At 41.8% G+C, this 142431-nt stretch overlaps 5 protein-coding genes across 9 annotated transcripts; 4 read left to right on the top strand and 1 right to left on the bottom strand.

Moving 5' to 3' along the window:
* The first annotated feature begins 6150 nt into the window (after nt 1-6150).
* On the top strand, nt 6151-12974 carry CENPH (centromere protein H). The gene is made up of 9 exons (XM_058824402.1): nt 6151-6341; nt 6434-6489; nt 7689-7737; nt 8115-8189; nt 8861-8917; nt 9798-9861; nt 10105-10156; nt 11364-11524; nt 12250-12974. The coding sequence occupies exons 1-9, from the start codon at nt 6151-6153 to the stop codon at nt 12340-12342; spliced, it is 798 nt and encodes a 265-aa protein (XP_058680385.1). The 3' UTR covers nt 12343-12974.
* Nucleotides 12975-13261: 287 nt separating this feature from the next.
* On the top strand, nt 13262-20415 carry MRPS36 (mitochondrial ribosomal protein S36). Its single transcript, XM_058824161.1, has 4 exons — nt 13262-13365; nt 14393-14456; nt 18707-18909; nt 20143-20415. The coding sequence occupies exons 1-4, from the start codon at nt 13327-13329 to the stop codon at nt 20158-20160; spliced, it is 324 nt and encodes a 107-aa protein (XP_058680144.1). The 5' UTR covers nt 13262-13326; the 3' UTR covers nt 20161-20415.
* Nucleotides 20416-23003: 2588 nt separating this feature from the next.
* On the top strand, nt 23004-44246 carry CDK7 (cyclin dependent kinase 7). Of its 2 annotated transcripts, XM_058823679.1 has the most exons (12): nt 23004-23165; nt 23372-23431; nt 26477-26510; nt 28271-28338; nt 30143-30211; nt 31527-31637; nt 32801-32919; nt 33851-33950; nt 35675-35761; nt 37481-37630; nt 39198-39345; nt 42071-44246. In XM_058823679.1, the coding sequence occupies exons 1-12, from the start codon at nt 23106-23108 to the stop codon at nt 42094-42096; spliced, it is 1032 nt and encodes a 343-aa protein (XP_058679662.1). In that variant the 5' UTR covers nt 23004-23105; the 3' UTR covers nt 42097-44246. The 2 variants fall into 2 exon arrangements, with proteins under 2 accessions (XP_058679662.1, XP_058679663.1); XM_058823680.1 differs by lacking the exon at nt 26477-26510 and having other exon boundaries at nt 23093-23165.
* A 9863-nt stretch (nt 44247-54109) lies between these two features.
* On the top strand, nt 54110-93749 carry SERINC5 (serine incorporator 5). Its single transcript, XM_058823532.1, has 14 exons — nt 54110-54188; nt 65929-66096; nt 72349-72527; nt 72853-72935; nt 75784-75877; nt 77469-77680; nt 78425-78520; nt 81177-81303; nt 82887-82953; nt 86026-86065; nt 86762-86909; nt 87170-87245; nt 87746-87792; nt 89044-93749. The coding sequence occupies exons 1-13, from the start codon at nt 54153-54155 to the stop codon at nt 87785-87787; spliced, it is 1368 nt and encodes a 455-aa protein (XP_058679515.1). The 5' UTR covers nt 54110-54152; the 3' UTR covers nt 87788-87792; nt 89044-93749.
* A 3468-nt stretch (nt 93750-97217) lies between these two features.
* THBS4 (thrombospondin 4) lies at nt 97218-136444 on the bottom strand. Of its 4 annotated transcripts, none has more exons than XM_058823282.1 (22): nt 136357-136444; nt 132073-132276; nt 127765-128012; nt 126577-126682; nt 121162-121244; nt 120523-120574; nt 119060-119232; nt 115831-115968; nt 115157-115234; nt 111778-111930; nt 110333-110437; nt 110006-110113; nt 108407-108566; nt 107590-107708; nt 106703-106755; nt 104458-104651; nt 103989-104167; nt 102535-102583; nt 102241-102437; nt 101558-101730; nt 99306-99445; nt 97218-97394 (listed from the first exon to the last, which is right to left on the bottom strand). In XM_058823282.1, exons 1-22 carry the CDS (start codon nt 136442-136444, stop codon nt 97333-97335), a joined length of 2862 nt encoding a protein of 953 aa, XP_058679265.1. In that variant the 3' UTR covers nt 97218-97332. The 4 variants fall into 4 exon arrangements, with proteins under 4 accessions (XP_058679265.1, XP_058679267.1, XP_058679266.1 ...); XM_058823284.1 differs by lacking the exon at nt 136357-136444 and adding an exon at nt 121467-121481 and having other exon boundaries at nt 132073-132106; XM_058823283.1 differs by lacking the exon at nt 136357-136444 and adding an exon at nt 122072-122084 and having other exon boundaries at nt 126593-126682; nt 132073-132106.
* Between the last annotated feature and the right edge of the window lie 5987 nt (nt 136445-142431).

Genomic DNA, 142431 nt, shown 5'->3' with positions numbered 1-142431 from the left:
CTCCTCATCAACTAAACCATGGCACTGAGTGCCACATCCAGTCTTTTTGTAAACATATCCAGGGACAGTGACTCCACCATCTCTCTGGGCAGCCAATTCCAGTGCCCAATCACTCTTCCAGTGAAGAATTTTTTTCTTACCTCTAATCTAAACTTTCCTTGGCACAGCTTAAGGCTGTGTCCTCTAGTTCAGTCAATGCTTGCCTGCAGAAAAGACTGACTCCCACCTCACTGCAACTAGGTAGTTGTAGAGAGTGATAAGGTTTCCCCTTAGAGAGTGATAAGGTTTCCCCTAAGCTTCCTTTTCCCAGGCTAAACAACCCCAGCTCCCTCAGCTGTTCTTCATAGGGTTTGTGTTCCAAGCCCGTCATAGCCTTCTTGCCCTTCTCTGGATGTGTTCAAGTGTCCCAAAATCCTTCCTAAATTGAGGGGCCCAGAAAGGGACCTGGGGGTACTCGAAGTGCAGATGTTCAGTTGGCTGTCAACCAGTACCCCCAGGTCCCTTTCTGCCTGGGCACTGTCCAGCCACTCTGTCCTCAGCCTGTAGCACTGCAGGGGATTGCTGTAGCCAAAATGTAAGACTCAGCACTTGGTCTTGTTAAACTTCATGTTTTTGGACTTGGCCCATTGATCCAGCCTGTCCAGGTCCCTTTGCAGAGCTCTCCTACCTTCCAACAGATTGACACATGTTCCCAGCTTCTGTCGCCTGTAGATTTACTGCTGGTGGACTCAATCCCCTCATCCAGATCATCAAGGAAGGTATTAAACAGGACTGGCCCCAGCACAGACCCCTGAGGGACACCCCTGGTGAGCAGCCACCAGCTGGATGCAGCACCATTCACCAGCACCCTCTGGGCCCGGCCATCCAGCCAGTTCCTAACCCAGCACAGAGTGCTCCTGTCCAAGCCGTGGGCTGCCAGCTTTTCCAGGAGTGTGCTGTGGGAGACAGTGCCAAGGCCTTGCTGAAGTCCAGGTACACAACATCCACAGCCTTTCCCACATCCACCAGGCAGGTCACTTGGTCATAAAAGGAGTTCAGGTTGGTCAAACACGACCTGGCCCTCTAAACCTGTGCTGGCTGGGTCTGACACCCTGGCCATCCTGTGAGTGCTGTGTGCTGGCACTCGGTATAAACTGCTCCATAACCTTACCTGGTACTGAGGTCAGGCTAACTGGCCTATAATTGCCAGGATCCTCCTTCCCATGCTTTTTATGAATGGGCATCACGCTGGCCAGCTTCCAGTCCTCTGGAACCTCACCAGTGAGCCAGAACTGTTGGCAAATGATGGAAAGTGCCTTCTCAAGCTCATCTGCCAGCCCCCTCATCACCTGGGATGGATCCCATCTAGTCCCATGGATTTGTGAGCACCTAGGTGGCTCAGCAGGTCTGCTTCCTTCTGAGGAAGGAAGGGGCTATTCTGTTCCTTGATACCATCTCCCAGCGCAGGAGGACAGTTGTTCTGAGGACAACCTGTCTTTCAGTTGAAAACTGAGGCAAAAAAGGTGCTAAGCACCTCTGCCTTTTCCTCATCTTTAGTTACTAAATTCACTCCCTCATCTAATAGAGAATGGAGGTTGTCCTTGCTCTCCTTTTGCCATTAATGTATTTATAAAAATAATTTTTATTGTCCTTTACAGAAGTGGCCAGATTGAGTTCTAACTAGGCTTTTGCCTCTATAATTTTTTTCCTACATGACTTAGCAACTCCCTTAAGCATTTCTTTAGATACCTGACCCTCCTTCCAAGAGTGATACACCCTCTTTTTTTTTTTTTTTTTTCTTTTTCAAAAAAAGAAAAGCTCCTTCAAAAGCTCCTTGCCCATCCAGGCCAGTCATTTTCCTCATCGGCTCATCTTTTGGCACATAGGGACAGCCTGCTCCTGTGCCTTCAAGATTTCTGTTTTGAAGCACACCCATCCTTCCTGGACTCCTTTGTTTATAAGGGTTGCTTCCAAGGTACTATTTGAATAAGTCTCTTGAATAGGCCAAAGTCTGCCCTCTAGAAGTCCAGCATGGAAGTTTTACTGATGTCCCTCCTTGTTTCACCAAATATTGAAAACTCTATAATTTCATGATCGCTGTGCTCCAGATAGGCTCCTACCACCACATCTCCCACCTGCCCTTCTCTGTTTGCAAACAGCAGATCTAGCATTGTCCCTCCCCTGGTGGGCTCACTCACCAGCTGTGACAGGAAGTTGTCCTCCATGCACTCTAAGAACCTCCTAGACTGCCTCTTCTCCACTATGTTGAGTTCCCAGCAGATGTCTAACAGGTTAAAGTCACCTACAAGAACAAGGGCTGCTGATCCTGAAACATCCTCCAGCTGCTTGTAGAATAAGTTATCTACCTATTCATCCTGGTTGGGTGCTCTAGAACAGACTCCCACCAGCCTTGTTGTTGTCCTTGATGTCAGCCTTGTTGGCCATCCCCTGATTCTTTGCCCTGGCCCCAGCCTGTCTTTTGACTCTCATTTCCTCACTGGCTCTTGTCACCTTTGTGTCTGCTCTGCCTCCCTGTGTCCCTGCCTAAGCCACCTGCATCCAACCCTGCTGGCCTCTGAGCCAGCCCACTGCTGTGATCCTCACTGCGGCCCTCTCCAGGCTTCTGGGCCTGAGTGCCCCCTCACCTCGAGCCCAGTCTCCCGTGAAGCAGTGTGCACACCCCCCACCTCGTGGATGCACTCCCTGACCTCCAGTGGCATCTCACTCACTCACTCACTCACTCGCTCGCTCGCTCACTCACTCACTCACTGTCTTCCCACCCCCCATTCCTCTCCCATTTTTCTTACGCTTGCTCTGTCTTGTCTAACCCTCTTTAGTAGAGTAACTCCCTTACATTTTGTTTTTCATTAGGAATAAACGGTTCTTAGATGCAATGCTTGTCTCATTTGACTAAACTTTGTTCCTGACCATTTAATTTTAAAATAACTCCTTGCAGTTTCCAACAGTGAAACATGACACATTGCAGGTGACTGCTAGACTGCCATTGAAAGGGGCAGTCCTAGACTATGAGCAGCCAAATATAACACAGAAGTGTTCTGTGATAAAGGCACTTGAATTTCAACCCTGTACTCTCTAAGGAAGTATTTTTTCCTATGTAACTAAACCAAGATGACAGGATGCTCATGCTCTGGAGATAGCCAATATTCAACTCTGACTTACTGCAGATAAACTGAACATTCTGGCCAAGTACCTGATGGAGCTGTGCATTGTGAATTATGACATGATTCACATCCCACCATCCATGATTCCAGCAGCTGCCTTCTGTTTGTCTCTGAAACTCTTTGATAGATGCATGTTTGTAAGTTGTGCTTGTCAGGCCACCTCCTACTTTGTGACTCAGTGTGCCTAAAGGCCACTCTTATAAGGTGCACACTTCCTCCATTCCTCATGGTATTTCACCATGTTCTTGTCTCCCTGTGTACTACTAAAAGGGGACAGTAGTAGGGCAGTAGCTTTTAAAACCTCCCACTGCGAGACAAGAGACCATAATTGTCCAAGAAAAACTGCAAAGAACCCAGTGTACTTGGATTATTCTAATAGGCTTATCTAATGGATTTCATTCCTTTCAGTTACCACTTCTGCAATGCTACACATCTCTCACTGATAGTGACATTCTCTTAGTTATACAGCATATGTCAAAGAATATAATCAATGTGAATAAATGTGCTGCCAAGCAAAAGGTAAGAATCTTAGGGTGCAGGGGTGTGGGGGGAATATGTGTGGTTATGTGTCAATACATGGCACATAGAGGCTGGTTCAGTAGAGTCACTGCAGACAGACTTAAATAAGATCTGCTTGCTTCTGAGCTGAAGATCTTTATCTTGTGTAGGTGGCATGGACCATCCATGAACGGGGTTTGTGTACTAGGATGGGCCTGGCTTGATCACTGAGAATTAAGTGAGCTGAAACAGTGAACAGGGTAAACATAATCAACGTTATTTCTCTGTAGGCAGTTACAAAGAAATATGCCACTGATGCCAGAATGATTTTTGCTGTTACACTTCCTTCACATATATTCATAGCTCTGTAGATTATTGTTGTACATCATTCCTTTGCTGTTATACTTCCTTCATATATATTCATAGCTCTGTAGATTATTGTTGTACATAGTTCCCAGCTAGCCCAAATACTTCCCTTCAGCTTTTCCCTACCCTGATAGGCAGAAAGATAAAACAGATTCCAGAGGCTCCAAACCCCAGGGGTTCAAGGCCCCTATCCTATCTTGGTTCTTTCTGGGAGCCAAGATTGAAAGCAGCTCTTTGAGACACATTTTCAAAAGCAAACTTTAGCTCCTATCCTTAGATAGCAGGGGGTGGGAGAGGATTCAGAGATGGCTGAACAGGTGGGAATTACTTCATCACTTGTGCATCTAATTGAGAATTCTTGGCAGTTATGTTAATTTGCTAAACTTATAAAACTGTATTCACCACATGTGGGGGGAAGGGCATTTTTCCATATCTTTCCCTGGAGGCCTCCAATAAAGACCAGTTTTTATACTATCTCCCACATTAATATTGGCTCAAAAGTCTGTTGTTTCATTTCTAGGCCTTTAAGATATTACCAGCACTGCCAACACCAAGATAAGCACCATTGAACAGTTGTAGTCCCCCATTATATGGGATCTGGCTAAAAATTTTAAACTTCTATATGAATTTAAGCAGAATGCTGCTCACCGTATATACAAAGTACCTTATTTATATTAAACTTATTAAAGCTGTTATAATTTTTGTTTGGTTGGGTTTTTCCGGTGGGGAGGGCAGCACAGTTACCTTCCTCCTGCAGCTGAGGCATCTCCCTGGAGCCTGTGAGCCGTGCTGAGAGCTTGGCTGAGCTCGGGCCAGCTCAGGTGCCCTGGCTGGCCATGCAGCGTGGTGCATGGACAGCAGCACTGCCGTGAGCTCTGCTATTTGGTGGAGGAGTGTCTGCCAGATTAGACTTGGGGGCAGCAGAGAAATCAGCTGTGTGAGGTGGTGATCTGCTCAGCCTGTTGGCAGAGCTCAAAGAGGAAGGAGAAATTGTTGAGGACTCTTGGAGACTGGCTGGGGGAGCTGCAATGTACCCGCCCTTAGACAATTACAGAAGCTGTCCAAGGTAGTCAGACATTGGAACAAGGTGCCCAGAGCTGTACAGGAGTCAGCATCCCTGGGTGTGAAAAATGCATATTTTATGATTGGCTTTTCACAAATATTAAAATGAATATTATATGTGTTGTGTTAGACAGTAATGCTGTATTAATTCTCTTAAGTAGTGTGTTAAATATAGCTTTAGGTTATAAAAATGTTAAAATAGAAACTATGCTATGTAGGATCCCTTTTTTAAAAAGAAATGACCTGCAGTGAGATAGCAGCCACAGGACACCTAAATCTTTCAGAGAGAACTTATTGCTCTCTTGTCAGAAGAAACAAACTTCTTCCTGCCTCGAAGGCGCTATTAGGATTCAGAGGAAGAAGTTGACGATGACCAGACATAATCCTGTGCTTGAATGGAATTTAGGCATCATGTATGAGGTGTATGAATATGCAACAGGCTATTGTTTTTAAGGGTTAATCCTTTGTAGACGTGTGTCGTTTTTCGGGCTTGTGCTGCACCGAAAAAGACACCCCAACGTCTGTAACTCTTCAGTTCTATTGTCTCATATTTCTAATTGTCCTAATTCAAATTGTCCAAATTATTATTACTCTAATTGTATTACTATTTTTATAACCATTTTATTACTATTCAACTTTTAAAATTAAAAAAACACAAGTGATTGGTGTTTTTCGCACTGGCCGTGTTCAATAATGTGTGAATATGACACATTTCACATTTCAGGTCATGGTTTAATGGTAAACAGGATCATTGTGCTGGGTTGGCAGCTGCACTTGCTCTTAAACCCAATTAAGTCTTGTTCTATGCAGCAGCTCTCTTCACTTAGTGCTTATTTTTTGCAGTCAATTTTTTACTTCCGTTAGTAGCTTGCATCTATTGCTTCTATCTCCATGTGAGAACTAGGTCAGAGGGAAGAACTATTGCGCTTTACCCAGTGCTCTGACAACGTTACTTTCTTTTTTCGCTTGCACGTACGGGACCAGGCCACTGAGGGCAGCGCCACCCCGCCGCTACTCTGCGCAGGCGCGGGGGGCGCGAGGCGCGCGTTTTGAAAGTGCTGTCATGGCGGGGCTGAGCCGGGAGTCGGCCCCGGCCCCGGCCCCGGCCCCGGCCCCGGCCCCGGCCCCGGCCCCGGTCCCGGTCCCCGCCCCGGCTCCGGCTCCGACCCGAGAGCTGGAGCTGACTCCGGCCCCGGCGTTGTACCAGGGCAGCGGCGACGGCTCCGGCGACTTGGATGTCCCCACTCTGGTCCGGTTAGTGCTGGCGGGACGCGACGGGGAGAAGCCCGGGGGTGGGATGAAGGGATGCGCAGCCTCTGACCGTTGTCTCTTTACTCCCGCCGCAGCATGAGGGACCAACTGAAGGAGCAGCTCATAGAGCACAACACGGCTATTCTTGCCGGTAAGTATATCCCTCCCCGCTGTGGGATGTTGCACTAACAAAGAATGGGATGTGGCATTTATATTTTAATATATAAATATATATTTACATATTTTGTTAATCTTTTCTTTAATTATTTATTAAGAGTGTTCCTTACGATAATGATGGTTTTTTTTTTCATGGCTGTACATTTTAACACATTTTCTATGCAGCTTTTGAGACATATTTGAGTGTTTGCAAAGATGCCATATAGCTGCTGCCCGCTGTCCTCTCCTTCCTTTTCTGGGTTTGAACTTTAGGTTCACCTGACATGTAGTGATGGTTTTCAGAAATCTGGTCACTGGGGCTGAAGTCTTGCCAAAAGTTTGTCAAACTGTTTGGCAGCAATACTGATTTAAGGTGTTTCCATTACCTGTAGAGTCACGAGATTATTTGGGTTAGAAGGGACATTAAACACATCTGGTTCCCACCATGCACAGCCACTTCCACTAAATCATCCTGCTCAGAGCCCTATTCAACCTGACAACCTGATCTTGAACACTCACAGGGATGAGGCATCCACAGCTTCTCTGGGCAATCTCTCTACCAGTGCCTCATCACCCCACAGTATATCTAATTTAAACCTACCATCTTCCAAATACAAACTACATACCTTAGTAAAAAGCTCTTCTCCAGCTCTCTTGTAAGCTCCTTCATTTGCAAGGACTCAGCAAAATCCCCATCCTCCTTCTCCAAGCTGAACAACTGCTCTCTCACCCTTTTCCTCATAGGAGAGGTGCTCCAGCCCTCCGATCATTGCCCTCCTCTGGACCTTCTCTAAGAGATCCATGTCCTTCTTATGTTGGGAATCCCAACATAAGATGCAGCACAACAGTCTGCCAAGAGCTGTGTAGAGGGGCAGAATCACCTCTCTTGACCAGCTGGACACATTTCTGATACAGCCCAGGGTGCAGTTGGGTACATGCTCTTCCGTTGAACTATCCAGTGGCATACATAGAGTGATGGCAAAATCAGCTCTAGCTTATCTAAAAAATGCTAAATTAATTATTTCTCTGATACAGCTGGTTGATAGCGTAGCCTCATTAACAGTAAAAGATAAAAAAGCTTTGAGGTAGAAGTAAGAAATAACTTGTTCACACAAAAATGCTAATCGTTTGTGCTCTATAGATTGTATTTAAAAGTCTCTGTTGTACTTGTTTTAGCAACATTGTCTTTTGCAGGTCAGGAAAATTTCCTTGATCATGAAATTGAAGAAAACTTTAGCCAGAGGTATGTCACCGGATAGCTTCAAAATTCTCTTCTAGTTATTCCTTCCTAGTGAATTGCTGGATTTACAATCAGTACTTCAGAAAAGATTGGTGAAAATAATGGAAACTAAGAAGAATTGTGGGGAAGAAATGCTGTATTCATCCTCCCAATGTACTTCTGTATCTGATGTGGGTTTTAAATTTGCAGTCCTTTACATGATGGCTAGAATTTGCTAATATAGTTCCACATGCTAAATTAATCCTGGCCCTAATGATTTGTGGCTCACATGAAAAATTCTAAAATTAGATATGTAGAAAGCAAGTTAAAATGTGACACTGCTTTTAAACTCTGTTATCTTCACACTCAGTTTGTCTGTCTAATTGCTTTTTGTCTTTCAGTGCCACACAAAATTTGAAAAGAGATCTAGAAGATGCAAAAGTCTCTTTACAGAACAGGACGTTGGCCTTGCAAAGGTAGAATTTTCTTCACCCTTTACTTTGAGCTTTTCTCTGTATGTGTGCATACATAGATGCATATATACATAGGTACAGGATTTTAAAGTGATATGGGAGACTGGGGAGATTTTAAGTACCATTGAACAATAGGAATGCTGTAGAAAACAAAGCAAAAAAAAAGCCCACCAAAACAAAAAAACTTACAGGTTGAAATGTGTACACCCAAAAGCTTCTTTACAGTTGAGAAAGAGTGACTGTACAGATCAGTAAGCATATTTCTTGGCAGTATTTTCCAAATGCCTATGAGAAGATGGAATTTAATAATGTTAGGCATGTGTTTCATGGCTATTTATTTGAATTTACACTTTTGCCCAGCTTCCTTTCTGTAGACTCTGGGATTAATGGTGTCCAAATATGTTGGTCAAGAGAAAAAGGAGTTGTCATTCTCACAAATAATCATTGATGTATCTTTCCTGTCCTGAGAGTTAAGCCCCATTATTTAAGGAGTGTGGTATTTTAAAGGTACTGAGTATTTTGTTTATATAATTCCAATGTGAAAGTGGACGAAAGTGGAATCTTGGAAATTATGTTCTTATATTACTTATTTAAATCTTCTTCTCTCTGTTTCCTGCTTTTCTCAGTTTCTTATGAGTTCTCATCAGTCATATGCTATTTCTTGCAATATGCAGGACCCAAATTGTGGATGCCCTCAGAAACAAATTGAAACAAGATGATGAGGACTCACGGTAAGGTGTTCTTGGGAGTCAGATAGCTAGAAAACAATGAACTTTGCACAGTTTATTGTGACACATTTCTAGATTATTTCATTTTACCTCTTGTGAAAGCAAGCTTCCTTTTTCTAGATTTGACAGAATGATATAGTGTCTACCTTCTGGCTAGAATCAGCATGATCAGACTTCATACACCCATGGTAGATTTGCAGTTGGGCTCTGAATTTACTCACCTTTGATTACAGAGATCATAACTCTTGATTCACTAGTGAGAACTGCTTGTAGCCAAGAGAGCTTTTTGTCTTTAGTTCCTAAATTACCTGCATTTATGATAGCCGAACACATTACAGGCTTGTAACAGGGCCTTGCCTCTGCTTTGCTGCCTTTATTAATTAACTATGTAGGAGCAAAATGTCTTTGAAATAGAACTGAAAGCTTAAACATTTTTAAAAGGCTTTTTGTTGCCTGCCAATTATTAACAGGTGGATGCATATGAAGTGTAATATGAGAAATTTAATTTCTGTCAGAAATACGGGTAAGGGATTGCATCTCCTTGATTTAGGAGCTTTAATTCATAGCTATTTCCAGATGGCTAGGCTTTCTTGATACCATCCAAACTCTGTGATGTAAAATGTTGGGTAGACTTAAATGAAATCTTAGAGGAATTGAGAGGGAAGTAACTGAACTCTTTGGCCTCTACAGTGACACTGAGTATATTAACTGTAAAAAGAAGGGATGTTGTAAGTGTAAGTGCAAAAAGAAGTGACACGTATTACTAATTTGCTATTATGAGAAATCATAAATTCTTTATTTAAAGTAAATAAAGTCGATTTAAACATTTATGATATTGACGTATATTAGTGGTCTTAAGGTATGTAACTGTTTCCTTCCTTAGTCTGATCCTGGCAAAAATGCGACACATACTATTGCTCAGCTGGACAATAATTGACTATCAGCAGGTGAGTGGCAGTTGAAGCTTCTGTTACTGTAGTGCAGGTAAATCAACCTCAGCGTGGGAAGGAGTGCACTTGGACAGCAGCATGACTGCACAAGTCATTCAAAGCTAAATATGTGGTGACATGTGTGCAGTTCCTACTGCTGTCAAAATTAAGGATTACTTCAAGTGATCATGGGGATTGAATTAGCATCTTTCAGTATTTTTGAAGACAAGAGTCTGGAAAATACTTTTTGTTTTCTTTCAGCAAATACATCAGAAGGAACAGCAGCTGATTGACATTAAAACAGAAAGACTCTGTAAGTGTGTTACCTGTATTGACTGTGGTTTGTATTTTAATGTAGAGTTCATATAGTTAATATTTTAAAGTTACTCTTGTAGTAATATTAATTTACATGGGAAGCAGCAAAACTCAACACAGTTATAAAACTTGTTAAAAGAGTAGAAAGAGATGAGCTGTTGTGTTCCCTACTTGTGAGACTGACACATTAGAATGAGAGATGCAAGACAATACTCAAAAACAATGTGGCAGCATTTTATTATTTCAGGTAAGCTCCTCAGAAAGTTACACATTATTTAGTCATTTAAATCAGCCTTACAGCACCTAAAAGATACTTTTTTGTCCTATGGCACATTTATGAGGTATTTGCAGAATAGAGAGGGAATTTGCTTAGAAAGAAGTATACATATATTGGTTTTCAGTAGTCTTGTTAGAGTGGGTCAAATTTAGATGTGACATCAGTATTCAGAGCTTCATATGGTAAATGTGTTCTTTGAATGTTCTTTCTTTCGTGACCAGGTTTGCCATCAATTCTAACAGCTATTGTTTGATTCACGTGCAGGGAGTTGTGTATATGTAGACAGTAATGAACGAACACAGTGAAATAACTGTTCACATGGGAAAAATGAACATACTGATATCTCTGCAGATAAAGGAAGGAATGCTCTGCCGGCATTCTTTCAACACATGAACTGCCCCTAAACACTTTTAATCAGTCTAGTTTTTAACCTGGTTTCCTATGAAAATAGTAATATTCGCTGGTCATGTTCATATTCTCCTTGTATGACTTTGGAATTTGGTTTCAGTGAAATCTGAAAAAGGAGTAAGGGTCTTTAAAAGATATAAAAAAGACCTTTTTTATATCTTTTAAAGATATAAAATGTTTATGTTTTTGAGTGCCATAAAAGTTGTGGCACTCAAAAACAGGGTATGGGAAAGAGATGCAAATTACTCCCTGTGTGAGGGAAATGCAGGCAGCATACAATGTACATTCTGTTTTACAGTTGGCCAGGGAACCAACTGATATAGTTTGATAACCAAGTAGCCACAGCGTGTGTTGCTTCTTTCATAAAAGAAATATATTGAGGAATATATGAGGGAAGGAGTGGAGTGTGAAATAAGGATTATGCACTGGAAGTGCTTTAGGTGGCTGTGAGGAAAAGAGTATCTTCAGTTCTACTGTACACATAACTATTTAATGCTTAATTTTCCTAATAATGTAACAGCACTGACAAAATATGGAGGAGAGAAACTACAGCAAATTCATACCATGAAGAAAAGGCAAAAGGAGAAACAAGCATATGTGAATGTATGTGAAACAGAGAAGATGCTTCATAAATTAGAAAAAGAAAGATGGATTACTACAATAATTCAACATGTGTTCCAGGTAATGTTGTGTGGCTTTTAGAACCAAGTTTACAATTTTTGATTACACTCAATATATTATACTGTATGGCAAATATAACTTAGAAAACAATTTTGTGTTGTTAAAACCTTTAAGTTTAACAATGGAAGAACTGTGTATAGAAGAAAAACTTCTGCTTTAAAGGCTAAGAGAATGAAATGGTCACAAGCATCTTTGCATTATTTTTTTGCAGAGTTTAGAGACAGTCTTACATCTCAAATTCAGAACAAGAAATTTAACATTGTACTGGCATTTAGATAAGAGTCTAAAACTATCTCTTGGCTTTGTATTCCTGAAATTTTCTCAGCCCTAAGTAGAGCAAATTCTCTTTGGTTAAATTTAAATTCCCCTTTTCGATCCAGAATGGCAGGGTGAGAATGTTAACTGTTATTTTTGTTGAGGCAAACATTATTTCATATCGTTAAAAACGTTCTCTAGGTTTCTGTATTTAACATAGAGGTAGTATGCAAGGCCTTCTAGAAAATAAAAAAGCATGGATTTGGGTTTTTTTTGCCTATGTATCAACAATAGGATCTAAAGCAATACTTCCCTTTCTCCTTTTTCCCTCCATCCTGCCTACTTCAAACACTTGTGAATTTCAAGGGCTTTCAAATTAAAATTATAAAGCAGACTTTCTTTAAGATATTTTACTAGGAATTGTCCTTTACAAGGGCTTGTTTTAACCTGTAAATCTTTCTCATTTATAGAACATCATAATTGGAAGCAGAATTAACTGGGCAGAAGATGAATCTTTAAAGGCAATTGTTCTACAGCTTGAAAAAAATGTAGTAAGTCAGTGAGTCAGGAGATGTGGTGTTTATTTTATACATTGTGTGCATTTTAACTAAACTTGATAAATTTCATGTATCTTAAATTTTAAAATTTGACCTTTCTGGAAGATGTTGTTCTCTCCAGAGAAACAGACTGTGTCAAAGGGGGCAGTACAGCTGATGAAATGAAACTACCTGAAGATTCGTTTCTCAAGCTGTCCTGTCTAAGCACTTCTTTTCCTCTGAGAGGCAGCAAGAACATAAGAAAAGTTTCAAGGTTTCATGTAGAAGTGGACTTAAACTGAGGATTTGCTGTACCCCTTCCCTGGGGACCAGCAGCCATAGAGCTCAAGCAGGGTGCACAACCCTGCTCAGTCCCAGTCAAATGCTCAGTCAGTAAAATTTATGAGCAAGTCTGGAGTTGGGACTATTTTTGGGTTTTAAGGCATTATGTGTAATTTTAAACCCCAAAAATTTTTGCTCCTGTTAGCACTGACTCTTGTCTGCAGAGGTGACTTCATACTGTTGACTGTGCAGCTAAGCAATGTCTTCACTAGAATTTGCGCTTTTTTAACTTGGTGTTCTTTGTTTGATGTTTGAAGGAAATTGACTCTTGGGGCATAGCACAGTTTAGGAATGTGTAGTGTCCCTTATTATCTTGGTGTGTAGCTTCACTTTTAACTTGGTGAGTGATTGCCAGCTAATTTTTGTAGGTGGATGCCTTGATCTAATAATAAAACGCTGATTTTACTGAAAATGTTTTGCTTGGTTTGGAGTTTTTTTTAACTCACGGTAAAGCGGCTGGTTTGGCAGGCCAGGTCTCCGGTGCGGCCCCGCCCCTAGACAGGCCCCGCCCCTAGACAGGCCCCGCCCCTAGACAGGCCCCGCCCCTAGACAGGCCCCGCCCCTAGACAGGCCCCGCCCCTAGACAGGCCCCGCCCCTAGACAGGCCCCGCCCGTACCGGCCTTGGTGGCTGTGGGCGGGGCCCCGAGCTGCCCCTCAGGCTCCTCACCATGGGCAGCAAGATGGCGGCCGCTACAAGGGCGGTGCAGGTAAGGGCGGCCCCGGGACGGCGTGTCTGAGACAGCCGGAGCTCTGGCTCGGGCGGCGGGGCTCGCTTCTGCTGCCGCCGCCGAGCAGCAGGTCGAGACGGCCGCAGGATGAGGAGACGCCGCCGGGGCGGCCGGTGTCCTTGGGGAGAGCTGTGCAGCCGCGTGCACACGGTGTCGCAGGTGCCGGACGCTGTGATAGCAGCGGGTGCGGAGCTGGCTGGCAGCTCCTTCCTAAGATGGGCCTCTGTAAGGTGAAAGTGCTTTGTACAGGCAGAGCACAGGTCGCGATTCCGTGTGCTAAAGCACTGTGGAACCACGGCCTGGTTTGGATCGGAAGGGACCTTAAAGGTCACCTAGTTGCAGCACCCCCCTGCCGTGGGCAGGGACACCTTTATTAGACCAGGTTGCTCAAAGCTCCATCCAACCTGGTCTTAGGCACTTCCAGGGATGGGACAGCCACAGATGCTGTGGGCATCTTCTGCCAGTGCTGCAGCACACTCAAAATAAAGAATTTCTTCCTAATCTTCCTAATGTTTTTAATCCAAACCTGCCCTTTGGATTGTAAGGTCTCCCCAGTGCATTCTTCAGGCTGAACAACCTCAGCACTCAGCCTGTCTTACAGGAGAGGTGAGGACAACCCTCTGAAGATCGTAATAGCCCTGCTTTGGACTCACTCCAGTCCATGTTTTTTTTCCTTTGGGGACCCCAGAGCTGCACGCAGCACTCTAGATGGGTTCTAACCAGAGCACATTGCATTGTGATTGCATTTATGCGATAGCAGTGGCTGTTTCTGCATACACACAGACTGATGGGAAAAGGAAGACAAAGCCTGTACCTGCTCTGGACCTCAGGGTGCAGGACTACTTTTTAAAGTGGACTTCTTCCTGAGGTGAACTTAGGACTTCAAGAAGCAGTAAGTGTATCAGAGTAGTGCAGCAGAGAGCAGCTGTTTAGAGTGGTTGGTTGATACATTTTATTATTCACGGTAACCTGTGTCTGTTTCTCCCACTGCCTGGTCTTCTTCTAGGTAGTCAAGCCACATACTCCATTAATAAAGTTCCCAGACAGAAAAAGTGGTCCCAGACCTAAAAGTAAGTATTTTGGATATGGATACAGCTTGCGCCACATTTCTTTACATGGACTGTTGTATTTAAAAACCGGGACCCAATTTCTCTCTTTCAGCTACACAGCTGAACTGAGTTGGAGTGAGGTTTTTGAAACATGCTTGGTTTATTTTGAAGGCAACTCTTGAACTTTCTCCACAACTTCTTTTCTGTGCAGCTGTGTGTAGACACATAGTGCATGCACATCTATATTTTTTTTTTGTCAAGGATTTCCAGTGTTTGTGTTCTACTTTATATAAAGTCACATTTTCCCAAATATTAATATTTACTGAAGTTACTGTGCCCAAGTCAGTTTGAAGCAGCTTTAGTTATTCAGTGATATTTGCATAAATGATGTTGCATTTTCCTCATTTTTTCTTAGTTAAAGTGTGTGATGTATTTTCTGCTGTTTTTTCAAAACATAATTATAGCTGGGAGATCCAACCCTCTGTACATTTTAAGAAGTATTTTCTTGTGTTTCTAACTAATGTTAAGGGAAAAAAAATTCATTGCAATCTTTGTCATTAACTTTTATACCTGTGTTGATATTTATGGTATTCCCAATACTATTATATTTAAACAACAAACTTATATTAGCAATATGTTGATTTAGAAGTCCTTTTTGGTCAAAAAGCATCTGAAAGAAAAGTAGAAGTTGTCTTTAAAAGCTCTGTTACATTATTCTCACTTCTTTTGATATTATACTATGCCTAGTTATTTGTCAGGATTACCAAGCCCACAGTTTAGCTTGAAGTTTAGTTTAACATTTGAAAGCCTCCACAGTGCATATAAACGCCTCTTCTGACTTGCCTGTGAACTCTTCAGGAACTATTTTCTGCAATAACTTTCTGTAAAACTTCTGCACATTTTGCACAGTTCAGCCAAATGCACCACCTCATGCCAGTGAACTACTTTCTCAAAAGCTTGAAAATGTGTTTCTGACCTCTTGTTTATCTCTGTGTCAGAAGACTCTTGTGACTGTATCTTTTAAGTATGTTAGACTTTTCTACCTTCATCAGGATCTGTTATCTTGTTAGTAAACTGCAACCTACTTTGTCTTGCTTGAATGCTGTAGCAAAATCTGCATTTAATTGTACCAGATTGTTGCTCCTACATCACTAAATGGCTCCTCAGAGCAACTAGGGATGTGAAAGGCCAGCCAAATTCCAGTGGGCCTATTAATGCTGCAACATTATGGTCTCAAACAGGGAAGGGAGAGATATAGTAGAGACTGTAATAGAACTAAAGCAGCAACAGTAAAATTTCTGATTACTGCAGTTCTCATGTTTTTAATTCACTAACGAGTCTATTCCAACTACACTTCAGACTGAAACATACAGTAGAGGAAAATCCTTGACAAATCTCTAGACTTTCATGGTCGGTGAAACAAACTTGGAGAAACTGCTTTTTTTTTTTTTTTGTAGTATGTAAGGTGTATTATTTCTTGAAACAAAAATACTTTGCCCCCTGTTCACAATAAATATGCTACTCCTGATGGGCTCACTTCTGCCTTGCTCTGTTTGGGATCTTCCATTATTACTGAACCACCTTGGGACTTTCAGACCTAATCTTCTGACTGGCAGCTTCTTAATATGCCTCTCAATGGTAGTTTCATCACAGTGCTGCAAGTGTTTGATTGTTTGTCCCAGTCCTGCAACTGCATCAGATTCATTAAGGCTAAAACTTAATTAAGGCTCCCTTCTCCTTTGTGGTCATTGGTCTTGCTGGAGCCAGGAAGGGCAAAGGCAGGCAAAACTGTGCTGTTGTAGCTGCTCACATGCTTTTGCACATGCTGTTTTCATGCTGCTTATTTTATAGTTATATAGAGCTTCTGTCCAGCTGTTAGATGTTGCACTTGTCTTGCTCAATTTTCTGGAGCATTGGGAAGGACTTCTGTGGAAGCATTCAGCTTTGTCAGGTGTTATACCCTTACATATCACAGGGTGACTAGACAGTTGGAAGAGAACTTCAAGATCATTGAGTCCAACTCATGCCCTGACACCTCAGCTAAATCATGGCACTGAGTGCCACATCCAGTCTTTTCTTAAACACATCCAGGGATGGTGACTGCACTACCTCCCCAGGCAGACCACTTCAGTACTTTATTACTTGTTAGTTAAAAAACTTTTTCCTGATATCCAACCTCTACTTCCCTTGGTGCAGCTTAAGACTGTGTCCTCTCATTCTGTCAGATTTTGCCTGGACAAAGAGACCAACCCCCGCCTGACTACAACCACGTTTCAGGGAGTTTTAGAGAATGTTAAGGTGACCCCTGAGTCTCCTTTTCTCCAGGCTAAACACCCCCAGCTCCCTCAGTTGTTCCTCACAGGGTTTGTGTTCCAAGCCCCTCTCCAGCCTTGTCACTCTTCTCTGGACGCACTCAAGTGTCTCAAGGTCCTTCCCAAACTGAGGGCCCAGAGCTGGACACAGCACTCAAGGTGCTGCCTCACCAGTGCCGAGTACAGGGAAGGGTGACCTCCCTGCTCCTGCTGGCCACACTGTTCCTGGCACAGGCCAGGATGCCACTGGCCTGTATGGCCACCAGGGCACACTGCTGGCTCGTGTTCAGCCGCTGTCACCAGCACCCCCAGGTCCCTTTCTGCCTGGGCACTGTCCAGCCACACCATCCCCAGCCTGTAACATTACTGGCGGTTACTGTGGCCAAAATGCAGGACTTGACAACTGGACTTGTTAATCTTCATCCTGTTGGACTCTGCCCATCCATTCAGTCATTCCAGGTCTCTCTGCAGAGCCCTCCTACCTTCCAATAGATTGACACACGATCTACAAATTCACTACTGAAAGCCTCAATCCCCTCATCCATGTCATCAATAAAGACACTGAACAGCCCTGGCCCCAGCACAGACCCCTGAGGGACACCCCTGGTGAGCAGCCACCAGCTGGATGCAGCACCATTCACCAGCACCCTCTGGGCCCGGCCATCCAGCCAGTTCCTAACCCAGCACAGAGTGCTCCTGTCCAAGCCGTGGGCTGCCAGCTTTTCCAGGAGTGTGCTGTGGGAGACAGTGCCAAGGCCTTGCTGAAGTCCAGGTACACAACATCCACAGCCTTTCCCACATCCACCAGGCAGGTCACTTGGTCATAAAAGGAGTTCAGGTTGGTCAAACACGACCTGGCCCTCTAAACCTGTGCTGGCTGGGTCTGACACCCTGGCCATCCTGTGAGTGCTGTGTGCTGGCACTTGGTATAAACTGCTCCATAACCTTACCTGGTACTGAGGTCAGGCTAACTGGCCTATAATTGCCAGGATCCTCCTTCCCACCCTTTTTATGAATGGCAGTCACACTGGCCAGCTTCCAGTCCTCTGGAACCTCACCAGTGAGCCAGGAGTGGTGGTAAATGATGGAGAGCAGCTTTGCAAGCTCATCTGCCAGCCCCCTCATCACCTGGGATGGATCCTATCCTATATATAGGACTGAGTACTGAAACGAACATATTGCTATGATCTCTGTCCTGCCTAGTGGGGCAACTGCATATTTCCATTGTAAAATCAGCTATGGTGGGACAGACCTAAGGTTTGGAACACTGACTGTTACATTGCCCTTTTGTCATCTCTTCTATCTGCACAATCAAGGCAACTTTTCTGATGTGAATTCCTGAAGCTTAGCTCCTGATCCTCACCTGTGAAGAACTTCATGCACTCCTTGGTCTTTACATTTCATTAACATTGACTGCTGATGCCTCATACTTGGTGGTCATTCTGCACATCACTAACAAAATGTGATAGGATGGCATTTTGTAATATTAAAAATGGGTGCAGCCCTGCATTGCATGTTGCGGCCTGTTCTGGCTGCGAGCTTTATCTTTCTGTAAGCCTCTAGATCTTTTTCACTTGTCTGTCTTTTCAGTTGTAGTAAACTAAAAGCATCATCTCAGTTATCTTCTACATAATTGCCCACACACAAACATTTACATAACTTTATGCTTTTACTGAGAAGTACAGCTTCTCAGTGAAAAAGCCATTGTTAGGGTGTATGTTGATCTTTGGTCTCCACATCAGCGTTTCTGCCATTCATACTACTGTCAGCATTTTTAGAGTCTGCACTTGATACATTTAACAACAATAAAAACAGGTTGTGAGAAGTAGAGTGATTTAATTCTTTTAGGTGTTTGTTGTAGTGAATAAGATTTTCAGGCAGTGGTAGATTTTATTGGCTGCTTATTAATTTTACAGTCTAGTAATATTTCTGTAAATGGTTTTAAAATCTGGGTTTCAGTACAGGAATCTCTACAAGCAAGTATGCCATCTCTCCTTGCTTCAAAAGCACAGGAATCTGTAGGAGGCACATCACCGGCCTTTCAAAATATTTCACGTGTTAGTAGAGTACAAGGCACACCAGACACTTCTGAATTAGCAAGAAGTTTACCTCAGAAATACAGAAGGAGACAAATGTCAGATGAAGAGATTGAGTATATTCAAGTAAGTTTTCTTCTTTAATTTCTACTTCTTCTGGTATGGTATTACATAGTAATTCTTTATAAGAGTGTGCCCTGGGCTTTCATGGTTTTCATATGCAGTACCCAATGTACCAATTCTTAATACAGAAGGTACCAAATCTCACTGCATAGTAGCATGGTACCACTGAGTAGAGAGATTTGGACTTAGAACAGATGTGCAGGTAAGCTGGTGATAGTCACAGCCTGCATTAATTGTCACCACTACCTGTTTTATAACAGTTGTTTAAAGTGTAATTTGACTTTGCTGAGCAGGATCACAGAAGTTCTTAGACCAGAAAAGGCTATTACCAGGTGATCAAAGTACAAAATATTTCTCAAATTAGTTTTATAAGTTATTAATTAGTAAATTAACTCCTGCATTTCTAGTAGTGAAAACATTTTATTAAACTTGATATAAGTATTTTCTGCAATACTTGTAAATATGACATTTTACATGAAAGGCAAGAAAAACCTGCTTCTATTCTGCAACAATTCTCAGTTGTAAAAACTGATGGTTGAAAAAGGACAATGCAGAAAATTTGAGGAATTTGTGAGGTGATGGCGAGTTTGAAATTAAAAGATACTTGCAAAGTTTTGTTAAATGGTAAGGGCATAAATAGCATAACCGTGTTAGTAGAGGAAATCTAGAAATCTTCTTGTGTGCAAGTAGGCTGCATCTATATAGTAGAAGTAAAATCAGTTATTTCCCACAGTAATACACTTTTTGACTTTTTGCATGTTTGGTTAACAGTGAGGTAAGTTGTAAAATAATTTTGTTGGAAAAATAATGAACTGAATGCCTTTCTGCTTTCTCATTAAGATTGTAATGACTCTGTTTGGCTTTGTTTTTACTTTGCAGTTTGGAATGTAGGCAGTGAAAGTTATTTTAAAACTTGTGTCTGTTAGCATTGCGTTTGTCAGACCTTTTGAAGGATAAGAGTCAGGTTTCTTCAGAGAAAGAGATATGGAAGCAGCTGTAACTGTAGGTGGCATGTGTTGTCTTGCTCAATTTTTTTGTACTTTCCCTTGAAAAAAATGTAGTCATGACTGGTGGATGCTGATATCCACGCTATCTGTTCTTATATAGGTCAATATTTAAATCAGAAATTAAAACTAGAACTGTGTCTCTTAGTCTATAACAGTGTAAAAGAGAATTTTATCTCAGTTTCAAGTTCTATTAGTGGAATATATTTAACTGTATGATTTTCTTTTACAGCGTGGAGGTCCAGAATAAATGTAGAAGATAGTTTCTTGGCCACTGTTGAAGAATGAGGTATTATATTCACAATAAAGGCATTAAATTAAAATGCCTTAATATTAAAAATTATTGTATACTAATAGCTTTAATAAAATCCCATATGATGGGTGAGAAGATTGACACAACACACAAGATACTGATTTGTTTGTGACTGAGAAGGATTTTATGTTGATGGCTAATAGCAATTGAATATATATGATGTCTGCACCATTAAAATATTTTTTCTAATTAGCCATTTGAAAAGTCAACAATCTAACAGGGTCATTTTATTTTTCCACTGGTTGAGTGTCGGTTTCTCGGCTGTTTAGGTGGCCTGGAAAGGCCCAGGGATGGCCTTGAAGAGCCGACGCTTCAAAGGACGAGAAGAGACTTCAGATCTTTTCTCGGTGTTTATTAATTGTTTATCTAAAAGATTTTCTCTCGGCCCAACAGAGGTCTGCACAGCAAGCCAGCCATGGGCACACTGAGAGCCCCCGGGGCGGTCACCTATCTTTATACTCGAAGTTACGTACACAATAGATATTATTTTTCCCCAATACCTTTTACCCTTATTAACCGGTGCACTTTTAGTAATAACCAATCCCAAAGTGCCAACATCACCACAGAAGATGGAGGCCAAGAAGAAGAAGAAGAAGGACAGGACACGCCCCAATTCCTCCATCTTACTTCTTTAGACCCCCCTGTACAGAAATCCTAAACCCTGTGTCTTACACTCAAATTAACTTATCCCTTCACCATTCACCCAGTGAAATCCTCCCATCCTCATACAGGTGTCGTCTGCCGTGTAGGATCAAAGTCCAGCCACCAGACACTTCTGGCAACATTCCAGGACTCCCAAGCCCCCCAAGGGTGGTCTCGGCCACTCTGCACCTCCATCCTGAGGTGCTGAGATCCCACAGTTGAGATCACAAAGTCACAGAATGGATCAGGTTGGAAGGAACCACAATGGGTCATTTTTATTGACCTTCCTGCTCAAGCAGGGTCATCCCAGAACATATGGCACAGGTTTGTGTCCAGATGGTGCTTGAGTATTTCCAGTGAGGGAGACTCCACACCCTCTCTGAGCAATCTGTTCCAGTGTATGGTTACCTGCACAGTTAAGAAGTTCTTCCTCATGTCCAGGCGGAACTTCCTGGGCATCAGTTTCTGCCCACTGCCTCTTGTTCTACTGCTTGGCACCACTAGGAAGAGCCTGGTCCATCTTGGCAATTTCCCTTCAAGTACTGCTAAACACTGATGAGGTCTCCTCTCAGTTCTATTTCCTCGAGGCTGAATGGCCCCAGCTCTCCCCGTCTTTCCTCACAAGAGAGATGCTCCAGAACCCTAATAAAATTTTTTGCCCTTTGCTGGACCCACTCCAGGAGCTCCATGTCTCTGTTGTCCTGAGGAGCCCAGAACTGGACAGAGCACTCCAGGTGAGGCCTCAGCAGGGCTGAGTAGAGGGGCAGGATCACCTCCCTCCACCTGCTGGCAATGCTCTTCCCAATGCCCCCAGGATACCATTGGCCTTCTTGGCCACCGGGACACACTGCTGGCTCATGGAGAGCTTCTTGTCCACCAGGACCCCCAGGTCCTTCTCCACAGAGCTGCTCCCCAGCAGGGCAGCCCCAGCCTGTGCTGGTGCCTGGGGTTGTTCCTCCCCAGCTGCAGGACCCTGCACTTGCCCTTGCTGAACTTCAGATGGTTCTTTGTCCATTTCTCCAAACTGCTGAGGTCCTTCTGAAGGGCTGCACAGCACTCCAGGGTATCAGCCACTCTGCCCAGCTCTGTGTTCTCAGTGAATTTGCTGAGGAGGCATCTGCCCCTTCATCCAAGTCATGGATGAGTAAGTTAAACAGTACAGGATTGAACACCACTAGGGGTGACACTAGAGGGACACCACTAGGGACAGGCCTCCAATGTGACACTGATTGTAACCCTCTGGGATCTGTTGTTCAGCCAGTCCTTGATCCACCTCACTGTCCACTCATCCAGCCTGCATTCCTGAGTTTGTCTATGAGGATGTTAACAGACAGCGTTGAAATCCCTACTGATATCAAGTAGACAATATCCACTGCCCTCCCCTTACCCATCCAGGTAGTTATTTCCTTGTAGAAGGCAATCAGGTTGGTCAATATTTGCTTCTATTGAAGCCCTGTTAATATTCCTGATCATCTTCTTGTCATCCACATAGGGAGAGATGGCCTCCAGTATGAGGCACACCACCACTTTTCCAGGGATTGAGGTTAAGACTGACTCACCTGGATGTGTCACTGAGAATGATTTTACAGGCAGGAAGACGCTGAAGTGCTCTCAGAGATGTTGGCTATTCTTCATAGTTGCACAACTTTGTTGGTCTTACAGACTAATTAGTAAATAATAGCAAAGCTTGGACGTGTAGGGAAATTAATTTTCAAGTGAGAATTTCTCCTGTATGAGAACTCTTACAGTAGTAGTATTGATGGTATTGACGGTAGTTTTAAGTACTATATTGTAGGTAATTTTTCATAATGAAGAAACTATAGAAGTACAATTAAGAATTTCCACTAGAACCTAACAAAGTGCCTGAGAGCACCCTTTCTATAGAATAGTAATTTTTTAATTAAAAAACTATCCCTCTAAGCACAGAAGTTACAGAAATGTCCCTGAATGTCAGACGTGAGATGAGGGTGAAAACAGAAGCAGCTTCGGGGAGGAGCTGCTGCCCGCTGCAGCAGAGAGCCGCAGCGCGAACCGCGCCGCGCACCCGAGCCGGGGCCGATCCGTCAGGGAACGGCGCCTGCGCCTCGCCGCGGGCCGCTGCGCGCGCAGGGACCGGGCCGGGCCGGGGCCGGAAGCGGCGGGGCCGGGGGGTTAAAGCGCCGAGCAGCGCCGCGCAGTGCTGCCGCCTTCCCGGGCATCCCCGCCGAGCGGCGCCGCTCCCGCCGCACAACGCGCCAGTCATGGATGCGCGGGCCCGCGCCAAGCGCTACGAGAAGCTCGACTTCCTTGGGGAGGGGCAGGTGAGCGACCGCTGCGGGGGCCGCCCGCGGCCCTGGGGCTGCGGCAGCCCAAGCTGGGCCCGGCCCGTGTCGCCGCCCGCCCGCGGCGGGAGGGAGACGCGGGGAGCGCGGGGCGGTGCCCACCCCGGGCCCGAGGAGGGCTCGGGGCCTCTCCCTCGCCCAGTCTGTCAGGCCCTGCTCACGGCAGCATCTCTCTCTGTCCCCAGTTCGCTACCGTTTTTAAAGCCAAGGACAAGACGAACAACCGAATCGTCGCTATTAAGAAGGTATGTTGTCAGAATGTATTCTCAGCGTGTCACAAAGTGTCTGGTTACTCTTGACCTACCTAACGTCTTTTTTTTTTTTTTTAACCAACTTGATGGGAAATGGCATGATATTCATTTTTATCTCTTTAAGCACAGAAGTTTGTTTAAATGATCTGGTTAGCCTGTTTGTAATGCCCACCCACCCCAGAAGAGGGAGTGGCTTTGCTGTGTTTCTGAAGGGTTGCATGGTCTGTGACTTGAATTTCTAGTTATTTGTTAGGTTTATTCAACAAACAAACCAACACACACACATTACTGAACTGCAGACCTTACTGTGCCTTGATAGTTGTTTTTTTTTGTTTTATTTTAAATCGTTCCTGTGGCAGTGTCCAATTTCCTTCATTCCAGAATGTTATCCTTTATAAAGTTCCTTAAAATTTATAGAAACATAGAATATGCTGATTTGGAAGGGACCCATCAACATAATCAAATCCAGCTGTCATTGCTGTGCCGGACAATGCAAGAATCACACCCTGTGCCTGAGGCAGTTGTCCAAACACCACTGGGTGCCATGGCTGCTTCCCTTGGATGAGGAATCTTATCCTAATATCCAACTTAAACTCCTCTGAATCAGCTTTGTGCTGTTACCTCAAGTCTTGTCATTTTTAGACAAACGTTTCCTGAATAATTGAATTAGCAGAGCCTTGTTTCTTGCAGCTTTGTCCATTGAGGTTGGCCACCATCTCAATAAAATCTCATATTGATTCCCCTTCTAATAATAAGTGTGTAGCAGCCTCTCTGTGTTCTTTCCATGTCACCTGACCTGCTTCCATTGAGCGTATGCCTTCCTTCCTTACCTTATATTCAAGAGGACATCCCTGTTCAGCCAAGTTGTCCTTCTTCCTCATCTGCTTGACTCATGACATTTGGGAATTGCCTGTTCCAGTGCCCCTAGGAGGTGATGCTTAAAAAGTAGCCAGCACTGATGGGCCCAGCACCTGCAAAAATGTTTTTCCAGGGGACTTTACTTATCAATTCCCTGAGTAGCCTGAAGTCTGCTCTCCTCATGTCCAGGGTTGAAGTTTTGCTGGCACTTTCCTACTGTTAACAGAGATTTTAAACTCAATGGCTTCGTGACTGCTGTGGCCAAGATGGCCTCAGTTTCCACTTTGCTCATGAGATTCTCTCTGTTGACAAGCGGCAGATCCAAGAAGGTCCTTTTGAGTCAGCTCCCGTGGGACCTTTTCCACAAAGTTGTCCAGATTTTCAGGAATCTTCTGTCCCAGGCTGTACCTGTTGTGTGATGCTTCCAGTTGCTTTCTGACAAGTTGAAGTCCCCCATAAGAACAAAGGCAGTTTATTTGGAAGCATCCCTTAGTTCCTCAAAGAAGAATTAATTGGCATCGTTGTCCTGACTGGGAGATCTGTAGCAGACTTCCACAATGACATCCACATTATTTGTCCCTTCTTTCCTACCCAGAGGCTCTCAACTGCACCATTTCCAGCTGTAAGCTTGGTACATTCCAGCCCTTCCATTACCTATGATGCCACCCCCCTGCCCCTTTTGTCCTGTGTGTGTCTCCTGAAGAGCCTGCAGCTGCCCAACAGGGCACTCCAGTCTCAGGACTGATCCCACCAGGTTTCACTTAAGTCAATGATATCAAATCTGTGGGACTGAATCGAAGCTTTGAGCTCCTCTTGTTTGCTCCTCATGTGTTGGTAGAGAAACATTTCAGGTGCTGTAATTTGTAGCCAGCCCCTCATGAAGCAGATGGAGGTAGCCCATTAGTGTTCATTTCCTCAAGTTTTGACACACTGTCCCACTGATTATCACTGGTGAGCTGGGTATTTTCCTTTTCTTGCTTTCAGGCCAGTTTAAAGCTCTGCCAATGAGCCCTGCTAGCTCCTCTGCCAGAGCTCTTTTTCCACTCTGAGAAAGGTGCAACCCATCAGGTGTCAGTAGAACAGGTGTTCAAACTTTCAACTGTCAAAGAAGCCAAAGTTTTTCTTGTAACACAACCTCAGAGCCACATGGCAACCTGATGGATCTGCCTATTCCTATCAGTATTATTTCTTGATACCAGAAGGATCATTGTCTGTGCTCCATATTCTTTTATTAATTGTCCTGGGGCCCTCAAGTCTCTTTTGAGTACCCTCAGTCCTTTATTTGTTACTGTGTTGCTGCCAGCTTGAACAAACAATAATGAATAGTAGTCAGAGGCCCTTACTAGACTTCAGAGTTTTCCAGTAATGTCCCTTATCCAGTATGATTGTTTTTTGATAAAATATGACAAAAGTGACCTTGGATATCTAGCATGCTGGTTTGCATACAAATGATGAAAATGCTTACATTGTCATGAAGTGTTTCAATTGTTACTATCTGAAGGAATTGCAGGAAGTTTTTATATTAAAAATGGGTCTTCAGCTGTTCTTTGTAAGGGATGAAAAATGCATGTTACAATGGTTTCTTTATTTGAAGACTCAAGGTTGAATTGTGTTAATAGTAAGTAATCTTGTTTAATGCACTAATTCCTTTAGCATTGCAATATTTGTTTTGTATGGTTGCTGCTGGTAGAGGCTGTGGTGGAGAGCATTCTTTGTTTTATCAGAATATTTTCTTAACTTTTATCATCTGGAAATATCAATGGTAGGATTCTAGACTTAAAATTTCAAGTCATTAGATGATTGAGACAAAAAGACCTAGAGCCTGCCTGAGTTTACAGCCTATGCTAATTTTACTAGAATCACTCTAAGATAACTGTCAATTACTTAGCTCTCATTTCTCCCTAAGGAGAAGCTCATTTAGTGTTGTAATAAAGCTTTGTAGCTACAAAGTAGTTTATACTTGCATTATGTCTGTTTTTAGTGCCCTCATTGCTATTTTTTGTCAAAACTAATGCTGTAGAGACAGTTATTTTTTAAGGGGGAAATAAACTCCAGTTAAAGCCAACCCAGCTGGTAAAGTGCTTCATTACTCAAAAACTAATTCTGTCTTAGAGAAGCAACACTAAAAAAATGTATTCTCCACCATCTTAATCTTGCTTAACATGAAATATTTATTTTCAGATTAAACTGGGGCATAGATCAGAAGCTAAAGATGGTGAGTTTTAAAACAAATTCATACTGTAGAAGCTGTGCTTTGTTTGCTTTGTTTTTGTGAATTGAGACATAATTTCCCATACCATTGGCTGAGAAAATTGAGCTCAGTAAGGCTTAGTAGAGGTTTGCTTCACAAGCTGCAGGGACAACCAAAAACAGCATAGACACCTGCATGAATGGTATATGTTTAAATATAACTTCTCAATTTTAATGGAATTCATACATGAATATAGCATGGACTAATAGTAATAACAGCACTGAGTTTAGAATACCTTTTTGTATCAACACATCTCTATTCCTTAAATACTTAAGATGAGTGAGAATATTAGCATGTTTTCAGATGTTTCCTTTGTTCTATTTTTGTGATGTGCACAGAGGCAAAAGTGGATAAAAACAAGATCAAAACTTTTGTCTCTGTGTCCTGTTTTTTTGATGTTCAACCCTATGGAGCATGTGCTCTCACTAACCCTGTGCCTGTAGGTGTGAATATGGCAAATTGAAACCAAGTAATCTTTGTCTTATCTCCTGCAAGGTGCAGCAGAATTTTATTTGTGTGCAGGCTGCTGTCTTTCAGGACTCCTTCATCAGCTTTCCAGTGAACAGTCTTTGCTATCAACTCTCCAGTTCTTTTCTTTTAAAGAGAAACTGATCACTCATCCCAGAGTCTCACAATTGAGCCAGCTGCCTGAGAGTTGTGATCTACTTGGCTCTCAATGGCCTAATGGCCCTTAGGGACAGTCATTGCTTTTGCCCTCTACAGTGTCTAGCTGTAGGTGGAAGATGTTATTCAAAATAATGATCATATCTGCTTTCCCTGTGCTATCTGATAACATGGCATGCTTTTTTGTTTTCATCTAAGACTGTGCCTACCCAAAAGCAGCCTTTGTTAATTTGATTCCAAAACATGTAATTAAAACAGGCAAAGCAGAAATGTAAAGTAATCAATGTAGCTTGACCCAAAACTTTGCAAGTTTTAGCATTGAATCATATGCCAGCTTTTAGGAGAGCACTGTTTTTCAGCTCATGTGCAGCTGGAATTTCCTGCATGATACACCACAGGAGTATTTGCTTGCCAGTTTTCATACAAGCCACACATTCTAGCATTTTTGAAGGAGGAATTGGTACCCTACAGGAACCATGGTTTGATACAGTGCCATCAGTGTGACCATTTGCTCCCTGTTGGCCCCTGGTTTTTCCTCTATAAAATCTGCTTATGGGGAAATTCAAGTAAGAGTAAGCAGGTTTTGGTTGCTCTCTCTTTTATGCCTTGTATATGCTACAGAATAAATGTAGAAAAACATATGCCTTGCATTATTAGATAATGGTATGTCAAAAAGAAAAGAGGTTTATTAATGAGGGTTGACGGTATGCCTCCCTCTGGAAGTGAGACATGTTGAGGGACTAATTGCAAAATGAAACTTTCCTTTAAAATTAAAGGAAGCCTTCCAATACCCTGAAAAAGGTGAATTTTTTTTCCTACAACTTTCCCTTTTTGCCAAAATGTGTTGCTTCATAATCTAAGCCTGATTACTATGGTGTGAAATGGACTTGCCGTGGAAGAAAGTGTATGCCCATTTCTATTTTGCAGCAATTTAGTTAGTTATGGCAATGTCCATGTTATTTAGCAAATTGACTAGTGTTAGGAATGTAATTTGTAGTAGTAAATAGTCTGTGAGTAGTAGAATGACAAGTTTATTTGGAGCTTAATCCAGAGTTTTTATTTTGTTCTTTCATCTTCTTTTCTTCTTTCCATCACTGTAGGAATCAACAGGACTGCCCTCAGGGAGATAAAACTGTTACAGGAGCTAAGCCATCGAAATATTATTGGTGTAAGTAAAACAAATGCTAGTTCTAGAATCAGTCTTAAAATACTTTCAGTAATTCAACAATTGTTATGTCAATTATTATGTGCCTATTTCAATAACAAAGGCAGAGGTGTTGTTTTTGGTTTTTTTTTTAATCATTTCAGTTTTTTGCCTGGGCCTACATAGATGCTAATGGTAGAGCAATTGTGAGAATGTAGATTGCTTGGTTTTGCATCTCTGATAGGATTGCTAATGAACACAGTGCTGAATTTACTTGATTGATTGCTTCATAGGGAACTGGTGACAGTCAAAAAGCAGGCTTTTTAAAGCAATGGTAACAGGGAAGTCATGTGGCTTATTAGTCATGTATAAAATAGCAGGCTTATTTTAGCACATAGATATGATGTTTAAAATCTCTTTTGGAAGGAGTAAGACTGATATCTTTTTAGTTTCAATTGCATTTTGGTATACTTACACCTACAGATACACAGCTGGAGCTAAAGACACTAAAAAGTTAGATCATAGTGATATTTAGAAAGTGTCAATATGATTAAGTACATGAAATACTAATTTTCCATATACTTTTCAAAGTGGAAATATGGTTCTCTTCTGGATTGTGACCCTACTTTCAAAGTGGTTGCTTTAGCTATCAAGGTTAGAGAATATGCAGGGGGTGACAACTAAAATGGCAGAGGGATGGAGCATATTCTTTATGAAAAAATGAGGAATTAATCACTTTGGAGAGGGAAAAGCTGGTAATGGGGAGGTCTACAAAACCAAGGTGATAGGTGATGTCCATGCAGGAATTATATTTCCAAACACCATTGTCCTAGAAATAAGATGCATTTAAAACCTATTGGCAGCAGGAGTGGAGACTGTACTGCTTCACTCAGTGTGTAATGAATTCATAGGATGTGTTGCCATGGGTCGTGTAGAAGAAAATTGCATCAACCGTTCAAAGAAGAGTTAGACAAATTTATGATCAGGAGTTCCAGAAGCAGGTTCTAAAAACAAGAGATGGTGTTGTGCTCCTCTTAGTAGTCCCTACAAAACTTTTGTGGGTTTTGGGAGTGTAAGGGGCACAGTCACTGCTATTCTGAACTATTCAAACAAATACCTTGCTATTTGCCAATTTATGTGGTCATCACACTGAGACTGAGGAATGAGCTGCACTAGTTGCACACATATCTTCCTCATCTTGAAGGAAGAACACCAGGCTAAATGATCTCTTGCTTTTGCTCAATATCATGCTTGTGTTATCTCAAATTAGAAATTGATTGTGTCATTACACAGCTTCATCCTAAGAAAGGGCTGTTTGGATGTCCTCGAAAGAGTTTTTATTTACCTTGGAAAGCTAGCTACAAAAATGAATGCAGATCTAAAAATGTCTGAAGTTCATAAGCCTAACACTTAAAATTTCTAAATATTGTATGCTTACAGGAAGGAGATGCACAAAGCTGAATCCATGGGTAAACTTAGTCTTGTCTCAATGAAGGGTAGTTAGAACAGGAAAGTTTGGAAGATATGTAGTTTGCATTACATTATCTGTTGTAGATAACATGATAAAGTTAATTCTTGCTCTTTTGTCTATCTCCAGGAAGGAAGGGCAGTCATGTGAGATGTTATTGCCATATTTAATGGGAATTTTTTTCTGGTTTGGAAACTGAGTTAAGAAGCTAAACTGAGTAAGAATTTTTGTGTTACAAGTCAAAGAACTTGAACAAATTCTCAGTAAGCTGAAAATCCACGTACAGACTACAGTAGTGTTGAATTTCAGAAAACTGGAAGAATCAGAGCATGCTTAATCATAATGTATTTTGTTTTGCAGCTTATTGATGCATTTGGGCACAAGTCTAATATTAGTCTGGTGTTTGATTTTATGGAAACAGATTTAGAGGTAAGATTTTTAAAGACTTTTTATTTCCGTATATTAAGATGGTTTATGAAAGTGCTGCTTTAACAGGCTTATGTAAAGTGCTGCTTTAACAGGCCCATATTCGAAAGGTGTCTTTTATTATGTCAGTTGATTAAGGTCATGTCTTAAAAGTAGCTTCAGTAATTTAAGTTTTTGAGTTCTCATTTGATTAATTCCTTTACTTCGAAATACTTGTCAGCATGATGTTAAAGAAAGAAATTGTGTTGACTATGTTTGTTTTCTGGAACTCCAGTCAGAGTGTAGAACCTCTGGATCATTGCTTCTGGAATGCAGTTGATAAGCATAACACCAAACATGTTCACATAAGTGTGGCACTAAAATATAGTAAGAGACAAGCTGGTCGTAAAATCATGTGCACTTTTAACATGTTTTCAAATGTAGCAATGCTAGGTAATTGCAAATCGGTGCCTTCCAGGGACAGGCTTGCTGAAATTTAGGTGAATGCAAGTCATGAAAAGGTTAGATCAGATTTTTGCTAATAGAGGTTAGTAATGAGTAGACTTTTAGAGGATTCATTCTGTTTACATAGTAGTTAGGCAAAGTTTAGAGATGAAGATTGATCAAGAAAGAAAAATTAAATACTCTTGGATTGCATGATGTACATGTGTGCAATCTGTAAATTGTACTGTGCTATCACTCAGGCTGCCACTGAGACTGCTGCCTGTTGTGATTAAGCATATGCTGCGTACATGAAATTTGTGCAGTCTTAGCTCTTCTGTAACTCAGCTTATGGAAGGCTATTACTGAGCAGGACTGTACTATTAACAAACAAGCTTTGGGGTCTTTGTAGAATTTTAATGTTAAAAATCAAAGAATGTAGAAAACTGAAGTAGATTTTTTTTTAAATACAATCAAGTGGCCATACCCTCTGGTCTTTTTGGAAATAGAAGAGGAAACCATTGTATTTACAAAGATTAGTTACTTAAATTGCAAAGAGAAAGAAGGAATAAGTGGAAACATAATTTCTAGTTTATTGTCACTTTTATCATTCTTGTCCTGGGTATCAACATGGAACTGAGATTGAATGCTAAACTTCTGTTTCCCACGCATTTTTTTGTTGTTGGGTTATGCAAAGTCCACGTAAGCTATCTGGACTCCCCATTTCAATTCTGATCTCCAGAACTGACTATTTTTCTGGGAAAAGGGTGAAATGGTAGAGAATATATGACTGTCAATCTGAAGCCTGTCTTAAAGGTGGAAATAACTTTTGAGCTGAAAGAATGGAGATGAGATTGTCTTGTGTGCTGAGCTTTGCCATGACTTCAACACTTTGCAGGTTATTATAAAGGATACAAGTATTGTGTTGACGCAGTCTCACATCAAGGCATATATGCTGATGACGCTTCAAGGATTGGAGTATTTACATCAGCATTGGATTTTACACAGGGTAAGCATGTACTAAATTGACCGCCTTCATCCTGCAACAAAAATCACATTGGGTGGATTTACAGTCTAAAGCCTAATGAAGGTAGTTTTTGAATTTAGACAGTCTCATTCCATAAGCATTCATATTTGCTGTTTTGCAGAGATAATAGCAGTACCAGAAATGTTAACATTTACTGATGTGGTTATGACTTTGATACTTGCATAAAAGGTTCTCCAGTTAGATGTGACTTTAATTATCACTGTGAACTGGGTCTGCCTGGGATGGATTGGACTTTTTTCATAGCAGCTGAACTCTTGAGGCTTTCTCCTTTCTATCAGGCAGTGTCAAAGCTCTCTTTTTCTCACTCTGCCCTTGCCCTGATGAGTAGGCTTGGGGCAAGAAGTAAGGAGGACACACAGCTGGAGCAGCTGACCCAAGTTGTTCGTAGGGATACTGTATGGCATGTAATGCTTTGGTCAGTGGTAAAAACTGGGGTAGAGGAAAAAGGGGGAATTTTGGTTTACAAGCTAGCTGCTGTTTGGAGACTATGTATCACTCTCCTTTTGGAGGGTGGTGAAGGATTTCCATGGCCTTGCTTGTTTGCTTTGATTTTTAGTTCTTTGCTGTTAAACTGCCTTTGTACTGCTCCTAGAGTTTTCCTGCTTTTGATCTTCTCTCCCCTGTACTGCTGAAGGTGGTGGGTGGGATAAGAATAAAAAGAGCAAATGGCTGTGTGGATACTTTTGGGTTGGGTACTGTTGGGTTGATCTCTGTTGGCCTGAGGTCAGCCCACAATATACTGCTACTGTATTGAACTGTGTGACTTCTGTGATTTCTGCCATTATTTGAAGCATCGGCCAAGTCTTTGTATTATTCATTTGGCAGCTGTGCAGATAACACAACTGCTGTACTTGCAGAAAATGTAAAACCTATCAAGAGGCTGTTTTAAACTCTGCAAGTTAAATGTGTTAATATTAAATGGGTCTGTCTCACTATGGTTTTCATATATAATGAAATCCTTATATCCTGGGGGGGTTAAATTTTTTTGCTCACAATGTAGGATTTAGGATAGAATTAAATCTTTCATTTTACAACACTGTTATGATGTGTCTGCCAGGAGATTCATTATATGTCTGTTTTTATCAATACTGGCAAATCTCATTATTTGTTTTCTATACTGACAGGATCTTAAACCAAATAACTTGTTGCTAGATGAAAATGGAGTTTTAAAATTGGCAGACTTTGGCTTGGCAAAATCTTTTGGAAGCCCAAACAGAGTTTACACACATCAGGTAGTAACAAGGTAAGGCACTCTATTTTGTTTCTTACACAGAGATTGTTTAGTTGCTTTATAGGTATTTCTTGAAATATGTCATGTCAAATCAACATATTCAGAGTGGTATCTGCTCATGTGATGTGGCAAGAGCTGCATAAAAATACCACAAGGAAGCATTGTTTAACAAAGTCTCCATAAGAGCTGCTTGAGTATATATCTGTGGGGGTGGTTCCTGTTATCTATCAAAATTATACTCTTTTGAAATGTCTGGAAATAGCACGTGTCTGCTTAGAAGCCTGGATTTTGGAGCAAGAAAGACAGCTGCTACTTTCTGCTAATCACAAGAACCTAGAACCATTTTTGGAGTTATTCACATTACCTATTTTGAGACAAACACTTGAACCAGTTTAAGTATTTATGAATGGTTTTTATGGCATGCTTATTTAAGGTATGCTCTAAAAAGTGGGGCTGCAAAATATGCAACATTCTGCTTTCTGACTGCTGGGATGCTAAAGCTATTCAGGCAAAGCTGGTTTAACACCTTTATTCAAAAGACAGAAATTCTACAGTGTCAAATGCAGTGCCATTTTGTTAAATTTGATTGTTCTTAGGCAGTGTGAGTAGTTCTTTCAATAAAACAAGGCTCATTTTACATAGAAGTAGTCTCTATACTTAGGTTTGTTGATATGGAAATTCTTGCGAGATGGAAAGAATTCTGTCTTACTGTGATTCATTCAACATAAAATTTTAAGAAAATTTCAGTTTACCTGCATGTTAAGAACTTTCTTCCTTGCGTGTAAAGTATTAAACAAAATACTTTACAGAATAGAACTCTTCAATGTTTGAAAAGTATATAGGTAGAAGATATATCCTTTTCTTAGCTTTTGCATTGCAACAGTATGTAGCATTTGACATGGGCAAAGCCAGATTATTCTTCCAAAATGTGTTTTCTTTTCAGGTGGTACCGAGCTCCAGAGCTATTGTTTGGGGCTAGAATGTACGGTGTTGGTGTTGATATGTGGGCTGTTGGTTGTATTTTAGCTGAATTGCTCCTCAGAGTAAGTATTCAAATGTAAGCATTTTTTATTTGCCCTTCTGTTCACTACAGCTTTTTATGGGTTTTTTTCTTTCCTGCTAAAAGCAGATGAATACAGGCCAGAAAAAACTTTCCAAAATCTTATTAACTGTAATCAGAGTGGTTTTCTGGAATAAACTGAGGCTTCATAAACATCACAAGCATTGGAAGTCTTTAAACACCTGGGTTAAAAAGTTGCCACAAACTGTCACAGTCTTGCCTTGGGAGAGGTCAACTCTTACAGTCCACAGATACCTATTTTAGTTCACTACTGTTCTAGTAATGTAACATCACATGCATATACGTGCTTGGGCTATCCCTTATACACTGTTCCTCAGTTATAATCACCAGTACCTTAATTGTGGTTTTATTGAAAATGAATGGAGGACTAATTTTCTTCTAAAATGCGATTAGTTGACAATACTGGAATGAAGCTGTGAAGCTTAACATCAGGATAATCCTATGGCACTCTTCAGTGTGGTACACAAATATAATGATCCTTGAGTATTTTCCACTGAAGTGGAATGTTTATTGTATAGCTCTTTGGAGAAGACATTAAAGCGTGAGGGGAGCAGTGGAGAGTTGGGGTACAGACACAGCTGAAGGCATGAAATATCCTGCACTTCCATGACTAAGTGACTTCTGCTTGGTTTCTACACCTTTGAATGCTTTTGTGGCCATATCATAACCAGACTTGTGTGAAAAGACTTTGAAAGAAACCTTTTGCTTTGACTGGTCACACCAAATAGGTGTGCTGGTTGAATTTGATTGGCAGGTCAAGATATGGAAATGAACAGTGGCTCTTTAAGCAGCCACTGGTGATGGATACATAAATATGCATTAGACCTGCTAAATCTGAATGCATTTAAGCAAAGTTAGTAAGCCAATAATTCTTGAATTCATTTGATTCTTTGGTTTGTCACAAAACAAAGTGCATTATGGTTCAGTTTTTATCATTGTGATATTTTGAAATATATGTGTCCTTTTTTGGGACAATGCAACTTCCGAGAGCTTTTTATGAAAGCAGTTTATATTCAAGGGGCTTTCATGATGCCACAATGTAGTATGCTGTCTACTAGGGATATCCGTTATGGTTTTTCGGTCCTAATTAATTAAACACTGCCTTTAATTCTTCATAAATTTGCTTTGGTCACCAAGTTTCTTTTTCCTTACATTGTGTGTCTGATATGTGAGCTAGAAGTTGGACTGGACAAATATGCCCTTTTCAGTTTTTTGCTTTATTTAAATGTCATGTGACACTGATCAGACAGTTTTCTCTCCTAGTGGGTCTCTACTTTCCTTCAAGTTTTCATTTAATTTTGTAAGGCAAACTTGTGATTCACTTTAAATATATATAAAAGCTACCTCCTGAGAACAAGTGGGGAAAAGATGACCAACTGACTTTAGGCTGACTACTGAGATATAAGATCTTTTCTGTGTTTAGTAAATTTTACATTAATGTGGTTGTGATTAAACATAGTCTTATGTTTAAGCTGACTGCTGTCAAGTCACGGATACCAAGCCTGGGTTCAGGAAACTTTCAGAATCTATTTGAGCATAAATAGAATGCCTCAACTATCCAGTGTACCTCTTTGTGGGGAGATGGTATACAGGGGGCTTTTGCCTTACAATTATGCAGTATCATTCAAAGCTTCTTTCTAAAATTGAAGTTCAGAAGCTAATTCAAATACCATGTCCTTCTTCCAGGTTCCTTTTTTGCCTGGAGACTCTGATCTTGACCAGCTGACAAGGATATTTGAAACACTGGGCACTCCAACAGAAGAACAATGGCCTGTGAGTTGTTTTGTTTAACAGACTGATACTGGTTTTACTTGATACTCTCTATTTTAGCTCTTGAAATTAAGTGATTATACCAGAATACTTGAGTAGATTTTTCAGAAGGCAGTTGCTTCATCTCGTAAAGCAACTGAGATTTGTTGTTTCTCTTGCCAAACCTCTGGTCAACAGTAACAGTATCAACACTTCCTTTCTATGTGCACAGTATCACATGGCTACTAGTGTGAGATTGTTGTTGCTGCTTAAAGTTTTTGAGGTGCTTGTTTAATTAGCATGCTTTAACCTGGAAGGCTTTCAGAAGTAGGAACCATTTGCAGGGACCTAAGTTGGCCTTGGTAAATTATAGTTTGGGGATAATACGAAGCGGAGACCAACAGGATAAACAATTTGCCTCAACAATAATCCTAAAACAAATACAATCAGTACGATTTTCTCTGAGATGACAGCAAGTTAAGTAACACCAGGCCAAACTTACTGTCACGTCTCACAATGACCTACCCAACCGTGGTTATTAAACAGAGTGACGGGAGGCAAGACAATGTCTGATGAGCTACTTGTACCAGTTACCAGTTCTGGACACGGGGAGTCCAGAATTCCCTGATCAGGATGTTGTCTTTTGTTGCTGAGTTGTGGAAGCACTCACTGGACTTGTTCACTTCTGCCTTCTTTCCATGCAGCTTTTCTTTATTGTAAGTGGTGCTGGAATGCTATGGTATGTGATCATGAAGTGGAGCTGTAGCCAAATGGAGAACTGCTGTGTGAGGCACTGCTAGGCCCCCACAATTCTGATATTTCTTGAGGGTTCTAAATGGAATGCATGAAGGTTTTTGCAATGACATTTCTCCTTCCTTTGGAGAGGAAAATTTAAGATACTAGTGGGAAAAAGAGAGAATAGGAGATTGGTTAACATAACAAAGATGACATAATTCCCAAGTTCATTTCCAAACATGTGCATTTTAATAATTGCAGCCTTTACTATCAAGATTATAACTGATTGAATACATATTTGATGTTGTATTAATATTTTACTTTACTTGGACAAACTTGAAGTGTGACAGCTAAGGCTTTAAATACTTAAAACACTACAAAATCATTATGTTTGTGTAATTGTCTGTTACAATTGTCTGTTTAATTTTTATGCTAGAATGTGAACACAATGGGTTTGATCTCATACCTAGAGGACAAAAAAGTGCAGTTCATTTTTTGTTTAACTGCTTGATGCATATTTTCCTTCCCTGCTCCCATTATCCATATAAAGTTTCAGTTGTGCATTTAAAATCAAAATGCACATGATGTTCAGATAACATTTATTAATGTAGAGAAGGTGAAGACTGACTCTTTTGTAAATATTTTCCCTCTTGCCATGTCAGTTCCCTGAAGGAGGTTTTATTTCATTTGTCTGACCCAGTCTAAAATTCTTCATACTTCTTTGAGCAGTTTTTCCTTTTGGACTGGTCACAACTAAGGCAAGGGAAGTGACCAGTGAAGGTCAAGGGAAGTGATCATTTGGATAGTTGTTTCACACTGTAACAGTTACTTTAAAAAAAGCTTTTATGACTTTCTATTCCTCTAGTTATTTTATTTCAGTGACCAAGTATTAGCAATGTGTTTTGAAAGATGAGTTGCTTCTGGTGAAAGAGCCATATGCAGTTCATTTTCTGTGAAAAGCTGAACTCTTTCAGTTTAGAATATACATTCTATTTTTGGTCTTTGTAGGGGATGACAAGTCTTCCAGATTATGTCACATTTAAGCCATTTCCTGGAATGCCACTTCAGCATATCTTCAGTGCAGCTGGTGATGATCTGCTCAGTCTTCTTCAAGGCTTATTCACGTTTAATCCTTCCACTAGAGTAACAGCTACTCAGGTATAGTACATTTGGGTTATCTCCTAATGTTCATTAAACCACTGTTAATATCAGATAAATGTTTTTTGAAGCCAGTTAGCCATGTTTGAAATGAAACATGACATGAATTACTAGAAACGTAATCCCAGTGTTTTATAGAGAGAACTGTGAAAGGCATGGATAGTACTAAGTGGTCATCTCCATTCCCAGTGTGGAGTCAAGGTAAAGAACTAAAATGTGTACGAGCCATGGCCTTCCAACAGTGATATTTGACATGCTGAATTCAGTCACCTAAAAATCGAAGGTTAAGTCTTAACATAGCTTATCTTACTCCCTGGGTTTGGAAGATTTTTCTCCTTACTTCATCCTGTCTCTTCTTCAATGTCTTTTAAACTTTTATGGTACTTTTTAAACATAAAATTCTGTGGTGTTTAAACCATCATTCTTATCTAATTATCCTTTTCTGTGATACTTTCAATTTTACTACTCCGTGATGGGGAGAAATGGAGGACTTGGAAGAAAGATCTTGCCGAATGTTCTAGTTTGCAGTACTGATTTCTGAGATGAGGCAGATACACCAGTTGGCAGTTAAAAGCTTAAAAGTTAAAAGTAGTTGGCACGCTTCCCTATCACTTTACACTGATAGGGAAGCGTGCAAGAAACCACTGTCCCCTTTGAGCCAGGACTCCCTCATTGCTGCTTAGAATGGAATCCATGAGATCAGTGCATGTGTTATGTATCTTTTTACTAGAAGACTTTTCCAGAGCACATTCATGTAATTTTGGCCACTATCTTTAAGAATATTTGCTCTTAAGTTTCCAGATAATTAGTTCTGCTATGCTTGAGACATCTCTCTGATAGTTCAAAAGTATATAGTCATTTTTCAGGTCATATTGTAGGATAGTGACTTGAATATATATTACTTTTCTAGTCTAAACTTTATAGCTGACATTGAATATCATGTAACTGGCCAATAAATTATTACCTAAGAGACAGCTACTTTTTTATTAATCACACTTCATGGTTCCAAAAATTTAAAGTAAGGTATGTAATTCTGCTACATGAAACCAATCTTGCTGACTAGTGTTTGTCTTCTGCTCTAGTACAAGTGATTTCTTTCTCACAGTTTACAGGGTAGAAACAGCACAGTTAGAGCAATATGGGGGAAAGGCCCATCTTAAAAACTAACAAAACAGCTGGTGTCCAGCTTGTGAATCTGATCAAGACTTCAAAAATGTTCCTTTAATTTTTCATTATTCCTACTTTTATATCATCATCTTATATGATCTGTCTATTCAGAATGTAAGCTCTTCAGAGCTAGAAGCCACTTATACAAGACTTCTTACAAAATAATCTAGCTTTGTCAGGATGTCTGAACACTGGTTAAAAATAGGAGTGTACAATTATCTCTTGCTTTACAGGTCCATGTGGGGTGGATAGTAATTGCGAACACAACCTTTATTGCCTCCAGGCCACTCTGTAGTATAAAAGTGTTCAAGTAGTTTTTAAGGCCCAATTAAAAGTGCTTGGTTTCACTATAACCTCTTCATACTAATTACTTGTTTCTGTTTCTTCGGTTATCATTAAGGCATTGAAACAGAAGTATTTCAGTAACCGACCAGGACCCACTCCAGGAAATCAGCTTCCAAGACCCAACTGTCCTGCTGAAGCTGCAAAGGAGCCACAAAATAGTCTTATAAATTTGAAAAGGAAAAGATCAGAAGCAATAGATCAAGGTAACTTTGTAATACGTCACCAATTTTAAATAGGAGCTACGTGCTCAGAGAGAATGGGATGCTTCCAGTGTTTTAGAAGAAAAACTCTCTAAATGAACTAATTCCCTGAGCACTGGCTGAAGCCCTTTAATGATATATGGTTTGGGGTCAGAATTACTTAGCCCTGTTTCTGACAGAATTAGCACTAAAAAGGCTCTTCAATGATGCTTAGGAGTCTATTAGAAAAAATAACCCTATTCCATTAATTCTGTAATGGAGAGTGGTACTCCCCAGTAAATTATAGGCTATTATGATGAACCCTTTTTTTTTTCTTCCTGAGACCTCTTACTCAGATGGAAGTAATTTAACTTCATACCACTTAAGAAAAGAGAGAGAGAATCTGAAACATAGCATTATATTCTGTGAAATGACAGGCTGGAGAGGGTAGATCAGATTCAGAGGAGAGATTTTTGCTCACTCTGTCTTAAGGTAAGGAGGTTAACTTTTAAGACCACTCTGGGTCAGGAACATTAAGCACACTTCTGTGACGCACCTCCAGTCTTCTCCAGACAGTAGGATGTATTTCATACCTTTATGGCAACACAAGTGCTCAGGACTCAAGACCTGTGTCTGACACTAAATTACTCAGGTCTTCTATTAGGGAGGTAAATACTATTTTTAAACTTGGAGTTGGTCTTCTTAACATCTGGAATATGCTAGATAGCAGTGGTCAGGTTAGCATCAGCTTTTTCTTATTGCCAGTATGAGACTCAAGTTTTAATATGAGTGATATTTTTTTTGAATGGAGCTACTTTGATAGAAGTGTACTTCCTCTTGAGTTCAGAGAGAAATCTCCCTTATTAGGGTTCAACTTGCTTTTTAGGCACTTTGAATTGTTGTTTCTGTCTTCATCAAATTAGAGGTAAAATACATTAGGTTCACTACTTTGAGTTTTCAATCTCAAAAAAAAAAAGTTATCAGCTGACTACTTGCACATTGTTTGCTGACCCCAGTACCATGGGTGTCCTGGCATGTGGGGACTTGTCAAGTTAAAATAGCACAGACAATTAATTTAAGCATTTTATCTCCTTTTCCAAAGATCATGGAGAGTTTATGATAAGTTTTTGGGGGTATACATCTGTTAACTAAAGGACAGGAAAAAGGAGAAATGAGTGCTTGATTTCTGTGACTTAATGATTTGAATTTGTGCATTTGACAATAAGCAGAGTTTCCAGAGCTATATCAAGCTAGAACAGTTGTTGCTTTAACATGTTTCCATGCTTCTGTGTAAATGCTAGGAGTTTTGAGATTGGCTAGAAATGAGGCGGTAAGGAAGTTAGCATTACTTTTTGAGACCTTTGAGTATTGCTATAAAAAGCATTATAATTTCTACCAACTGGGAATGGAGACATGATGTATTTTCTAATGTGGATTTTCATAATGTTCTGTTACTGCCTTTGATGGGCTGACAGATCCAGAAGGTTTCAAAGGTAGTTCCTCTAGTGCCAACAAATGTTAAAGTAGAGAGCCAATGATAGAGCTAGCAAATCTGCTGTCCTGGATTTGCTCTTCTTACATAGCATTACCATCTAAACTTAAAATCTGAATAGTAATTTGGAAGAATAATCCTCTAGTCTTGGTTTAAATAAAAATTTGAAGGACAACATTGCTGTAGGGCGTGGAAATGTGCAAATATAATTTCCAAGAAAAATAAGTTGCATTCCATGAAACTCTTAGAATAGCCTTGCATCCTACAGAGCACATTTCTTTCCCCTAGCCCTGTTGAGTTAGCACTCCAGAACTTGGCAGAATAAACTGAGTGCTTGCTGATGGGTATCCTCTTTGAAATTACTGGCACCGGGAGCTGACTGTTGGAATAAAGATTCATGCCATTGCCATATGTGCTGCTTTTCCACAAGAACAAACCCCTGTAGCCTGTGGGGTGTGTTCACCAAATCTAAATACTTCTCAGAAAACAGTCTCTATTCTCAGAGGAAATCTATCACTAGATGGATGACTGCCTGAGAAAAGTGTGAAACGTACGTGCTTTGTATCTGCTGCTACCACTTACTTCTGATCAGTGAGGTTTTGGGAGACACTGATTCTATAATGACATAACTGCCCATCTCCTCTCTGTCACTTAACCAGAAGCAGCACTGCTTCCCCAGAACACCTATTTCTAGTCCTGTTAATATGCATTCCTACAGAGCTGTAGCTACACAAAACAGGGATTATAAAGGATGATGCACTGAGGTTTTCCTGTGTAGATTAAGCATAAGGAATCCGGTATCAAAACTATCGGTTTTGAAAAAAACCAGAAACATTCTATTCATATTTAAGATTAAGAATTTGTCCTAGATTTGACAGCACATAAGAAAAATCCTTTAGAGTATGTGTATGGTGGGACAAACTTAAGCCTTAGAACAAGCTTGCTTTTCTTGAGTTTCAAAGTAGAATTAGGTGGTTAGCTTTGCATATCAACAGTTAGGTTTTTGTATGAACGAAGAGAAATATTTACATGTATCCTAAATGCAATTAAAACTTAATTACAGAATTGATGACTTTTGGAATATACATATTGCTTCAAGTGAACTTTTATTCTAGCACTCTCTCATGGATTTGTTAGAAAATGTCAAGAAGTACTGTCACTGTCATAAACAGCATTCAACAGTTAAGAGTAGGAGGGGGCCTTGAGGAGGAGGCTGGACCTCTATACTTTGCTAACATTGTGATTTACACTTTTCAGGATTACCAAAAAAACTGATTTTTTAATTGCTGTGGATGATGAGTGAAAATGAGTGAAAATGCTCCAAGTCCCAGCCATTGATAAAACTCTGTAATCGTCGCTGGATGGTTATTTTTCAATATTTTCGTATGTAAAATAGGAATTTATTATTTCCTTATGGACAGAGAGTTTTATTAACTGTTCTTTTTACAATAAATTCATTATTGAGAAAAAAAGATTATCTGATTTGCTGTCTTGTCCTTTGAGAGTTGTGCTCTGAAACAATAACTGTCAAAAGTGCTTGCAGGCTACAGGTGTACATAGAGTAATTTTGCAGAACCTCTGTGCTGAATCACGTGCTATTCTGTACACATATGCATCCTAAGGGGGAAAACTACAAATAACATTTTCTTCTCACATGCTGCTTAGATGAACATATGACTGTCTTCTAGACCTATAATAAAAATGTATCCCTGTAAGTAAAGGGTAGGATATGTTTTTGTTTCAGTTAGTAGGCTCAAGTATTAACAAACAAGTTTGCATATGCTCTCTCCGCAGTCATGCATTCAGACTTCTGCAAAGACACAGCCACTGCCTTGAAAACAGTGTGAAGTGCAGATTTAATGTGAATTGTTTGGAGGGGTTTTTTTCCCTATTTGATTGTTGCAGGAGAAGTTACCAGAGAAAACATACAAATACTGTTTCCTTCAAAGCGTTGAAGATTGCAGTGAGAGACAGAGGAAGGAGATCCAGCTGGTGAAACTACACTACACTAGTCCTGCTGTCAGCCTGTGTCTGTAGGACAGTCTATGGTGCAGACACCGCACTCAGCTTTGCCTAAATTTAAGAGGTAGCAAAGTTTCTGCTGGGTAACTAGACTTCTGCAGTGGAGAGAACCAAGATTACACACGCTGGTGCTGCATCTTAACTGTGTACCCACCTGCTGTTGTACAGTGGATTTCAGGGATACCTGCTGAGCCATTGTCATCTTTCTGCCTTGGAACCACATTCAGCATTCTCTTTGCTAATTTTGTGGCAGTATACTAGTGCCAGACTTTGAGGCTTGTAGAGGAACAGCAACCATCATCTTGCTCATGTGCTCCTTCATTTTGCTGCTACTTGAGCTAATGCAAAGTATTAGGGCTTGTAAGGGAGAAGAGTTGGTATTTTCCCAGTACCTACTGTGTTCTCTATTAGGTGTTGCCAGTTGAAAAGTAAACAGATTTCCTAGGATGGGTAATTGAGAGTGTAGAGAAAAGTTTATCCATTAACATTAGTTGTATAAATTTTTATTGCCTGTTTAATCAAACATCATCCTCTTCATTGCAGGCTAGAGGATTAAGGTAACTACAGTCCTACTTCTCACTGGCACAGGTTCAAAAATACGTTAATCAGAATAGGGAAGAGGGATCTAGGAGTATTGTCAACTTCTTTGCCTTTACTTATCTAGCATATCTTTTAACTGGTCTTAAAAGCTTGGAGACCTTCAGCCCCTAGAACAGATAGTCACTGAAAAATGCAGTATCCCTTCTAACAGATAAGGTTTGCGTGACAGTGACAATCTTAAGTATTCTGTCAGTTTTGCTTTGGGAAAGAAACATCGTTTCCTTCTTGTGAAAAAGCTGGACTATACCCTTCCTTGAAGGAAACCTTTTCCACTAGAACAAGTAGCAAACGTCTAAGCTCCTACTGGCAAGAGTTGTAGAGGTACCAAATTATATAGGCAGTCTGTATATTAATTTACAGAGCATGGTTACTGTACTGTGTAAGAGGGGGCTTGAAGTGTGAAGTGCTCAGCCAGAGCTGACTTAGGGGATGAATCTTGGGCATTATGTGATAACAGTATTGTTTAGCTAAAAACAAATGACTGACATGCTTATGCTAGCTGTTTATCACTAACTGGCTGCTTTAGAAACTTTCACATCTTGTGCAACCGTCTGCAAGAATTGTATCATTTTAAGGAACTTTCCCACTGGGCATTAATAGAGGCTTGTTTGTAGGGTGTTTTAGAGAAGATGCTCCCAGCCAAGACCTGGCCCCAGGCCATGCCCTGCCCCCAACTGGGAGGGAAGTACACCACCAGATACAGGTGCTTCGGCACTAAAAATACAATCAAGTCACTTTGACTTGCTGATTTGGACCTGTAAAAGCTGGATCCCCTTTCAGGCTGAATTTAGAGACCTCATCTACAAGTGGATGCACCAATTGCCAGGATTCTCCCAATTGCCAGGAAGGGTTCTCCAGGTCATCACTGCAAAATGAGGCTCCCCAGCAATTTCTTATTCTGGATGATGGTAAAGTATTTAGGCAGTTGGTGATACGTCTTTCTAAATCACTGCCCTTTCTCTTGTGTAGTAATGATGAGGTGCATTACCTTGCTTATTTTTGCATGTTCCTAATAAGCACGTAGTAAGCTTATTGTTTTATTTAATGTATCATTTTACTTTTGTGTTGCCTTAATACTTGTAGTAAAATAAGATCATTCTTTCCATTGGTGTCTGTGTTCTTTAAATTGCCCCCATCAATTGGCAAAACAAAATGGGAGGATATTTTGTGACCAAGATTGTCTTGTACGCGTGTATGCCACAGGAGAAGCTCATAAAGTGCTGTTTTTTATATGATACAAGTTCAGGAGCTGTTTTCCTCCAGATCCCACACAGCAATTTGGACTGTGCTCTGTGCGTACAGTTGAGCCCTGTTCTATACCATGGGTGTGTGCAGTAAGTTTTGTTTTCAGTTGAGTTCAGCTGAGTGAAGCTACCTGTGTCAGGGACTAAAACTGCCTTGCTCTTAGTGATGGTGTACACAGATAAAATGTATGTGCATCACAGAGTAAGATAAGATGATAGAAAGGATCAGCACAATATTTTTTTCCTTAATCTCAGGCTTTTGGATGGTTTGATTTAACTTTTGTGACAGGTCAGAACTCTGGAAGAAATATTTGGGACTTGGGGTGAATATAATATGCAGTCACACAATTAGTCATCTAAATACTGTTTATTTTGTGACTTGATTAGTTTGTAAGCTTTATATATCATGGTAATCATGCTTCAGCATTGACAGTCTGTCTCTAATCACACCAACTGACTGTATATGCAGCTGCTGCAATATATTTAGCTTCTGTTCAGAACCACAACAATCAAGCAGGTTTTGTCTGGAACATGCAATGTGTCTACATGCTTATGCAAAACTCTCAGTTGCACACCTGAGCAAATAGGAACACAATGTAAATGCCTTGCAATGTGTCTTCTGCTTTTATCATCTTTTTATTATGAGTTACTGCTGTTTCTTCCTAAAAGGTTAATTCTCTTTGCAAACATGACAACTTTTACCTCGGGAGTTGATGGAATTTGAGTGCCTTCTGTGCATTGTACTGGTATTGTTTGTAATTAAGCAAGAATGTTGTAATTATAATGGAACTAGAATGTTGTTTTCTTCTTCCACTTTGTTGCCACAATAAATGGAGCAAAATGCATTGTATGAGCACACCAGAAAGGTGTGCACACAAAGCACACAGAAAGGTGCTCCGTTTTTTAAAAAAAAATGATTTTCTTTTTTTGTAGATGCCAGGATTACTTGTGGTGGCATGGAGAACAAGGACTGCTAGCTATCACATCCTTCTCTGTTTCCATGGTTCTTGATAAATAACAATGCTTATCCCAGAAACCTTTTTGTTTTGGCAAAGAAGGTTCGGAGTTGAGTTGTTACACAGTTACTATTTTGCATTTTTGGTATTTTTCTATACACAGTGTGGCCTTGATATGCTCCAGGCAGCACTGACAATTCTTTGTTTTTACCAGTCATTCTTGGCTTTTGTTACTGTTCTTGTTCTCTTGAATTACTGTACGTGCACTGCTCACTTAGCCATTTCTTCTGGTGCACAAATGTTTGTGCCCCATGTGCTCCAGTGTAATGATTCTTTCACAGAGCAGGTTTCACCTGTGGCCTTTTTATCCTGCAAGACAAGGAAGGGGTCATTACAAAAGAGGCTATCATTGGGTCTGTTTTTCTTTTAATCCCTCTTGTCCCCCCTGGAATTTTATACTCAGATACGTCATTGTCTCTGAGTTAAGCTATTCTCTCCACAAGCCTGTAATAAAATTACAGGATAAACCACAGATAGGTCTGCATATGGTTTATTAAGTTGAGACAGAAAAACTTCTCAGAGAACTAAACTGAGTGCTTTGAGCACTTTTGGCAGGCTGTATTTTGACATACATCTTGCTGGTATCCAGTACTGTGAGTGGCTCTGCAAAAGACATGCACGGCTTCTGTCTCTTTTTACTCCAAAACAGCACTGCCTAGGAAAACATTTGTTGATCCTAATCTTCCAGAAGACCTTCTGGGAATTAGACTGACTCCTCCTGTAGTTCACGACTACCAGGAAGATTTCTGAAGCAGCTCTGTTCTTGCTAGTGAGAGAACTCTATTTGGCCAAACGTTTTCATCACATAATGCAAACTTCTCATTTTCAGGTTTTCCTAAGTAGAGCTTTGATGCTACATGAACTAGACTCATATAATCTCTGTGTTCCATTCTGGTGTTTCCAATATTTTTTTTTCTTTTTCGGCAACTTATTAAGAAAATTTCTATTTATTTCTTTCTGAAAACTAATTTCAAATAAAAGGACAGAATGGGGGGGAGGGTTCTGTCTTTTCCTTCCAAAGTATCAAATCCATGGGCTACAGGTCATGCACAAGGATATTTTTTTGAGAGTTTTGCTGTGTGAACAGCACAGAGACCATTAGCATTGTAATAATTTCTTCTTGTTCTGCCGCCCCAAATTGTGCCCAGAAAGCTTCATAGTAAAAGTACTCATTACTGTGATATGAGCAGAATGATCTGCAGAGATGGAAGAAAGAGATGAGGCACTTTACTCTTAATTAGAATGCATTACTGCTGTGTAGTTTATTGCCCACCACATAAGATTTGTACCTTTGGCACTGATAGTTATGCTGAGCTTATTTACACAACAGGTATGTATCAAAGCTATGTGCTTTGATTTGGGGAAGTCTCCACTTTGGGCCAAGGTGGTAGGCAGGTGCACTTAGAGAATATTTTTGCTGTCCTGCATGGACTTGTCATCTGTGATTTTTTTTTTTTTTTTTTAAGGAAAACATTCACTGTCAAAATTAACAGATAATTAACAGTTATTGCAATCTGCCAATCCTGAAGAAGTCTGCTACAGAGGTGACAGATATGAAACTGTCCTCTTCTTGCTACTCTAAATTTACCTGTAGGTTCAAGAAGTTCCTCTGGTGTTCCCACATCAGCATCCCAAAGGAGTCAGCAGTCCAGAAAATGCCACCATGTTTTTCAGCTTTATATATGGTCGTAGAAACTGATTTTAGTCTATTAGACTTAACTGCAGGAGTTGAATTTCTGATTTACAACCAGCTCAGCTCTTCCTGCTGCTTTAATAAGAACCTTTATATTGACCTTATCTGGTGACTCAGGGATATCAGTCTTCCCTTCTTCCATCTGTCACTCATGAAGTCCAGTAAGGCTCAGTGCCCCCCAGTCAGCACCAGACTCCCTGCTGGTTACCTGAGTGTCTGAAATGTGAAATATGCTGGGGTACACTTAGCATCACCTAAGTTAAATATCCATGTCACTTGTTTCTAAGGTGAAGGAATTAGTTGTGATTGAAAATCTGAGATGTCATGTAATGAAATGCTGAGTAGGAAGGAAATGTTGCACTGCATCCAGAGATAAGGGGCTTAGAAAGAATAACATTTGTAAGTGGCATTTCATGGCATTGTGCTAAAAAGGGGCAATGAAGAGCATGCAGATGCAACACTGTGGAGTTCAGTGCAAACCTGTGCAATGCCCACTTCTATGCTTACCTTACAAAAATTAACTCCCTCAGAAAGGGGTTATTTATGCATTTCCTTAGTAGACAATGCAGATCTTAATCCATTCTAAATTAACACTGGAGTGGAAAAACAGCTAATGAACCAGTTTATTAAACTATCATTCTCAAAAAAACAAGGTTCTTTAAGGAATTTTGCCTGGAAATACCAGCCTTGTTGGCTTTTTAAAAATAAATTCTTCAGATGCCATAGCATTTGCCATATGCAATACTTTCTTTCAAGTCCAGCAAGTTTCATTTGGCCAGAATCTAACCAAATTTGAATACTTAAATGCTTGGATAATTTTTTTAGAAATCAATAACTGCTACCAGCCAGAATATATATTTTGTGTGAATCACAAAACACTAATAAAAACACAGAGGAAGATACCACCATTTAGCATTATGACCAACTCACTGTTCTGAAAAGGGAAGTTACATTTGTGTGTCAGGCCCCACGTGCACTGATAGTGTCTGTGATCACTCCTCCTCAGGCATTTATAGTTGCAGGCTGCTCTTGCCTTGTGCTGGCAGATCCTTGGGTTGCTGTGGTGGTTGCTCACTCTGCCTCCCCAGCCTCCACACACAGTCATAAGGGTGGTCATCCAGCCACATTAATAACAAGTACTGGGATAATCCAACTTTCTTTTCCTCAGGCCCACAGCTTGGACATACTGTGCTGCTCCAGCTGCTCCTGGCATGATTCCTGGTGTGAAAAACACCATTCACTTTTGTTAAAATTTGAGAAGCTTAATAGTAATGAAAATAGTAATAAAAATTAGGACAATGAGACAATAAAAAGCAAAAAATTATGGATGTCTGGGTGCCTGGCACTCCGCCAAAAAGCACCCCTTGCTATCAAAGAATAACTCCTTAAAAGTAATAGCCTATTGCATATTCATATATCTCATACATGATTCAAACATTCCTTTCAAACTAGGGTGTTTCTGCTTAATTTCAGCTCCCCCCCACCATCTTGTAAATCAACCTTCTTGGTTCCTCGGAGTCTGAGCTTTCCTGATAAGGAGACAATAATTCTTCTCTTGGGATCTCTGTGTCTGTTGCTGTTATCCCTACCCAGATAGGAGAATCCAAAGAATTCCTTGATTATCTCTTCCATTCCTTGAGCTGTTACAAAAAGTATCTTACATAACATAGTTTCTATTTTAATATTATGCTATAGCCTAAAAACTATATTTACCACACTCCTTAAAACAGATTAACACAGCACTACTTAAAATAGATTAACACAGCATAACTTTCCAACATAACACATATATTGTTCATTTTAATATTTGCAAAGAGCCAATCACATAACATGCATTTTTCACACTAGGGTATGATGGCTTTTGGAAGGTGTCCAAAGGACAGGGCTTCTGGAAACCCTTGGCTACCTACAAGAATGTGAGGAGATGTGATCCATAATCCAGATACTGGTGCACACTTAGGAACAAATGGAGAAAGATGTGACTTTATTATGGTATTTAGCCATCTAGACTGCATGACGCAGATGGTCTTGCAATGACACACAAGTAAAACTACAGGTGATAAGGTATTTCTGCTGCCTGATCACACCTGTGCAGTGCTTCCCTGTTTCTTTTCCACAGGAAACAACTGTAGCAAACAGTGAGGTTGTTGGCTGTGTCAGAATTCCCATTGGGAATCTATTGTGGTTCCCAGAACATGTGTGCGCACATGCGTAGACATTTCTTTTCCTTCCCATAACCATGTTTTTGTCTGGTTTCTTAACTACTAGGCTCAAGCAGAATACACATTTTCTTAAAAAGCAATTTCAAGCCTTTTTTGTTTTAACAGGCATAGAAATTCTAAATTTACAGAAGTGACCACCACAACATGTAACAATGTGGTTTTGTTTTCCTTCTGCTTGCATACACATTTGGAAGAAAATTGCCATAGTTAATTTCACCTGAAAAACAGCCAAATGGTGTATTTCTCCTTCTCATTGGATGCAGACATTTTGTGCTCTTCATTTTGCCAGTTGACACAAACCAAAACTGTTTAATTACTGAGAAAAATTGAAATTACATAATACTGAAAACATCATTCTGAATTGTAGCTTTATTTCAGAAGATGAGAACAATGCAATTCCTAGTATTCTTACCCTAAAACACACAGAGCTGGTTCATCCTGAGGAAGCAGAGAGTCTTTGAGCATTCCTGGTAAGTTATGATTTCCCTGTGCTATGCCAAAAAGCTTTCTGCCTCACCACAAACATCTTTTGAGTTCTCTGCAGAGGCAGTGCATTCCTCTCACAGTGAAGGAGGATGGTGAGTTCCCCTGCTTCTGCAACAACAGTCCATAGCAATGAGTGGGCCAAGAGTAAAGCAGATATGTGTAAAGGTGCAACACCTGCAGGTGAAACTGTGGTTGGCATCTGAGGGCAATAACGCCTGTCTCAGTGACCTGAGCAAAGCTGATGTGCCAGAGGTCACCAGTATGTCTAAAAATGGGTTGGCTACCTTGTGGGCTGCCTAAAAGTGACATCTTCAAGGGCTTCAGGTGCTGCTGCTCCACCTGTGCACATTCTGGTGAGGAGAATGGTTTGCTCCCAGGGCACAACTGGCTTCTAACCAAGGGTTTTCCTGAGAATTGCCCCATGGTTACAGCTCCTAACCCAGTGCTTTCCTTCCTTCTTTGCTCCCTGGCACCTGAATGGAGATCAGAGTTTTAAGTCAGTTCTTGGGTACTCCTTGGCTGTCTTTTGTCCTGTGGGGACACTCCATGCTTCCCTTCTTCCTGACTTACCAGAACTCTCTAAGTCTGTGTGCATAAGATTCCCCATACAAAGCTAGACCAAGGCATCTTGCCTTTCCCCAGTGAAGCAGTGAATTCCCCAGTGAAGCAGTCACTTGAAAGCCCTAAATCAGAATTAGCATCTCCTCAAAGAGGCCCCGTGCCAAAAGGAAGATTTTGAGGCAGGAATTCCTACTGGTTGAAGATTTCTGCCCAGTAAATCAGATCACACTTTTCTGATTTTAGAATGTATATTTGATGGATAAACCTTATTCTAAATGCACCAATAGTTTGAGAATGACAGTCCTTTCCATGTAATAACATCTGCACACTGCTTTGCTATTAGTCTGTGTAATGTTTGCCAGCAACACAGCAGGGAAGTCCAAGCCTTTCTGGTGATGAATTTTTACTGAAAAAGCCAAGGCACACATCCCAGAGCTCTAGGGTGCTCTAACTGATTGGAAAACCATTACAAAGCTCTGCTGCTTTCCCCAGTGCAGAGGCTGGCTTTGTTCATGACAGCACTGGCTGACATTAACAGATCTGCACAAAACAGTGAATTAATGGTGCTCCCCATGCAGTGAATGCTTGTTGCTATTGCAGACATGCTGATGTGTGGCACAGCCCCTCAAAGTCTTCCACCATGCCCATACATCACCTTCACCAGTCTCTCTTTGTAAGGCAACTTCATTTTTAAATTAAACCTCAAATTCTACTTCGTCTTTTGAGTTGATTTTACAGCTGTGGAAATTTAACAAAGCCTGACCTGACAGCTTCTTGCAATTGTACAAAAAGTCTGGAACAGAAATAGAAGATGATTGCAGTTTTGCTGAGTTTTCACTATTCTGTGATGCTTGTGTTCCTATGTCTTAACCACATTCTTTGGGAAGCTGACTGTGTTTCAAAGTTAAACACACCAGTGGTTTTCCACTGCCTGTTGGCTGGTCATGCTGCTTTCCTGATCCTTGTTCAATTCTTGAGTCTATCTCTGCAGCTTCTGGGGAAAGGAGCTACAAATCAAAGAAGGTGTACTGAGTCCCCAGCCCTGGCTCCAGGAGTCCTCACCTGAGGCTGGGACTTCTGCTGCTGCCACAAAGCATGAGCATCAGCCACATCAGTGCCTGAACTGTGCTGAGGTCCTCTCAGATGCCCACTGATGTGCTTTTCAGTTTAACAACCATCTGGTTTACAGAATTAATTTTGTAAGACTGGTAAATACCTTGTCTCTGACTGAGTATATGCAGTTTTTGGAGCACCACTAAAAACAAAGTACATATCTGGTTTTTATTAACTGTACCACTATGGTAATGGGTCTCCACAGTCCCTAGTGTAACACCAAATTATGTAATGCTGATTCATCATGTGATCCCCTTCCTGAAGCATCAACTCCGTTTGTTTGAATACATGAGGAAAGAGGAAGGGGTTTTACATCCTGCAATCCATCCCAGTTTCCTTGGTAAATGTTGCTACATTATCTACACGTACGTACTCCTATTCAGGATAAGAGCTTGTAGTTGCACTGAATTCCTAAAATAAGAGCAGTTAGGACTAGAAATAGAGTTTAAAATAGTTATATTAAATATTACAGCATGCACGCACACACACACACAGAGCAGTCAAGACCAGGGTCCTTCCAGAGAGTCCTGAATTTCTACTTTTCATAGCATTACAGTAGTAATTCCTATCTGTGTGGAAAATTCCTGTCGCTACAGTTTAGTCTCCACTAAGGAGACAGAGGAGTCCTGTGGAAGTACAGACTTTCCCATATCCATCTACAACACATCTCCTTAATATGTAGCCTTCCTTTAGAACATACATGATCATTAAAATTAGTTTTAAGTCTGCCCTGGGCAGAGAAGGTAATATTCATACCTCTATAAAGTCTTCACAAAGTTCAGGAGTTTAGCACGACCTTGGCAGAGCAGCTGTCTGCATCAATTAGTAAAGCCTTCTAAAATTAATGGGTTTTCTCGTTATTTCATTATCTACCTTATCTCTGGCCTTCTCTACAAGCAGTGTGTTTGTAAAGACACACTAATCTGATATGATGACGCCTGTCATATCTGAATTTGGCTTTGCAAGTTCCTGTCGTCACATGGGAAGCTGAGAAATCCTTGGCTACTGCCTAGTACTGCCCACGATTCTCAGCTGGAGTCTGCAGGAAGTATTTGGGAAACATCGGGGAAAGGTCTCAGCTCCTGTTAGGAAAGCACGGCCTTACAGCTCTCCTTGGAATAAACATGGCTTTTCCACACAGGAACGGGCGTGTGTGCCGGCCGTGAGAAAGCGGCTTGCACCGGGGCTGGTGCACTACAGCGTTAGACTTCAATTCCATGCCCGGCCTCGTAAGACCCGCACGTTTAAATGAATTTAACTCACTGAATTTATTAGATCTCAGCTACTGAAAACCAGGTGTTTTAGTAAGTATATTAGCAGGCAGGCGGTGTCAGCAGTGTCCTGGCGAGCAGAACGGCCCGCCGAGGCCGGTCCCGCTCCTCGCAGCGCAGCTCCGCGGCTCGGGCGGGCCCGGGCGGCGGCGGCGGAGCCCACAGGCGGCTGACGACAGCGGAAGCCGGGCGGCGGGGCGGGCCGGCAGCGGGGCAGAAGCGGTGCCGCTCCGCCCGCCGCGGCGCCCCGGGCTGCCTTGCCCATCCCATCCCAGGACATCCCAGCTGTGCCCAGCCCAGGACCTCCCAGCGTTGTGCTCTCCTGCATGCGGGAGCGGCGTTGGCCCGCTCCGCCAGCATGTCCGCCCGCTGCTGCGCCGGCCAGGTGGGCTCGGGGAGCGCGGCAGGTGTGGGGCGGGCGGCGTTCCCGGGCATTCCCGCGGCCGCGGCGGGGAGCGCGGTCCCGCGGAGCCGGGTCCCGGCGGGACAGGGCGGTGGACGCTCCCCGCGGGGCCGGGGTGGGCAGGGGCCGTCCCTGCGCTTTGAGCGACCGCGGCTCGGCGGGCTCCGGGTCGGGCTGCGCGCCGGGCTCCCCGGGCCGCCGGCGCGGTAGCGAAAAGGAGCCCTGCAGCGAGCCGGGGTGTCTGTGCAGGCTCTCCGAGTGCCCACGGTGGTGTTTCGGCCAGTTTCTGCGTGGGCTCCGCTCGTGTTTCGAGAGGGAGCTGTCCCGAGGCGCGGACGGGCGGGAGCCGGGAGCGGGCAGCGGCATGCGGGTGGAGGCGCTGACGGGGAGAGAGGCCTTCCCAAAGCCCTGCGCCGCAAGGAGCCATTCCCAAAGGGTACAGATCCTTTGAGCTGCTGCGGGAGGTGGTTGGGTGATAGCCGCTGGCTGCAGGTGGTGCGGAGTTCTTAAATCACGTGGTATAACAATTGGAATGCACTTAACTAATCTCATAGCCCCTGGATGCCTATCAGTGCTCAGATCCTTCCACAAACTTCTTTAAATTCGGCTTGTGGAAGGTTTCAGCATATTCAGGTGCTGGCAGAGGAAGTGAGACATGAGAGCAAGTGGTGATGGAGGGCGGTGCAGGACCTACACTGTTCAGTATCCATGGGGTGGGAATTCAGAACTCCTCATCTTACCATGGTACACCTGTTTTCCTATTTAAATCAATTCCACAGATGAAGGATCATGACTTGGAGGAGATAGGCAGTAGTGAGGCCCTTTCCAGATCTCCTTCTTGGTTGCACTGAAGGGAAGGACTCCGTTCCTAATAGTTGTCTAACATCTCTGGTATGATGTTAGACATCTTCCCCAGGCACTTTATTTTGTGGTTAATTTTCATAAATCTCTGTTTCTGCAATAGAAACCCATTACTACTTCTGTCTGCAGCAGACTAGCCAGGGAGCTTATTTCTATTGTTTTACATATTTAAGTACCTTGTGGTCCTAATTCTATTGATATTTCTTTTCCTTTGCTCACTCTGCCCACTCTAAGGCTCTGATTATTCTCTTGCTTTTTTATGAGCCACCTGGGAAAAATGTTGTGTCTTTCCTGTAGTTTGAAACCCTGGGGTGGATTTGGTCTTTTGTCTGTGGTTCTTTCAGTCTTCAGTGGGACAGGAGGATTGCTGAGCATGCATCCACTTGCTTACCCTCTGGGAGCTGCTCTGAGCTCTCCACACAGTCCTGTGGACCTGCAGGACAGCAGCAACCACATTTGCTAATGCTCTTCTTAATGCAGGGGCCTCCCTGACTGCTGCTTCATAACCATTCTGGCAGGGTGTGAAGCAAGTTGTGGAGCAGCTCAACAAAGTGAAGTTAGTAGGTGCTGCTACTAGAGTGACTCGTGGCTTTTTGCATTTTCATTGTGCCTTTTTTTGGTGTAGCTCCTGGAGAAGTAATTTAAATTACCAAGAGGATGAAACTGTTGTGATGCTCAGAGAATGGCATGGCTTTAGCATGACCAACCTTTGAGACAATCTTAAAGTCTCCATCCCTACCCTGTGTAGTAATCCCTGATACTAATGTGTTTCACTGTCAGGTAATCCCTGATAGTAATGTGTTTCATTGACACTGAAATGTCACTTTGGAGTCTGTAAATAAACTGAAGTCCTCAGTGTTGTTGAAGACGAAGTGAAAGCCCTAAAGTGGATGTAATCATAGTGCCAGAAATCTCTGGGGACATTTATTCTGCTGGCTCAAGCACTACTTTTGATGTAAGAATTATCTATGCTAAATAGGACGTATTGCTGGAGTTACATCAGCAAACACAGCGTGGACAACCTTTTTACAGGCTATGATAATAAACAGAATAAACCATGTTTCATTAGCATGCTGTGTCACATTTTTAAAATGAAAAATAGTCTTTGCCTTTTTTACTTGATTTATTCCAGCCTTGATGAGGGCATGTTTGTATAACATGATTAATACACAAGAAAAACAAATGGGATAGAAGTTCTTCATTCTGTCTCATCCAAGCATCCTCAGGCATTTTGTGGGTACTGTTAATCAAGCTGGAAAATCAAGGAGGAATTTGGCCTCTCCTTCAATGTTTCCCTGAAGATGAAGTTAACCCTGTATCCAGAAAGAGAGATTAAGTGCTTGAGGAAAGATGAAATTTTACAAGAGTTATACTAAGCAACTCTCATGTTAGGTCCCTCATTTTTTCCTAAAATGCAGTAGTTTAATGTGCTTGATGTCCTGTAGTGTGAGGAGTTTTTTGTGGAGAGTATTTTTGCCTTGTTGATATCTTATGCATGCCTCTGTCTGTGGATGTGCTTTCCTAGAGCTGAATGAGAACTTTGGTATTGTCTTTCTATTTAAGTACAGTTGTCATTTGTGTGTAATTGCCATTTGTCTGTAGCTGATATGAAAATTTTATTGTGAGTTAACATGACAATTAATTTTCACTCAAAAAAATTTCCCTGGTGCGAAGTGGATGATGAGTGATTGGTACTTTATTGAGTCAGACCATGCTAAATGTCTAGTTGATGATGCCTGTCAGAATGAATGCATCTAGGTTTGCAGCCCAGATTCCTGTTGTTACAGGATGTAGCGGCAAGATGCCAGACTGTGCCAGACTGCAGACTGTACTTCAGTTATGCTGATTTTGCATTTGTGAAATTATTTAAAATTATATTAATGGACATTACTGTGTGACTTGCATCCTTGCCAGGTAAACTCTGGAAACTTACTTTGAAGGAATTTGGCCATTTATAAACTTTAATTTCTGCAGTTGTTTTTTACTGGGCAGTGTACAATCTTGCTTTGAAGATAATTGTGATATTTAGATTTCTGAGCTGTAATAAGCTTGCTATATGTTTCTTCTTTTGCTTGTGTCTCATTGATAGACTTATTTTTAGAATGCAGTGAGAATACAGTTTGGCTTGGGCCTTCACAATGCTTTTGATTACATAAAAACTGCTTAAATTGACAGGAAACTGGATTTTCTCTTTGGCTTTTCTTCACTAATGATTCTCAAGAGGATAAAGTTGAGATCATGGTTAAAGAAGGCAGCTGTTGCGGAAAGTCTTTATTACAATGAATATGTTTTTTCCAGAGTTAAATAAATGTAATTTAGATCGTTAACAATCATTTTGGGTGGATGGTATCTTGTAGCTGGGTTGTTCAAGTAGATGAATTTTCCAGTTAGAATTGATAGCTGTTCAAGCTGATGGAGCTCTTTTTGTAGGTCTGTTAAGTCTTGAGAGACATCCTTAATGGTGTTCTGCACTTAGAAATCATATCAGGTAGTAAATAAAAGAAGTGCCACAAGTTAGAATATCAAGTTTTCATTTTCTACCCAGAATTCTAATTCTGATGGGGTTAAAAAAAAAAAAAAAAGAAAAGGGATAAAAACAGTACTGCTATATTTTTAAGGTTGACATTGGCCCATCTTTTGGCTTCTGTGACTCATAGCTTCTGGGGAGAGGAGGGAGATGCCTATGCATTCTGGGACTGCCTGCCTCTCTGGTGCTGCCTGTTTGCATCTGCAGGTCGAGAAGGGGGCTTGCAGTCCTGTCCCCCATGGTCTCCTCTTTTCATTAGATGGTGAAAAGGGTGGTTCTGTCACCCTCATCCAGATTTGTGTCCTCTGAGGTCACAGGAGCATTGCAGACGTATGTGTAGTGTGATGTACCACAGTGCTGAGGGATGGTGCGGTGGTGATCCTGGCTTCACTCCACATGGTGCTCCCAAAAATGCTATCTCTTGTTCTGCAAATGGTCTTCCTAGGTGCCAGGGGTGTGTTTGACCTGAACATTTAGCTGCAGGTGTTTCCACACCTCTGCCACTGCTGTTATTAATTGTGATAGAAGGTGAAACTAGCTGTCTGAGGTCAGATGTAGGGTATTACAGTGTACTCCAGTATGTTAGGAAAAAAAGCCTGGTGAAGGACTGTTTTCCCTGTTTGCAGAAACATGGAGTTGTTGCTTTAAATAAATGGTTTCCTGAATAATTGAATTAGCAAAGCCTGATTTCCTGCAGCTTTGTCCATTGAGGTTGGTCTCTCAGGCTGATTCCCTTTCTAATAAATATGAAGTTGCATTGCAGCCTTTTCCTTGGTTAGGGTTGAGAGATCATTTTTTCCTCTACTAAAACTTTTGCCTCTTTTCCAGGAAACTTTAAAAACTTATCTTGGAGGTTTCATCTGCCTTCCGTAGCAGGATAAAATTTACTGCTGGATTCAAAACTGATCAAAATGGGAAGGAAAAGTGACGTAAAGATGGGGAGATCCCGTTAGTGTTGTATCATTTGACATTGCATTTCTAGGTTGGAATCCTTTCCCTGTCGCTGCATAAGAGGGAGAAGACAGTTTGTCTCATTTTTGGCTGATTTCCAATTGCTTCCTATTTTCTTAGACTTCTTCTCTTGCATCCAATGAGTTGGTTGTATTGTGAGGCTAAAGAAATGCTTTAAATACCTATAGCTCTAGAGCTGTGGGGTGAAGGCAGTATAAGAGCAGGGCCTTCACTTTTAAGGGCAAGGGGGTGTTTTTCTGCCGAAGGATCTAAACACTACGGCTAGTTTTATTTTAGTTTTTGCAAGTGTGGTTGTTCCAGGATGTGCCTTTCTTGTTACTGGAGCTTTCATTGCCATGGAAGCGCTCGCAGTTGTAGGTACAAGACCTGCTTAATTCAGGGATGAAAGGCTGAGCTGTGACTGCGGTGGAAGCTGTAGGTCTCGTTGGAGCTGGTGTCTGCTCTCATCCCAGACACATGCTGAGGCTGCATGGTGTTCTCAGGTTAGCCATGGGAAGATGCTTGGACCTGAGGTTGCTTCCTGTGTCCTTTTCAAGGACCTCAGTCAGTGGTGCTTCCATTTCTTTCTCCACCATTAGGGTGCAGGCCCTAATAGGTCTTAGCATGTTGAATGCCCGCCCTCCAAGATGTTTAGTCTGCAGCTGACCATTCTGTCGATGGGATTTGACCTGCTGCCTTGTTAAGTTATCCATGAAATAAGCTCCGGCATCAGCATGTTACAGCATGAGGGAGTGAGGCACTGCGCCGCCCAGGGCTGGGGGGACTGCAGGGTGTGCCTGTGATGGAATGTGGGGGAGGTGGCTCTGTACACCTGCCATCTCATCATCATTTTAATTAGCGGTAGCTACGCAAGAACTAGTGTTTGCAGTTTAGTAATTGGATATTCCAGCAATTAAAGATGGTGTGTGCTCAAGTACTTAAGCATATAAAAGTTAACAGTCTAAGCATATAAAATTTTGCTCTTCTTTCTGCCCAGTAGCACTGATCTAAAATATATTAACCTGAGTTTTAACAGGAACTGTTATTCATGTTTTCTGGAAAGACCTGTCTCAAGGGTTTTTCTCTTGGCTTATTGCCGTCACTGGCAAAACAGTGGTTCAGGAATACTTCCTATATCAGGAAGATGTAGGCATTATATTTAAAAATGCTCATCAAGAAGCAATGTCAGGATGTGAGCAGGCTCCACTTTGAACCTGCCGCTCAGGAATAGTGTGTGAATGTTGTGACATTGATGTAAACTGAAACACCTTTAACAATGCTTTGAACAAGTAGGATATTTTTTTAATATGAAGGGATGAGCAAGAGTTGTGGCTTTGCACCAGTTTATTGGCTTTTGTCTCTTTGTACAAAGTATTAATGTCTTTTTTTTCTTTTTTTACTCCTCACCCTAAAGTCCTCTTGGACTCAGTACTGAAACCATCTTTTAAGGACTCAGCATGTTTGTGAAACAGCTCAAGGCTGTCTGTTTATTCAAAAGCAAAGCAGCTGTTCCAGCTATGTGCTTTTAAATCAATGCATATGAAAATTTCATTTTAACTGCTTCTTCACTCCAGTGGTACATGGACTTGGGCAGTTACTGCCCTGCATTTTGTTCACTGTACCTGGTGATGTACCATGTTATACCATGTGCTGTTCTACCTCCAGAGTCCAGGTCTTGAGCATCAGAGCCAACCTGGGGAAAATCTGCTCTCTGTATGAAGTGATGGCCCCAGTTGTGAGACTTTGGCACTGCTCCCTTCTCTTTCATCTTTCAGTTGCTCGGTTACTGTCTCCTCTGCTGTGAAAGTCTGAGAAGTGTCTGCAGCATGAGCTTAAACTACCTGCAGATGAGAAAACTGTGAAATTATAGGAAAGGACAGATGAACCTGTCACCCAGCAGAGGTTGCTCTCAGTGAAGAATGTCCAGGGATCAATGCAAAGGAAATTTAGGATCAGGTCTGACTGGAGAGGATATTTAAAATTGCTCTCAGAAGCAATGGGCAGATGAAAGGACTGGTGAAGCAGAGACTACTATTGAAGTAGATGTAACCTGTATGGCAAAAATACAACTTTTTAAGTGCAGCCATGTAGCTGGTTGGCCGCCTTGTGTGTTGAGTGCTGCAAGGCTGAGTCCACCTCTTTGTGGCTGTATGCTGGAGAGAGGAGTCAGGTGACTTGATGGACTCTTTGCCATCGGACTACCATGGTTTTCTAGGAGGGACTGGGTAAAATTGAAATATTTGGGGAGAAAAAAGACCCTGCAAAACTTAGGTGCTGGGAGGAGAAGTCTTAAAGTCTTCAAATGAGACTGAGGATAAATGTTTTGGTTTCCTTGTCTGATGAGCAAGGAGAAAGACTAGGAAATTAAAAGGTTGTCTAAGCTAGTAAAGAAAGCCTCACCAGGAACCAGTGCCTGGGAAACTGTAGCAGACAAATTAGAAGGTAGGGTTTTTTTTACTTTTCAGTGTCAGATTTAAGTAACCACAGGGATGGACAGTTTTTCTCATACTGCTGTCAAATCCAGATGGTCTGTGCTAATGGAAAATAGCTCAGTAGAGGAGATGGGTGATACAATACCCTGTGAGGCTCAGATCAGACTAAACAATTGACTTGATTTTTCCAAAATCAGCAGGAGAAGAGCAGTTGAACAGACTTGAATTTGGACATTTTGCAGTGATGTTCTTTTCTAATGCTGAGCTGAGTCACCACTCAGAAACGTTTGTGCAGAGCGACAGAAGCAAATCGCCCTCAGCCCAGTGTGGCTTTCTTGCCTGGGTTTAGAGCTGCTTGGTGCTGCGTGGCAGTTCTGCCCCGTCCGTGGTGGCTGAGGGCAGGAAAGCCTCACCAGAAAGCACGTCTCAGGCAGCGTCGGGGCTGGCGTGGCTTTTCTCTGAAATCTGTTTCAATTTTGCAGAGTTTGCAGTGTGAGATGCGCTCCTCAAAATAGGTCATCAGTTGATTAACTGGTATGTTGGTTCACAAAGCCTCTTGGCTTAAGTCACATGGTGAGTCTGAGTATTAAATAACAAGCAGTGGAAAGCCAGTTAAGTCAGACAAAAGACAAAATAAAGCCTCCTTTTTGGTGAGTTTAGTTACTTCAGAGGGACAAACAGCTGCATTATCATGTGACCCATTGAAGAAGCTTTTGGAAAATGCATATGCATAACAGCAGTGGGTTTTCAGTAATAGTCTGAGACCAGCTCCTAACACTCAGGACACCTGGCATCAGACCTCTTGTTTTCATGAACCAGTGCACTAATGAAATATTTGCGTCTAGATGCTCTTTCCTGAAACCAAAAGGTGGATGTGTGGTCACTTCGGGATCTTTTTCATGCAGGGCTGGCTCCTTTGCCTGTCCAGCCTGCTTGGATGCTGCCTGCAGCTGTGGGAGTAGATGTTTGGGTGTTTTTGATAGACACTGCTGTTAACAGCTCGGTGACTGCATTATCTGCAAATCTTATGGCCCAGATAATGCTGGTAGTCAGGTAACCAAGCAATGCATGAAAAACTAAGCTGCTGTAGGCCCCTGTGAAAAGAAGCTTCAGCAAGGCACATTCCTGTGCTCCATGGACGGGCTGGAAGGCACACATTCTCCCCTGTCTCCCCTGTTGCTCTCACCAGGCTGTCAGTTAGGAAGGAAACATAAAAAGCTGCTAAGACTTCATTTCATTAAAGAATTTAGGTTTTTTTCCCATTGTGGTCTTATCCCCTTTGATTTTTACCATTTCTGCTGAAGTCTCCCAAAAGGAAATTCTTTGTTGTGATAAGCTGGATACTTGCCTATGGCTAGTATAATTTTAAAATACCATAGGCTATTTTGGGCAGTGATCCTGAAACTCTTCGTCCTAAAAACTACACAAAGTATTTTCTAAAGCCTTCGAAATATTTTTGGAAATGTATGTGGAAAATACATTCTTAAAATCTCACTGTCTCTATAAAAGCAGCAGGCAAGATAGGTTCTCTTCCTTTCAGTCTTGTATGTAAACAGTTACATGTGCTTAACATTACTCTTGTACCCCATTCTACTGATTTATCAGATCGCATCACAGCTTGCAAAAATCAAGACTTGAGTGTGTGGCAGATGTTAAGTGAGTGTTGGCAGAGTACTTATTGTAGGGAAGCAGGAGCGGGCTCGCAAGGTGGTAAGCCTGCTTTTACCCTGTTTTATTGACCTGCCTAACTCTTGTTAACCATAGGTGCTCCCCAGGCTGTTGTAAGATGGGGCTGTTCAATGTGTCTGTGCCTGCCGGTACTTGGAAAGTGGTTTGCACGAGCTAGGGCTCTTACGTGTCTGCTTACTTCTGCTCTTTACTGGATGAATGTCAAAATTACTGTTCCTTGCATTGGCAGGCACCTACAGCACTCAAATTGAATGAGGTGGTAGGAAAGCACCCCTGGAAACATCTGCTCAGAGAGGGGAGAAGGTGTGTAGGACAGCTGCAAAGCATTCACCTCTGCTTTCCCCTCCTCCTGTGCACTGTGCCCTCACATGAAGTGGTAGAACAGTTGCTGCTGTTGTGTAATAAATCAGCAGCTCAGAAGGGTTGATATGTGACTTTTCACAACTTGCCACTAGGTTGCTTGGTTTGGTCACCCGCAGCAGAAGAAAGAACTGTCAGGGCTCGTGAGTGCTGGAGCAGGGGTAGGAGTGGGCAAGCGGCTGGCACATGAGTCTCAGTTGGAAGGGACCCACAAGGATCATTGAGTCCAGCTCTTACATGAATGGGCTATGTGGGGGTCATACCCACAACTCTGGTGTCATTGGGACAAAGGCTGGGTTGAGCCTGGGGCTGTTAAGCCAGCCTGGCTACCAGAAGAAATGGCTGTAAAACTGTAGTTTGAATATATTTTAACAGAAATATTTCCCACACAGCTTTCCACAGCTGCTGTTGTGAAACCAGTCAAGCCAGCCATCATCCAGGCAGTTCAAATCTGGTATCAAGTATGTTAGGCTTTCAGATTCTGGGGTCTCAGGCAAGTTGGCACTGTACTCTGTGAGTTCTGAATGAGTAGCACGGAGCAAAGCAGGCAGCTAGTCTACGCTGTGGCGTCCTGGTGGGTTAGTGTGAGCGAGCTGGCTGATGGTGTTTATGGAAAGCATAAATATTTGCCCACTGTTTGTAATTATTGTCAGACTGTGGTGTTCACCCTGGTGAGGAGATGTAAAGCTAGAGAGAGATGGGCCGGGCTGGCTGTGCTTGCTGCCTAACTTGTGGGAGCATTTGGATTGAGAGGGACTTGAAACCAGAACCTGCTTCAGGACGACAAACTCCTGGTGGAGCAGCCTGGCCTTCAGGTGCTGCTGTTCTGGGCTCTTGGAGAGCCTGGGCTTGGGGTCCTCGTGAGACTCTGAGGGAGCTCTGTGTATACAGACCTGTGCATACAAGGCCTGCCTGCTGGTAGTGTTCACAGACCTTCGTTGTTGGGTTCTCTCTGTCCTAAAAACTGCACAGCATCTTCCTCCTGCAGAGCCCCATTCTTTGGAGGAGCTTTTATTTATAAGTGTAATCTGCAAAAGATTTTTGACATTACTTTCTTTTTTTTCCCAGTCTGTTTTTTACAATGTGACAAAAATTTGTTGCTGGCTTGCAGTGAGTTTTGAGCCCTTGTGCAGACCCTTGCTGCAGTCAAAAAGCAAAGGAGAGGTGACATGGGCCATACCTGCAGTAAAGGATGTGGCATCAGTGTGTCTGTGCAGCTTAGCTCCACGTTGACCAAAACTTAACAGAGAACTCTTTGTATATGTGGGCTTTGAAGTCTTGTCACTGAAAGATAATATCTTTGAAACCTCTTGGGTCAGTAGGTTGTGGTCAGCATCTTAGTGTTTGGGACAGAGACTGTTCTTATTTATTTTTGGATAACACCTATTTCATTGTGGCCTACTCTGGAATGTTAGAGGTGCAGTTTAAAAAAGAAAAAAATTTAAAACCCTCACAAAAAAAACCCAGACCACCAAATTTGAGGCTGTGGCTGAATAGTCTAACCAACTTTCTGTGGTGTCCATGGCTTTTCAGAGTGCTTGAAGAGGTGCATGTGGAACAAGATGGAAATAGTGGTATTTTTCACAAATATTTCCTAGTTTTAGGGTACGTGCTCAGTATTAGAAACTATCATTAAGGTCTAAGTAATGTGGAAAAGTACATAAATGACTTACATATTCTGTTTAAGCATTTGTTGCTTTAAGTAGCAGCTGCAGTGACCCAGGAGTAGAATAGCAGACGTTGCTGGATGTAGATGAGGTTTTACTGGCAGAGCTCTCTAGCACCTGGTGTAGGAAAATGTTTTTCTCCTTACAAATGCCAAAGCTGCATACCTTTTTTACTTCCATACTGTAGTTGTTATGCTAAGGCAAGCAGTTCAAGTTCCTTGTGGATACTTTGGATTGGGCTGATACCAAATCCTTTCATGTTAAAAGGACCTATTTAAAAAAAAAAAAAAAACTATTACTTTTTTGTTGTTGCTGTTAAAATTCTGAAGTGTGTAAATTACACATTTCTGGTATGCATTTGTTTTGAAATGTTACCGCATTTGTTTGCTGAGTAGTAACTTGCTGTAGCTTCCTTATATCCTGGACCTGTGTTGATGCTCTAAAAGGCAATGTAATTTCACTACCTATAAAAACAGAATTGCCATTCAGCCACTAGAGCCTTCTATTTTGAAAGTATTACTTGCATGATGTGCTACTGCACATAGTATTTTTAATTTCCAGCTTAGGTGCCAGCATGAACCCATTCTGTTTATTCCCCATATCTGGAGCTCTGTGTTTTGGGCAGGATTTCTGTTCTGCAGTAGCAGCAGTTTTAGCAGCTGCATGCTTTGAGGCCCTGTCTCCTCTGGCATGAGATCCAGTGGTGAAGTGAGAGAAGAGCAGCATGGGGGCTGGGTTGGACTGTGCCCATTTTATGTCTTCTGCTGCTGAGAAAGGGAAGGGCCTGTCTGCCACCCCGTTCCTGGGGGCTGGAGGCAGGAAGTATGACCTTGAATGTTGCAGAGATAGTCATAGCAAGGAAGTGATAAACTGGAGTCTTTTCAAGAGACTTCTTCTGAATGATTTGAGGCTCTTTGAACAACCAATCTGGTTGTGATATTCTGTGGAGTTAGATATAGTTGTGTGACAACATACATGAAGCCCCCTCCCCTTCATCAGACAAGTCCTTGATGCTGGAAGAGAAAGTGTCCTGGGAGGAAAACAGTGCATGATGCTTGGGTGCCTGAAGACACATACAACCAATGAAGTTTGCCTGGACTACTCAAATGTGGCGCTTGTGAATTTTCAGTCTTTTGGCAAGCATCCACCTTGTACACCTGCTTGCAGAAAGCAGAAGGTTCTCTGAATGTTCCCGTGGCCCCTCCAAAAGCAAGGAAACACCAGTAAGAAGCAGCCTTGGTGTGCTGGAGTGCTGTGCTCTGGCAGCTCACCATACCTAGCCTCAGGGAGCGCCTGGAAAATGGGAGTGTAGCAGGGTGAGGTTACTCTGGGTTGGCAGCAGTGAGACCTGGGAGGGCGGCTCCCTGCTCCTGGCTGCCTGCTGATGTCCAAAAATCTCTCCTGTGGTCATGGTTGGTGGGTTAAGTACACACAGGAGCCATATGGAGCTGCTGCCAATTGCAAGGAAGGGCCTTGCCATGGACAGTGCTGCCTTATGTATATAAGTAAGGCTTGCCTTTGTGTTTTATATATGGCTTTTCTAAAAGTAGAAGGCAGGGAAGGTGAATCCAGGTTCTTTGAAAGTCAGTGATACTCTTGACAGCAAGAAAATAATGAACCTCAATCTAGATGCCTTTCAGATTTATTCTGTACCTTTATCCTTGTTGAATAAAATATTTACATGGGTTTTGCTATGTTTTGTGGATTTTATCTTGGTGGACCCTCAATTGCTGGTACAAAACTGAAATACACAGGGAAATCTGTCTCTCATCCATAGCAAATCTAGAAAAGCTAGACACTGATGTACTTCAGACTAGTGAGTTTTCATAATCAAGACAGACTGCTTCCACTTAAATGCTGCTCAGCTGAGAGAAGAGGACTTGAGAAATTCTGGAGTTTTGCAGGAAGTCTCTCAGCTGTCTAACTTTTGCAATAGAAACCTTAAGATGGAGGGTTTGAGTGGACTTTTGACTTGTGTTTTTTGCCTTACTTTTCAGCTGGCCTGCTGCTGCGGTACTGCTGCTTGTTCCTTGTGCTGCAAATGCTGCCCCAAGATAAAGCAGTCAACCAGCACCCGCTTCATGTACGCGCTTTACTTCATCCTGGTGACCATCATCTGCTGTGTCATGATGTCCACAACAGTAGCTAACGAAATGAAAACTCACGTAAGTAGCAGGGATGGGGTCACTGCTGCCCCTGGATGAAAACGGGACTCCTTCCACAGCTCTTTGTGTACAGGGGTGCTCCCTCAGAAGAGGCGGTCAATTTCCTCCACCCATCCACTTCAGAACACAGATGGGATGATTTTCCATGCCCAATCTCTTGATTTTTCCATGCTCACATCTTCCTGTCACCCACTGAGCGTGTTTCACAACAGGAAGAGCCAAGGCCTAGCATCCTTCCTCTCAAGTGCAGAAATCTGCTGCAGTGAACCCACCCCAGGTTTGCTGTGCAGGCACTGTCACAGGAAGGAAAAGTATTGGGGAACTTGTTTTAGTAGAACAAATCAGTTCAGTCTAATCTTGATTTTTGTCTCTGGCAGCTTGTTTAGCAGCAGAAGCAGCAAATTAGAAAATAATTCTTCAAGTGTTGCAATTTTAATTTTGCCTTCCTGGTGTGACAGACTACTGCAAAGCACAATGCTGCAGAGCCTCTACAAGGGGTTTTCTTCAGTGTGTGTTGAGTCATTGTGTTCACATGGCCTCTAACCACAGCAAATACTGTTCATCTCTAATTGTCTTTTTAATTAGAGAGCTTCAAAAGCATGAAAGGAGCTGTGGCTGAAGCTAGACTTTAAAACTCAAGTTTCTTTCAGAGTCTTAATAAAACTTTCCTAAGCTCAATGCTCACCAGCCTGCTTGTGCTCACACACTGGTCCTGTTGTACCACATATTGGGTTTGGCTTCATAAGCCACCCAAGTAGCACAAATCCTCTCTCTCACAAACTACAATAATAAAACTGCTTTTAACTAGAGAGAACAAGGACTGCATTGCTTAATTCTTAAAAATTAAGATGCATCAAATGCATCATTGGGCCTGCTCTGGGGGTTGTGTGTGTGCTTGTCCTGGAGGCTCAGAAGGCTTCCATCAGTGTGAGCATCTTGTTGTTTGGTGCCCCTTTCCCAAGGGAGTGAGGTTGCACAGCGAGGCCTCCTTCCTCACTGAACCAGTTGCTGAACAAGCTGATGCCCTGGTTACGTTCTGCACTTGACTTTTGGTTGTCCCTGAAACAGCCAGAGCATCCCAGATGAAGGAGCTGGTGGCAGCACCCCCTTCCTGCAACACAGATGAACCTGTGAGTTTACAGCAGGCTGACTGGGGGCTTCTGTGCTCTGCTGCCTGTGACCCTTCTGTCTTCCAATTGTACCTTCTTTGTATGTTCTGTCCTAATTTTCTTTCATTTAATAGCACTTTGCATGAGTTATCCTAGTGCCCCATTTTACCCCAGGCCACCAGAAGTTGATGACCACCCTGTAGGAGCACCCAGGACAGACGTGATGCTTGCCTGTAAGCTGTGACTTAAAAACTGCTCAACATGTGTGTGCTGAAATTGCTTGCCAGGAATTGCTTTGGCTTACTAGATGCTTAGCTTGGCAATAAAGTGAATAACCCAAGGAACTTAAGTGTGTGGGAGACAAATTATGTGCTTATATCCAAATTTCATAAAGTTCTTTTCCATCAGTAGTGTGGTTTTTATGCAGCTTGTATCCCTAACAAAAAATAGTCTTTATCCAACAGAGAAGTGATTCAAGAAGCCTTCAACAACATGCTTTTCAGTATTGCCAAATTTCTTTTCCAGTTCATAGTCCTGAAAGCTCAGTGTGGGAAGAAATGACACAAAGAGTAGCTGTTAGCTTGAAGTGGAAGGATAATCACTGTCTTAGTTTAGAGTATTTGATGTCTTTGAATGGGAAATGGACCATCTGAAAGTAGGCTTTCTTTATCTGCTTTCTAATTTAATAATTATGTTCAGGGCTGTTAAGAGTTCAAAGGCCCCTGATGCTAATTCAGCACAGTTTTGATAGAGCGCACCTTGGAAATACTTATTCAGACTAACCAGTCTCAGCTTCTCAGTGATGAGCTGTGTTTTGGAAGTGCTATGCACTTACTGATTCCTTTGCTTTTGGCCGGGTCATGGAACACTCCCAGCTCCCGAAGCCAGACTGTAAGCAAATGCTTTGCATGATACTTTTGGGACCTCACCCTCTCTTTTTTTCCTTTTTATTTTTCTTTTTTTCTTTGTTTTTCCTTTTTTTTTTTTTTTTTTTTTTTTTTTTTTTTTTTTTTTTAGAGAAAACAGATTTTGATTAATTTTAATTAGATTTTTTTTTAAATTGTATTTAGGTAAAGAATGTCAAATCTCAAATTGTAGTGCAGTCCTTTTTGGAGCTGTAATCTTGGCAAGGAACTGTGTGTCTCCTTTACTAGTTCGAATACTCATGCTGATCTTACATGGAAGGAATCTCTCGTTTGTCAGTGAGAGGTGTTTTTTTCTCTTTGGTTGTTTTGCTGTACGTTCCCAAGTATACAGTAGTAGACCTCTGGGGAAAGAAGCAAGAGGCAGTGGAGGAACAGGGAAGAAGTTGGTGGTTATTTGCAGAAAAATTTCGGATAGTAAAATGTAAAATAGATTTTGCAATAGCAATTTTGCATATCAAGGCAAAAGACTGGGTATTCACCAATTAAGACATGTGAGCCCAGTGACAGGGACAGAAATACAGAAAAGACCAATATGGAATTACACTGCATATTGTGCTTCTATACCTTGATCCATATATTATTTCTTTTTTCCTGTTATGCTGTTTTTTAAAAAAACAGATACAGCTTTACTCACATGTGTTCTGTTGAAGCAAAAAATTGCATTTTACAGGCTTGGAAATGATAATTTAGAGAAGAAAAGGGAAAGAATTGTTTTGGTCTCTCAAAAAAATGTTTAGATTTTTTAAAATTTAAATTTTTAATGTTAAAGCTCTTTCAAAACTAATGGTTTCAGTCTAAAAATATCCATGTCCTACTTAATTAATGAAAAGAAAAATAAGAAATACATTTTCAGGAAAATGAACACCAGTAACCCTCAGTTTAGTTGTGTGAAAGCATTTCAGTACAAGGTGGTCACATGTTCCAGCAAAACATACTTTCAGTCTTATTTCCCCTGCTAGGTTTATGCCTTGGCCCTTAGCTGCATTATTGCATGTTAAACACCAAATATGCTACCAAAAATAAGGGTTCTGAGTGCAGATGCCCTTTGCATATTTCTGATAAAAATTTAGCCGTAGATTCATGATGATGTGTTCTGATCTGATTGTTTCTTGGTTTTTTATTTAATTTCTCAGCTGCTCAGGACAGGTGATTTTACGTGGGGATTTTTGCCCTTGCTTTCCCACCTACATAGATTTTCACTCATGCATCCTTAACGAAGTTTGCCTGCCATATTCTCCCTCCTTGGAAGAGGACATCCAGGTGGAAGCAGGGTCCTCCAGGGCTGTTTCTGCACATTTCTCCCTTGCTGTTCCCCTGGGATGTGCTTTGCCACACTCCTGCACTCGCACATTCAGGTGCTGACAGACCCCATCTGGGGCTGGCCAGGCACCACGGTGGTTCTGTGTGCTTGCAGCTTGCACTGAGAGGAGAGCAAGTTCAGGACATCGTGTTTCTGTAGATGCTGCTCAGATGTTGATCACCTCTGAGGGCTGCAGTGCGTGCTGGAAGATGGCCAGCTTTGCTGTGATAACATCATTGCTTGCACAGCAGCTGAGGCGTTCGTGTTATTGGAGCGGATACTGAGTTTCTGCAACAAGAATGCTTTGTCCTCTGCTCCGAGGCCAAAGAGTTTAACTACTGCTGCTTTTAAAGGTACAAAAGTAGCTATTTCACTGTATCTTGGCAAATAACAAATATGTGACTTAATGGCTATCGAAAATACCCAGCATGGTAAAGCACATAGGGTGTGCAGCCTTCTCAGCAGCTGAACATGTTTCAGAGCTATAGATTGAAAAGAAACTTTAGTCTTTTTTGTCTATCAATGAAGTCACATAAGCCTTGATACATTGTTCCCAGCAATAGACCATCCTTTCACAAAAACATACTGTTTTTATTGCACTGGTCCTGTTGCTCCCAGCACTGTGCTTGTGTGTTCCACCTGTTAAGGTCTCCAGGAGTTTGGTTTTATTCTTGTTTTGTTCCTTCAGGACCATGGGTCTCCTAAAAGACCATTCAGTCTCATGGGACTGTTTCTGTGGCCATCACTTTTTACTGCTTAGTGTGGTGAATACTATATGGTGGCTAAACTCTTTGTTGCTTATGTAGGGCAAACTGAGCTATTGTTCTTGTGAATCCATCCATTTTCTCTCAGCCAGACCTGTAATGAAGTTAATACTTACAGGAGGAAAGAATGTATAGGTTCAAAAATCCCATCAAGATTTCTGTAGAAACCTATGCAATTAAAGAAGGTGCCTATTTATGGCTACCCATAGATCTGTTTCTGATTAGCTAGTCAGTTAATCAGGTTCTGTGATATTTTTGTTTTGTTGTGTTTTGTTCTGCAAGTCTTGTAAGTAAAGTGAACAGATCTTGTAAAAATCTGTCTCCTTGGTGAGTACTATCATGGATGTCAAACAAATAAGTAATTTTCCCAGAAATATTTTTAGTTCAATATTATGCTGTTTTCTAACCTTTCCTGGTTGATGGTTATTATAAGCAAAGAACAGGAAAGCATTAATTGATAGCCCAGTTGCTTTCCCTGGCATTGTTGTGACCCCTTGGCTTGCCCTGGCATCACTGTAGCTTTGAGAGCTCTCATAATTATTCCATTCAATCCATTTGCTCATTTTGAATGCTGGCATGTTTTCCCAGTCAGACATTTCATTGCTTTCCAAGACCTGGGAAAAGTGTTGCTGATGCTCCAGACAATTTCTCAGGAGCTTTCCAAAAACTCTTGGATGCAGGTTAGCCACAGCTACTTTAATGTCCAGCTTCTTTATGCAGAGGCTGCTAATCTCTGAGTTACTGCTGAAGGAGCAGCTTGGAGTGGCCCAGCTTGAGTCCCTTCTTGTAACACCACAGAGCTGTGCTGTTGGTGATGAAACAGCAGATGAAACAGCAGTTTTCATCTCCTCGTCTGGTTCTAGCCCACCAAAAAATCAGCTCCAAATTGTAGTTAGGTCTGCTATCCTCAGCTCAGCCACACAAGTGCTGGAGTGAGCTCGTCTTTTTGAGAAACTGCTAGGAGGGTTGTTGAGCCCCTGACTGGTTTGGAGTCCTGGAACATGGATTGGAGTTGCATACCCTGCTGAGAGAGGTAGGCTTTCAGAGCCTGGTGCTGGAAGCTGGCAGTTTACTTGTTTATCACTTGTTTCCTGAATCTCAAGGACTTTCTACCCAGCTGGGAATGCTGTCTGATGGCTAGCCTGCAGACCCTGTTATTCTTTCATTGCCATGGCTTTGTGTACTGACCTGCTTGCTGAATAAAGGGGTTTCCTTTGCCATAGCTGTTGATTTGTGCATGCTGTGTCCTGCTGCACATTGGCTTCTCTATCCTCCAGTCACCTGCATGGATAGCAGCAGTCAGCTCCAGAGAGTTTAATAATGCTGTTCAACTGGTCTTACCAGCCTTAGCTGAAGGCTGTAAGCACACAGAGAGGCCCTTTTTTTCTTTGAAATGGATAGTGGTTTTCTAATTAAATTCCTGTGTTTCTGTGCAGCTGAATGGTTCTCTGGCTGTGAGGAGCCCATGTCTACACAGAGGTGCCTCACAGCAGCGGGTCCTGGCCACAAGACCTGTTTTTCTGAGCACCCAGCATCATATTCATGTGGTGAAACTGAAGCCAGAATGTGCAGCTGTTTGTTTTCCCCTTTGCGGGGAAAGGCCTCAAAAGCAAATATTTAATGAGTCAAGAGAGGCAGGAATATTCCATCTTTCTGTTAATTTAAAACAAAATCAGGTCATCTGGCACAGCTCCCTGTCAGAAGCAGTGATAGAGAGGAGGGTGGCTGCTGCCCCTGTGACACTTGGGTGTGTTTCAGTCTGCCTTTGCAGCCAGGGCAGCACAAGCCCCTGGTGTGTCTCACGTAAGCTGAATTACTGAAGCAATCAGAGTCTCTTGCTGTACAGCATGGGAAGAAGGGAGAAGGTCCCTAGGGTGAGGGAATAAGCAGTAATGGCGTGAACCAGGAGAGCTGAAGGAAAGTGGACTTGTACCCCAAGGGATCTGTAAAGAATTGAGAGAAGGTTCTGGAAGAGTTCAGTCCCTTATGTTTCGGATTTTATTATATCCCCTGAACCCTGAAATCCAGGCTGAAGGGATGTCAAAGGTATTAAATGAAGCCAGTGAAAAGTCAGTGGTGCCCAGACATAGACATGCTTATGTGTGCTTTGTGTCCTTTCTAACAGTTTATATATAATGTGTTCTGCTTTTCAGATTCCCTTCTACAAGCAGATGTGCAAGGGTATTCAGGCGGGTGAGATGTGTGAGAAGCTGGTGGGATACTCTGCAGTGTACAAAGTCTGTTTTGGAATGGCCTGTTTCTTCTTTTTATTCTTCTTGTTCACCATCAAAATTAACAACAGCAAAAGTTGCCGAGCATACATTCATAATGGGTGAGTTTTTTATTTGATTGCCTAATTTTAACATCTAACATTTTAACATCTCCACTCTAATTTTAACATCTCTTCACAAAATTGTGCCGCAAACTTTCTACTTAGATGTAGTACTAGGCAGAAAAAAACCCCACAACTCAAAAATCTTCACTTTGCTCTTTTTTTTAGAAATAATGTGGTCAAGTGAAAACTAAGTAAAGTGGTAATCAGTCATCAAAGGATGTGGTTTTTTTCCTCGTTACTCTTTAAATAAAGATTTCTTGAGGTACTAAAGCTGAAAATCTCTAATTCCTATTAAACCAGATGTTTTTTTTCTCTCATACAGATTCTGGCTTATCAAACTTATAGTTCTGGCAGCAATGTGCTCAGGAGCCTTCTTCATTCCTGATCAGGACACTTTCCTCAATGGTATGTCCTCTTATTTTTGTTATGCTGGTTCATTCTCTACTATCTTGTGACTGGTTAGAAATCTGAGAAGTCTGATCAACATGAATATTGCCTTGTTTCTTCAAGTAAAGCCTTTACAAGCCAGATGCAAAACCAGTGTTTGGGGGGAACACTGTATGTGCAAACTACATGGTCTTCATGTGAATGTGCAGGGAGCAGCATGTTTTTTTTCTGACCAAGAGCAGGCCAAAGTGGTAGGTAACGATACCACTGCCGCAATTCTTCAGGAATTCTTGCCAGTTCTTTAAGAAATATGGAACTATAATGGTGCAGAAGGAGTTGTTCACTCAAGAACACAGAGCTGCTTATTAGTTTGGCTTGTGCAGGGTAGCTCTGGCATAGTGCAGCAGTGAGGCTGCACAGTGGAGAGATGCCAGTGCTCCAGGAGGCACAGTAACCTGCTGGGCACTGCAAACTTGCAGTGCCCCAAAAGAATTTGAGATGTTGTTAGTTTTCAGGTTGGGGGTGTACATGCAGTAAAGTAAAATTAGAGTTCTTGGGCCCTGGTACATGTGCTCTGCTGAGGATGCCATATCAGAAGCATTTCCAGTTTTGGAAGGAATGCTGGCAGGGCACAGGCATGCTGGTGCTAGCCCAGTACTGAAGTGCCAGGTGGGAGGGGAGTTTATCACAGAAATCTTGTGGGCTAGGAGCAAAAATCCTGGTGATACCAAGATGAGTTTGTTCTCCTACATTTACAGTAAGTACATCTTGCAGGTCCTTGTAAGCACTTGAGCTGCTGGGTCTGAACAGGTGATGGGGAATGGGATGGGATCAGTAGAGCAAAGGAGCAGGTGTGTATGCTGCCTGCTTCCACAAAGACTTGCTTGGTTCCCTTGTTCTCAATGCCCATCTGCTCTAGCCAGGATGTTTAAAAGGGCAGGAGGGAGGAGTAGCATAAGGAAGAGAATCGAGTGGGCAGGCAAACTATGAGCACAGTACTCTGGGAAACTAAAGTAAAAACCACTACAAGTAAACCACTGACAGTTATAATTCAGCTTCTTGCTTTTGCTGTCTGTTTGTTTGGCCCTGGCTCAGTTTGAGGCTCTCTTCCATGTCCTCTCTGAAGCTGTGGCCTGGCTGTATGTGTTTGTCCTTAGGACCCATTCTGTTTGGATTAGATATAGATGCAGTGCAATGCCTTGTACCCATGAGCAGGTGAGACTGCCTGTCATCTTTGCAAGTGACCCTTGTCATGGTGAAACATCTTCAGGAACTGATGTGTTTGCAGAAGAGGAGAAACAGAATTTTTCTGTGCTGATTCTCAACTGCAGTCTAATGTAGTCTGGAGATACAGCATTACAAGCTTTCTTTCCCAAACTAGCTCGTGACTTTTCACTCCAAAGCTGTATTCTGTGACTCCTGCTAAACTGACCTCTAGTCTGCCCCTGAATTTGAAATTTACAGATGGTTTGGGTATGATATGTTTGTGGGATTTTCTCCCCTCCTTTCAAGAAACTTACACTGTCTTTTGATTGCTTGGTTTTGTTTAGGTTTTTTTTAGAGGGAGAGGGTCATTCTCCCAACTGCTTTTTTTTTTCTTGAAAAATAAAATCTCTTGCCATGTTTCCCAAGCAGTTTGTTAATCATGGAGGAGGAAGATTATGTGCAAGCAGTAGGTTTCTGTGGATTGTAGTGCTAAATCCACCCTGGCTATGCTGATCTTAATTTTGATTGATCCATAAATGTTTGCAGTATACTGTGGCAGAGGGAGATCAGGAGAGTCTATTTAATTATTCACTCCATTGGTGATCTGACCTTTCCTACTCTCCCTTTCCCAAATACACATGCCACTTTGTGCCCTGCCGGTTTTTATGTACTTTTTTACAGAATAACTTCATCTTGTTTTTTGTTTTGTATGTTTGAAGAAGCCTGTCAAGTGCATGCAATATGTTTAGCAAACCAGACAATGACATTTTTGCTTGCTTTTAAATAATGAGCTTATGATAGAGTAAGAAAAAAATCTCTACATCAACTGTTAATGGAAATGAGCCCTGACTGTTCCATCCTTCCACTTAACTTACACAGGCTTTTTTTCAAAAGGAAAGCACAATCTAAGGATATGGCTGAATATTGCTAATGCACTTCCTTGGTCTTTTCTTCATTGAAATCAGTTCCACACCTGGAGTAATTTGTAGGCTGTGTACTGCAGAGCAGCACAAGCTGTATATACAGCTAAAAATTAAAATAGGTATTCTGATGTTGCACGTAAGAAATCTGTTGTCTAAAACATCCAAGCAGCTGCCCAAATGCAGTATATATAGGTCAACAGTTAAGTACCCAAATAACCTGTCCTAAAACCAGTCAGTGAATACTAAGTGTTCCTTGGGAGTGGCTCGGAACAGCATTTGTGAATAGATAAACCCCACCTTTGTTTTTCTGTGGTACTGGAATCTGGAGGAGAAGAAATTGCCAGTTTTAGTAATGATTGGGTTCCAGTACCTTCAATTTCAGGGTTTAGATTCCTGTGGAAAGCCTTCACACCACCTCCTTTCTGTCAGTCACAAATAAAGGTTTCAGTATTTTCTGTCTTAACGTAGTAACTCATAGGCTCCACAAAATTTTCTAGGTTAGGGAAACCCAGTAGCTGTCCTGACATGATTATATTGAAAATGTAGCGGGTTGCAAGCTGAATTCATAAGGGAGCTAATCTTGAGTTAACTGAGCTGGCCTTTCATCTGAAATCTCCTGCTACATTTGTTGAGCTTGAGATATTCAACCACATTAACAGCTTCACTGCATAGACAATAAATCCATTTTCTCTGAAGGGAAGGGCGTTTGACCTATTTTCTGCCTCTCTGCCTTGCAGCCTGGCGCTATGTAGGAGCAACAGGAGGGTTCCTTTTCATTGCCATTCAGCTCATCCTGCTGGTTGAGTTCGCACACAAGTGGAATAAAAATTGGTATGTGTTGGGAAAGCAGTTATTTCCTTAAAATTCTGATGGACTCCTGACCAATATTTTTCTCGTAACAAAGAATGTAGATGTGTCTTGGATGTAATTTTTGAAAGCAGACACTTGAATCAGACCTGTTCATATTTCATTTATCTACCTTCTCCTTGCCCAACAGAAATGTTTCCTTATTGCTCACTTCTGCTCTGCTGGTTTATTCTTACCTGAACTGCTTGGCTTCTGTTAAGTAGTAGTGTGTCTGGATGCAAAAATTTCTTACTTTAAAGTTATTATATATTTTATATGAAAATACATCTGCTAAGTGGAGTGGTGCAAGAGAATAAAACTTGAGTTGCAAAAATGTAATAGTGAAACCATGTGCAAAGTTGTGAACTGAGAAATCCTGCTTTGTCTATGTCAGCTTAATGCACGTCAATTTTCTTTCTCAAATGAAGACTGCTAATTTGTGTTCAACTTCTTTCTTGTCATATAAATAGGCAAGATTCCATTATCAACCTGGATATACAATATTTGGGCATTGACTTCATTTTTGGTTCAAGTATATTTTCTATTACTGTCCTAGCCCTTTGCCTTGCATCAAATTAAAATATTTAAGTTTTCTTCTCATATGTATTCTCCTGCCTCCACCTCCACCCTTTCTGTCTCACATTTCCTCCTCTACAAACTCTTGCAGCTCTTTCTTGTTCTTATTAAAATACCTGCTAAGAAAGAGTTTTAGCAATCCTTCAGCTTTGATAAATTCCTGTTTCAGGGAGGAAGAGGTGAGAACTCCTTATACCACAGATATTTTTAGTGCTAATTACTGTAGCTGGTGTTTTGTGGATGAAAGAATTCCTGCACCAGCCTTTAACTTTAGCTCTCTTTACATTAGATAGTCTTTTAAAATAAATCCTGTTTCTACAAAACCACAGGAAAAAAACCCCTACATCTACAAAACAGCCCATTCTTTCAAAACAGCTGTTTTAGTTGCTCCTTTTAAACCCTGGTGGGCTTTGCAAGAGATGTTTAGAAGGTGAAGAAAGGAAAACAAGATGAACCATTCTTTAGCTGAGGAAGTCCGTTGATTAGACTCAGACGGAGAGGAGGCTTTTTGAGTGAAAGAGTAGTAAAACTTTCAAGGTAGTACAAGGAGCAGAGGAGAGGCTATGCCATGAGCGATAAACCTCTGGTTTCATTGTGTGGAGAGCACCACTCGCTAGCCCAGCCTGGGGTACTTGGAGCTGGTGCTGAGGAAATGCCTGATATATTGAGCTGAGACATGCTGATGGGCTGATCCCAGAGAACTCCTGGGAGTTCTGGGAGTCAGCACTGGGCTATAATTATTATAATTACTGGGCTAAAATTATAATCAGAAGGAGGTGATTGTGATAGTACAGAAGATAAATACGGATGCTAAGGAATGTTTCCCTCTATTTCATGGGTAGAAACCATGCAAGAATCTGTGCTGGTGTAGTGACGCAGGCGTGCTTTGGGAAAGGAAACACTGTCTTTTGTCTTTGAGGATATGAACTCTTCAGCTGTTAGAATTTTATGTTCTGGGCAAGGGAAGACAAAGATAGGATGCTTGTCTCTCTCTCCGCAGGACTGCAGGGGCAAACCACAAGCAGGTGTGGAACGGCCTGCTTGCCCTGGTGACTCTCATGCTGTACTCCATTGCCGTGGCAGCCCTGGTGCTCATGGCTCTGTTCTACACGCGCCCGGAGGGCTGCCTGCACAACAAGGTGCTGATCGGGGTGAACGGCGGCCTGTGCCTCCTGGTGTCCCTGGTGGCCATTTCGCCCTGCGTCCAGAACCGTGAGTCCCCGGGCCTGCTCTCCTCCTGGGCTTTAGTGCTGCCCCACTTGTGTGCCATCAGCCATGTCTGGGCACAAAGTCTACTGGTAGCTCAGAGCTGGTGCTGCTCTTGACTCTTTATCTGCCTTGTGCTAGGTTGCTCCTTGTCAGCTTGACTGCTGAAACTGCAGAGGTGTGAGACGTTCTGGGTGTGCCATCAGGCACACAGTGTAGAGAACACCCACCTGCTGATGGCTGCCACTGTGTTGTGAAACTTACCTAGGTCTGGCTGTGGTAGCTCTCATACTCACTACTCTTTTACTATTTACGTTTGAATTCTTGGGATTTATTGTTTGTAAAGTTTGGGCCTGGTGGAGTTACCAGCAGTATTTTATACTTTGTGTGCTGTTAGTATTTTGCACACATTGGGCTGAAAATAGTAGTGTGACTCCAACAGAGATTTTACAGGCAAATAAAATTATTGTGGCAGCATTTGAAAAGCAGCTCTGTTTTGCAAAAGCACAGAGGTGGTTCTTTACTTACACAGGAATCACTAATGCTTTCCTAAAATAGCCCATAGAACTAAGGGATAGACTTTTTTCTCTTTATTGGACAGTGGAACTGTATCTTAACTGCCTCAAACACTTACTAACTGCTTAAAGTGAAAAAAAAGTACTCGTGTGCTGTTCTTTAAAAGATATAAATTTATTTTTCAGTTTGCAAAAGTGACTACAAAAATAACTAATTTTCCTCACTCTTGTAAAGGCCAGCCCCATTCTGGCTTGCTGCAGTCAGGAGTCATCAGCTGCTATGTCATGTACCTCACTTTCTCAGCACTATCCAGCAAACCACCAGAAACAAGTAAGTTATCTAATGCTTCATATATGTGAAAAATGCCAGTCACTTGTTTTTAAAATTTTAAAAGTTTAATAGTAATAAAATTGTTATAAAAATAGTAATAAAATTAGAGTAATAAAAATTTGGACAATTAGGATTACGACAATATGAGACAATAAGAACAAAGAGTTATGAATGGTCTGGGTATCTTTTTCTGGGCAGAATAAGCCCGAAAAAGGACACAAGTTAACAGAGGATTAACCCTTGAAAACAATAACCTGTTGCATATTCATACACCTCATACATGATGCATAAATTCCATTCAAACACAGGATTCTGTCTGGTCAGTGTCAACTTCTTCCTCTTAATCCTGACTCTTCAGGGCTGAATGAGGCGGGAAGATGTTAGTTTCCTTCTGATAAGAGAGCAATAAATTATTTTTCTCTGAAAGATTTAGGTGTCATGTGGCTGCTATCTCAGTGGGAGTACCTCATTCCTCTCTTTCAAAAAAGTATCTTACATAGCAAAGTTTCTATTTTAACATTATGTTATAGCCTAAGAAAATTAATACAGCATACCTCTTAATATAACACATATAATATTTGTTTTAATGATTGCAAAATGCCGATCATAAAATATGCATTTTTCACAATGTAAATGCTTTTAAACATGTTGTGTACTAAAAGCAAGAATTTAGCAAACCTGGACTAACAGACTCAGGGATATAGAAGTTCTGGGTTTGGTCTTCACAGAAAAAATTGCAAATGGTACCAATAAATCTGTGCAGCCAAGAGACTGTGCAATTGGCACTCTCCCTGGGTGTTAAATGCTTTGGTCTAGGGGCACTTCACTTACCTTGGATGAGTTGCATCTGTTGCACCATTTCCTGTGAACAAATTTCACAAAGTCTTGTAGTCGATTCCTCCTGTGACAAGTACACGTTGTCTTAATACTGAGTATGACAAAACACATGATGTCTTAGGTCACATGATAGGAGAGGGTTGGAACAAATGGCTCTTGGATTCCTCTAGAAGGAGCTGGAGGATCAGCTCCATCCAAAAGTTTACAAGGTCCAGTTAGCATGTGCTGGCCAACAAAGTGGATACTAATATGGCACTTTTTCCTCCTAGAATTAGTCTGCTGGGTAGGCCTGGACTCCTAATGAAGCAAAAACTTGAACACCACTTGTATTTCGTTTTGAGAGGAAATATTAAAAGAAAGGACTTGGAGTTGTGTGTCAGAGTTATGTTGCAGCTGAGATGGTGCTGTTCTTCAGCAGAGCTCTTGAACTCCACTTGTCTTTCAGCCACTAGCATTGCAGTTTGGGAATATGGAACTCACTAGAGTTTTAAGTTCTTGACACAGCAAAACCAGAGCAAGACTTTACACCTCAATTCAAACTTTCCTTTACCCAAATAAATGTCAGATTCCTATGTTTTCACTGGAAGCATTTTTTTCGCTTAGAGAAGATTTTTCTGGTTTGAGTTAGTACACTCTTTCATTATTATTGCCCAACTTTTAAGTGTTCAATAGCTGAAACAACAATAGCTAGAGGAAAATAAGTCCTATGGCAGGAAGGAAAAGTTTATACAGAGATCTCTCAAGAAGAAAGGGGAGAGGTGGGAGGAAAAGTCTCATATTTGTGTAGGTACAGATATACACACGGGAGTATTCTAGAGTTAGGAAGTAAACCAGACAATATTTAGGTGTAAGATTTACTTATGGAACTTTAGCCATGTTTTGAATTAATATAAAGTAGAATTTAGAAGGCATCTGAGTTACTCAAAAGCCTGTCCACAGTGTAAAAAGAAGGTCAAGAAGGTAATATGGGGAATTAAATCATATGCCTTCATGCTTCATGCTTGTCACAGACAAGCATGTGTTGCTTCATGCTTGTCACAGACAAAGTCTTCAGCAGTTAAGTGAATATTCTAATTCTTCTTGTATATATTTCAAGCGTGGTTATTGCATTTGTTAGAGTATGCATCAAGCACACTCTCAGACCTCCTTGTCTTTCCATGCCTGAGAATTTTCACAGTTGTCATCTGCTCTCAGAGATGCTCCTTCTTTGCCTGTCTGTGTGGTAAGGACTCCACATTTGGTTGTCAACTTTCGCAGTGGCATGTGCTAGAGAATGTGTGAGGGGCTGGTACTTACTGTGGGGTCCCAGCCCTGTTGCTCATGTTTGCCATGAACTTACCTAACATTGATTTGACTGAGAACAGGGCAACTACCAACTACCTTTTTTAACTGTGTATGGATTTCATAGTTGTCCTCAAGGCACCCTTGCTGTCAAAGAGATTTTTGGTCTGAGGTCTGTACTGTCTTGGTCTTACATAGTTTTGTAGTCTTAGGTGAAGTGTTGGCAGACTTCCAACTTCCTCTTTCTTAGGTCACAAAACAGTTGTTTTTTCCCTTGTTTGTTGTTGTGATCAGACAGGAAATTTTAGTACCCTAGTAAATTGCATTTTTGGTTTTGTCTGAAACACAGAGTCTGCTAGACTAGATTTACCCATTTTTTCTCTGTGATCTTTCTAAGAACTAGACAAATAACTGAAATTTATATATCCACTGTCACATAATAAAAATTCAGTTAAAGCCTTCAGTGTGAAGACTACTTTAAAATGGAATGAAATGAGCTCTGCAAATTGGTTTTTTTTGTGTTTGTTTGTTTGTGAAGTCCTGGATGAAAACAACAGGAATATCACAATCTGTGTACCTGAATTCAGTCAAGGCCTGCACAGAGATGAAAACCTGGTTACTGGCTTGGGTACTACGATTCTGTTTGGCTGCATTTTATATTCTTGGTAAGTCTGGGAGTTTGTGCAGTTACCTTTCTGTAAAAGCAATGTTGTGGTCCAAAGAGTGAAGGCTTATAGCAGGCCCCATGCAAAGTCACAGAGAAGTGTGGAATAAAGCTGAGCTGGAAGGTTTGTATTTTCCTCAGCTTCAGAATTTTAGATGTTTTTGCTAAAAATGTTCAACAAGATAATACAACTACTGAAACAAATATATTTCATTAAAATCAAATAGGCAATTTATGTAGAGGCAGAGGGAAAGAAATTCCACCTCTCCGTGATCCCAAGTAATCTCATTGTTGAACTCTAAAGCTCTATACAGTTACATTCACCTGAAAAATTTATCTGAAATTTTTGTAGCCTCCTGACAGAAGCTATGACTGTCCTTGAAGGTCTTTAAAACAAATAAACTGAGGGTTTAGGGTGTCCTTTGAAAAAATGATGGCCACAGTATTGACATCAGGATTTACCATTGATCTGCTCTAAAAAAAGCCCTGTGCTGCTCACCTTTGATGCTCATCTTATATTATTGCAGCTCACTTCAATAAATTAAGTTATGCTCCGGGACAGGGAGTTGCCAGTGATTGAAAGGTGGTGTGTCATTTATTTTGGCTGTGCAGCTTGCCAGGAGACAGCACTGCCTGTCTGCTGGAGATTTTTGAGCAGGTTCTGCTATTGAATCAGTCCACTTCAAAATTCACATTCAGAAACCCCTTCATATTTTTATGAAGTGAAAACAAGAGACTTATTCTTCTCTTTATCAAATACACATGTTCCATTTTGTTCTGATACAAAATAGATAAATATGGATATCATGGATCTAGTTCATGTTAGAAGGGCACTTACATTGCATCAGGGAGGTGTTTTAGCACACAGACAATATTAATGTAGCCTGCCACTGAACTGTACCACGTAGCTGGGGGGGTAAGAATACCTTCAGGGGGCATGCTTTGAAGCATTGCTTGCCAAAGCTCAGTGTGTACACCAAGGCGTTCCTGTGGGTAATGGGAAGTTTGCATTTCACATCCTGAAAGAGCAGGACAGGGCAAGAAGTGTTTTCTGTCAGAAGAAATTAGAAAAGATTCCCCCACAGATAACTGCAGTCATGCAAGAAAGTAATATCTAGGAACTGGTACACTGACAACAGTTGCTGGTAATTTACTTTTGAAAACTGGCTGCCAGAGACCTGTGAGCTTGCTGGCAAAGCCTTTACAGAAATGCTGAGCCAAAGCGATGGCTGTGAACTGAGTATAAATGCACTGGTTGTGCACAGCAGGGGAGATCTCTTCTGGCTTGCAAATTGGAGCACTTAGATTTTGCTGCTGTCAGATGGTGAATTCATCACCTTTCTGGAGTGACCCACTTTTAAGCTCATGATTCAGTCTGAGCTGGCCAGTGGCCATCTGCCAGGCTGGTTTCTACCTAGTGCAGAACAAACTTCTCACATACTTAGTGCTTGATCATAGCATCCAGGCAAATGCTTGGCTGAGACATGGGAGTAGACTATTTATTTTTGCTGTGATGTTGAAGAGTTCTCCTGTTGGGGCTGTAGTTATGCCCAGGGCTTTGACACTGTCTTCTTTCCCTCCTAGTTTGACCTCAACAACACGTGCAAGCTCAGAGGCACTGAGAGGAATATATGCGACAGCTGAAACTGAAGTGAGTTCTTGCTTCTTCACACAGGCTTTTTGTGTAGACTTTCCCCATGCTTTTATTGCTGTTGTTTGTGTGGCCAGTCATCTGAAAAGAGAAGCTATTCTTGGTAGCATGTATGCTATGTGCCTCTGGGTATGGACTCATCAGAACATTTATCCACATTGGCCTTTCTGTAGGTCTTGTTGGTCCCGTGGAGGTCCCTTTATGCTCTGAAACTATTTTCTATTTTCTGAAGTTTATTCAGCATCCTGCAGACTTCCTGTAAATCTTGTGTTCTACATGAGCTCATGTCCTGTCATTTAAGGGAAAAGTGTGCTGGAAAGCTACCAGAAGAAAAAGTGGAGGAGTTCTTGAACATTTTCAGTCCTGGTTGCCTTTGTTCTCATAGCAACTAAGATCCCAAGTTCTTATCTCTTATTTTTATTTCCATACATAGGTAGTTCCTTTCTTTTTGCCTATAATTTAATCTCTGATTGTATTTCTTGTCCCTGTTTCAGCTCTACAAGTTTCTTTGTTCCACCTACCTGTTACTTTGACTTCCTTGTCCTAGGTACACCCAGAAAACTCTGGGAAATCAGGGGGGTTTTGCTAAGTAACAGTTTCCCCTTGCTTAGGCTTGCTAGTGATGCTCTTCAAATATATGTGTGTGTTTGGAAGATAAGTCTCCACCCCTAGCTCTCTGCCTTGTTGTTGCTTGCATCTGCAATTTTAGCTTCTATTTCACAAGTCTTTAATCAGAGTGTGAGAGTTCAAAATCGCAGAGGTATCTGCTGAGGCCTTTGGTGTTTGCAGTAGCTGGGCGTGGGGAATCACGAGGCATTTCAGTGTGGGAGTGCCAGGGTGCTGGGGTGCTGCCCTGTGGCAGGATGCTGTGGCTGGACAGGGCTCCAGTGCCAGCCCAGCCCTCGCTGCCCGCTGGGCACGGAGCACAGACCTGGCCTGGCCTGCCTTAGCCAGGTCCTGGCGGGGCCTGTGCCTTCCCACACCGTGCTGAGGGACAGGGAGCACTGCAGAGAAAACAGCCACCCTTTGTGCCCCTGCTCCTCCTCTGCCAGCTGTAGGAGGCTCTGCCAGAGCTGTGGCTCTGTGCCCTGTTGAGTAGCAGTGGGAAGGCTGGTATGAATTTGGGATGTGGCCCCTCACTGGGAAGGTCCATCTCGTCAGCCAGAGTACTTGCCCACTGGATTAGTTCTGGATTTTTGGGTTTTATATAGTGTAGAAGAGCCACTAAATGTAAATATAAGGAAAGGACTGCTGAAGAGCGACCAGCTGCACTGTGATTGCCTCCAGCCCAGGGAGGGTTTGTCAACTTTGCTGGAGGCAGCTGTGTTAGGGGTTAGGGCGGGTGGGCCAGCGTTGCTAATTCCAGTCTGTACCAGGACTACATTACAACTGGTTAAAATGTTGAAGGGAACCCCTGTGCTTGCTTCAGAATGTGAGTACAGCCCCAGCATAAGGCAGGCTGGCACTGCAGGTGAGACTTGGCACAACCAGAGTAGAAAGAGGTAGAGAATCAGGAGTTTACATAAAGTCTCAGACAGTCTTTTGAGAAAGAATAAACTTTTTGGCTTTTCCTGAGTTTATGAACCCACTGAGTACAGGTAATCAGGGATATAGGGGGCGAACCTCCCAGTGAGCCTCCCACTTGATGTTTCTGCTGGACATTTTACTTTAAAGACCTATTGTCTGGGAAAGCAAGCAGCCAGTCCCTGCAACAGGGGATAAACTAAAATATAAAGTTTAGAAGTGCAAAGCATAAATATTTATTCAATGTGGTTTTATACAAGGGTCTTCTACCCTTCAGGCATTCAGGTGCAGCATGATTTTACTAATCACTGGCACCCGCACCATCATTACTAATCCTGATAAAACTTTGCAAAGCAGCTATATTTCCGCAGCAGTCTTGCTGCTCGTCTGTTGATCCAGACATCCTTTAAGTCAGTCTTGAGACAGCTACTTATCTGTGATGCTGCTATGGTTTCAAAGGTGTTTTAGAGGCCATGGGATGCTGGCCTTACCTTGGCTGTCCAGGGCTGTGTTTTGTCCTTCATGGACAGCTCTAAGTTTCCAAGAGCAATGTCCTTATTTCCAGGGCTGGGCAGTCCTTTAGTTTGTTTTACTTAAGTGTGAACAATACCAAAGTCTTCAGTAAAATTCCAGTGCCTCATTGCATTGTACAGTATGCTGTGAACTAATATGAGTAAACAAGGTTAACACACTTTCATGGTATAAAGACTGATTGATGTAATAGGAAAGTGAATTTTCCTAACAGGGTTCATTGTCTTAATCAGACCACAAGCAAAAGAAATCCCAGAGAAGGATACTGTGAGTACAAATAATACTTGTGATGCACTGCAGGAAGTGCTGGCTTTTACCATAGTCTGGTGCAGGAAATACTCTTATATTTGTTTATTGCATGGTCAGCGCCTTTTCTCCTTTTACATTACCATTCAACACAGAAAGTGTAAATTTCAGCTTTTCTTTCTCCATCAGGTTAAAAAAAAGGAGATCTTAATTTAAATAAAATAGTAAAACCAGGTTTCTGCTTTTATTAATTCTTCTTGTGCTCATTCTGGCTCTTCAGCAAAATCTTGCTAAGAGAAGTAGGTGCATTTCACACTGGTACAGTTGTAATTTCCAACTCATGTATAATGAACTTTAAAAGTTCATTATACTTTCATCTTCGTACAGAAATGAAATGTCCTAAAAAGCACTTGTATACATCTCTAAATAGATAAGTCCTCTAAATATGAATGTGCTTTATTGTAGCTTTTCCACCATTTTGTCGTAATTATTTGAATCTGTGTTGGACCTACAGTTATGTAAAATGGGTAGAGCAATTTTTAAAGACTGGCTTGTTTCTTCAAATTTACTGAGCAGGTTTTTCCAAAGCTTGGAAACTGCTGTTCTGAGCTACTAAGCAAATGCTAATTTAAATTTTGTCCTGGTTGAAAATGCAAACCAGACTTTTCTGAATTAGTGTCTGTAGTTTAGACATAACAGACCTTCCTTCCCCAGCTGTTCTGCTTTGCTGTAGCACAGGTTCTTACCCCCTTCCTGTTGTCTGTTCCACAGGTAGCTCGTTGCTGCTTTTGCTGTGTACCTGACGGAGACGGTAATTATGTTTTCTCTGCACAATTTACCATATTTGTGGCTTGTGGACCAAAGCCACAGAGAATAAGGACACAGCTGTGGATGGAGAGCTGCTCGTACCCTCATTCAATAGAGTACTGAATGCAAACTGAAGCAGATGAAGTGCTCCAAGTTAGACTACAGAGAGAAGCAAGAGATGTCACAACACCATTTCAAAAATACTAGGAATACTAGGCTAGTTAATAATTCTTTAAAGTACATTTCATTCCTGCAACATACAAAGAGTAATCTCTGTTTTTGGCATGGCTGTGAGTGTAACTGGCTGCTGGACTTTTGGCTCAGCAGCTCTGCAGGGACTGCAGTTGAGAAGTGAGATAGGAAGGGAGTGTCCTATTTGCAGACCTGCTACAATCAAGTTTATCAGCTTGGACTTGCCAGAAAAATATTGCACAGGTAGAGCAATCTAAGGGCTCTCAATGGTCAAAATCTACTCAGTAAACCAGGAAGCTGTTACAAGGCAGAATTTCAGTTTTAGTCCAGTTTTTCACTCAGGGTTTAGGCCCATGCCCTGTGGATGAGAAAAAGTTCAAGTGTTACTCTGTGTCAGTGACACTTTCCCAAATCACACTGTTGATGTTTTGCTGTGTTCTCTTGAAGCCAGCTGCTGTTTTCAATTCTCATTAAGTTTGCAAAACTTTCTTGTTCCTGTCTCTTACAGCTGATGCTGAAGAGCATGTTGAGAAAAGGGGAGGCCAGACTGTGGTTTATGACGAGAAGAAGGGCACAGTGTACAGTTATGCCTACTTCCACTTTGTTTTCTTCCTGGCTTCTCTCTATGTGATGATGACAGTAACTCATTGGTTCCAGTAAGTGTATTTCTTTAATGTGTTTCTTTAATGCCAACAAATTAACATCTCTCTGTGCTGAGAGGGAAGATGTGAAGGGGAAGTTCTTCTGTGTAGGTGTTTCCAATCCTTATGGTAGAAGTTTGAAGAGACATTACTAGTCTTTCTTGGGAATTCTTGAGTAAGATCTTGCTCTATAAAGGGCTGCTCTCCCTTGCTTCATCCTTGGTTTAACTAGGTAAAGTCTTTGGTGTCATTATATTTTTTTTTCCCCTTAACAGTTATGAAAGTGCTCAGATTGAAAAATTCTTCACTGGAACCTGGTCTATCTTCTGGATTAAGATGGTCTCCTGCTGGGTTTGTGTCTGTCTCTACTTATGGACTCTTATTGCTCCACTCTGTTGCCCAACCAGAGAGTTCTCAGTGTGAACAGTCTAAAGGTCATTTTAAGTTTTTCTCTTTTTGCTTTTTTTTCTCTTTTTTTTGGAATGAGGAAACACCAATTACCCACTTATCATAATCTACCAGTTATTACATTTTTAGTCAGACTAAACAAATGATTGAAGACTTTTTTTACCATTTTTTATTATCATGAACAAGCATTGCCTAAGGGAACAAATCTGTTTTGAAACTTTACAATGCTTATGTGTGGTGTGTAGAATACACAGTTGTTGCATAAACTGGAATAAGTGAAGTACTCTTCAAATAACTGGCAATCTTTCTCTGGCTACATTGACAAGAAAAGAAATACTCATGGTGCAGATGGTATCTTCTTACTTCCCAGGAATGTTTGGTATCTTCCAGCAAATATGCATTAATTCCTTTTTATACTCTTTCATTAACTGTTTCTTTTACAGTTTGCAGTGATGATTTGGACTGCTGTTTTGTACAGCATATAATACTTGTAAGTAGTATCCAGATAATTTTTTTTCCAAAACCATATCTAAGTACTTCTGTAGAAATAAGAGAATATATAAAATTTGACTGCCAAAGCATCTACTAAAAATTGTTTATCTAAGTATTAAATATATTAAGTTATTTTATACCTAGATTGAGAAAGGAATGTACCAATGATAGTAAAGTATTTATTCTATTATTACTTTAAAGGCACATCGATATTTTATGCAATTCAGATTTAGCCCAGTTAATAACTGAATGGGAGTTCTACACGCAAATTCTCAAACTGAATTTTGCCCAATTTTGCTTTGCCAGGTCATTCAAAAGTTGAGTGTACTGCATAGGGGATGTAAGATAAGGTACATTCTTTATTTACATCATTTGCTGTTGAGAAAATGATAGTTAGGGAGCACTGCCCGTTGCTGTTAAATTTAAAAGTGGGAAGCTCATTTACTTCTCTGCCCTGCTGTTTCCAGCTTGTCTCTAAAGGTCTCCCAAGTCTTCAGTTCTGTTTCCATGACTAGTTTTATAATATTTTACATGCATTGATGGTCAGAAAAGGACTATAGTGTGTCATCATCTTTTCTGCTTGTGTGTTTGTTGGAAAGTATTTCTTCTAACTACTATATTTTTATACTCCTCTGTTGATATTACTTTTGCTTTTGGGATTGGAGTTATCCAGCCAATGTATTAATGGAGACAGAAATTCTCTTGTAGATCTCCTGTTCCAAACACTGTAGTAAGCAGTCAGAAAAGCAAAACCAAAAGACACAAATGCAACAAGCAGCTGTCTTAGCACAAATGACTTGATGATATTAAACACTACCTTGTCACCTTTTTTTAAATTAATTTAAGCAGATAATTTGGTGGTAAAACAGCAGTTCAAATGCCTTGAATGCTGAAAAACGTTGAACCCCCATATTTATCTGCATTCTGGTGGGATGAATTTATGACTTGAGCTAGTCCTGGTGGTTTTTGTCTTCTCTCACGCAACATGTGTATTCACACACATGTACAGTGTAAAATATCAACCTATTAGCAGCTCTCTTTTAAAAAAAAAAATATGATTGAGCCTTAAATCTTCATCCACTGCTTTCTGCAAGTCAAAGAAAAGCACAACATGGATGCCAATGGGTTGGCCAAAAGATTTGCATGCCTTAGTTGTTCTGTTGTAATAATTAATGGCTAATGCCCACCTGGTCAGTGATCTTAACATATTGGATCTTGATTCTCGTCTTGTTTTCATTGCCATTTTTAGCTGCCTTGTTGTTATGGTATTCCAGGGCTTCTGTCCTGTTTGGAGCTTCTACGGATGTGATCTTCCCTACCCTGTGCACTCTTACCTGAAACAAAATATTCAGGTCTGCAGTCCTGTCTACTTACGCCACCTACCCCAGTGATTAGAGCCTCAAAATACATGTCCTGAGATCTGAGGGAAGGAGGAGTCTGTACAGCAGTGACTGCCTTGGTGTTCTTATTTGCACCAAGAATTAAAAATAGCAATTGAAGCTGGGCTTTTACACTGAGTTAGAAGAGCAACAAATAGCTCTGGACAGGGAGGCAGGTTTTCCTCTCTCCCTTTGCTTCTGCTGGGAAGTTCTGATCCTGCCAAGCGCTCTGCTAGCAAGAACATTTCTGCCTCCATTTAGAGTCGTGCTACACAGATACTTCTGCAGCTGAAGTAGGCCTTTATTAATGCTTTTTCAATCCAGAAGCATTTATTTGTCCAGTCTTTTAAGATGAGAGCTTGTGGGCTGTGCAGTGATGACTGATAGTTGTCCCACCTAACTCACAGCAGCAATTCTGACAAACAGTTTTGATCCAGTGCTGTAGTTGTGTGCTACAACTGAAATAGTCCAGGCTCATGCCTTGCCTGATCCTAAGAGGCGTGCAAGATTTGCCTTCTAGTGCCATAGATGTTGCACTATGAGAAACCAAGCTTGGTTGGGGTTTGTTTTTTTGCTTGTTTGTTTGTCTGGGGGTTTTGTTTGGAATTTTTCTTTTTTTATAAATTAGCCATGGTTTTTGTAACAGAACAATCAGGGAAAGAAGCTTTATGGAGGAAGGCACACACTATGCCAGGTTACAGGCTGCGAAAGGTTTTTGTTGTCTGGCTCTCAGACGTCCCAGTCACAACTGTGGATGATCTTAATACTGATCTCGGTCCTTGGATGCTCTTGTTTACGGAAACACTTATTTTATCTAGTATTTGCATCAGGGCTTTCTGCACCTCCTTATGCTGGTGTTTAGGGAAATAGGTTTTGCACAGAGGAAGCAAGGCTGTAAAAAGAAAGTCCACAGTGAGGCATGGGTCCATTCTTCTTACACAGCACTCACCTCACTGAGCTGCTCCTTCATCCTTCCCTACTACTAACTATTGACCTTAGACGTGGATATCTGCAGGTCTACACAGAGTAGGAATAGGGCAGTGCCTGTTTACACAGTTTTGCCTACTTTGAGCAAATGCTTGTGGGGGGAACCCCCAAAAATAAATAACTTTGAGGGCCTGTGTGTCCACGGTGCCCTAGATCCAGCTGTGGACTTCCAGGCCTTTCTAAGGAATCATAACTAGTAGCACTTGGGTGTGCAAAGACTCTAGTTCCTCATCAAGACAAGGCTTCCTGCTGGCCAGGCAAATGTTACAGCCTTAGTGTTTGCTGTAAAATCTGTACTGTGAACTTCCATGTGCAACTACATAACAAAATCTTCGGCTCAGGTCAAGGAATCAAATTCCCAGCCCATAGATTCCAAACAGTTAATGCAAATGGGCTTAAAAAAAAACTTGTTAGGAAGTGCCTTCATACTTACTGCTGTGATAACTATTAATTCAGGTGGCGCTAGAACTGGAAAACCTGGACTGAGCCTGTGACTGGGTGGTGCTGCCTTGTAGCTTACACCAGTGTGTACAAGGCACAATCAGACCTGGAGTGCACATGGAAGACCAAACAATCTGTGCTTGACAAACCTTTGGGGATAAGACTGCTTCAGGTGTTACTGTGCAGTGGAAAATTAAGTGGGAAAACTCACAAGTAGCCTGATGCTTTTGTAAATAAGTAATTTTTTTACATTTAAGCTGTAAACAGTTAACTTTCTCTCCCCTTACCTAAAAGTGCAGGTGACTGTCTGCTGAGGCAGTTCACAGCACAGTGTCTACCCTGCCTTGTACCATGTTTGTTCATTGAATTTGTTCCCAGACGTAAGCAGTGCAGCACTTCTGGCTCCTAGTGGATTTGGGCTGCGAGAAAGCTTACAAAGACAGCAAGACCAGAGAACATGTACTGTACTAAATTTCCTCTGTTTAAATTTGAACTAATGCTATCTTTAGGAGACTTTTGAGGAACAGACAGTGTTGACAGAAGTCCTGCTGGGAAGGTGAAATAATTTTATTGGCTTTTTTCTGCTTTGTCAAATTTGCCGTCATAAAGTCTATATGGGACTTCACTGCTGCACTATCATCTGAGACTGGAACAATTTTACTTTTCTTTGTGAAGGCAACCAAGAGCCACAGTCATGACCAGTTCTTGTTTGGGGTAAAATAAGTGGGATAGACTTGGAGAGCAAGTGTCTGAATCCAGGTAACTGGACTAACAAATGAGATAGTAAAACTTTACTAGGGATGTGCAGAAAGCAGATGGATATGCTCATTTGCTGTTGGCCACATAGTTCCTCAAAGTGTGCGGGCAGCCCTTGCAGCTGAGCTCCACTGCAGTCGCACATCGAAGGTGTTGCATGTTTGTGATACTCTCAGCTTTCTCCTTCCAGCATTTCCATGAGGTTCAAACAGCTTCTATGTGCCCAGCTGATGTGGTAAATCCTGCCTTGGTTGGGCTGCTTTCCTCTGAAATGCAGAATTCAGTGTTGCTTGTGTATGTGTAGTCCAGAGAGAGGGATTGTCCCCTCACAGAATCATAAACACTGCATGTCTATTTATTTATTTATTTTGTGTTTTAGCACCTTTTTACAAGTCTATAAGTGCTTTGAGATTATAAATTACGCATGTGTAATGGCTTTGTCAGCTACTGCTGCAGCCATTTCTGGGCTAGAACATGGCTATTAACGAAGCAACCATTGCACTTGTGAAAAAGCTGGTTTTTAACAGTTCTTTGGCTTTGAATGATGACATGAGGAAAACTTGGATACTTAAGATAGTGCGCTGCTTGAACTTTGGCTAGCAGCCCACAGCATCATGGGCATCTCTGAACATATCAGCAACAGAGTAATCCATTGACGGTTTTTAAACTGCACTGTAAAGATTTTATAAACTGCTAGGCTTTTTTCCTAAGTTGATGAAGCAAAATACCACAAGACCATACCCTTGTGGCTAAATGAGTTGAGATTATCTACAGCTACAATTTTGCTCTCATTTTCCTTCTGGGCTTTAGAAGCAATGTCTTTCACCTGGAGGATGTATCTTCTTGTTTTACTTGCCTTTTTCTCCTTGGATATGTTTTTTAAAGGCACTGTTCACCTCCTTCATTCCCAGACAACCTGCTGCCTATCAAATGGGATGTCTTTGGTGCTAGAAACTAGCAAAGACCTCTTTGCCAAGTCTTACTGATCCTTTCCTTTTCACAGCAGGACAGCCTGCAGCATTGAAGCAGAGGCAAGGATCATAGTTTATTACATGGATCAGTTTTTCTCTGTGACAGCTGCTTCTTTGTTTTCCAAAGTGGCCTACGAGTTCTTGTGGGAGGGAAACACATAATGAACACCATGACATTTTACTTGTGTTTTCAGTTTTGTAAACAGTAGTTAAAATTCAGTGTTTCACATGACTGTACAAGTGAATGCCAGAGGTCAAGTGCTTAGAAAGCTTTAGCTTTTTTACTCAGAATGGGATACATAGCTTGGGAACTGGTGTTTCTCTGCATTTTCTACATCCTCATGGCAGAGTGCCCAAGTGCCTAGGATGGTGATGTAGACACAGAATTTGAAGCAGCAACTTTGAGACACTGGCATGATGACTGCTTTCTAATGCCCAAGGAAATTCTGTAGGTTTCAAGTAGGCCTTAAATCCCATTTGTTCAGGGGTTTTTATCAAATCTGGATTTGATTCTTTCCTCACCTGTTCAATAATGTTGTTTTTAAAAAGTTAGAATTTATATCAGATATAAGCCTTGTTGGCTTCCCCACTGCCTGCCAGTCCCTGATAGTTCCCAGTGTGTAGCCTACAGACATTTTCACAGACTTGTTCAGAGCCACGTTCGTCAGCTTTGAAACCACTCCAGCAGCCCAAAGCTTCCAGGGATTTGCTCACCAGAGCTGCAGGGTGCAGCACTGCAGCCATGCTTTTGCCAAAGAAGCCTCAGCGTGAAGCCAAGAAGAAAGTGCAAAGCCAAGAATTTTGCAAAACTAAGGGGAAGTAACGGATCACTGGACATACCGTAGCTTTAGTTTTCCTCTTGCCGATACAAGTCCAGGTGCTTAGATGTCCTTTGGACATCCATGCAGACTTAAAGTGCGGAGAATTAACTTCCAGATGAAATCATTCTTCTTGTAATATACAAGCTGGGAAAAGATTTACTAGGAACATAAGGGTTCAGTGTCTGCTTTTTGTTCACCACTGATGCGTGGCGTTCAGTCTCGTATATGCCATGTTCAAAAGCTGGATGCAAAATAGTTGTCAAAATATAAACACATTTTCTTAATGGTGAGGGGATTATAATTAGTCTTTTTCAAGGTTCTTAATATCTCAAGGGAACTTTTTGGTGTGTATGTGTGGTTTTATTTTATTAAGCTGTAGCCCAGTGAAGTGGAATTTTGCTAGTTTATTTAACTTTTTTGCAAGTGTTGTGGTCTTTAGTAACTGTAACAGTTTGACTTTAAGGATTGGTAAAGATTCCAGAATTGTAAGATCTTGCCTGTAAAATAGTCAACAGCTTTGCCTTTTTAGCATGTTAATGGTTTTTATGGACACTTCCTTTTGTATACTGAGTGAATGTATTGTTTTAGATTTAATGTTTAATGGACCAATAAAATTTTTCTTACATTTGAAATGAATTGTTGTGATACATTAAATTTTCAAAGTCAGTTCATTCTAGAAGAAACTTATAAAATAAGCTAAATATATGAGTTATGCAGTTACTGAGCCAGTAAAAGTAAATTGGTTGATCTTTTATTTTCACTAAATTTCAGTGTTGTTTAACAAAAAAATGCTGCTGTGTGGAATATTAGAGGCCTCCAATGTCCATGTTGTTTCTGTATTTCTCTGATCTGTGACACTGGATGATGGCAGATTTCACAGATCTGTCTGCGGCATCTGTTCTGTACAATCCAGCTGCTTGAGATGTGTAAGATACCTTTGCAATACAAACAAAAGATCTTCAAGGCTGATGTATCACTGAAGCACTGTGCAGCTGTTTGAGATGCAAATCTCTGATTTTTTTGTTTTTCCCTCACTTGCCCAGATGGTGGGTGGCCAGCTGTTGAGCTTGACATGCTGAGATCCACACCAGGGAGAGTGCTTTGCTTTCACGGGTGGTAGTTCCTTCCCTCTCACCATCCGTGTCCTGTTTCAGCATGCATCAGCTGCCTCCTGGTACTGGTACTGCTGGCACCGGTGCCACAGAGCTGACCAGACCCACACCAGGACACAGTTCCCCGTGGATCTGAGAAACTGCTGACCAAGCTTCCAACGGTGGCTGTTATTCCCTGTGTGAGAGCTCTGGTGCATGGAGCTGAGAGGGTGTGTTTGGGCCGAGGAGGAAGGCAGAGGCAGGTATCAAGGACTGGCACAGTCAAGTGCCTGTGCTCCATAGCCTCCTGCCAGCCTGCCCACCGCTGCCCTCACCCAGCACTCCAGCATCCTGGCAGGATGTTCCCTCCTCGCGATTCCAGCCAGATGGTCTTCAGGAAACAGAAGCACTTGAAGTGTATTTGCCATGGTGTTTGGAGCACACAGGAAAGAGTTAACCTTTGTTGAGAGGGTGGATCCTGGTGCAGAAGCTGCAGGATTCGGAACTCCAAAGTAGTAACAGCTGCTGCTCCAGCTGAGTGCAGCCCTGCTGTGCAGTGGTGGGGTCAAGAGTAAGCTACATGTTCAATTTTAAAGATGTGGGATTGCAGCATCTTCAGCTGCCAGGGGCCACACATGGAGCTATGTCTGCATTGCACAACAGTCCAGAAGGGAGTTGTGGTGCTAGAGAAGCTTGTTTAAACACTTCTAAATAGGGACTGCACAATCTCTTATGAGAATTTAAGAGGCAGAAGGTTTCCCAAGCCCTGACTGTGATCTTCTTGGGAGAAATGTTTGCTACAGCTGGCTTCACTCTTGAGCTTATAGGCTGCCCAGCATTTGGTGTATCCATGTAACAGACACAGTAAGCTCCAGCATCCCATTGTAAGGTCCCAACAGCACCTTCTGAAATTCAAGTTCTGGCTGTCTGACTTGTGACTTTTATCTGTGGCTGCCAGCACTGCAAGCCCGAAGGTTTTCTGTCAGGGGTGGTTAGAGGCTCACAGCTTCACACAGTTACCTTTGGCAACAGCTTGAGAGCCAGAGCCTGTATCTCACCTTCCAGCCTCCAGTGCCCATGGACTGGAAAGGAGCCCTGAAACAGGCAAGCTCCATGGTGGCAAACCAGCTGATAAGGCAAAGGGCCAGGCTGCTCCCTCCCAGCCACTGCAGCAGGAGGAGACGGGGGCTGAGCAGAGCTTTGAGCCTGGCAAGGGTTTGAAGGCCAAGTGCAGTCCTGTTTTCTGATGGAGCTGGTGCCCATGCTGCAGACAGGTCAGGGTGGGCCAGGCCTCTCCACTGTGAGGAGACCACTTGTGCAAAATGTGAGCACTGCAGGCCCCACGTGCTCCACAGTGGTGGCATGGTGAGCATAGTGACTGCCTTCTGCCCAGGCTCTGCCCACACCATTCAGAGAGGATTTCTGCCTGGAGAAGGGGCTGGTTTTGGTGAAATGCAAATGTTTGATCAGGAAGATGTAAATTTGTTTTACAGTGTGTGTTCTCCTTCATAAATGAACAATACTGCAGTTACAGCCCATGCTCAGCTAGAAAAATACACTTTTTGTCATCTATTAAGCATCATTTGACAATGCCCTCTGTGTTGCTCCAGAGTAAAGAGCCTTTCAGTCCTCAGACATCTAGTGAGTGGTTGGGTTTAGTGATGCCAAGGGGAAAGGAGGACTGAAACTGGAGGACCTTTCATCATGAAGCACTGAACCAAATAAATGCTTTGGCATTGTGCTTTTTGTAGTGGGACTCTGGGATCCTCATGGGCCAGTTCCTAGGGCCACCCTGCTTCCAGAAACTTTGGCAATGTTGAAGGAGCTCATGGAAAAATTCTGCCAGAAGTCAAAGCCTCTGATAGCTTGTAATATCCTTAAGGGTATTTTTCTTGTACTGAGAACAAGAAATGTGTTTTTGTTGTTTGGTGCTCTCACCTGATAATTTAACTCAGCATTGCCCATGTATCCTAGTGCTGGGAAAGAGCTAGGACTGTTCATTTTCCCAGGGTTACTTCTGATTTTAAAACTCTCACTATATTACTTCCCCCTCCCTCCAGACTGAAGTGTCATTTCCAACTGTCCTTTTTGAAGTCATTCTCTTGCAGTTATTTTAAAAGTATATAGTTATTTTTAAAGTAATTATCCTATCTATTCAACAGTCCTTGAAGCTTGTCCTCTCTCCCTTCCTAGCCCCATTTTGAAAGACAATGTAGTAAAAATGCACACCTTTCTGCACTTCCAATTAGAGAGTGCATTGTGATGCAGTTTCTTTTGGCTGTTTTCAGTCCTTTTCTAATGGTTACTAGTGCTTAATGCGATGTTTTGGGGTTTTAGTTTGGTGACTTCTTTGCATTATATTACACTACCTGCCTAGAGAGCTTGGCTCTGGTGACAGGTCAGGCTTTGTGTATGTGAAAGCTAGGATTGTTTTATCTAGGTGATTCTGTATTTATTATCTCCGTAGTCCTTTTGTTTGTTTTAGTCACATGCAGTCGTAAGATGTGACTGCAATGCTCTGCTGTTAGCTTTTTTGCTCTTCCACGATGTAGTAGTGTGACTCACAATTTTTGGGAGTGAGAGGTTCAATACATTGCTTAAGAGGAGGTCTGCCAACGGTAACAGTCTCCCAAGGCCTTAAAATGTCCTAAAGGAGATATAACCTATTCCCAGGAGGACTGGAAAGGTACTACAAGTCTCGGCCAAACAGCTCCGAACCACTTCATTACCAGATGCAACCTGTTGTTTATAACACATTCAAGGTGGAGAAAATTCCACTTTCTTCCCTACCCTGTTTAATACTGAATCCAAAAAAGCAATATATGCAAACTTTTCTTGAGTGTATTTTGAGCAATTTGTTACTCCATTTACATGCTGCTCTTTAGATTTTAGGGCAAATTTGAAAAGACATGAGGGCCAAGTATATTTTGTCTCCTTTTTATTTTCACTTTTTTACAAAAAAAAAAAAGTCTGACATAGTCACATCAATGAGAACAAAGCTGCGGTGTGCATTCTGACAACAAAAATCATATAAGGATTTAAAATATATTGTTTTACTGTTTGCAATAGCAATGTTAGTTTGCTTTTACTTTTTAAATATCCCCAACACCAAATTGCTGCGCTTGAAATTCTTGAAAGTCCTCTGGGATGGTGTCTGAAAGCAGGAAAATATACAAAAGTTTAGTCTCTTCTGATAAAATTAAGGAGCACTTAAATTACCCACCTAGTCTCTTTTTAGGTAACATGCTTCTCTTTTGTTTCCACATTAATAATGAATAGGGAATAATTTCAGTTTTATCTGTATACCACTGAGAAAGAGGCTAACAAGACAGTGAGTGCTACAGTCCACAAAAAAAAGAGTACTGTCAATCTTCAAATTATGTATCTCTGAAGACTTTGTGGCTAGCACTCTTAAATTTTTATCAATGAACACTGACCAGAAAGGCAAGAGATATGCTTGTCTTGCTCTGCATGCCAGACACATTTGTAGCATCTGTATCTCTATTTCTCATGTATCCTAATTCAACTTGGATGTGATGATTTCCCAGGCCACAATAAGGGACAAAAAGCATTAACCCCAGGACCAACAGCATCTGGCATAAAGACTTGAGACTTGGACAAGGATGCTGGAGATGGATCAATGTCATAAGAGCAGCTACAGTTCTGTTTGAAGAGTTATTTGCAGTCTGCCTTTACCAGATCCCACAACATTTTATCCGGAGAGCGACAGAGCAACCACAGAGTTAAAGCTGCAGCCAGCAATGGAGCCACAGCAACAAAGCTCAATTGCACGACCTCAACTTCACTCTGATTATTTCCACCCTGATGCAGGAGAGGTAGCTCTAAACTCAAAAAAAAGACATGTATATAAACAAAGAGTATTTAGGAAAAGGGGGTAAGTCCTTTGCTTTTTGCTGAGCACCTTTAAAAGGCTTGAAAGGAATTTCAAGCCTTTTCTGCATAATGTAGGAACTTATCTGATATGAGAACAGAGATACTGTGGGACTTCAGAGTTCTTTTGAGCGGGTTTCATTGTATGCAGCTCTTGCAGCAATGCCACTTGCCTGCTCGCTGCCATGTAAGTGTGACTCAGTGGCAGCTTTGATACATGCTTTCTGGGGAAACTACCATACTGAAAATACTTACCAAGAAATTTTTATTTGTATGCACTACTGTCTAGAAGTTCCCTGTTTAACTGTGATCTCCATGAGCCAGCCTAGGTGTGCTAAGTGTCCAAGTACCAGAGTCCATCAGCATAACATACCACAGAGTGGCCCTGTCCCCTGCAGTCCTGGACTGGGCTTCTCAGGGCCACAGAAAGCAGACAAGGAAATTATTCCAACTTGGCTAGTAGATGATTTTCCAAAGACGGGGTATGGATGATGAGAGGAAGAGGGGCAGCCCCTTCAGCCCTAGTTCAAGTCACCTGAACTGCTGCTGGGACAGAAATACCCTGAAATGATCAGACTCTATGTGAGTGATGAAAAGTTTGAGTTATTTTGTATAGTTGATGATCGGGACTAAGGTAAAAGGGTCTTGCCCCAAGAGAACTGAGCCAGCACACTCCCACAAAAACAAAAGCATTCCTACATGGGAGGAGAGGCATCTTATGACCTTGTCTGCCCTGCCACAGGACCAGCCAGCAAGTACACAAGTGACAGTAATGCCTGATGCCTGAGCTCACTGACTCACCAGGTGTATTTCACCTTGTATTCAAAGCTCAAGGCATCTTCATACATTTTGGCATTGCTGCGTTTATTGTGTGTGTACAGCTCTCAGTCAGTTGGTTTTATGTAACATTCCTAATTCTCTGATGACAGCTGTGCCCCTCAGATGGCCCATTCTCTGCAGCAGAGTGACTGCTCTGGGAGGAGCAGCTGTGAGGTGTTGTTAGCTCCTGTCTGGCTGGGCTGCAGTGTGCTGCTGGTGTCAGGGGAGGCATTTCACAGCTGTGAATAACTTGTAAAAGGACAGAATGCTAAATGGCTTAATGCAACAGCCTTACTACTGGTTCTTCATTGTCACATGCTTGTTGTTAACTAAAATGGCCGGAGAGCAACATTACCATTGCAGCGATATTTCAGGTTGGACCAAATAATGTTTTCCTGAGAGAAGCAGAAAACTCCAAGCCGTCCTCCACGCATTGTGGTGTCTATAGTTACACCAGAGTCTGCCACTAGGTCAGAGCCTTCATAAAATCTTGCCCTTAATGAAAGCGAACAGAAGCTCTATTAGGTCATTTCTAAGGCTGTAACATTCCTGAAAGTAATGTTGTTATCCATGGAGACTCTATTCTTGGACATGCTATCCCTCTCATCCAGCCCAGGGGGAAGAAAGAGTTAAGGTAGCTCTTGTGTAGAGTGGGAACTGGAGCAATGCTGCATGCTGGCAAGAGCCAGACAAGGGAGGGTTTTTTGAGGGGTTTCTACATATCCTAAAAAAACTTTGGAATGTTTGTTTTTCCTGTAGTCAGTCCAGCTGAGTGCTTTAACTCTTGAAATTTTCCACAGTCAATAGTGATAGGAGAACCAGACTAGATCAGAAGAAGTCTAGATGGATATTGTCTTGCATAGTTTGAAGTTTGAAGCTCAACTTTTTTTTTTTTTGTAATAGGAAAAGTTTCAAACAAACCATTGGGATGTTAAACTTGTCTGTGAGATTTCTTTAAAAATGTGGATAGTATTAACTCCAGGAACTGTTTTGCTGATCTGGCACCTTCTTGTTAGAAAATGCATCAGCAAATTCCCAAATAGCCCTGTGAAAGCTGCCCCCACCAGTTTCCCAGTGTGCTCTGTACTGGGGGCTCGAACAGACCACAGTGGAGCCAGCTGGGATTTTGTTGCAGCACTGCCCACATCAAGTCCTCTCAGCCTATGGGATACAGGGTAAATGACCTGGAGGATGATGAGCCTGGAGGGCCCTGTTCTGGATAAGGATACTGCTGATACATTTCTGCATACAAGAAAAGAGCAAACAGTGAAAGGAATGAAAGTTCCTGTGACTTTTCATAAAATACAGAAAAAAGCCCAAATCCTGGTATGTTTCTGATTTTATTTACTCATTTGCTGAGTCAGTCCAAAAGTATCTGTACAATGAATAGAATTTGTAGTCTTGCAAATTTCCATGGGAGAGGCTGGCTCAAGTGACTGCCTTGAAGCCTCGGAAAACCTTTGCTAGACACACAGTGGTCTGTGGCATCTGCCCTAACCAGAGCACAGCACGAGGAGACAGAGAGCTGACAGAGGCTCGCTTTAGGCCTGGCTGCCTTTAGTTTTAAAGGATTCTGTGACACAGACTGTGCTACCTTTCCCAGGTACAGGGAGCAATACTTAGGCTGGTCAGAGAGACTGCAGCCATAGGAGATGTTTGCTCATGCAGCAGCTTCACTCACGTCTTGGTCTAAATGTAAGTTGCCACTTGAGATCAATTTGCTACTGCCCTGTGGCTGGGGCACAATAATTGATGGTATAAATGTTGCTAATCCATTTTAGTGTAAAAGTCAATCATGCTCACTGCAATTGCCACTGAAGATGATGCTTTGCATTAGAAAAGTGGAATAATTATACCATCAAGTTATTGCATCTCAACTGCAGGGTGGTGATTTTCTTGAAGAAAAGCTGACTTACCCATATTTCTGTTCTATTTTAGGGTTGAAAGACCTGAGCTCATCATGCCAGGGCAGTTAGGTTTTTTGCATTTTAACATCAGCCTTGATCTACAAATGTAATTCCTGCTGATTTCTCTGCTGGATGTTGCAGAAAAAAAATCACCTGAATGGTGATTTTTTAATATTATTAACTATTTTTTCCCCAAAACCACCAAAAAAAGAATATAAAACATGCATTACAAAGCTTTTACAAACTTTCTGAGTAATGTCAAATCTATCACATGAGGATAATGACTTTTTAGTTAGAATCACAACTTCTAAGTGGACAACTTTTATTCTGTTATCCTAGAATACATAAATGCACTATCCCAATTCCAACAAAAAATTTAATATATCAAAATTAAGAAAATTTGAAATATATTGCTTTTCAGATCAGTGGCCAGCAGTAGCTTGGAAAACAAGGTATTAAAGCCAGAAAAGAGCTCATCAGGATAAGGCACAGTTAAAAGAGACAGGTGGTCCATACAAAGAGATTTAACTTGGAATTGACTAGGAAAAGAGCTGCAGGCTGAATTAGAGAAGTCTAATTTGTTATTAGGCTTCATCAGTACAAAGCCCAGATATAATACAAATTCTCAGGTTATCATCTGAGTCAGGTGTTGAGAAATTACAGTATCTGTACTCACCTTATCTATCCTTTCCTCTCTTACCTGATATAACCAATCTGAGGTCTGTGCTGCAAGAACCAGCGATAGGAGACTTTGTCTTTCCACCCTACATTTCGGGGGTCCTTCCACAGCAGCCTGACCTGATCGTTGGTGTCCCCTGTGTGCCAGAGGGAGTTGCGGAGGTGCTCGCCTGGACCTGTCTTGGATTTCACAGCCTGCAAAAATACAATTTTCCAACACTGACCACAGAGAAAAGTCACTTTCAGGAGCCAAGATTTTTTTTTTTTTAGTGAGGAGCAGGTTTGCAGAAGCATCCACTCTACTACTAACAGGTCCCTAACTTCTGTTCTACAGCCACAGCCACTGCCTACATGGACAAAGCAACCAGCTGGGTACCTGGACAAAAGAAAATGAGGCAACTGGACCAGTCAGGGTCAGAGCACAATCACTGCAGAGACTAAAATGGTCCAGCTGATCAGAAAGGCAAGATTAGGTTCCTTAAAAACCAGTGCTCTTAAAAGGCTGTGTGACAGCTGCCTGACTTAGCTATTTGGGCAGCAGTTGCCAACAACAGAGGACAGCAGTTGGGCAGCAGAGCTGACGTGCAGTGCAGTGGCTTGGCTTATGCATGGCATGATGACCTAGCCCGTGGCCAGCACATGGCAGGATGGCACAGCCAGGCTGCAGTGAGCACTGTGTCCTTAGCCAGGAGCCACCACCAGTACCTTTAGCTGAATGCCGGGCTCTGCAACAGCTCGGAAGGGAGTCGCTTGCCAGTACGTCTGTTCCGTCTGTTTCCACATTACCACATAAAAGCTAGAGCTGTCTTGATAACCAAAAATAAAGCCAGCATAGTCATCATCTGTCACTGTGTTCACGTGAAAAGTGCCCTCAAAGTCAACGCCGTTAAAAGCTGTGTAACCTGAGAGTACACACAAGTTAAAAACAATTCTGCAGAACACATCTTCATATTCAGCATTTTCTGCTGGAAAACTTGAATCTCAGAAGACGCTACATACCAACAGCAAGACCAGGATCACTGTTCATAGTCTGCACAATTTCCATCCCCTGTAAGGGTAAATTCAGGGTGGTTAGCATGTGTGGTAAGCTGGATTGGCTAAGCCTTTTCTGGTCTCCCTCTAGCACCTCCTTCATCCCTCTCTTTTGTTTGCTCACAACATATCTTAGCTCTGAACTAAAATCAGTGAGCACTATAATCAAATAGTAATGTTTCAGCTGCTTGCACAGCCTGAGTCGGTAATGATTTGTTAGCTTTTCTAGTGCTGGTATTTTGATACTTTACATACCGGTATTTTGATACTTTCTTTCCCTACCACAGTCTTCTGGAAATCTGAATCTGGCCAAAACTGGGGTGCAGGGGAAGAGGGTTGTGGGAGGAAGAGCGCTTTTCCTAGGCTTAGCTCATACAGTTGGATCACAGAGCTCAGGATTAAACTGACTGCCAGGACTGTGTTAAGGAAGATGTGTACATCCCAGCTGGCTTGGCAAAGAGTTTTGCATTGGGAAAAAACTGCATGTTCCCTGTGACTCATAACACATTAGCCTCCTGGAAGGCTAAAATTTGTTAGTGTAAATAAATTACTGGACTCCATCTAGGAGTACTGGAGTGCTCCGGGGTCCAGCACAGGGACAAGGACCTGTTGGAGCAAGTCCAGAGGGAGCCACAAAGATGATCAGAAGAAAGATGGAGCACCTATCTCTTATGAAGATAGGCTGAGAGAACTGGGGTTTTTCAGCCTGGAAAAGAGAAGGCTTTGGGGTGACCTAATTGTGGCCTTCCAGTACTTGAAGGGAGCCTACCAGAAAGATAGAGAAAGATCTTATTTTACCAAGAGCATGCAGAGACAGGACAAGGGACAATGGATTCAAAGTGCAAGTAGGTTTAGATTAAGTATGAGGGCAAACATTTTTACTGTCAGGGTTGTGAGGCACTGGAACACATTGCCCAGAGATGCTCCAAACCTGTAAGTGTTCAAGGCTGGCTGGAGCTCTCAGAAACCTGGTTAAGTGATGTGTGTCCCTGCTCATGGCAGGTTGGGGTTGGAATGAGATGAGCTTTGAGGTCTCTTCCAACCCAAACCATTCTATCATTCTATGAAATGCTCTGTTATTTAGCACATCAGATTTTTAAATTATGGAAGGATTAATGAAACTTGTTTGTTACTGAAATATTTCAACAAGGTAACACATGTCTGCCTTCAGGCAGCAGTGAAATCCACCCAGAATAAGTTGGCCAGCATGTAGCTGTTTTAGAGTATGAGGAGCATCAATTTTGATAGCTTGAAGGCTATCAAAAGGAAAATTCCTTTGTTATTACTCCTGAAAATATTCCACTAACCAACACCTTCCACTTTTCACATCTGCCAGAGATCCAGCAACTACAGAGCTAATTGTGTTGCGGTTTTCAAATGATCTTTCTCAGACAGGTAACAAAGACCAAGTGTATTTTTACCTGGTTCAGAACCACCCAGTTGGGATCAATCTGTGCATCTCCCTCTGGGTCCAACACCACTGTCTGATAGGCCCTGAAGTCTGTCAAGGTGATCTCTGCATTCTCAGGGCACACATCAATCCGATCAATCACTGTATCCTGGTCAAAATCAGACTCACAGACATCACCAACTCCATCACCTGAATGCATCAGAGAAGCAAAAGGAGATTTGTGGTACAGCAAGTAGTCACACTGCCCCAGCCACAGGATTAGGGTGTCCAAGAAGCAGGCAGAGCATCAGCCCTGCCGGCTGTAGTGCCTGAGAGAGTGCCTCTGTTTTGGCTATAGGGCCAAATCAGTAGCCTGAGTGCTGCTGTTGTTCCTGGGATGAATGTATGCATTGGTAATGACAATGTTGCATGCTGGTGCACTCATCTGGAGATGAATGCAGTGCCTGAGAATCAAAGTGGCTCCTTAAGGCCCATATTACCATTATCATCTTCCTGTCCCGGGTTGGGGACCAGCCTGCAGTTGTCAGGGCCCGGGGGCAAGAGATCAGGAATGCCATCATTATCATCATCCTCATCACACTCATCACCCAGCCCGTCCTTATCTGTGTCCAGCTGGGAGCTGTTGATAACAGTAGGGCAGTTGTCTGTGCTGTCCTGGTGCCCATCACCGTCGCTGCAAGCACAGAAACAAAAAAGAAATGGTATGCCAGCATCAGCTCCTGCCTCTGCACAGGGAACAGCACGGACGCCTGAGGGGAAAGCACACCAGGAGCAGCTCTGGAGCTGGAAGCACACCAGTGGACAACACAACCTGTTGTTGCTCAGGTGGCTGAACTGCAAGGAGAGCAGGAACAAAGAGACTCAGATAAGATAAGGCGTCAGGAAAGCAAAGGAGCCAGGAACTAAAAAAGACTCCAAGCCAGGACCTAAAAAAATACAGAAAATAAAAATAAGCCTTACATGGTGTGGGAAACATACTGGAGCCCAAGACCCCAATCAACATCCACTCCTGAAGGGCGTGTAAGGCATATCCGACAAGTGCAGTGTCACTAATCAAGAGGCACTCAGGAGACAGCAAGAGCTGGACACCTTGGGTCACTTGTCTTATGTGGACATGTGCCTTGGTGCTCATGAACATACAGGTGTAAGTGAGAATGAAGCTTTAGGAGAGACTCTACATGAGCACCTGAAATCAGACTTATTTAAATACAAGCACTGTTCTCACCCTCCTCCACAACAAGTTTTTTGTGGTGGACTTGTCATCTGGGGGACTTGCCATGTGGTGGACTAACTGCCATGTTAGTGCTTGGACTCAATTGCCTTGAAGGTGTTTTCTAAACTAAATTATTGCATCCTGCAGGGGGGACATACAGTAAGAAAGAGAGGAAAGAGTCTGTAGCTCCTTCCAGGCCATGGCTGCATCAGCTGGTTACAGGTAAGGCACAGGGACATAGACTACAGAAGAGAGTTCAAGAAGTTATGGGGTGGCTACATAACTTTTCCATCCCAACTGTTAAATGCATCCCTGAAGAAAAACTGCTTGAAGTATGGTGTGTTTTGTATGCACACCAAAACCAAATTGCTTTCTAGCAATTAGCAGGCATGCTTTCCCTCAATAGCTTCTTGTTAGCACAGGTGGAGCAGAAATTACCTGCAGCCAAATTAAAATCATGCTATTGCTTATAGGTAGGAATATTCCCAAATACCTCTCCTGCTTAAGAAATGTGCTTTAGTTTTAGGTCAGAGTTTGCACAACATGTTTGCCAATGTTTGCCCAACACTGAGATAAAATGCAATAAGCACCATCCATGTGTATGCAAGGTTAAGCATGTTTCACACAGGAAATGCTTCACACACATTAGTGAAGTTTATGGGGGCGGTAAAGCATTTTCTTAAAACAGGAAAAAGAACAAAGACATATCAACTTAAGAGTAAAATGCTGATGGCCTTGGCAGCTACTGGCCCAAGACTGGGAATGATCCCTACACAGGGATCCCTGCAGGTCCCTTCACAGACAGTAGCACCCATCAATGGCCCTGGGGTGAAACCCTGCAGCTGTCTGTGGCTGATGAAATCCTGTGACAGCACAGGATTTATCATTTTCCTTGCCTCTTGCTGTAGGTAAGGTGCACATGGGAGAACCTGCCATCCCTTAAGGTGGTTATGCAGAAGCTGCTTCCAGAGAAGTGATGCAATTTGTCATGGGATATGCTCCTGTGAATGCCCAAGGCATATGAAAGCCATAGACAGAGGATCCTTGCCAGTCTTGCTGTGCTAAAGCAAAGGGGCTGCTCTGCAAGTGTTTTACACTTGATAACAGAATTTTGTTTCTGCAACACTAGGTTCTTAAGGAAATAAATACAGCCCTTAACTGTGAAATTTCTGCTAAGGAAGCAGAGAAATAAAAGAGGAATGAAAAACAAAGCAAAAAAGGAGAGACAATTTCTCAGTAAGAAGCTCTGAGCAGTGCTCTGGGTTTTACAGCCAGAGAACTGCTTGAACATCACTTCCACAGAACTCAGAGGAAGCCTGTGAATGGCTACAAGGGTGAAGGCACTCTAAGTGTACTACCACAGGAGAGGGAACAAACAAGGCTAATAAATACTAACACTGTTCTTGAAATAACATCTCTCAGCAATTAAATCCAGGCTAGCCTGAGGAATTACAGCTCTCCAGGAATCAGCAGCATGCTTCAGCTCAGGACTAGCCTCCCTCACAGCATACCTATCCTGATTAGTATCACAGGAATCTCCAACCAGGTCATTGTCGACGTCCGACTGCAAAAGAGAACAGAGAAAGTTCCAGTATCAGCTGTAAAAAGCATCTATTTGCACAATTAAATCAAAACACAACCAAATCAAATACAACTAAAGTAAATGCATGAAAAGACATGCGTTTTCTCTCTTGCATCATCCATCATGCATTTTCTCTCTTGCATCATGCATCTAACCAAAAATTCAGTTTTATTAAAGAAAAAAGACAGTGAATAAACACAGTTAAACTTAATTGAAGAGCTCAAGCAAGATTCCTCTGCTACTGAGAAGAAGTAATTCTCATTTCTAGCCAAGGTTTATATCTTAACCATCTTTAAAAATCTACTATGTTTCTCTATGGTTTCCAACATTTTTCATTAGTCACAGGGGGTGAAATCGGAATTCCTACACATGAAAAGTTACAGTGACTTCTCACCTAGGAGCACTAGGAGAAAGTTTTGGTAAATAAGGACACCAGGATTTTTGTCCTGATTAAAGAAATATCAAGGATAACTAAATCACGGCCCTGTGTGGAGTCTGACACTGAACTCTGTGGGACTGGAGCCCATTTCAGAGCATGAGAGTAGAAGATACATGCTGGACAGAGGTCCTAACAACATCCCAAATGGTGAGAGTACAACTGCTGTCTCCCCCTTTTCACATCAGGAGAGTCAGCAGGTCTGTAAAACTCTCCTGAATACCTAAATATATACTATATATTATATTATCCAGAAAATACACTTTATTATTAAAATACAAACACTATGGCTGCATGGGTTGCTTCATTCTCTTGGACCTTTTTAGGCCTCAGCAGTCCTTGTCTCTAAACAAGAATAGTTTTGCCTTCTGCCTGCTAACCTGGTTTGGGTTGCTGATTGTAGGGCAGCTGTCACAGGCATCACCAACACCGTCATTATCTGTGTCCTCCTGGTCCTCATTGGGGATCCTCTGACAATTATCCAAAAGGTTCTTAACACCTAGAGTAAAGCGGATTGTGTGTTAGAGACAATTTCCATATTTGTCCACACTGGACAATATAAACATTGAAACAGTAAAGATACTATTCCTTTTGAGCAACTACTTAATGAAATGCAATTTTTAAAAAATATGTAATTCCTGCAATGAAATTATAAGTCTGCACATAAGTTAATCTTCCTTATGTGTGCATCATTCATTTAGTAGTAGTTAGGAACATCTCACTAAAGCACAGCTGTCCACCCCATCACACCCTTTAATTACACACAATTAATTCTTATCCTGTTCCTGTATCACAACTTGCAGGACGGGACATTCCACTTTTTAAATTATATTTGAAGAGGTGTGAGTTTTTCACTTCTTTCAAGCCTCCTACAGCAATGAAAATAGTATGTTATGTAGCTCTGGGTACCAGTGACTGGCAGTCACTGGACGCCCTGGAAAGTTTGTACCTTTAATGAAATGCTGAATGATCAACAACCTTAACTTCTATATGAAACATGGCTTGGCTTCTCTGTTACAGTGTACAGTGCTTCCAATGCAGGCTAAGATATGTATTAACTAAATTAAAAGGATTAAAGCCAAAAGTTTCATGAATAAAGACTGTGTTACAGCTGGTGACATGAAATCTCCTAACGTGCAGCACACTCTGGGAAAATCTGAATGATATCAGAGAAGCCGAAAGTAAAAAATCACCAACCATCTCCATCCATGTCATCATCACACGCATCTCCTTTCCCATCACCATCTGTGTCCCTCTGGTCATTATTCAGGACATTACGGCAGTTGTCACAAGCATCTCCGAAGATATCTTGGTCACTGTTTCTCTGGTTAACATTAGGAACCAAGACACAGTTATCCTGCAAAAGACAAAGACTCAGACATCAGTCTGGCTATGAATCTTTAATTTCTACTTCAGTTGATTAATAAAACTCTTGTATTTATTTCTACTTCAAAAAAAAAAAGTGTGAGCAGTTTTGACATTTTATGTCAATATTAGCTCTGGATCAGATTTCACTTGTTCCCTCAAAGCTCTGCTTTGAACACACTGTGGGAACCCTAATGACAAACGCCCAGCACCATAATGCTTTACTTATAACTTGATTTCTGATTCTCATTTTGCATGGGTGCATGGTGAGGAACCCGAGTTTTCTCACGTGGTCCTTCTCAAAGGCTGCAGTTCAGAGACTCTGACAAGCTTTGCAGACGCTCTCAGTGAAAGGCCATTGCCCCCTTCTGGTACAGACTCGCTGGAAAATGGGTAAAGAACTTCTTGATGCAAAAAGGCATCAGTTTTTGTTTGGTTTTGGCGGGCTTGTTTTAAGAAAGCTGCTATTGACTTTTAAAGTCCACCAGGAGGTATACGGAGAAAACTTTATGTCAAAGTGGTATAAAATTTCTTCACCTATCCAGCTCATTCATGACCTCATCCCCATTGCCCATAGAGAAGACTAATAGAAACAATATAGAAATTAATTTATTATGAAGGTGCTGAACCTGCAAATAGACTTACAGTTGTACGAGGATTTTTTCGTTTTAAAACATTAATAAAACTAGTTGATTTAAACTAGCAGAATTTAGTGTGGAACTCTGTGGCAAAATAGCCTGAGAAAGACCCTCTGTGACTGCCAGTCTGTCCCAGACCCTCTATGACTGCTGGTGTGCCCTAGCTCCAGGTGGACATTTGTACTCTGGATAACACATTCTTGTAGGCTTGGGAGCATATTAAGCAGTATCAGTCAATGACCTCGATATAGAACAACGGTTGGCTTGTAAGAATACAGGGTGAAAACAAAACCACTTTTCCAATCTGATGTGTCCTCTAATATATTCTGCCGCATGTACCTACGTGGAAACCTCTTCTGCTTTGCGGACACGATCCAAAGCTTTTCAAGTTATTGGCAAGACACACATTCATTTATGTGGGTTTTGGATCCCTGATGAAATGTGTTGTCAGGTCAACCTGCTCTTTAAATAGAAAGATGTTAATGCAAGAATGTTCCTGAAGTCATGTTGTGGGAGAGTGTGACAGAAAGACACAAGCTCTATACAAAAAGCTCTGTAATTAAATGACAAAAGGTAGTAACAGAGGACACAAATGTGGGGTTTAAGGCTGTGTGGTTTAAATCTTATAGGAATGAGCATTATATAAAAGAATTTAAGGGGCCACTGACAGTGATGGGTATGTAACAATCTCTGGCAAACAGTAGTGAGTCAGATTTCAGAGTCACTTCCCACTGCAGCAGTGGGAAATCCTTCTGTTGGCACAGACCCCTGCATCCTGATCTATACACAGCACCTGCTCATTGGGAATGCCATCTCCGTCTGCATCGTCATCACAGGCATCTCCAATCCCATCACCATCAGCATCTTCTTGTCCAGAGTTTGGGACAAATCTGCAATTGTCCTAGGCAGAAAAGGAGACAAGTCTGATGTTCTAGAGGTAAACTGGATGCCTTCATAATTTGATTTTTTTCTATTATTAATTATTAAAAATTAATCACCAAATTAAATAGAATTCAATCCCCTGAATAAAAGATGAATACACTGAGTCACATTTCTTATAGTCTTCCTCTTTATCCTTTCATGCTCTGAATTATTACAGAATTAAGAAAGCATTTCTTACCTTTCTGCAGTTTTCAGCAGAGCATGAGAGTTCTTCATTAGGGTAGCCATCAATGTCAACATCTTTTCCACAAATATAACCATCACCAGCCCAGCCAATGCCACACTATCAATAAAACATCATAGCAGTACTATCAAAAGGCTAATGAGTCACTGTAGAAATATTCAAAAAGGAAAACTCACACCAGTCTTGAAAATAGCAGTATATGGAAGTCATGGCCAGACACTGAAGTACAATGAGATACAGAAACCTTTGAAACAAAGGTTTTCTTTCCACATTGAGAGATGCTACAGTGTATCCAGACATTGCTAGAAAGAGCTACAACTTGATGTTAACTGGAATGTGTGCCTGTCACACCTAATGATTTCAGTGGGAGCTGTCTATAAGATTTCTTATAGACACTGGCCAGGAATTAATTTTGGCTCCTCACTGGCAGGTTGAGTAAAAGAAAAGAGCATACTAGGTAGAGTCTGCACCTAGCATCTGGGCATGGGACACATGGTTAGATGAGATGACTGTTTTGTTCACTACCTCAAGTACACATCTGCAACTAGAGGAAGTTTTAAGAGAAAACTCTATTGGCAATTACTAAGTTTGCATCTGCAAAACAAATGCATCTGCACACAAGTTTCTCCTAGCCAATTTTAAATTATTACTGTTTCAAACCAACACATCATTTGTGTCGAAGACATATGCTAAGAATTGCATGTCAAAATCTGACCTTCCCTTAAAACCAGGACTTGCCCACTACAAGTATCTAGGCATCTTACCATTACAGCACGGACTTAAAATATCCTATTACTTATCTTTGAAACAGATGCACTTAAAAATGAGACCAAAGCAAGTGCCAGCAAAAGCATGCTCTGTACCCAAATTTAGGACACAGTATTAGTCTCTTGCTTTACACTGCAAGATGGAAAAACTAAGTAATATACTTCAGTATACTTTTTACAGTGGAAGTTCATAAGCTATTGTGCTCCTCTGCCCCCTTGGCTGGTCAGCCTCGTACAGCCTCCCTGTGTCTGGAATCTGTCCTCTCACTTTAGAAAACATCATCTCTACCAGTCAGCAAATACAGACACGTTGGCTATGCAGAGAGGATCCTTACTCACTGCTACGTAGCTGAGCAGCAGGAGAGGAATTTGTTCTTGTGATGTCTTCTCTAGAGTGACACTTGACAGTCATTTCTGAGGGGACTACACAAAGTCTACAAAAGTGATTCCAAAAGATCTAATTACATAGGCACAGTGAATATGATACATTAATATGGCTGCTTTACAGACATGTGGCAAGAACAAAACAATTGCAAGCCAGTTTTCACAGCTGGCCAGTGTGCCATAATTAGTAAAATATCCAACTGTATAAAATGACCACAAAGCCATTCTCATTTCCAGCCTAAAAATGGTTAGATTTCACTGTAAAAATGCATGAATTAATGAACTCACAATACATGTCACCTCTCCTCTCCTCTCCTCAATACAACGGGCATGGATGCTGCATGGATTGAGGGCTCGATTCCTACAGCTCCGTTCAGCCTGGCATCCCCTGGTTTGGTCCCCTGTATATCCTGGTTTGCACTGGCCACAGTGGTAAGACCCCTATAAGAACCAGAAGTCATTAGCCAGCCTTTTAATTGTACTTTTTTTCCTTTTTAAAGCAAGCACAAGAGCAAGATTCAAGTCATACTGCTTATGCTGTGCAAGTGTAGTTTTTCATCCATTGAGGCCTCTTGTACTCTAAACAAACTTAATTTTCTACAGGAAAATGATATGTGGCTCCCAGAGTGCATGCTGGAAAACATACTCAACTCTTGTCTGTTTAGACCAGTGTTTTGTTAAGCCAGAGAAAAGTCATGTAGCAGCAAAAGCTTTTCATGATGCCTTGTCCTTGCCAGCATCACCCTGCGCTGCTTCCAAGTGGCTGAAACTTTGTGCAAAATTTGAAGCATCAGCTGATTAATCATCAGGGGATGATCTTATTTCACTGTAAAGCACACCTATCAGTCTATCAACTGGGCCAAATTTTAATCAAAGAGAGATAAGAAAGTTCATCATATCTTTGTACAGTTTTATTTTTAAGCTAAAATGTTTTTAATGTCTTCTTCAGAAAAGAATTCTGTATCTGAAGACATAACCATCCTCATTTACACTGCAATAAGAACATCCATGTAAGTTTTTGCTATGGTTTACCATGACACATGCATATGTATTTCATATGTATTACTCTCTTGTGTTAACAGACACAAAGGAGCTAAGCCAAGGAATCTCATTATGTGGTGAGTTAATCCCCATATGAGATATAAACAGATAAATGCAGATAAAGCAAGATCTTCTTTAGGCATCCAAACCATTCCTCTCTCACATTCCTGCAGATCTGTAACTTAAGACATAAAAGTTAATTGAGCACAATCTTTTTATCTTGTGGAGAATGATTATCTTTTGACATGTCAAGGGACAGAAATGGGCGGATCTCAGACAAACATGTGCATCCAACCATTGGTGCAACTGAGCTGCTTCATACAACTTCACTCTTCGTGTACAAAGTCTGTTGGAAGAACTGTCAGGACTGTCGTAGTCCACCATTACAGAGAAATCTACTTACTGCTCAGATGGGCATTATCTTTTATTCCCATTCCTAATTTTGTTACAAATTTAAGTCTGTTCTGTCTGCATACTTTCAGGATGAAGATGAAAATAAACAGATGACTGAAGAGTAAAATAATCCTTGAGTGATACAAATGGTATGGCTTATTTAAAGCACACCAGCCTATGCACTTTATCCTAATGGACACCAGGGTAGTATATTCTGGAGTCTGCTGAATTTGCTTGGTATATTCTGTCCTATATCAAGCTCTGGTATGCATTAAAATAGCCTCTTAGGTGGCATTTCCAGATCAGGCTGTTTCTGAAGGGACAAAGGATTAGGAACCCCACACTGCTCTGTTTGGACAGACGGCAGGACACTTGGTGCCTGCCCTCTGCTGACAGGGCCCAGTGGCTTCCCAAAGAAGCTCCATGTCTAGTCATGCAGTAAGATACAAAATGTGACAGTGAATGTTCTAGATATTAAAAAAAGATACAAACACACTGAAAAGTGAAAGCAGCCAAAAGAAAACAAGCTTATTCTCAAGGAAAAATAACACTGAACACAAATGGCAGCCTCAATGATGCCTTGCTGCAGAAAGGACCACCCCTACACCTGAAGGATACTTTTAACCTTTCTCCTGCTATGAAGAAACCCTGTGGCATGTCCAGGACAACCAGGGAATCAGGGCAAGCCAGCACAGATTTCTGAAAGTTGGGTCCTGCTTGTTCTGTAACAGGGTGACCTGCTCAGTGGATGAGCCTCTGACACTATTTCCCACAGCAATCCCCCAGCGCAGCAGCTGTTGGGTTGGGCAGGTGTACTATTCATGAGCTGAAAAATGTCTGGATTGCCAGGCCCAGAGAGTGGTGCTGAGCAGAGTTACATCCAGCTGTTCAGTCCAGTCTTCAGTCCAGTTCAGTGCTCATCCAGGTGTTCAGTCACCACTGCTGTTCCACAAGGCAGCTCCACAGGCTGGAGCAGAGTGGCTGGAAAGGAGCTGGGGGTGCTGGTGACAGCAGCTGAACATGAGCCAGGCTGTGCCCAGAGGGCCAAGAAGGCCAATGGCATCCTGGCCTGGATCAGCAATGCTGTGGCCAGCAGGGCCAGGGCAGGGATTGTCCCCCTGTGCTGGGCACTGGTGAGGCCACACCTCCAGTGCTGTGTTCAGTTTTGGGCTCTTCACTACAAGAAAGACACTGAGGTTCTGGAATGAGTCAGAGAAGGGCAACAAAACTGGTGAAGGGTCTGGAAGACAAGTCCTCTAAGGAGAGGCTGAGGGAGCTGGGGGTATTTAGCCTGAGAAAAGGAGCCTCGGGGGACCTTATCACTCTACAAGTACCAGAAAGGACGCAATAGATGGGTGAGTAGTGTTCAGGTTTTTTCTCCCAGGTAAGAAGTGATAGGACAAGAAGAAATGGCCTCAGATCTTCAGGCCCTCTCAGGTCAGCAGAGATTAAGATTAAATAGTAGCAAGAATTTATTTGCACAAAGAATTATCAAGCATTGAAACAGGTTGCCCAGCAGAGTGGTGGACTCATTATTCTTGAAAGTGTTCAAAATAGATGTGGATGTAACACTTGTAGTGGCAGGATTGTCAGTGCTGTGTTAAGAGTTGGACTTGGCCTTAAGGGTCTTTTCTATCATAAATTAATATATGATCATGTAATTCTATGCTTCGTAGCATTAAAGTGGTCATATGCTCTTCTTATTGGATCCTAACATCTTTCAAACCATTTTTACTTCTCCTATACTTGCACTCCTGGGTTTAATACATATGGCATTAACCTTGTACCAATTGCAGCTCTCTTTGTTTCCATTTATTTAGAGGGATAGCTGTTATTCTATGCATAACTCCTTTAAAGAGAGCACCCAGGGGAACAGTTTGTTGCCACAGTTCTCAGGAGGCAGGAGATAAGGGAAGCAAAAGTTCAATCTTTCAGAGGAGGTTTTTTGCAACAACGTACCCATAAACACACATCGCTGGATGGTATGGAGAGAAGAGCTCTTGCTCTTCAGGGAAAATGATAAGGATACAATTCAGATGAATGTGTTCATGACAAATCAAATATTTATTTTTTTATTATTAGCTAGGAAAAGAGAAAAGGCTTCTTTGATTTATAAGAAGAAAAAAATTTGCACTATTAATTGGTCTTTCATCAAACCCATAAATCCAATCCTAGTCTCATGGTATTTTAAAACAATTGATTTTTTTAAAGGCATAAATGAAAAGATGCTTACCAAAGTGTTTATGCAATGGGAATTTGGAACACAGAGTCCATGTCCTCCATTCTGACATTCATCAATATCTAAGCAGACCTAGCAATAAACCAAATCCAGAAATAATAAAATTAAGTAAATTTATTGAGATCAAAGACTGAAGAAACAACACCAAAGTTTAAGACTAGAAAAGAGATGTAGCCTCTGCTGAAACTGCTGTCAGAATGTCACTGACATTATCCATAGGCTAATTTTCCAAGCCCTAAAGAAACAGAAAATTTCAACTTTAGGATGTGCTCTGGTTCATACAGAAGAGTTTACACAAAAACTGTGTTCCCATTCTAGGGTGCTTACAGAAATATGCAAAAATATTACCGTAAAATAGGCCTTTTTCATAATTTTCTTTCTAGTTCAAAGCCAGTTTACAGAACCCTCTGAGGCTGATCAGAGATACTTACAAAGATTATGACATTTTTTCTTGTCTCTATGCCGGTCAAGAGAATTAGATTGTTAATACTCCCATTAAAGCTATGCAAACACAATTCAGATCTCTAACTGAAACACTCTGACCTCTGCCTAACAGCATAAGGCAATTGTGGAACAACTGAAAAATAAATACCATTCAATACAGATGCACTGCTAATATAAAACCAGCACCTTGCAATGGAAGTTGCCATGGAGGTGCTACCACTCACCTGCTTATTGCTCTTGGCATAGCTGAGTCCTATCCCTTGCACAGCTTGTCCCGTGTATCCTGGAGGACACGTCTCACAGCGGAAACCTGGAGCAGTGTTCACACATCGCACACCAGGGAAGCAAGGGTTGTAACGACACTGCAAAGAAAAAATGAACCAAGCACATGTTCGTGCTTCACTAACATCCAAACTCTTGACTGTGAGTACAGACCTCTCACCAAAGGCAATGCTACATTCAACATCTGTATGTCCCCTGTTCACAGAGGGCCTAGAGAGGAAACCGTCTCTGCAGGTACCTCTGACCTCAGTAAGTCTTCAGCTATCTCTGTAATTCAAATATCATTTGCAACCTTCTGTTACAGCCTGTAGTAGATGTCCTAAACTCTCATCCTGAATCCTTCTTTTAGCTGGGAAGATTCAGATCCCTTGGAGGCTGAAGACCACAATATTAGGAAAGCCACATAACTCCAAGCCTCCAAACACCCCTTCTAATGTGTTTTGTACACACAGAAGTGGCAGCAGCATTTTCCTTCATTACTATTTGGACAAATCTCATAGCCAAGGAAGGAATCCAAACATAAGCCAGATGAGCAGGAATGTGTCAGTGGCATCCACACATTTCTAGACTGGAGGCCCACAGACAATCCTTGGAACTTCTCCCAAAATATCACATGTCCACAAAACCCTTGGCCTGAAGGCCCCATTCACGTCATTGCTTTATGCAGTTTTTCAAAACAGCTGTGACTGATTTCACCAGTCTTGTGGGTGCCAATGTGGGAAACACATCCCACATTACTGCCTTTCCAACATCACCAACTAGCTGCTAGGTAATGTTTATAAAAGTACCAAAACCATCAACATGCCATCCTGCTGCACAGGGCTCAAAGACAACAATAAATGAGTAACATCACAAAAGAATACTAAAAAGTTTAAAAAAATGCCTTTTTTTTCCTCTTTTCCATCACTAACAGAAAAATTTATGCAAGATGGAGGGAGACCAAACCAGACAATACACACCTACAAGAGACCTACAACTTGTAACCAAACACACACACACACGGAAGCAAGAAAAGACATGTTTAATATCAAAGTGTGTTTGACAGAAAGATTTGTTAATAGTACATCAGTCAGTGCTATGAGGAAAATGGCAAACCGAGGACAGACATTTTGTGTCTCCTTATTTTGCTGTGGATTCTTTGTTGTAGGCAGCAGAGGGCACCCAAATTACACAGCACAGAGAACAGAGCTGCAGCTCCCAAGATAATGGGCACCAGAATACCAAAGCAATGTCTTCAAAATGGTAATGAATTAGGGACGGTACTACAGAGAAATTGACACCGACAGGGAAGATGATGGCAGATCTTAGGGATCTTCCACATTTGTCTTTGCCAGAACTTGTACAATACTTTCTTTTTAAATGCCTGTTATCAGGAAGTACAGAAATAGCTCATTCATAAAATGCTTTAAATAAATTAAAAAAAAAAAAAACAAAACCAACCAAACAAAAAAAACTTTCTTGCATATCAGCTAACTCAGGAAAACAAGTACCATGACACATCCCTCTCATAAGACAATTCAAAATGATTGATATTTATTGCTTCTTTATTTTTCCCTGTGCAACTCTAAGTAAAAACCCAGCTGATTAAGTAGGTATTTCCTGGTGAACAAAACTGCTCTTGACAAGGTGGCATTTTAATGGCAGTGTCCAAATAAAGATCTCATAATAAGCAAGACTTTATGATATGATTTTGACAAAAATTCCTTGCTGTTTCTAATGTGAAAGCAGGTCATCTGTCATGTGGAATGGTGGCAGGAAGATGAAGGTACATGAATCTCCAGTGATCAGAGCCTGACTGGTAACAGACAACCACTATAGTATCAAGCCATCATAAACCAGTCTCTGTTTCTTTTTCCACCACTGCTGTAAAGGGTAGAGTTGCTCCTGAAAATGGCAGGGAGGAGATTATTGTCATGCTTTGCCTCAGTCTGAAAATAGCTCAGGAGGTGAAACCCATCCATACTGGCAGGCTCCACCTAGGCTGGCTTGAGTCTCACACCATAGCTGCCTGTAGCATGAAATATGTACCACAGCTGTCTTGGATCCATCACTTGCATTCACATTTCAGAGCTTCGCCTCCATTTTCTGTGCCTTCTGTCGCAGCAGACACAGTTCATGCCACGTAAGGCAAAACAAGAGACATTGCCAATGCCTCAGGAAACTGCCACCCTCAACTCAATTTCTCTCCCCCAGTGCTTTTTGCACACAGGTGTGAGGTACATCAAATCCTCTCCTGATGGTCTACAGGAGGGAGCAAATCAAAAGAGCAGTTAAAGCACATTTCCTGTTGGCTACAAAGGAGAAATATGGAATTGTTTTTGCTGTCTTACATTATTAAACAGGTACACTGGTAGAACTGTTATCCACAGTTATGACCTAATTCTGCTGGTTCCTTGGTCTACTACATCCAGGTTCTTTTTTACAGAAAAGACTAAAGAGTAATGGTGAAAATCATTCCACAGAAAAAAATGCAGTGAACCTGTAAGTCGTTTTGTTGTTTCTGTTCTGAGTAAGTGTCACATTCCAATTAACACAGGTTTTCTTTAATTAAGATACTGTAGATTTATTAATTCGGTCCTCAGTACAAACAAGCTCTGAATTTCTAACATAGCACAAGAAAAGAAGTAGATTTAAATCAACATGATCAGATTTCAACAAACACAAAGAAGCAAAAGGAACAATGACAATGATTGTTTATCTTCTTTCACAGACTTCTAAGGTAAGGATGCAAACATGACTCCAGTCTGGGTTGAAGAGAAGACTGGTCTTCAAGGCTGCTTCAGGAGCACAAAAATTTAAAGAAACAAAGCCCATAATAAAAAAAAAGTGCTTCTGCAGCCTATAACAGAAGCTATAGCATCTTCTTGTGAAACACAAATGACAATGTCAAAAGTGTGTTTTGGTTGGGTTTAGATTCTGGGTTTTTTCCCAAACATTAAGCTTCTTTAAGTGACTTCTCAACTCACCAGAGTGGTTCAAGTTTTCACACACATAACCTCCATAAAGTTGAAGAAACAGCAAAACAGGGATATAAAATCAAATCAGAATGAATTAATATTCACTGAGCAGTCAGTAAATCCTGAAGACAGAAAGTATTAGCAACCCATTGATATGTATGAAACAGTTGCTTTTTAGCTTTTTTTCTTAATTCAGTGAAAGTAGCTATTTTACCTCATCAATATCTGAGCATGTAACTCCATTTCCCGTGAGTCCTTCAGGGCAGGGCCCACACTGAAATCCCTCTGCTGTTTCCATGCACCTCACTCCCCTGAAGCAGGAATTAACTTCACATTTCGGTTTAGTGCGCCTAGGAAGCTGAGTTGGAAAACTCACAGTGCCTAAACCTTTAATGCAGAGAGAACAACAGTTTCAGTGGTTGAAAGAAATGTTCATCATGGCTCTCAGCTGGCAAGCATTCTGAAGAAATTCCCAAGACACTTCATGTCCCTGCACTGTGCTGCTGCTGCCAACAGCTGTGCTGTGGCTGAAAGGCTCCATCCTAGGAATGGCTCAGGAACTTACTGTGTCCCCAGCAAGGGGAAATTGAGGCTATTCGTCTAGGTTCATGTGCTCCTCCTGGATACATATGGGAGTCTTCCTTCTAGGTCTGTCCTAATAGAGACCTGCTGCTGGCCAGGGCAGGCAACTCTGAAAGCCTGTGACCTCATATCAAGAGACTCAAGTATAAGGTACAAATATAGAGCATTTCTCTAGCTAAACTGGTAACACCTCAACTCCGTAAGAAAAACAATGTTCTGGATTCACAACAGTATCTCTGACAGTCTACAAATAAGAATAAAGAAGGAGCAGCAGGCAGCCCACAAACACAGCAGGACTATGCAAGTACACAGGCTTAGGTGCACAGATACTAGCCAGAGATAGGTCCTTCTGAGACCCTCGCAGGTACAGAACCTTGGTACAAGTGCATGTAGGAATTTGACTTTTCCTTTGGCACTTACATATAAAGGTTAGCCTGCCTAGAGCTTAACTTGAAAGGCCTGATGAGTTTAAGACCTTTCATCTCACACAGTAAGGGAGTGTATTGGTCTTTATACTGACGGCTCTTCTGTACTGATTGTCAGTTGTGTGTGATGCAGGAGTGCCACAAAGTAGCATTTAAAAAGTATGCACTTTTTCATTTAGAGAAAAGCTGAAGACCTCCTTTTGGGTCTTACTGCTGTTAACCAGTGACTGATTACTCAGAATCAGACAAACTTCAGGTGGACTGCAAAGGATCTTCCTCAGACTCATAATGCCAGCCAGAGCAGAATATGCCTTCTCCCTTGTTCTTCTACTAAGATTGTGCATGAGATAGCTGGGAGACAGTGCCTCCCTCCACCGGAACATGTAGCACAGCTTTGTGTCAGAGTGAGAACTGACAGTACAGCCTGAGTGACACTGCTTGGTTTAGTGGCATTTTATCCCCCAATAGGTGATTGTTGGGTCTGTGGAAGCTTTTTCTCTAATGAAAATCTATTTTACATTTGTGTCCAAATACAAATACACCCAGAACTTTGGACACAGTATTTTTTAAAAAGTACTTTTTAGAAACCACATAAAGCTAATGTGATGAATACTAGTTTTAAAACAACTCTAATATCTTCTAGATTATCAGCAACAACAGGAATACTCACCACATGCTTGGCACTCAGCTATGGTATTTCTCAGAAAAGTTGTTTCTTTGACCTTGAGAATATAGAAAATCAATGTTATTTAGGTACAGATAGTTCCAGTTTGCACCTGGCTGAGAGAGGAACTATTAGTCCCCAAGATGCCACTCAAATCATGCAACACAGGTAATTGGTCTTAAATGAGATGCAGTTTGTACTCCATAAAATTAAGGATATGGATAATGGATGTACTTAGGTTCAGCCTTCATCAAAGGTCCAAAGGTCCTTTTTGACCAAAGGTCCTTGTTTGACCACCAGCAATTTCAGTTCTGTCGCCCACCAGCAAGTGAAACAAATGCAATTTCACTCCATGCAACAGACTCACAACTATCTAATAGTGGGCGAGGATGGCTACTCTACTTCCTCACCAGACACTAAACTTTCTGGATCTGAATAAGCAAGCCCCATACACCCCCACATTCAATGATCCTCCCTTGCAAGCAGAGGGTACCAGGACCCATACAGTTATTTCTTCTGGATTGTGTCATGCCTTCAGGGCAATAACTCCACACAGGAGTTTACTGCTTACCATGCGCTGAAGTCTGTGCTGACTCTATCAAAGGAGCAAAACTGGGATTTCACACCAAAGCCTCTATACATTACCTGTTGTCTAAGAAGGTCTTTCACATCTCCCAGTAGCTGGTTCATCTGCATCATTTGACCCATCAGCTGCCTACTAAAATCACCTGCAGGGAAACAGCAATGAAAAAGAGTGCACAACATAACTTTTGTTCATTTGTCATGGTAATTTCGGAGATATAAGATAGAAACGCCATGAAGAGCCACAGATGACAGACACTACTGTTATGCAAGTCCTGTAGAAATCATCAGAGCAAACATAGTATTTACCTCAAATTTTCTTCTACCATTACTTCAGTGTTAAGGCTATCCTGGGCAACTAAGGCCACCAGTGCTAGTGGTTCCTCCCAAGGCCTGAGACCAGCAACCCTGAGTGAAAACCTCACGATTTCAGAACTGGGTATTTGTGATAACCTATTGGGGGCAGGAGGGCAAGGTGAGGCCATGAAGCATGTGTGCATGCAATGGGAAGACACCCTGAGTAAATGTATTCCCTGTCACAGAATCAGAGCCACAGACTCACCAGTGTTGGAAGAGAGCTTTAAGATCACGCAGTCTAACCATCCACCCAACACTACCACCGTGACCCCTAAACCACTAAACCATCAGCTTAGCACCAGATACAGCCAGCATCTGAACACCTCCAGGTAATTCCACCACCTCCCTGGGCAACTTACTCCAATGCCTGACAACCCTAATAATGAAAATCTATTTCTAATATCTAAGCTGAATCTCCCCTGCCTCAGTTTAAGGCCATTTCCTGATGTCCTCCTACTGCAGGCATGGCAGAAGAGACCGGCACCCACCTAGCTATACCCTCCTCTCAGGTGGTTGTAGAAAGCAATGAAGTCCCCCTGAGCCTCCTCTTATTGAGACTGAACAAACCCAGCTGCCTCGGCTGTTCCTCATATGACACATTTTCTGCTCCTTTCACCAGTTTTGTTGCCCTTCACTGGACACACTCCAGCACCCCAATCTCATATTTAAAGTGAGGGGCCCAAAACCGAACACAGGATTTGAGGCACAGCCTCAACAATCCTGAGTACGGGGGGTTGATTACTTCCCTGGTCCTGCTGTCATAGCACAGTTGTAACCACTACTGATTCATACGTACTTTTCAAAGTGAAGTTACCCAGCTTTCTGAGCAAGCTCACTGTGAAGCTCTGAGAACACATCAGCAGTGCCTGCTCTGACAAAACAGTGTTTTTAGTAACTGCAACAGTCACTTGGCTTTTCTTCTCAAAGGCAGCTCGTCACACTGCACAAGTTTCATGGCTGCATTTGCTTCAGACAGGTGCAGACTTTGTATGGACTCACAAAACATCTACTCAACACACTGTGAACTCACACCAGAAGTCAGCCTTCAACACCAAGTAACCAATTAAAGACCTCTAAAACAAGACCAAAAGTTACATCTGTAATGAGCCATAGGGAAGGACCATATCAAACCCAAGATCTTCACAGGAGATTTTAAGATCTTAAATGAAACACTGGCTTTCAGACAGTGACAGAGAAGAAGCAGAAAGCACAGTAGCTTGTAGTTGCTTCTCTTTGCAGCTTACTTATGAATTTGTACCTCTCAAGAAGAAGATATTTGTTTACTTCTCTAAGACTGTGTCTAAAAACAAACTTCACAAATATATGCTCTTCCACAGTCTAGGCAGGCAGGATATTTTGATATTATTCCTGATAGCTTCAGGGAGGTTTATTCATATGTTATTTTTGTGAGTACTGAAAGCTTATATGAAAAAATGCATCCCTTAATGTTTACCTCATTGTTTTGTACTTCAAAGCATGTCTAACTGTTTCCAAACATTCTAATGGCAACCATCCAAATCCTCACACACTGGGTTTACTTCACTTTGTATTTTCTCATCCAAACACTGAACAAGTTTGAAGTCAGGAATCACCTGTTCCAGAGCCTGCTTCTGTTCTAGTCCTAACCTTGCCATATTTTTATTTAGGTGACAACAGCAGGACATAATATCATGGGTATTTCAGAATCCCATAGTGGAACCTGGCACAGGCTGTCCGGCCAGATACTGGGGTCTGTTCTTGTTTTATTTTTAAAACAAAGGCTAATTTAGGCATTATTGGTTGAAACCTGCAAAAAATTCTCAAGACTTCAGATGGTGTCTTTTGGCTAGCATCTATATCAAAACCAGACCTATTCTGTAGTTAAGTTTTGCAGACTGCTGAACATTAAGGTGGACTCAACGGGTAAACTGCCATGAACTACATGCCCTGTGTGCAAATTTAGACAGAGCAGAAACAGTTGAATACACCTGGGTTTGGGTTTTTTCCTTCCATTAAAAGTAATTCCAACAGCAGGCCCCACTTGCAGCAGAATAACCAATGCTTAGGGATAAGTACTTAGAGAGGCTTTTAAGGAACTGTCTGTCCACAATACAGTTGATCCAGGAGAAAGCAGGTAAGCAAAAGGTACCAGCATGAAGCTATACGGTTATCTAGCCCTTCCATGTAGCCTCTCTCATCCATACCCCTAACATCTTATAAGGCAACTCCCCAGTTCAGCTACTCCATAGCTCTATGTTCTTGAATCACTAACAATATGATTAACAGAGTGGACTTCACAGTAAGAACTAAGTTCAGAGACTGCTCTGAAGTATTACTGACCAACTGGGAACTGAAGTCCCCATCTTTCTCTTGCCAGGATGTTGCAGTATAGATCCAGCTTTGTTCCACAGCCAACTGGCCCAGACATGCACAAACAATAGCCACAGTGAAACACCTCACAGCTATTGCTTCTTCCTCTCTTTAGGAACAACAGCTCTTTGGCTCAAGCAACACATTTGCTCCTGTCTGTGTCATTCAAATCCTGAATTGTCATTCTAAGAGAATGACACCCATAGAATCATGGAACAGCCTGAGTTGGGAGGGACTCATCAGGATTATCGGGTCAAATCCTGGCCCGCATGGGACAATCCCAAGAATCACACCACGTGCGTGAGAACATTGTCCAACTTCTTGAGCTCTGGAAGATTGTGGTTTCTTGACCAGAGAGCAAACCAGGACTATAGAATAGATGATAGCTAACAATAAAAAACGTTTCTGAGCAGCCTAAAATCTTTCACCAAAGAAGCTGTATGTACAAGTTTTATGTGGAATTAAGAAGAGGCAGGTTCCAAGTAAACAGAAGGAAATATTCCTCAGATATGTGATAAATTTCTTGACAATGCATTTAAAATTGACTGGACAGATTCATGGACAAAAACACATATTGAATACAAAGCACAAAGACATCACCACTGAGTCAAGAGCTCTATATACCATGAACTGGAGAACAGTGAAACATTCAGAGAAAGCCATACTCTCCCTTCCATTATTCTCTTGCCCGTGGGTCTATATTGACCTATTGTCTCTAACAGCAACTTGTTTAAAGAATCTTTTGCCCGGTGCAATATAGCTTTTTATTTTTTAATACTTTGTCAGGTTCAGGTACCCTACATGAGCTATACAACCTCCTAAGATCCTTTAGGACCACAATGATCTTGTGATGATGATCACAGGCAGTGTACTGATCTCACCTACCAAACCCACTGCACCTTGCATTCTAATTTCCTACTCAAACACAAAAACCCAAATATACATCTTCAACCTGTGTCTGATCATCATAATCTCATCCCACTGCTTAGGTGTCTCAGCCTCACAGACTGAACGTGGAGGTAATGCTTCTGTGAAAGCAATGAGCAAAAACCAGGCACACAGGCAAAGCCATGTACAGTTATTAAGGTCCAAAGCACTCCTGAGGATTTTCCAATTAATATGAAAGCAGAGATTTTTACCAAGACATTAGGTCTTACCCCCCTATACAGCTGAACAGTTGCATTCCAGCTTTTCATGGAAGCAGGCACAATTGACATTATCTGATATACCATTGCCATAGAAAGGCATCATGATGCATAAACAAAGTTCAAGGCAGACAAGTTAAAATTGCTGTTGGAACACCCACCTTTTCTTTTGGTGGATTAGACTATGTAGTCTTTGGATGTATTTATGTGAGTAGTTGGGTTATTATTATTAGTAGTAGTATTGACACTAATTCCATTTGAAAGTTAAAAGCAACTGAATTTGAGAGTCTAAGCCAAGTGGAGGCAGCCACAGAAAGATAGTCTGTCTGTATATTACCATTTGCATTATTGATTAGTGAGAAAAAGATAAAAATGAGAAAGCTGCAAGTTTGTCATTTGGAAACCTGTCGTGGGAGAGCTGACAGTTTTTGCAGAAGGAAACACTGAATTACCACTCTGTTTCAAGTTCGAATGCCTGTTGGTCTAGTGAAAAAGAGAGAGCCTGGAGAATAAAATTAATTTTTAATCTAAGTGTATCTAAGTTAAGAAGCAAGGAAATAGAAGTATCTGGAACTAAGGATTTACATAGATAAAAGGTAGACCAGACTTTGTTACCACTGCAATGGTGCCTACATTCATGCGGCATACCCAGGATGCTCTCACAAAATTTCTGCATCTTGTCTCTGTTCTTATCAAAACTATCAGTGTTGCAGGGTTGGGCTTGGCAGGGGGACAGGAAAGGTTACAAGAGAAAACATACCATTAATCCTGTTTCAAACCTTGAACTGAATTTCCTTCCTATGGTTGTCATGTATTAACATATTCCATGCACAGTGTGAACCCCTTCTTCTCCCTCACAGCAGAAAGGCAGATGAACGGAACTAGAACGACTACAGATGGGATAGTCTAGCACAGGTTTTCTGTGTCGAGAGGTCGGGAAGCACCCTCACCTAACACAGGGGATTGCAAGAAGCCTCTGAGCCTTGGCTAAATTGTGGCAGGACTAGTGGCTACTGTGCAATGGTTTTTCCCACACAGACATACAGGCTCTGTAGCCATGGCACAAATGTTTTCTTTAGTCTCCTGCAAGCTTCTTCACACCTTGCTCCTCCCCTCTGGATGACAGTCCAGTGCTCAACAAGAGCTTGACACTGAGAGTGTGGATAAGTACGTGGGTAGGTCTTGCTACTCCATTGATCTTCCTTTCACACAATCTGTAGCAATGTACTCCATTTAGTGCTACACAACCTGTAGCAATGTACCCCATTTAGAGCTACTTTCCATCTGCAATTGTTTGCAATCTGAGTAACTTAAAATATTATTAAGCTGACACAAGTAGATTATCATCACAAAAATTTGTCTTCCAAATTAGGCTAAAAAACCTCTTTTAATCATGACAGACTTGTCTTTCATAAAACAGCAGATCATTGTTTTATCACCAGCAACAGTTTTATCTCCAAACAGAGCTATTTCTAAAACATTTACAGGAAATTGTCATAGCTATAATTTAGTCAAATAATTGTTATTACTTGACTATAGGCTTTTTTACATTTTCAGTATTCATCACATTAGTTTCCTTGCACTGGTATCATTAAGAATAATTTTAACTCCCAGTTGCAGGCCTTACCAGTGTACTGAGGTACAGGCTCAATTTGTTGAAGAAAACAATCTTGCAGGTTTCCCACTTCAGCAAGGGTTCCTCCAGTTACCAGCTTTAGCTCATCTAGTGTATCCTGGGCTCACAAGAAAAACAGAGCTCACAATTCTGGTACAACAATGGGAAGAATATGAAATATCAGACAAAGTAAATTAATTTTTTTAAGAGAGGGAGTCCATTTCCTAAGCATGCAGGGGTCCTACACCATTCCCTTCAGGACCACCCATTACCATTTGAACTGTATAAAATCTCTAGTCTTAGCCTTGCATATTTTCATATAGCTGTGGTTTTATTTCAAACTCTTTTTTTACTGTTCTAATTAATAAAATCTCACATACTAGAAGTTCCCATATTTCTGTGGCATATGATTTTGTTATAAGTGCATCCAAAGCTGTGGTTTTTTCCTCTCCTCTCAAACAGGTACACATATTCATGTCAGGAATATGGGCACATCAGTCATTCTCCATAAAAACAGGCTCACTTTCAAGCCTGTAATGAAACAAAGTAAGTGGGAAACCTTGGGGGGCAGAATGCCTTTGTACCTTCTAATAAGTATTTTTGATTAATGATGATGGAAGATGCTGTGGAAGACACTGTTTATCTCAGACTGCTGATAGGGAGATGACAGGAAGCTTTATCAACTCCTGCTTGGCAGACAGAGGAAGAAAAGCTATTGCAGTCAAACAGATGAAGGTTTCACTCTGGCACCAAAAGAGTCCTCCCTTCTTTTGTCTTTTATAGTCTTTTGGCATATCATGAAGAGGAAAGCCACTTACACAGACAAGCATTGCTCATACAGGATAGCTGTAAAAATCCATTGAAAAGCTGCTCTTATTGCATTAGCTGAGTCCTTACAAAAAGTCTACACCCCAAAAAAACAGCTAGATTGAAGTGAAGGAGGCAGTAGGTTTTTAAAATTTTATTTAAAAAGCTAAAAATTATGTCTAAAACAAATAGCATAAATATTATAGGGTTCATATGAGCTAAGACTTCACCTGCTCCACAGGAGCTTCTATTTACATTTATTTCACAACCTAATATTAAAGTATTACTGTAGAGAGCTTGGCTGCTGTGAGGACTGAGGTTGGAATTCAGTGATCCAGAGGTTCAGTGGTGATCCCTCTAAGTCCTCAGCCTGTTCCCAGTTTCCATGCTCACCTGTGGCTTCTCTTGGAGAGTGCGCAACTCAGCTGCCACCACCTTCTGAGACAGTGCTGAAAATGGTTTTGGCAAGTCCTCAATGGCACCTACTTGCAGGCAGTCCAGATACAACTCTATAGTGCTCACTCCCTGCTGCAGACCACTCAGCCACAAGATGACAGCATGGGGTTTCCCATCAGCCAGCTGGATGTTGCTAAAGATCACGGAATTCAGCCTTCCATCACTCTTCAGATAGCGCAGCACCGCTAGGACAAAACACACAGAAGGACTATCAGAGGGTAGCAGACAGCCCAAGGCTGATCAAGGAACATCCTGTGGAAATCTGCAATTGCTCTGGTATTTTTCCACATGTCCACTTCTGCAAATGCATCCCATATGCAGACACAATGGTAATAATAAATGGGACATTGACTCTCGAAGCAGCACTAGCAGGATGCTTGCATGACATTTGTGAAACTCTGTTGCCTGTGCTGAGTTTTCCTCTGCTTTGTCCAAGCTTCCCTAAATGGCATAACCAAAGTCACTTTACAGGCCATAATGTGCTAAAATGCAAGTGGTAAAGTCACAGGGCATAGCAGGCAGCCTTCAGTCAGCACTTTGGTATGTACACATCTGACAGACCCAGAGATACTCTGCAGCAGAAGCGTACAACTAGAAAATCAATTTTAGTGATGCATGCTGCATACAGTGGACCCGTCTAAGAGTGCATCCAAATGCATAATTAAAAATCAAAGGAAGCATGTTTCCAAACCAATAACCTGCACTTCTCTGTAACAAACACTCAGTAAAACCAAAGTATAATACAGAAAAGACATAGTCCACTCCTAGGGATGACTAAACCTTTTCTCAGCTCTTTTAAAAAGCCTTAGTGACTGATCTACCTGACAAAAATTCTCATTTCATTAAGTAAAATTCACCATCAAAAAAAGCCCGCAACAGCAGACAAATACTCTTACAATAAATGCCTGCTGAGTAATATTGAAAAGAAAGTCTCTTTCCTAAGGAAATTGGATAGTAAGCTAGAATCTGTGAGCCATATCTCTAAGATCAGCTAGCTAGTTCTCTCCACAAAATCTCTCCCTGGCTCTCCAACTGCATATCTGCAGAAGCAACAAGATGAATGCATCTGGACAGTGCATAACTACCCTGCAAAATCAGACAGATCTTCAAAGACCCTGCTGATCACCAGCTGACAGCCTCTTATTTCCTGATCATAATAGTTATGTGCATAAGGAATCAAGCTGCAGAGACATGAGGCATCTAAATATTTACATGCTGGCTCTTGCTAAAGTCTGAAATTCACAGATGGCTGCTACAGCTGTGTCAAGCGAGAGCTCACAAATGATCTGACACTAAGTCAACCAAAAATTGTGGATATAGTGGAGGTAAAAGCTCATACTAGCTTTGGACCTAGTAACAGCTACTTACTGAAACCATCCAATTTCTATTCATTTAACAAACTACCTTCCCATCTTTTCACTACTAATAAAATTGCTTTGATGCTATGATACTTGTTTGTTGGGGACCTCCCAACTTACTGGGACATGCTCCCTAAAATTTTTTTAGTTCATCAGTCTGATGATGAAAAAATCCCCAGATTTATACCAGCATGAATGGGGCAGGGTATTGTCTCCATCTTTGAAGTCTACACCAGTGCTAGAGTCTCAGCAGCTGCGATCAGTATCAGGAATGTTTTCACTACTGTCTATGTCAAAGCACTGCCAGAGCTGAGATTTCCGCAAAGGTGCATGAGGTCACCAGTAACTCGCTAAAAGGTAGCATTTCTTGGCAAACTCAAAGATACGGCAAGAGAGAGTACATTGCAGGCATTTTATTTATGTGAATATTACTCATGCCTGGCCATATAAAATTGGATCTGGGCCCTGCACTCAGAGTGACCAAACACAACAGTAGGCTAGAGAAAGAAAAAGGAGATGGAAGCAGGGCAGAACAGACCCTGCCAGAATAGTTTCAGGACAAGGAGCAATCAGACTTGGAAAGAAGATCAAGTATTCTTTCCTCAGCCAAAGCCAAATATTCATCTGGTAAACCAGAGTAGGCTTTTGAAGAGAGATTTTCTTGGATCACAGCCTCCACCTCCAAGATTTAACTCATACAAGCCCTTGCAGTATGTTTGCTGACTGAATATTTTACAGAAATTCATAAGAGTGTCATGTAAATTGCTTAAGAAACAAATTTTCTAATTAAAATAGGAGTTGTTTCACAGAATTGTTTAACTGCAACACTTCTATTCACTAACTGCTGTTTGCTCCATACAAGAATAATTAAAAAAGGATAAGAAATCCATGGTTGCTATCTGTCTCTGAAAGACACAATTGTCTACAGTAAGTTTAGCTGTTAACTCAGTAATTCAGACCTGTGCTTTTATAAACATTTAGGTGTTATAAACACATTACTATCAGTTACAATAAAACATAATATGAGGCAACCATTGGGAACAAAACTCTTGATTGTGGCATTTTGAAGTTTAACTAAGGTCTGTTTTGAGTTCCCTAAATCAGATTTGGGCGCTAACTAGAAGTAACATGAAGAGAAATACCACAGATATGAAGACCCTGCATTTTGCTGAGATGCCGACACTGGTTCATCACTTAAGCATTGCTGTTCAGTCTTGAGAGGATCATACACAACTCACATACTCCATACTTGCAGCTCACATGACAATCTTGTGGATGTAGTTTAACTTACTGTATGAAGTAGCCATATGGGATCCCTAACACTTCAGAGAAATCACGTGTGAAAACGCTGCCTACCACTTGCTCACTGCCATATGCCTTAACCAAGGTGCTCTAAAGTAACAAGGAGGCAAAGAAATCCAATGAACTGTCTTACTGCAAAAAGCCTCCCTCTCTTTGGCGAATCTTTTACATCAACCTGACGGTAAATCCTTTACATCAAATAGGTTACAGATGTCCCCCATCTACTCAACACTGGTCACTGACAGGACAAGTTGCTTCATGCTGCCTATGCATAAGCCATTATTGCATTTGTCCTGTTACTCAAACACCAAACCACCAAGGACAAAACCAAAAGAAGCCATGTAACCTTCCACCAGAAACACTCTAACAGGCTTAAGGGACTGTCATGCAATCACACAGACAGTTTGGAAAATCAGTTCGACATGTTCAAACTTGTATGTAAATTCACATATTTGTGCATATACATGTGTTCCTATATATATGTACAACATTTGCACACATAGTTGTACATGTGTGATAGGGACAGGGAGTATGTGTAATTTATCATTTATTTAGCAATTAAGTAAGTCAGTGTTGGGAATTGTATGGCACTTTTGATAAGGCTGTGTGACCATGTATTACCCATTCCCTACACACACAGAGCTCTTACTCCCTTACCTCAGAAGGATTTTGGCAGACCTGATAAAATTACCAAAGTTTTACTGAACTCATTCCCCAACCATGTTTAATGAAAAGGCATGCTTTTCTTCTTTTGCAACATATTGAATAATTTCCCTATGCAGAAACTGAAATTTCTCAGTAGAATTTCACAGTATATTCGATTCAGCTAATTACTCAGTAGCAAATTACTATAGCAGTGGTGAAGTCAATGCAGCAACATAATGTACATAAATCAACAATTAACGATAAATCAATAAATAAATCAACAAAAATCAATCAATAAATCAATGATCTTTCACTGAATCTTAAAATTGTAGTATATCCCAGATCTGGTTTACAGATCAATAAAATTATTATTATTATTTCAAAAGTGCTGCAGTTCCTACTTTGATTCGTGGCTAATGCTTTATTTCATGCAACAGATCTTGTAAGTGCCAGGAATATTTGTCTTGCGTAGTCACATCTAACCTCCAGGGTCATTGGAACAAGAACCTGCCTTTCATATGCATGAGGCAGCATGTGCGTGTGTCCCTCGCATTCCTGGGTAATAAGAACCAGTGTTTGTCCCTAGGGAAAAAAGGAAAAAAAAAAAGACCAAACCAAATTGTCTCCTTGCTCCATATTCCATGTCTTTTTTCTCCTTTCTCAGCATTGCTCAGAGTAAGCAAGCACTGCAGCCAAAGTGAAGATACCAGCTGATTGTCAGGTCAGTTTTCCCTGGCCAGGAGAGAGCACCATCAAGGAGATGAAGGAAAGAGATGAAGGAAGGAGATGAAGGGGTGAGAGGGGATGTGAAAAGTGACACTATGCAACAGGAATGACTCAAGCACAAAGGTTAATCACACAGTTGTCAACATTCATCGGTCACACACCAGTGACTATTGATCCAACACCAGTTATACCATACACATTCCAAGCAACTCACCTTTACTCATCCGTCCCATTACCGTAAATTCAAAATACTTGCTGTTGTCAGCTGATGAATATAGGCCAAAAACAGTGGCTGTACTCTTTGGCTGTAATTTGAATGTTGAAAGCAAGTAAACTTCATTCAGCATAGGATCCCCAAATGCTTGTTGCAAGAAGTTCAGTACCACTCGCTTGTTTGAATAAGGAAGAAGATCAAAAACTGAGAGAAAAAAAAAGCAAATTTCAACAGAAAATTAAATATAATAATGACCAAAGAAGAATGATATTTGAAACCCCATATTGGAGATTGTACACTCTTCCCACCAAAAAAAAAAAAGTTATCAATATGATGATCATCTGTAAATATCATGAAGTTCAAAATCCCTGGCACTGTAAGGGCTATCTCAAGCAACCTGGTCTAGTGAAACATGTCCCCATAGATGCAGGGAGTGTGGACAAGGTGGTGCCTGCCAGCTACAGCTATGATATTCTATAATTCTATCAAAATATCTATAGTTTGTTGCAACTATTTTAACTATTTTTATTTTTCAAAGGAATTATTGACAAGTTACTAACATAGAAATAACTAGCTTTCAAATTGAGGTATGCAAATGTTTTTAGGTAGATATCAAAGGTGCTTCTCTTCTGAGGATCCACCTCAACAGAAAGCTTTTTAACCTACTTCTGCTTTCATAAATTCAGATATTTGTGTTCACATTTCAATTAGATAAGGATTCAGCATTAAAATTTTCAGACAGATTTTCAGAGTGCTCATCCTTTGCTAGCTTTTGCAGAACACCAATTAAAATGCCAAAAAGCCAGGTAAGCAATACAATGTTCACAACTTTCTCACTTCACCGAGTTTCCAGAATATATATTATACAAATAAGACTCATCTTTCCTTTCTGGCAAAGAAAACAAAGAAATACAGGCCTGACAAAAAACAAAACAAAACCCACAAACCCTGAAGACATAGCGAAAGCTCTTTCAAATTTTTATTTTAGTTTTTCCACAATGCATCAGCAAAGAGTCTATGATTTTACATATATATAAGTCAGCTATGTCCTTTACAGCACTGAAACAATGAAGAGGGGTTTTCCTCAATGTTCCCAAATCCACGACATCTCCAAACTCAATAAACGCTTCTGTTAGGTTTCTTGATTATCTCCTATTCCAACCCACTGCAATTAAAACAGTATATATATTATACCCTGGCAGTAAAGTTTGATAAATTATTTTGCACAAGTGTCGTTTAAATACAAGAGCACACTGAGCCATTGTATACCACTGACACTTAAGGCCTACCATAGCTGGGCCATATTTTTCTCCTACTCTAGAACACTACTGTAGAGCTCTCACTAGAGAAGAGTTGTAACACCAGGCAGATGGCAAAGGCACATTGTGCCTTAGCTTGGTTCAAGTGGTTGTACTAATAAGCTTTGTTTCCCAGGCTGAAAAAACACCAGTGGATCTTTTCAGATGATCCTTGTCTATGCAGCACAACCCCGAAGCTGTTGCTGTGTACAAGGTGATGAGCTCATCCTACCATTCCAGTGTTCCCATAAGTTACGCACAGGAAAAGACTGAAGAGCACTCAAAGAACAACCACATGGGCACGCAGACCTTCCCACAGATATGTGGGAAACCCTGCTCCCTTATACTAGAGTGTGGGTTCATGCTGCTCCCATCACTCATTCTGAAGCATCCACTCATTTAGACACTAATGTTATTTCCAAAAAAGAGAAAAAAAGAAGACCATTTTCCCTTCATTTCATGAAGTCATTGAAGTAATCTCTGAAGTCTACACTTACATTTGGTCTAAGGATCTCATGACTCTACGCAGAATTTTCTGGACACACTACAAAAAGTATCAGGCCCTTGACTTGCATGCACTAGTAGTACTGCTGTCAAACAACTAAGACATATAAATGTAAGGTGGACTTGGTCAAAAGACTTCTCCTTCATTAAGTTTCAGATTTACAGCATACCAGGACAACCACTGCTCCCACTGAAAGCAGGGACTTGGAAAGCAGAAGGAAAAGGCTGGGTGCCTCATCACAGTGCAGAGAGAGTAGAGCAACTGCCCACATAAGAGACTGAAATGCAACTCACTACTCTGTGCAACAGCATTTTACAAGGAACAGCCATTCATAAAATTCAGCTGTGTTTCCTCAGCTGGAGCAATGCAATACAATACCAAAGACTTTGAGAGCATGAAATACAGTACAAAATATAGTACAAAATATATACATTTTGTTCAGTTCTGGGTCTATTGGCTGAATTTCTATCAATTTCTCTGATACTCATTAATCTAAGCCAGAATCACTTCAAAATATTACAAAAGTAATGCCTAAACACTGTGAAACATCTGTCTAATGTTACAGAAAACATTTATTGAAATTTTTGTTATTTGCATATTTAAATTAATACTCAAATTGGTTTGGCAGTTTGTGTTCTGCAGAGCACGGTGCCTCAGCCAGATCCTTTAGCACCATGTTATCAAAATCTTTCCTGGAATATCTTCACTGACGAGTATGTGGATGCATTACATGATCAGATCCATCCTCAAGTACAATGCTACACATATGCTAGCAAATGTAGCTAGCAGAAGAATGAGGAGGCTATGAAAATTCGTTTTACATCCTTAGCAGAGTAGGCAAAGAGAGACAGGTCTTGGCCATTATAGAGACAATTATTTGTTTGGAAGAAACAGGGAAAAAAGATCACAAAGATTTGACATCTCATTTTTTAAAGAACACTTATCTCTTTGTTCCTCTCAGTGCAAAGGCAGACTTGAAAGCAAATGTATAGAATACGACTGCCAAAGCTGAAAAGCACAAGCAGCTGGTTCTAATCCATGCAACGGACTGAAAACTCCGACATGCCTTCATGCCTTCAAGCACGAGCGTGCATACCCACTGGGATAAACTGAGCCCGCTCGTGAGACAGACCAGGAATGCTCTCCTGCACCTTCCTCCTGTGGTTTTTAAAATAGAGCTGCTTACCCTCCTAGCCAAATGCTAACAAGGGATGAGCTACATGGTGAGACAGTGGCAAACCACACTTTGGAAATCTGCCCAAACCCATCAAGGCAGGCTTTTCAGGTGAGAGCTAGAAGACATGACAGAAAGTGCTAGGATGAGGAAGCATGGAGGAGCGAAATTAGTGACACAGGAGAGCATGGAACTTAAAGTACCCCTTCTTTTCTCTAACTCTGCTGCCATATCACACCAGCTTTTTGAGACCTTCTAAGGCTGTTTTCTGGTCACACCTAATCATAGCTGTAGATATAAACACTACTCCACTACTGTTCAGCACTTTTCGAGGCAATTATTAATGGCTTAGACACTAGGAGTGAAATCCTAACCCCTACCGCAACAATTTCCCACTGACCACAAGAAGCTGAAAGCATCCCTTGTTGAGAGTGGAGTGGCCACTGCCCCTGACAAGTTAGAAAGCTGGCCACTGCCCCTGACAGGTTAGAAAGCTGGCTTTTTTCTAATCCGGTAATACGCAACTTGTCATTACAAAAATTCTCTGAAATGTCTTCACATCATAAAGATCTACAACAAACGCTTCTGAAAATGCAGCTATATTGTTGTGATTGGCTGTCTTTCAGATCTTAGGTAATAACTGATTGGCGTGTCAAAAATAATTCTGTAAGGCAGTGGAGGGGGTTAAAAATGTAGCGAAAACCACAAGCAGCCTTAAGGTTCTTGGAGTAGCACGAAGTTGCACTAACTGCTGCACTCGGCAGCCGAGCTGGCTGCAGTCATAAGCTGCTACGGCAGAGTAATACCACCCACTTCGTTCAAGCTCTAAAATACAGCAGCTCCTGACTTACTACGCGCGTAATATTGCCACGGCAATGCTGGGTTTAAAAAGTACGAGTTTTCCTATGGACTCTGCTATGTAATAGAGTTTTCGCGGCTTAGAAATTCACTTCTCATTTAGGAGAACTTGCAGCTGGAAAAGGGCTATTCAGATGCTACACGCACCCACCAGCACACCTACAGAAACACTTTTTGCAGGCTGCGTGAGAGCGGCTGTCACCGCCATCTCCTCCGGTCCCCACCGCTAGTCCGGGCGGCTCCGCGGGCGCGCTCTGCGCCCCGACGGGCAGAGGCGGCTCCTGCTGCCCGCCACGGCTCCGGCTCCCCTAGCACCTGCAGAGGCGCTGCCTCTCGCTGCCAGGCAGGGCTCCCGGCGAAGGACAGGGGTCGGGACACCGCAAGCCCAGAGCGTTCCCCACAGAAGAGGGAAAAGGAGAGCGCGCTCCATCGGGGCGCGGGGCCCTTACCTCGGGGGGCGGGCGCGGCGGCGCGGCCCGGGCACAGCTGCAGGGCGAGCGGCAGCAGCAGCAGCGCGGCGCCGCGCTCGCACCCCATGGCGGCCGCGGGCCGGGCAGGGCGGCGAGGGACGGCCGCCGCTTCGCACCGGGCCCCGCTGTTTAACGGGGGCGGCCCCGGGGCCGGGCAAGGCCGGCGGCCGGCGGCGGGCCATTGGACGGGGCGGCGGGCGGGGGGCGCGGAGGGGGACGGCCGAGCCCTGGGGGGACCAGGGGGGAGCGCGCCGTCGGAACCCGAGCCGAGAACTTGGCACTGATGGAGGTGGCTCGGACAGAACTGGAGATCCTGGAGACGCCCCCCAAAATCAACACCTGTGAGGACCCTGTCTGGAGTCTGCCCTTTGAGGAGCCCTGGAAATTGCAATGTGTTTAATGGTTTTAAATTCATAGTATCACAGAATTAGCGATATAGGAAAGGACCTGTAAGATCATGAAGTTCAGAGGTTAATAAGCCACTATGCTTACTACCAGTCACAAGAAGATGGCCCCAAAAGTGAACTGATGTGCTTTAATAGCTGAGTAAGAGTTCTGTAAGTTCAGGGAGGTGAGTAAGAGTTCTCTAAGTTCTGCAGGTTAAGGGACGGCAAGTCCAGTGCTGTTACAAGCAGCCCTTTAGAGAACCACCTGCCTGGTAAGGGATGTAGAAGAGTGTCAGAAACATGAAGATAATGCAACCTTGTTCACCCAGTCCTGCCGACTGCAGGATGCTTAACTTTGAGGTTGGCAAAATTTTACTTTAAAATGTCTCTTGTCTCCCTTTCTGTGTTCACCAAGTGGTGACCATATATTTGTGTCTTCTGACAGCAACACAGCTGTCATCTTTGCAAAGCCCTCTCACAGGTTTCTCTGCCTGCTCTGCAGTCAGGTATTTAGTGTCAGCTGTTAAGGTTTAACATATATTAGAACAGATTCTCTCTCATGCACATCTTAAGTCAAAACAAATCGGCATGCTCTGGTGTGCAGACATGGTCTTGGTAGAAATTTAAATACTCCACTTTTCCTAACTGAAGAGTGTCACTAAAAGGGGTCATGCAGTTTGCAGATTGGAAAAATTGGGTTTCTAGAAGACTCCGACTGGCAAACTGAGGAATGTATCATCTGCTCCTTTGTTTCATTTAAAGAGTTCAGAACCATTGGAAGTGCTCAAACTGACCAGATGGAGACTATGGAAAAAGTCTTAGCAAACTCCCAAACTCAATAACTTAGCCAAAGTAAATTTTAAAAAAACCTTCTTCTTTCAACTAAAACAATTTTCAGCACTGTGTGTTCCCTTAGGATATCATTATCCAATTGTTTGTCCTCTACTTCAGAAAATTCTAGTCTCTGCACTGCTGATGTTAAAGTACAGAAGAAAGGGAGCGAGAAATTCAAACACATTGTGAGCTTCCTATCCTGCTGCACAGCTCTCTTTGTCCTGTACATCTCTGTAGGTATCAGCTCTGCTGATGAACCCCTGTCATGTCAGAAATCCAGGAAGCCCTGCCTGGCCCCTTTGCAGCTTGCTATCCACATTCAGTTGGAAAAGTTGGAGCTGTCTGATATTATTCACATCATAAAAAGTAGGGCAACAATAGAAGGGGAAGTTTATGTTAAAGTGAGCAAAGTAACGTTGATTAATGTTCAGTCTCATCAGGCTTGGTGCATATATCTAAGAACCACCACAGAGAACAGCCTTTGAGGGGCTTAGAGTGTGGGAGGCAAAACACAGCACACTGCAGGGTGGGGGCTGTGAGCGCTGCAAAGGGGCTGCCCCAGCAGCTCTACAGCACAGAGAGCTGTGGGCTGCTCTCCAACACAGCCCCAGTGAGATTTTTAGATACCTTCAGCTGGCCTATATTCACGTCCTGTAATTGCCCTCCCTACATGGCATATATTCCATAACACACCCCTACTTCTTAGCTTATTCTTGTTAGCAGTGTTGACCCGCTCCTGAAGTTGCCCATTTCTTCCTCTGCCCATTGCCAGGCAGAAGGGTGCTCAGCCATAGCCCCTGTGTGACAGCATGGTGCTATTCCTCCTCCTCACCCTACTGCTCTTCTGTATACGTCTCCACACAAGAAGAAACGCCTCAGCTTCATTCCCACATCCTTGCCCCTGCAGTGCAAGTGACAGGATGACATGATAGTGTCAATGAGCTGGCCAAGACCTGCACAGGGGAGTGAGAAAAACAGATCATCAGGTGCAGAGTGCTGTGGAGCAGGGAAAAAAGGGAGGCTAAAAGGGGTAAGCAGGAGGCAAGAAGATGGAAAAAGAAAAGGAAGAACTTTGAATGTCATAAACTCCCTAAAGAGAAGTGTTAGTTCAGAATTTGTCCCCAGCCTAAAGCATGGGGAGACAGTACAAGTGCTGCAAGGCTAATACGCAGATCAAGAGCAGTACTGATGATGTTCAACTGTTTATTAAGGAAAAGCGTTGACTCAACAAAGAGCGTTTTTTACAAACATATACTTAAGTGCATGACAGAAGAACACTATAAGGTCTGCAAAATCACTACAGTTCTGGAAAAAAACAGAAAAAACCAAACCAAAACACAAAACCAAAAACAAACAAAAAACAAAGCAAAACAAAACAAAACAAAAAAAAACCCACAAAAAACCCAAACAAACAAATGAAAACAAAACAAAAAAAAAGATAGTAAGGGTTTGCTTTCACCTAAGGGGAGAACCATCAAGAATTTGTAGCTATTTATTATGCACTTTGAGTTTACTGAATTTGAGATTATTAAAGCATATGAAATGTTTTCTTGAAAGATTTCCTTATCTGAAAGAAATATTAAGTAATTATAACTTACCATTCCTTACTTCTGATTTACATACAAAGGAGTCTCTCATACTGGTGCCGGCCAGCCCTCCAGGAGGAGGATTTTGTTTGTAGTATTATATCTTCATTAGTATTAAATTTGTGAGGACCATATTGTGTTCTTGCTCTGTATCTGCTTATTCTTTGTGCTTACTCACAAAGAATGCACATGGAAGCAATGTTTGGCAAACAGCCCACGAGGCACAATCCAGTATGACATAAGGGGACTGGTTCACGATGTACATAAACAGAAGCTTAAGTCCATATTTAGATGACCTTAGCACATTTAAAGGTCACTGTAATTTCTTCAGTTTTCATTTCTATTCTGAGTTTTATGTTGGAATATGTTACAGATTAAAGGGGATTTGGTGCTCAAGCACAACCTTCTTTAAGGGATTTTGACAAAGTGGAAAGTTTATCTGCTGTCTGGAAGGGACTACTTGACCTTTTAATCAGCATTTTCAATAAAAACAATGGAATACTAGCAATTCCCTTTTCAGTCCTCTGTATTCTCTGAAATACAAACTCCAGTTTAAATTACTGGAGGTTAAATAAGAAGCAAGAATAAAAACATGATTAATCAATTGTGTTTCTAAGAAACTTTCATAATGTCAGTCACATTTCGTCAGGAAGTCATAAGTATGTGACTGTAATTTTTGAATAGCATCTGCAAGAAAACCTCAATCACTATAATGTTTGACCTGATTATGTAATTTAATAAGATTTTAAGCATACAGAATACAGAGAAGCTGCAAACATTACAGATTTTGTTTTACAGAAGTGTCTGTAACTTGTTCAAATTCCAAATAATGGGGTAAGGGAAATAGAAAAGAACCCTGCTGCTTAATTCACCCTTACATGTTTTGTTCCTAATATGCATCAGGAGACTCACTGTTTTCATGGAACTATATGGATTATTAAATATCAGGATTCACGGGCAATTAAGATATAGAAATCTTAAGGCAAGTAAAGTATCAGCTCTAAAACACATCCTTTCGCATTTATGTCAACACTCCTGGTTTTGATCCTGCTTCATTTAAAAAAAAAATGCTGGTTTCAAGGGTTTCAAATTTCAAAGACAGGTTTCAAAAGAATTTTTGCTTTTCTAAAACACAAATTGAAGCTCCATTTTTTCAAGTCAAGTCATATATCCATCTTCAATGCACTTATTTACTTTTCATTTACACTGCTAGGAATTCCACTTAGGCAACCAAGAGGAAAAAGTTCCTGACATGGGGGAGGGAAGGTACAGATTGCCTCTTTTTTTTAATCTTTGCTCCAGACTCCACAACAACACAGAGATAAACTGGGCCTGAAGGCAATGCAAAGTTTATTTGCCTATTTACCTCCTAAGCCTTCTTCAGCCTGCCTCAAAACAGCCATATGACAGAAAAGCTCATAGAATAGTTAGGTTTTTCTTAAAATTACACCTCTAAGTTCATCAAATCTAAACATCAACCCAGCACCACCACCATATGCACCACTAAAACATGTCCTCAACATTTCCAGAAATGTTGAGGAAACTTTCCTGGTCAGCTTGCTTCAATGCTTGACAACCCTTTCAGTGAAGAAATTTTTCATAATATCTAATACAAACCTTCCCCAGCGCAATGCAACTTGAGGCCATTTTCTCTTATTCTAACATTGCTTACTTGGGAGAAAAAACTGAACCCCACCCATTCACAGTGTCCTTTCAAGTGCTTGTAGAGTGATAAGGTCCTCCCTGAGAATCCTTTTCTCCAAGCTAAACACTCCCAGCTCTCTCGCTCACTCCTCACAGGATTTGTCCTCCAGACCCTTCACCAGCTCCACTGCCTTTCTCTGGACTCACTCCAACACCAGAATGACCTTCCTGTAGTAAAGGCCAAAACTGAACACAGCACTGGAGGTGTGGCCTCAGCAGGGCCCAGCACAGGGGGACAATCCCTGCCCTGGCCCTGCTGGCCACAGCATTGCTGATCCAGGCCAGGATGCCATTGGCCTTCTTGGCCCCCTGGGCACAGCCTGGCTCATGTTCAGCTGCTGTCACCAGCACCCCCAGGTCCTTTCCAGCCACTCTGCCCCAGCCTGTGGAGCTGCCTGGGGTTGTTGTGACCCAAGGGCAGGACCCAGCACTGGGCCTTGTTGAACCTCTCACCATTGGCCTCAGCCATGATCCAGCCTGTCCAGATCCCTCTGCAGAGCCTCCCTGCCCTCCAGCAGATCAGCACTCCCACCCAGCTTGGTGTCACCTGTGAACTGATTGAGGGTGCACTTGATCCCTTTGTCCAGGTCATCAAAATGAATAAAGATACTAAAAGGGGCTGATATAACTATTGAGCCCTTTGTAAAATACTCCTTATGGAAACAGATCTTTGCGATCACAGCTGCCAGCATCCACAATTCCCTTTCAGAGCTTTGCATCTCAGTTCACATGGTGAAAGGACCAAAGCAAAGTACTTGGACAGACTGGGAAGTTAGCTAGTGCCTGTAGGGAGGAAAAGACATTAAAAATATCCTTAGAATATATATCTTAAGTCTTTAGAAGGAAAAATGTAATATAACAATTAAAAAAAATTGCTTATGTTAATATTGCCAGTGGTATAGTTTTATGAGGGAAAAAATGGGCATGTATTTTTTCTCCCATGTTCCTTATAAATGGAGCAGAATGATCTCAGATCTGTGGCATAAATTTTCATCACACGTTCTTCGACAAATTTCAAGCGAATCTTAAATTGTGGATCTAGGAAGGTGAAATGAAAAATGAAGTTTTTCCTTACTCTCCTTATGTGTAGAAGACCTAACTAAGGGTGGTCAGTGCAGAGTTGGTTTTTTTGGTCAGCATGTGGTATTTTTTCATTTTGTGGGAGGGATGGAAACTTGACTTAGCATTTAGAGACGTGCTGTGGCACGTCTGCCCAGCTCTGGAATAAACAGCTGACAACTTGATGCCTCTAAAGCTCTGTAGGTAAAACCACACTGAATGGTTATCATTATAACTGGTCAAAACTGCTAACGTACGACCAGAGCTCCTTGTTTCTAGTGCCAAGCTGCTCATGGCTGCTCATCACTGTTGATTGAGAATCACAATCTTTTCTTTTGCTCCTACGAAAAGTCACACCTCTGTGTGCAGTGTCCGGGTTGGAGGGTGAGGGTTCAGACAGACAGTACCAAAAGCATTTCAAGAGGACAATGGCTGCTGCATTTCCCCACAGGATCACAGGTACTGGCCACCCATGTCCCTTCCCA

This window comes from Ammospiza caudacuta, chromosome Z, assembly GCF_027887145.1.
Source record: "Ammospiza caudacuta isolate bAmmCau1 chromosome Z, bAmmCau1.pri, whole genome shotgun sequence".
Taxonomy (NCBI): Eukaryota; Metazoa; Chordata; class Aves; order Passeriformes; family Passerellidae; genus Ammospiza; species Ammospiza caudacuta.
The sequence above is the reverse complement of the archived record's forward strand: the minus strand, read 5'-3'. Positions and strand labels throughout refer to the sequence as shown.

Coding starts and splice junctions, on each gene's coding strand:
- CENPH (XM_058824402.1), top strand. CDS start 6,151: ATGGCGGGGCTGAGCCGGGAGTCGGCCCCGGCCCCGGCCCCGGCCCCG. Junction 6,490..7,688: donor CAACACGGCTATTCTTGCCG/GTAAGTATATCC, acceptor TGTCTTTTGCAG/GTCAGGAAAATTTCCTTGAT. Junction 8,918..9,797: donor CAAGATGATGAGGACTCACG/GTAAGGTGTTCT, acceptor TTCCTTCCTTAG/TCTGATCCTGGCAAAAATGC.
- MRPS36 (XM_058824161.1), top strand. CDS start 13,327: ATGGGCAGCAAGATGGCGGCCGCTACAAGGGCGGTGCAG. Junction 13,366..14,392: donor CCGCTACAAGGGCGGTGCAG/GTAAGGGCGGCC, acceptor GTCTTCTTCTAG/GTAGTCAAGCCACATACTCC. Junction 14,457..18,706: donor AAGTGGTCCCAGACCTAAAA/GTAAGTATTTTG, acceptor TCTGGGTTTCAG/TACAGGAATCTCTACAAGCA.
- CDK7 (XM_058823679.1), top strand. CDS start 23,106: ATGGATGCGCGGGCCCGCGCCAAGCGCTACGAGAAGCTCGACTTCCTT. Junction 28,339..30,142: donor GCCATCGAAATATTATTGGT/GTAAGTAAAACA, acceptor TTTGTTTTGCAG/CTTATTGATGCATTTGGGCA. Junction 32,920..33,850: donor ACACATCAGGTAGTAACAAG/GTAAGGCACTCT, acceptor TTTTCTTTTCAG/GTGGTACCGAGCTCCAGAGC.
- SERINC5 (XM_058823532.1), top strand. CDS start 54,153: ATGGGGTGGGAATTCAGAACTCCTCATCTTACCATG. Junction 54,189..65,928: donor GAACTCCTCATCTTACCATG/GTACACCTGTTT, acceptor CTTACTTTTCAG/CTGGCCTGCTGCTGCGGTAC. Junction 82,954..86,025: donor ATGCGACAGCTGAAACTGAA/GTGAGTTCTTGC, acceptor TCTGTTCCACAG/GTAGCTCGTTGCTGCTTTTG.
- THBS4 (XM_058823282.1), bottom strand. CDS start 136,444: ATGGGGTGCGAGCGCGGCGCCGCGCTGCTGCTGCTGCCGCTCGCCCTG. Junction 110,114..110,332: donor CTGCTGAAAACTGCAGAAAG/GTAAGAAATGCT, acceptor TTTTCTGCCTAG/GACAATTGCAGATTTGTCCC. Junction 99,446..101,557: donor CCTCAGATTGGTTATATCAG/GTAAGAGAGGAA, acceptor GCTTTCATTAAG/GGCAAGATTTTATGAAGGCT.